We start from the raw sequence: 139290 nt of genomic DNA on the forward strand, positions 1-139290 counted from the left end.
GGCTTCTCATTGAGGTGGGAGGTGGCTTCACTTGTTGCAGAGAATGGGCTTCAGTAGCTGTGGCGCGTGGGCTTGGTAGTTGTGGCTCGCGGGCTCTAGAGCGCAGCAGGCTCAGTAGTTGTGGCGCACGGGCTTAGCTGCTCCGCGGCATGTGGGATCTTCCCGTTCCAGGACTCGAACCTGTGTCCCCTGCTTTGGCAGGCAGATTCTTAACCACTGTACCACAAGGGAAGTCCCAAAAGGTATTGTTTTTAAGCCAATAAATTTGGAGTGGTTTGAATGCAGCAAAAATATTTCTGACAAAGAAATATTTACCCTTATTCTGTGTGATATTTTCTATTCCACTTAATTTCAGTTTTTAAAAATGTTAATCAAGATTTACATTAAACTGATTTAATGATTAAACTGATTTCAGTACCCACTAATGGGCCTTTGCAGGCAGTCTGCAAAGCACAATGATGGAGAATGACTGGTAGGTGTATTACTTTAAGTAACAGCGTCAGGAAAGACCTCCTGACCTCCTCAGATGTTAGATGAGAAACTAACATTTGAGCTGTGACCTGGATGAGGAGACGGAGCCAGGCTGCTGAAGATCTGGGGAAAGAACAGCCAGGCAGAAGGAACAGCAGTGCAAAGATCTTGAGGCTGGGATGGGTTTGTTGTGTCTGAGCAATTGAATGGAAACCAGTGGTCGGAGGAGTAGAGAGAGAAGGGAAACCTAGAATGAAATCAGACCTTATACCATGCAGCTCCTGGGACTTCAGCCATAGGGAGCAAACACAGCTTGGAAGACTTGGGGTGACCTCCTAAGGGCCTGACTGCCCATCATTCTTTTTTTAAATTGAGGTGAGATTCACATAACATAAAATTAACGTTTTTGAAGGGAAAATTCAGTGGCATTTGGTACATTCACAGTATTGTGCAACCACTACCTCTGTCTATTTCCGGGTTTCCATCATCCCCAAAGAAAATCCCATACCCATGAAGCCTTTGCTCCACATTCTCCCACCCACCCCAGCCCCTGGCAATCACCAGCTTGCATTCTGTCCTATGGATTTGGCTTTTCTAGATATTTCATATAAATGGAATCATACAATATGTGGCCTTTTGTGTCTGGCTTCTTTCACTTAAAGTGTTTTCAAGGTTCATCCCTGTTGCAACATGTATTCGTACTTCATTTCTTTTTATGGCTGAATAATATTCTGCCGTATGTTTATACCACAAATTGTTCAGCCTTCCATCCATTTGCCTGTCATTTTGATTCTATATTCCATCTATAGCACTCTTATAGACCTTGATTTGACGTCATCATCCCAGAAGGGAGAAAAGGTCTTGACAACATGAAGAAGATTTGTGCCCTGCTGCTCCTGGCCTTTTCTTGTCCCATCCCATCAACATTTTCCTGCATGATTCTGAGCTTCCTGATGTCCCAAAGTGCAGCTCCACTGCTGGTTACCCTTAAATACTCCCCCTGAATTCTATAAATACACCAACACTCAGCTGGAAAAAAAAGAACTTGAAAGGCATCTGAAATGAAAATACACTTTTTTCCCATCATCAGCCAAGTGTTTTCTCTCCATCTTCTCCCTCTTTGATTCCAGGGTAAGCGCTTGGGTTTCAAACCACTAGCCCTACCTGGGAAAGAAAAGAGTTTCCTTGGCAAAGCCCTTGTAGACAGAGAAAGCCAGGTAGCATGTTAACCCTGGCCCTCCCACACAGAAAATCCCTCTGCCTCACACAGCAAATCACTTTGCCTCAGCAGCCTGATTTATGGTCCTTCCTCCAGACTCCACTGAGCCAGTTTTGAGCCAGTTTAGTGGGTTGGTATAAATGGCTTTGGGATCAGGGAGACCTGTGTTTGAATCTTGGCTCAGCTAGCTGCTGGCTATGTGACCTTGGGCCCTCTATTAACTCTCCAGGACTCAGTTTCCTTAATTACAAAATGGAAAAAGCAATACTGTCCTTGCAGACCTATTGTGAAGATTAAATGAGATGACGTGGGTGTGGGCAGTGTGCAGAAATAGAATTAGACCTAACTCCACGCGATGCCTAGACCTTCAGCTGGAGAACCAGGGAAGCTTAGAGATGCAGCGGTGGTTTGGGTGGCCTCACAGGGCCTTCCTGCCCATCATTTTCACTGTATAATTCAATTTATAATTCAGTCCATCTGCCCCTCCAGATCCCCACTCTGCCATTTTCTCCCTTGGGAGGCCAGTCTGCATGGATGATCTTCAAGGGGTTGCCTGCTCCTTTGGTTCCCTGTTGGGTTTAGCCAAGGGGAGGCCAGGCAGGAGATCAGAGAGTGGAAGGAGAGTGAGTTCAAGACTGGCTGTATCTAAAGGCTCCTGTTGGGTAACCTTTTCCATACAGCTGTTCTGTTGGGCTTCTGGTGCCTGTTCCCTTCTCTGGCTGCTTCAGGTTTAGGGAATGCAATAGCTGCCTTTGTTGCTGGACCCTTGTTGGTTTCCCTAAACCCTGCCCACACCTTTATACATAGTCCTTTATGAAGCTCTCATCAGTTGTCCAGAATGTGCCATCTTTATCCTGCCAGGAAGCTGACGGATGCAGAGGTCACCCATTTTAGTTCACAACTCAGATTTGCTAGAGGAAGTATATTATTTTATAATCAACTGAAATCCAACTCTGAGCCCCCATCCTGTCATTACTGAGAATCTCTCCCTCACACAATTCCTGGGGGTTGCAAGTCTCTGGGTTCTTTTGCAGTAACAAGGCATCAGAGAATCACTTGCAGTCTTCTGCTGATGGCCCATCGTGGTGATTGCTTGGTCACCCACCCATCATCCCAGGCTGCCTGGTCCTTTTAGGTCCAATGGCATTGATGCTTCCATGTCAGACCTGGGACAAGGAAAGCTTGGGCCACACTGGAAGCCACCGGACTGATGGTGTGGCCTCCTCGGGGTATTTCCGCCTTCTCAAGAGCTGCCCCAAACTTACCACCTGTGATCCTTTCCCAATCTTCTTAGCATCTCTCTACTCTCTTCTTACTCTAATAGGAACTTTCCTCTGCACTCCCCCCTTGAGGACAACCAGTATAAGCTCCTCTAAAGACTTCAGACCTTTACAAAAGACATAAGTACTGTTTCTAATTTCAGCCTGTAAAACTCAAGGCAATGCAAATTGCTTCAAGAGGAGGGGAAACAGAAGGAGTACACACATAAATTAACATTTTAATAAATTCTGACACATACGTGAAGTATTTAACAAAGTTCCTGACATACAGTAAGCATTCAATAAGTGATGCTATAATTATTATTTGAGGCCAGTAAGAATGTTAGGTGCATTCTATATTTCAACCCATAATTATAACCAAAGAACTAATATGAATTGCATATTATTTTTGCTCCTCTACATTACCCATTAATCTCACAAAATCCATTTTAAAAAACCATTTGACGAAAATATAGTACCAGGCACGCATTTAATAAGACCTCTGGAATCCCATCCATTCAGTTTAACTTTTCACATATTATTTACCTTTTAACCTTTTAGGAAAGCATATTCTGCTGCTAAACATACCCACAAGATTAAATTGCCAGAGCAGAGACAATTTAGGATATCTGCAAAGCTCAATTCAGGTTTCTGTTTAAATTTAATTTCTTTCATCTCCAAATAACCTAGATGGCAAAGGCATTAAATGACAATTAATGGATAACGGAATAACCTACTTCTGAATTTGTTCCTATGTCTGGGTCATTTTTCCCAGTTTTAAAAGAATGAGATAAAGTGGGCAGTGTGCAGAGTAGCCCCAGATGGGATAGCATCTTGAACACTGGCATTCGCTGAATACTCATGCAGAATCCAGAAATATCTCATGGTCAGGATGAAAGGTCTAAATTTAATACCAAAAACAGAAAATTGGCTTGGTTTCCCTGTACTCTGCACAGGAAAGTTCTTGTTTGAAAGTTCTGAAATGAGAAGGGGCTGGAGACATTAAGTTCATGGCATCCTCAGATTTTTACAGGGACTTGGAAGGTCTGCTGTTATCCCAAGACCTCATTTGGCCCACGATGGAAGTCTGCATTGAAGAAAGATAATTTGTTGGAAGGAAATCAGGGAGAAGGTTCACACTAACACACAAACTATCCACAATAGGCAGACTCATTTCTGGTTTTTTTTTTTTTTTTTTCTTTTTTGCAGTACATGGGCCTCTCACTGTTGTGGCCTCTCCCTTTGCAGAGCACAGGCTCCGGACGCGCAGGGTCAGCGGCCATGGCTCATGGGCCCAGCCGCTCCGTGGCATGTGGGATCTTCCCGGACCGGGGCACGAACCTGTGTCCCCTGCATCGGCAGGCGGACTCTCAACCACTGCGCCACCAGGGAAGCCCTCATTTCTGGTTCTGCTTATCCAACTTCTGAGATTTAACCACCTTCCCTGACCACCTGAATGGGACATCTGTTGTTCTTGTTTGCACAGTGTCTCTACCTCTGGTAAGAAAATCCAGCCCTTTCTTTTGGGAAACCACCCTTACCCAATCAATTACTGTGTCCAGCAGAGTCATAACAATTGATTCAAGAATGATCTGACACATTTCAGACCAATGAGAATTTGCACTGGGAAATTGCTGGAACTATTGAAACAAAGATTCTACTTTTATTGAGGATGCTATGCTTGAAGAATGTAAGCCTCTTGCTCCTAACAGCCCATTCAGAGAAAAGTGGGGATGAGAGACAGAAAGATGGAGGGAGAAAGAAAGTTAAGATGACATCACTGAGCTCCTGGATCAAGCCATACCTGAAGGTAGTGATTTCCTTGGACTTTACAATTACATGAAATAATGACCATTCTCCTTATTTTTTAATGTAGTACTAAACTCAGTCTTGAAAAAACACTTGGCCAGGAGTGATTTTTTTCCCCTCTGAATAACCAGAGCAGAGGTTCACAACTGTGGATGGTCTTTGCAGTATCTACAAGGTTAAATAAGGGAGCTAGAAGGGGCAGCTTCCAGTTTGCCTCTCATCTCCTCCACACTCCTCCCCACCTTTTCCTCCACTGGAGGCTGGTGAACATTTAAAGGATAATACCAAATAACAGCATTTTCTTATCAGAGGATTTTGGCTGAGAAGCAGATTGGGAATTTTAGTGCTTTGGTAGCAAGGGCAGAGTAGGTTTCAACAACAGTCTGATTTTACAACCAAAAACTGCAAAAGAATCCATATCTTAGGTCCCATAGTCTGCAACCATGAGCACCCAAGAAGCCAAAATTAACAAGAATTGAAAGGAAAAGACAAATCCAAGAAAGGCCACCCCTCCATTTACCCATGTCCCTGATGTGCATACCCTGCTTACCTGACTTAGCTAATGGAAGTGCTTTATCCATGAGACAGTGGAGGTATGTATATGAATGTTCATAGCAGCACTGTTTATTATAGCCCAAAAGTGGAAACAATCCAAATGTCTATTAATAGATAAATGGATGAACAAAAATTCACACAATGAAATATTATTCTACCATAAAGTGGAATGAAGTACTGATATGTGCTACAACTTGGATGAACCTTGAAAATGTTACAACTTAAGTGAAAGAAGCCAGACACAAAGAGCCGCATATTTTATGATTCCATTTATATGAACTGTCCAGAGAAGGCAAGTCCATAAAGAAGGAAAGCAGATTAATGGTTGCCAGCGGCTGAGAAGTGGTGGTGGGTTTGCTTAATCACCTTAAGCAAACTGGGAGATGATGGCTAAAGGGAATGGGGTTTCTTTTTGGGGTAATGAAGATGTTCTTGGATTAGATTAGTGGTAATGGTTGCACAACTCTGTAAAGATGCTAAAAGCAACTGAATTGTATATTTTAAATGGGTGGATTGTATGTATGTGGATTATATCTTAATAAGCTATTAAAAAAAAGAGTCAGGGTAGGAGTGGGAATCTTTCAGAGAGGCTGTCTCACATGACTGAGACTTCCCTTCACCTGTTAAAAGTGTCAACTATAGTTCAGCCAAGAGGCAGCTTTGGGGGTTTACAAGGAAGACTCAGTAAAGCATCTAAGGAAAAAAAAGCCTTCGTGTGTGTGGCTAAACTTGGGATGTACTCAGCAATGCCTCCACTGTTGTGAAATTGTTGCTTGGTAAGTTCTTCTTGGATACCTCAATGAATCTTTTTATCTTAAATGAATCAAGGGGTGGTTACAAGTCTTCCTTTGGTCTGTGCGTGGGCCTGATAGATAGGCAGGGACCCAACATGTGCAAGGCTGCTCAATGCCTCTCTTCTTTGCTTCAAGTTGGAATATAAGCTTCTCAGTATATGGATCCCAGGAAGCATGCAGACTGGCTTCAAATTCTTTCCTGTGTTCCAGAGCAATCACATTAAGCATAAAATCAATTCAAGTTTGAGTGCAAAGGGTAGATTCCATTGCTTACTTGAATTTACACGTTCTTATAACTGTAATAGCAGCAACAGGCTGAGGAGGAACTAAAAACTACTAGAAAAGCCACTCTTATCTTTGTATAGCTGACATCTGTAGACGACAGAAGGAGCAAATCTAACCATCTCATTTTTTTTAAAAAAGGGGGACAAAAAAGGTAAAATGTCCTTAGCTCTTCCAGTATCGGGCGCTGTTCTAATCGCTAAACCCATATCAACTCATGTAATCCTCGTATTATTATAGCCGCATTTTATAGATGAGGAAAAGAAATCTCACGTGAGGCCATACAATGGCAATCCAAGATCCAAATCCAGGGAGCCAGGAGAATCTCCTAACACACCCAGTAAGATCAAGTAATTATATAATCCCTTGTTTGCATCTTTTATTGTTTCTCCCAGAGTTATTTAATTTTTCAAAGTTTTAAGTGTTGCCTCCTCCAACTAGTCTTGAGCATCTGTGAGCTGGGACCTGTCTTAGCTTCTCTCCAAGCGCCCTGCAGCCAGCAATGTACCCATCTTGGAATGTTCTGTTCCCTCTGCCCAAAAAACTCTCCCCTTTCTTGTTTGGCTAATTTTTACTGACCCCTAAACATCACATTGTCCGATGGAACCTCTCCTAACAGTACAATCCCTTCAGCTCCAAATAAACTTGCGACCCTTCATCTGGACTCTCCCATCATTGGGTCCTTCTTTATAGTATTTGTCATAGTTATATTGGTGTTGCCTGTTCAATTGTCTCTCTTCTTGCATAGACTGTCAGCTCCGTGAGGACAGGGGCCAGGTAATTCCCTGTCTTCCACTGTATCCCCAGCAGCCAGCAAAGAGCAGGGCCTACAGGAGATGCCTAATATGGAATTTTTTTTGTTTTGTCCTGCTTTATTTTGTAAGTCTGATGCTAAATCTGTAGTTGGTTTCTTCCAAGACGTTTCAGCAGGCAACTAAGTTTTCAGGGTGTGAGGAATTTCATTTCTTTTCCTTCTCCTTTCTCCATTGCCAGCTGACATCACGGAGTACAGTGGTTTCCACCCTAATAGGGGCAGTTCAAAATACCATTCATCAATTAAACTCTCCCCTGTAGCCAGTTAGTGCAGTCCCGGGATTCTCTCGGCTCCAGGCTTCCTGGCCTCCTCTGTGATCTAGACATGAAGATCTCCGCCCCCCACGCCTACCTCATAGAACGTGAACCGCGTGAAAATGTAAGGCGGACTATATTCATTTCTGCAGGTGCCTAAAAATAGACTCTCAGAAGCCAAAGAGAGCCTTAGGCCATTTGCTTTTTTTTTTTTTTTTTTTTTTAGGCTCTCAGAATATTAAAGAAATTCTGGATGAAAAGAATTAATTCCCAGTACGGGCTATGTGGCCCGATAATGTGACAAAGAAGCTGACATCTCTATGATGAACGTGCCTTCTGTTAATCTACAATTCACAGAAGAAACTACAATTGTTCCTACGTGTAACCTAATTTGGAGATACTTATGTCAAAAATCTAAATTTGAGGGGCTTCCATGGTGGCGCAGTGGTTGAGAGTCCGCCTGCCGATGCAGGGGACGCGGGTTCGTGCCCCGATCCCGGAGGATCCCACGTGCCGCGGAGCGGCTGGGCCCGCGAGCCATGGCCGCGGAGCCTGTGTGTCCGGAGCCTGTGCTCCGCAACGGGAGAGGCCACAGCAGTGAGAGGCCCGCGTACAGCAAAAAAAAAAAAAAAAAAAAAAAAAAAAAAATCTAAATTTGAAGCCCAGGCCAAATGCTTCCTCAACCCAAATCCCACTGGCCCTGCCTCAAAGATGTCATCACCGATGTTTGGTGAAGGAAGGAGGGAAGGAAAGCAGGAAGGAGGGAAGGAGGAAAGAAAGAGCACACGAATTTAACATGGGTGAATAACGAAGAGAGTGTTTCGTAAACTGCAAACTGCAGGACGTTTGGGAAAGTTTATTGCCACGGTAACAACCCCCAACTCTCTAAGCTGTCCGCAGTGGCTCAGAACCTGTGAAGCTAGTTTGCAGGTAAGCCCCCCTCCCTCCGCCTTTCGCCTCCATGGCCTTGGCCACAGAGCGCGCGCCCAGGGCCTCGCGGAAACGCGCCGACCCTCCCGCCCCCGGAAGTGATGTGTCCACGGCCTAGCAACCGTTGCCAAGGAGCTCGTCTCTAGGAACTCACTAGAGCCCGGATGCTTCCCGGGGGGGGAAGTGGTTTCGTGAGGAGAATTTGAGGTAACTTTGCCAAGCCGCGGTCGGAAGCTCCCCCAAACCCCTAAGTAGGAGAGAACTCCTTCCCCTTCCCCTTCCCCGTGCAGCACCTCGAGAACTGAGGGGTAGCAGCAGTTCAACCCCAACATCGAGGGTCGGCCCCTGTGGTGCCTCGCAGTCATCCGGGCGGCTCCCCCGCGGGATGAACCGCAGGGGAGCCCAGAGCAGCCCTCGCGAGGTGCCTGGGTCTGACGTGGGGTCCTCTGTCCGCTCTCGCGAGCCCCGGGGGCGGGAGGGGGTGGGGGAGATACTATTTTGAGGAACCTTGGGAGGCTGCTGGTCCAGCGCGCGTGCCAGCCTGGGACCAGGGCAGCGTCGTTTCTGTGCCGAGTTGTGCCAGATAAACGCATGTCCTGGTTTCAGTTCTTCTCCCCCACCCTCTCGGGTTCTTATGTGGGTGAGTGCTTGTGAATTAGTGTGGCGACTTTCCTCTGGAAGAGGGAGAGTGATTGCTTTTGCTAATTTTAGAGCGCAGAGCCCACTGGGCACAGACAACCTACCTGTTCAGTACATCTTTGTCTCCTGGGAACGTTTTACTTGTTTATCCAAGTATTCTGGTTTTGGGAAGGGAAAAAAAGAATATATATCTGTGTGTATGTGTTACGTTTTATGTATGTGTAATTTCTACATGTATATGATTTCTAAAGAGTTAAAAATTAATATATCCGTGTGTGAAGATTGTGACGTGGACTTATACTTAAAATACTTTCAACAGTGGAACATTTGCGTCTCCAGTGTGGATTTTTATTTAATTTATGTAAAGGTTTTCCTTTTATAGTTTAAAGGAAACCTCAAAATTTTAAACCACATTGGTTATCTTTTCTACCTTCTTTTGGCTTATTTTTCAAAAATAATAATCATTTACTCATAATTTTATCATACTTATGAGGAAATGATAATATTTTTACATTTCAATGTTAGGTATCTAGCTCCACCCACCCACTTTAAAAAACCTATTTCAGAGCAAGGTGCCTGCAGCTCCAATGAATGTCTTAAATAAAATAGCATCTCTTCATTTCATGATTAGGAACTATTAGGGAGCACTGAAGTATTTTTTTCTTTATTTCTTTTTTTAGTAGTTCATTTTAAAATTCATTTTTAAAAATAGCTACTCTAAAAAATTGCCTGTCTGCAAATTTCTACCACTTTTTCCCATACTAAACCAGTGATACCTGTGTGCAAGAAACACTAATAGCCTTGGTTAAGCTGTTTCAGCAGTTAAATAATCAGGTAATCAATTTTTTAAAAAGTTATGATCTTCCTCACTGCCACTCTATTTAGGCTTATGCTTATTTTCTGGCCTTGGGCCTGTGAACAAATTCAGTCTAGTGGAAGAAGTCACTGTTTTAGATGCAGTGGATATTCAGAGATAGAATTAGGCACAGATATGTCCTCATGGAATTTACAGTTTAGTAGAGAAGAGAAACTGTCCGTAAGTAACTAGTACAAAACAGAAAAGTAACTCCAGGAGAGCAGTGCAGATAAAGTGGTCAGCTTGGAGGGCAAATGCTGCCTTTCTGATGCAGAACTGGGGGATAGCTTGAGAAAGATTTCCTAGAGGAACTTGGATTTGGAGGGCAGAGCTTGAGACATGGTTAGGATTTGCACCTTTAGAGATGGGGGAAAGGGAGAACAGTCCTAGGCAGAAAAAACAGCATTAACTGAAGGCAGAGATGGAAAAGCTATTTAGGGAGCAGTGCTTATTTCAGTCAGCTGAAGTTTGAAAGGGTGTAAGGTAACAATTGGAAATAATACTGAGAAACTGTAAATTGAGCTAGATCTTAAAGGGTCTCAAAATCCAAGAAGTTTGGACTTTATTTTGTTGGCAATGAGACGCCTACAAAGTGATTTGGAATGGGAGAGGCAGAGACTGTGGAACTATTGAAGGCAAAGGAGATGAAAGCCTTAATGACTCAAGGGTGGCAGAGTTGATGCATCAGTGTGTGAAGAGTACCTGGTGGAGGAAACCAAAACAAAACCAAAGAGCGCACCCCGAAGGCTGAAGCTTGCAGCCTCTACCCAGCTTCAGGTGGTTGTGGCCATGTACCCAGTGGTTCCAGGGTTGCCAGATCTGATTCTCCAGAGAAATTGGTAATTTGGATTAATGTGGGCTGCTAATTAAAAAAAAAAAAAATAGAAGCATGTTTATAGGCTAACAAGTTTTTACCTCTAGGTAGAAAATGTGAAACTGAGTGGGAGAAATGTTAATGTCGGTGGATTTTGTATTCATTTGTCCACATTAATTCAATGTTAATTCAGATGATTGCTATCAGATGCATATACAAAAACAGGTCATTAAATATTAACAGTATGTACTGTAGCATTCCTAATAAAGTCTGCATACTCTTTTTCTTTCAACAAGATAACCCTCTTCCCAGCATTTTATATGCCATGTAGAATACTTCCCATGCCTACTTCCTGAGTTTCGGTTGACTGTATTTTGTTAATACAGAACTTTTATTACCAATATTGAGGAATTTTTTTCTGTATTTTTACTCTTTAGTTTAAATTATAAGACCTAATTATGAGTGATCAAATCAAATTCATCGTGGACAATCTCAATAAGGAGCCTTTTAGGAAGAACTATAACTTGATCACATTTGATTCCCTGGAGCCAATGCAACTATTACAAGTTCTCAGTGATGTTCTGGCTGAGATTGACCCAAAGGTAAGAGTTTTCTTCTTCTCTGTGATGAAAAGGGTGGCAAGAAAGCCAGCTTCTGCCACTAAATATCTGTGCATCTAGGGCAAATTATTTAACCTCTCTGGGCCTAATTTTCCATGCCTGTAAAGCTATAGATAGTAGAGATCTTTAAGGTTTCTTAATAGCTCAAAAACTAAATTATCTACTTGTACCTTATTTGGAAATTATTTGTCTACTTCCAAACATAAATAGATTTGGTCCTGGAATGAAGATGCTTTTACGAAAGGTTTTATTGTGTTGCAAGTTGGCTCATGTCTCTCATACACTGGTCTTTTCCACTGAGACTTTTTAAAGCTTGACTTTCTTAATATGAATCCTGATCATACTTGTATGTACCCTCACTTGGAATCTGGGGGCCTCCATACTTAATCCGTTTTTGAAGAGACTGTTGTGACTGTTACGCTCTAGCAGAACAATTTTGTCAGTGAGTTTAAATATTGTACTTTGTTATATATACAATAATAACATTTTTTCAATTTCTTTGTTAGCAGGTTGTTGATATCAGAGAGGAGATGCCAGAGCAGACAGCCAAAAGGATGTTGAGCCTTCTTGGTATCCTTAAATACAAACCTCCAGGAAATGCCACGGACATGTAAGAATCTGATCAAGTATTGCTTTCTTAGAGCTGTGCTTTAATATCCAAACCTTCACAGTCAGTCTTCCTGGCAATGCCTGTTTTCCCTAAGTCAGTGGCCTCAGAAAATCACTGAATTTCAAAATAATCTTGAATTCTTAATGTTCTTTTGTCATGCAGGAGTCTTAAGTGAGTCAGTTCTTTCTCTTAATCAGAAAAGTCAGGCAATTCCATGATTCCATTTTATCATTTATCTGCCATCCTAGACAAAAACAATGACTTAAACCTGTCCAGTCAATGAAGTGAAGTATTTAGGCTGACTTTACTGGTTACTGGTTCCAAAACAACCTCCCTGTATATTCCAGTGATACATTAAAGGCCTAATTTTATGATTATTGTTAATGTGCAGACTGACTTTAGATTAACCTTGGTTTTATCTTTTTTAAATAGTCATGGAAAGCAATCAGGAAATTGTAAATTGGATTTTGAGCAAATGTTACCTCTTTTCAAGGTTTACTTATAAGCCTCTGTGTGTGTGTTTATTTTCTTTTTATAGGAGTAACTTTCGTCAGGGTCTGGTGATTGGAAGTAAACCTGTAATTTACCCAGTGCTCCACTGGCTTCTTCAGAGGACTAATGAACTGAAGAAAAGAGCATATTTAGCTCGTTTTTTAATAAAACTTGAGGTACCAAGTGAGTTTCTTCAGGATGAAACCGTGGCTGATACCAATAAACAGGTATACAATATATAAATGGTATTTTTAAGCTATCCGTAGTGGATTTCAAGGTGCACACTTTCAAATATATATTGATCTCACTTTAGTTTATTTGCTGTCTCCGTATTTCCAGTGGCATCAAAAGGTAATATAGTTATCAACTAATGTTCAGCTGTAATCACTTATGAAAATATTGACTTTTGCACACAAATACCTTTTTGGTGATAGAGTATGTGGATAGAAAAAAAACCCCTGAAATTTGGATCTTAGAATAATTATTACTTAAGAATTGTGGTGCTCGCTTTGGCAGCACATATACTAAAAATTGGAATGACACAGAGAAGATTATCATGGCCCCTGCGCAGGGATGACACGCAAATTCATGAAGTGTTCCATATTTTTTACTCAGCTATAAAAAGAAAGGAAATTGAGTTATTTGTAGTGAGGTGGATGGACCTAGAGTCTGTCATACAGAGTGAAGTAAGTCAGAAAGAGAAAAACAAATACCATATGCTAACACATACATATGGAATCTAAAAAAAAAAAAAGGGGGTTATGAAGAACCTAGGGGTAGGACAGGAATAAAGATGCAGACGTAGAGAATGGACTTGAGGACACGGGGAGGGGGAAGGGTAAGCTGGGACAAAGTGAGAGAGTGGCATGGACATATATACACTACCAAATGTAAAATAGACAGCTAGTGGGAAGCAGCTGCATGGCATAGGGAGATCAGCTCGGTACTTTGTAACCACCTAGAGGGGTGAGATAGGAAGGGTGGGAGGGAGACACAAGAGGGAGGAGATATGGGGATATATGTATATGTATAGCTGATTCACTTTGTTATAAAGCAGAAACTAACACACCATTGTAAAGCAATTATACTCCAATAAAGATGTTTAAAAAATAAATAAATAAATGTGGGTTGAATAAAAAAGAATTGTGGGTAGATAGGATCCTGGGCTTGGGACTGCAGAACACTTTGTTGATCAGTTCTGTGACTGTATAATTTGTCATCAAAATCAGAGAGGAAAGGGGTTATAATAATTACACTGGAGCAAAAGGTATAAATTGACAGTATGCCAGGTGAATTGGTACATGTGAGCACCTTCAAAGATTGTGTGTAGACAAAGAAGCCAAGCTTATGATATCAAAGGATGTTCCAATCAGGCAGAAGGTAGAGAAAGGACCAGGAATTTGCAATTTCAGTGTACTTTCCTCTCCAGAGTTTTGGGGTGATACTGGGTTCTGGCCTTAAGGTCTTAAAGCTCTTGACTACTCAGGATTCTGGCTGGTCTGGCTCCTGGTCCTGTGATTTCAAAGCACATTGCTGATCAAAGACTATGGAAAGAAAGAATTTAGGCTTAAGATTTCAAAGAACTTTGATTTAAAAGAAAAAAATTTGCCTCTGTTTAGCATTTGTGCTTTTGTTCTATTGTAGGTATGTAGACCGTTTTGTGCCAGTTTGTTGTGAGTAGTCTGTCAATCTGTCTCTCCCAATAGATTATGAGATCTATGAAAACAGGTATCATGTCTTATCCATCTTTGTTTTCCTCCAGAGTTTGGTAGGGTTGCTTCTATATGGTATGTGCTCAAAATTTGTATTAATTGAAACAATCAACTAAATGTTTTTTCATCCATGTATTTTGTTATTTTTGGGTAGCCATAGCAGTCACTCAAAATAGAGTCAGTATTGATCCCTTAAGACATTTCTAGGGTTGAAAGATTTATGCAAATAATTATGTCAAATGTTACAGTAGATGCCTTGAGAAAAGTACAGCAGAATGATACCACTGCAGCCCCTACCTTTGAATGCTTTACATAATGTAAGAAATAGAGAGGTGTAAATATGAAATATTTTATCCTCCCTACCCTCCCACATCAATAAATTTGATAGAAACCAATTCCTCTGGAGGAAGGTTATTTTATTTTATTTTTAAAATAAATTTATTTATTTATTTGCCTGTGTTGGGTCTTCGTTGCTGTGCGCAGACTTTCTCTAGTTGGGGCGAGTGGGGGCAACTCTTCGTTGCGGGGCTCAGGCTTCTCGTTGCGGTGGTTTCTCTTGTTGCAGAGCGCGGGCTCTAGGCACGCAGGCTTCAGTAGTTGTGGCATGCGGGCTCTAGAGCACCGGCTCGGTAGTTGTGGCGCACGGGCTTAGTTGCTCTGCGGCACGTGGGATCTTCCCGGACCAGGGCTCAAACCCGTGTCCCCTGCACTGGCAGGTGGATTCTTAACCACTGCACCACCAGGGACATCCCTGGAGGAAGGTTATTAATAGGCTTTTACTAAACACGCCCAGCTAATTATTAATGGAAGGATTAATAATAATAAAGACATGTTTGTCCTCGAAGCATGTTTGAAGTATATGTATAAAATGACTTACACATTTAGCCATTTAATAGAGAGCCTAATAAAAAATGAACATTGTCTTTCTGAATGAAGAGTTTTAAATGATTGATTTACAGACTTGCAGAATATGATCAGTCAAGAAAAAATATTATTAATTTTCTGTCATTATCCACAAAAAAAACCTATTTTTAAAAAATTTTGGATAAGGGTTGTGATTTTTTTCATTCCTTTAACTACTTTTTATTGAACACCTGTATTGGTTATTCACTATGCTAGGCCCTAGGAATGTAGAAGTCTCCACAAGTAATATGATTCTTATCCTCCTGACTCTCACTGTCTAAATGAGGGAGACAGACAAGTAACTAGCAATTATAATTTTATATGATATTTACTCTGATATCATGATACTCTGATATGGAATAGGTACAGGGCTAGAGAAGGCTTCTTTGAGGATAGTGGTGTCTGTGCTGAGACCTGAAGGATTAATAGGAGCTATACTGGCAAAGGGTGAGGGAGTCATAGAGTATTCTCAGAGGGAATAGGGTGTGTAAAGTGAAGGTGGAATATTCCAGGGATTGAAAGAAGATCAACAAAGCTAGTGAATGGAGTGTTGGTTAGGGAAGTAACCAGAGAAGTCTTTAGAGGCCAGATTATATACACCAACTTTTTTTGTGTCCTATATAAATGTTAAAGGATATATTTAAATACTGTTCTATACCGATTAAGTAATCACTTTAAGTTAATAGATAACCTGATTAAGAAAAGCCTACTGGATCTAGTCACTAGTTTATAATTTTTTAACTTGTTCTTTTAGTATGAAGATTTGATGGAAGCCTTTAAAACTTTGCATAAAGAATGTGAGCAGCTCAAGACATCTGGATTTTCTACAGCAGAAATAAGAAGGGTAAAGGAAAAAAACATAATAACCATTTTTTTTTGGACTTGATTTAAATTCAGTATGAGTCTTAAGATTATATGGAAACTAGTGATAGCAAATGGCAAATTTTCTTTTGTAGGACCTTTGCTGATTCTTTACTGAAGAAATTAATGAGGCCAGGGTAAATTCATAATTAGTTCTTATGTACTATATAAACCATTACCATGGATTAAAAGCAATTAAAATTTGGGTCTTTATCTAATATATATATATGATATAGAAAAAAATATATATATGTGTGTGTATTTGGGATCATGCTATACATAATTATTTGTTTTTTTAATCATTACATGTGAATATATTCCCATTGTTATCTTTCTGCAGTATGATTTTTCATGACTAAATTAATATTAATTAATTATTAATATTAATTTAATATTCTGTGGTATGGATAGTCTAACAATTTTTGATGTTTTGTTTTCGTTTTTTGCTGTCATAGATAATGCTGCTATTATCTTCTACATAAATTTATTTGGGGGTACCTGTGATTGTTTCCTTAGAGTAAATTCCTAGAAGTAGAATTGCTTATTAAAGCATATGAGAATTTTTAGGACTTTTGATGTATGTTACTTAGTGTTCTCCAAAAAATGTCTTTATATTCTTGCTAGGTGTGTAAGTTCTTTCTCTAAACAATTGCTAATTCTCACTTTCATGGATTTTGTATTTTTAGAAATCACATCTTTATCTTCTCATTCAAACAGGAAACATTAGAAGTTGCTTCCTCAGGGAGGCCTTCCCTGATTCCCTAGATAGATTAGTTCCCCCCAGTTCTTTCTGTTTCATAACACTCATTACACTTATGATTATTTTAATGTCTGTCTTACCAACTGTATTTAAACCCAGTGAGGGCAGGGACCATGTCTACATATCTTGTTCACCACAGTATCCCCAGTGCCTATCACAGTGCCCGGCATGTGATAGGTTCTCAATAAGAGTTTGAGAATGTATGTATGAATGTATAAGAAATGAAAGATGAACTCACATCTAATGGAAAAGAAAGACCCATAAGTAGATAGTTATCACAAAGTATGGAATAAGAGTGATGTCCATCTACGGTTCCTCCATTATGTCATGTGAGTAGACTAAAATGATAAAATAACCTAGAGTCTGTGACTTTAATTTTATTAATTATTACCAAAGTATTTTTCAACATATTCTTTGTAAAGAAGTATGATTAAGCAAAAAATAGAAAATAATTCACTCAAAATGCCATGCTCTAGTGATAACTGCTACTGATATTTTAGTGAATATATTTAAACCTTTTTCTTGGTATTGTATTATATATAAATGTTATAATCTGCTTCTTTCAAGTAATGTCATATCATGACTTTTTCTCATGTCATTCAACATTCTTCATAATTTTTAGTGATTTTCATTGTGTTGTGCCATAATTTACTTAATAATCCTCAGACATTTGGGTCATTTCCAAATTTTAGATATAATTGACATCTATGAGAACCTTTATAGATTTCCAGAGGTGAAATTACTGAGCCAGAATGCATACACATTTATTTTAAGACTTTTGATATTGTTCTTCAATATAATGCCACCAGTAGTAACAGTGCCTATTTCCCCAAATCCTGTCAGTACTGACTACCGTATATATTTTTCCTTTTATTATTACTGTGAGAGTTAGCCTATTAGTTTTTTGGGTTAGGAAGGATTTTTTGTTCGTTTGTTTTCACTAGAAACTATTGTGGAGCTGGTTAAAAGACATTTTTGAAATCTTTATTTTTAGAAAGGGAATTGGTTAATTGACAAAACCAGATACAAATTTATGTCTTGAAAACACCATAGCCTTAAACATAATTTTGATGGAAAATTGACAGAATATATAGTTTGGTATTTAACAGAGCAGACGGGATGTCAACAGCTGTTGTTCATGTTTTTAGACCTGTACACTTTCCATTATAGAAGATTTTTGAAAAATCATGTGCCCATATTTGGAATCAGAGCACAAATGGTCTGGTTGGCAACTTTACCTTGCTGCTTTGTAACCTGTTTCAGTTGCTTTTCTAGATGAACACCAAGCTACCAAATAAATTACCCTGCATAAAGAACCCTGGGGTGAGGGGTGGGAATAGAAATGCCCTTCATCCAAAAGAGGATCTTTGTTTCTTAACGCTCTGGTTATAAATGATGGAAATGGTAGATGCATAATCATGTAAAGACCTTACCTGAATTCTACAGACAAAGAATACTTTTTCTTATAACGTCTTCTTGACTACTTTTTAGGATATCAGTGCAATGGAGGAAGAAAAGGATCAGCTCATTAAGAGAGTTGAACGGTTGAAGAAAAGGGTAAGGCAAGAATTAGCACTGTAAGACTTTGGCCCCAAGTCCCAAGGACTTGCAAAGATTTAGGAATGCAAATAAAGATTAAGCAAGGCATGAGTGTACATCGGAGGCTGGAGTCAAATACATTGATGGAAAGGGAATCTCCCTAGGCAGTAGCCCAAAACTTGTTAAGGACCTGGAGTCTGAAACTTTAGTGTCATCTGTAGGGAATACTGTTTACCAAAAGGAAATGATAAATGGATGTTTGAGTCACATGACATGCTAATGTCTTTCTTAAACCTGATGGTAACATATACTATTTATTCCCTCACTGTAGGTGGAGACAGTTCAGAATCATCAACGGATGCTTAAAATAGCAAGGCAACTTCGAGTTGAGAAAGAGAGAGAAGAATTTCTTGCACAACAGAAACAGGAACAAAAGAATCAGGTACCCACATAAAAGTTTATATTCTCATTGGGAAAGAAATAGTCCCTGCTGATCATTCAAATGTAAAGAAGATTTTTTAGAATTGTAGAAGTTTCCCTTTGTTAACATGATGAAATACTCTTTTTAAGAGTATTGTGTGGCGGGCTTCCCTGGTGGCGCAGTGGTTGAGAATCTGCCTGCCAATGCAGGGGACATGGGTTTGAGCCCTGGTCTGGGAAGATCCCACATGCCGCGGAGCAACTAAGCCCGTGAGCCACAACTACTGAGCCTGCGCATCTAGAGCCTGTGCTCCGCAACGGGAGAGGCCGCGACAGTGAGAGGCCCGCGCACCGCGATGAAGAGTGGCCTCCACTCGCTGCAACTGGAAAAAGCCGTTGCACAGAAACGAAGACCCAACACAGCCAAAAATAAAATATAAAATAAATAAATAAATTTATTTTAAAAAACAACAAACAACAACAACAACAAAAAGTATTGTGTGGCACCAACAGCAAAAACAATACCATCTTTTGGGTTCTATTCCCTGTAGGTATCTATACACTATCTTTTGGCCCATGCTTAACTCATGTTGTTCCAGCATTACAGAATATCCATTGTAATGTTAAGCAGTAAGATTAACTGCTAATAAAACTTCTAGAATCTCTAAAGGGTGTCCTGAGATTCTGGGGCTATGAAAAAACATCCATTTTATTCCACTGATCATCACTTTACACTTTACTCCATGGGCAAATAAGCAGATCTTGAAAGGCTCAAAATTACCCACACTCCACGTTTTTAGACTTTGCCTTAAAGAAAAAATAATTTGGCCAGAAAGTTTTTTTTTTTTTTAATTTTATTTATTTATTTATTTATTTATTTATTTTTAATTTTTTTTGCGGTATGTGGGCCTCTCACTGTTGTGGCCTCTCCCGTTGCAGAGCACAGGCTCCAGACGCGCAGGCTCGGCGGCCATGGCTCACAGGCCCAGCCGCTCCGCGGCATGTGGGATCTTCCCGGACCAGGGCACGAACCCGTGTCCCCTGCATCGGCAGGCGGACTCTCAACCACTGCGCCACCAGGGAAGCCCTATTTATTTATTTTTGGCTGCATTTGGTCTTCTTTGCTGTGCGCAGGTTTTCTTTAGTTGCGGCGAGCTGGGGCTACTCTTCGCTGCGGTGCGCGGGCTTCTCATTGCAGAGGCTTCTGTTGTTGCGGAGCACGGGCTCTAGGCACGTGGGCTTCAGTAGTTGCGGTGCATGGGCTCAGTGGTTGTTGCCCATGGGCTCTAGAGCACAGGCTCTGTAGTTGTGGCGCATGGGCTTAGTTGCTCCACGGCATGTGGGATCTTCCCAGACCAGGGCTCGAACCTGTGTCCCCTGCACTGGCAGGCAGATTCTTAACCACTGCACCACCAGGGAATTCCCGGCCAGAAAGTATTTCTTGTATTTTATTAAAAATCTATCTTAGGGCTTCCCTGGTGGCGCAGTGGTTGAGAGTCCGCCTGCCAATGCAGGGGACACGGGTTCGTGCCCCGGTCCGGGAAGATCCTACATGCCGCAGAGCGGCTGGGCCTGTGAGCCATGGCTGCTGAGCCTGCGCGTCCGGAGCCTGTGCTCCGCAACGGGAGAGGCCACAACAGCGAGAGGCCCACATACCGCAAAAAAAAAAAAAAAAGAAAAAAATTATCTTAAAACTGAGTAGACTTGTACATTAAAAATATATTTCAAATCAGCTTCATTTCCTACTAAGTGAGCAGTTTAGATGTTTGGCTCTTTTGGAACTTGGCTTGGCATCATAATAGTTACCCTGCAGCAGTAAGCTGCATTGCCCACGCCCTGAATGGTTACTTAGCATCAGTTTCTGATTCCTGAGCCATCATTTCTGAGAATGCTAGCATTCCTTAGAATAAAGAAAACCATGTTTTAACAAGAAAAGCCTGGTGCATATACTTTTCTAACCAGCATTTTTCCTTGATCACCTAATTCAACAAATAGCTAAAGAAAAAATGTCTGAAAGCTTTTCTTTTAAGTTTTACATGAGAAGGTATTGAGCGAACCAATTACATTTTGGGTTTAGCTTAGTAATTTCTTAGTTTTTATCATTTGTTCCCTTTGCAGCATAATAATTATGTGGAACTTGTATTTTTCATTGCATGTCTATATGAATGGTAGGTTTCATTAGACTAAGGAAGTAATAGATCTAATTGTATTTTAAAGCTATTTCATGCAGTGCAGAGACTGCAAAGAATACAAAACCAGTTGAAAAGTATGCGCCGTGCAGCAGCAGATGCGAAACCTGAAAGTAAGTGGAAATTATATTATATGATATAGATGATCACATAATATGATATGTCATCATATTAGTGAGAATATTAGTTTAAATCAGTAGTCTTCCTTACTTATGGGAACTACTTATCGTCAAGTGATAGCTCAGCATTTTAGGGCATCATTTCCTAGCTAGTAAGTGACAGCCCTGATGAAGACATCCTTAAGGGTTCACCTGTGGTTTTTAAATTCCCTTTAAAGACCTGTGGTTTTTAAATTCCCTTTCAGTGTTTTGTCAGAAGGTGAACTAATGAAAACCACCTTGGAGAGAGGCTCTCTGGTGTGTGAATGTATAAAATACTTAGAATGGATTTTATGAGAATGATGGATGGAAAAAATGTGAATATTGTTTTAGTGCCAGGGTTATAAAGAAAAAGAGTAAAATGCTGGACCCTTAAAACTGAGTGTTGTTTCATATTTTGGCTTGTGCTAATGACATGGGTATCCCTGGCTCTGCTGGCACATTAGCTTTACATAGAGGATACATTGTTCTGATATCCCAGATTATACCACCAAACCTATCCTAGGCATTTTTTTTTTTTTTTTTTTTTTTTTGCTGTACGCGGGCCTCTCACTGTTGTGGCCTCCCCCATTGCGGAGCACAGGCTCCGGATGCGCAGGCCCAGCGGCCATGGCTCACGGGCCCAGCCTCTCCGCGGCATGTGGGATCTTCCCAGACCGGGGCACGAACCCGTATCCCCTGCATCGGCAGGCGGACTCTCAACCACTGCGCCACCAGGGAAGCCCCCCTAGGCATTTTTTAAGTGTGCTCATCAGAAGGGAGACCATGTAAATTGGAAGAGCAGTAAAAAGTTCTCATTGGTATTGGAGAAATATTTCAATGTAAATATCCAGCTATGGGAAGGTTAATTTATCTTTTTCTAGTATTCTGTGAAATTTTATACTCTAAGATATAATATACAAAACGACTGTAATAAAAAAGACAGTCAATACCAGGTGTTGACAAGGATGTAGAGAAATTGGAACCTGCATACTTTGCTAGTGGGAATGTAAAATGATGCATCCACTTTGGAAAACAGTTTGGCAGTTCCTCAAAGTGTTAAACCTAGAATTACCATATGATCCAGCAATTTTATTCTACCCAAGAGAGTTTAAAACATATGCCCACCCAAAAACTTGTACATAAATGTTCATAGCAGCATTGTTCATAATAGCCAAAAAGTGAAAACAACCCCAGTATCCCTAAACTGATGAATGAATAAACAAACTGTAGCATATCCATACAGTGGAATGTTATTCAAGAATAAAAGGAATGAAGTGTTGATACATGCTACAATATGGATGAACCCCAAAAACATCTTAAGTGAAAGAAACTAGTCACAAAAAACATATTATAGGATCCCATTTGTATGAAATTTCCAGAATAAGCAAATCCATAGAGGTGGAAGTCGAACTAGTGATTGCCTAGGGTTTGGGAACTGTAGGGGAGGACAGCTGTGCTGGTAGGTGGATGATGGGGGGAGGAGGTGACTGCTAGTGGGTATAGAGGCTTCTTTTGAAGCTGATTAAAATGGTCTAAAATTGATTGTGGTAATCGTTACAGAATTCTGTGAATTTACTAAAAGCCATTGAATTGTACACTTTAAACAGATGAATTTTATGGCTGTGTGATAAATTATATCTCAATAAAGCTGTTGAAAGAGATAATACAGTATTTCCTTGATTCTAGACACATGTTCTTTACCATTTTAATTGTTTTTGCAATTGGGATACATCTTATACTTTATGTATGCATTTCATATGGTGTTTGTAATTTAGTTGATGGTGTCTTATAATTGATGGCATCTTAAAATCAAGGAAATATGGCATATTTAATTGATATTTAAGAAACCAGTATAGCACTCCCTATAAAATGTATGGTTCATACGTATTAATTAGTGGCTTTCCACAGAATCTCTGACTCCTCTCAGTCATAAATTCAGATTCAAGCAGTACCTGGAAGTTGCCATGCATTTAGTTGTTGGTGTCATTTGATTCTTTATTCACTAGGTTTTCACTTTTTAGGAGAATGTTTAGGACAAAAGAAAGTAATTTTTTAGTGCTTTTTTCCTCCTTAGTATTATATATAGTATATCTTTTTAGTATATGTTCTTTGGGTTTGATGTAGGTTCCTTCACATCTTTACTGTAAAAAATTAAGATAAATCTTCAAAAGAAATTCCTTAAATTATAGCCATTTAAAATTAATATCAATAAGCAATTTGTTTTCATATGTCTATCCTTGCTAAGAAATTTCTAGAACTTAACATTAATAGTGAATTTTTGAAAATGAAGGTAATGTGTACAAGAATTGAAAAATTTGGTATGCAGAAAAATTGGTTGATCAGTACAGTTTAATACAACTTAAAATGTTAGCCTGAACATGTGTTTCTGCATTGTCTGTTATCCTCAATTTTATTAGGTTAAATATTTCTTGCTATTATGTTTTAATTCTGGTAACTAAACAGAATATCCAAAGATATTTATAGTATTAGTAATATTTCATTTTTTGTTTGAATTGATAGACTTTGTTTTGCTTTGGCTTTCTAGCCTAAATAGAATTGTTTGGGCCTGGAAATACATAATTATTTAGTAATAAAATGGACAAATAAAGTTGTTCTGTTTTGGCCATCTCTCGAGATATTGGTTTAAAATATTAATGTAAGCAATATGTTAGTAGATGATGCTAAACAATAAAGTCAATTGTGTTGTTATGCAGTAATAGAAGTAATTGGATCAAAACCAATAGTCCATTAATTCAGTGTTTACTGGACATCTGCTACTTGTCAGATACTGTGCTAAGTGCTAGGAATAGAAAGAAAAGCTATTTCTATTAAAGTGCTCACAGTCTAATGGAGAAATGACAAGCAGTGGACAATTATAATGCAGTGTGACAAATACACCGATGGAGCTCAGCACAGGCTCGGATGAGAACAAAGAGGCAAAGAGCACTAAACGCTAACACAGAGTCAAATGGTTTCCTGGAGGTGTGGCAATTGAGTTAAATTAAAGCTGGAGAGGTAGAGGAGTGGAAGACATTCCATGCCAAGGCACAGTGACCTAAAAGAACATAAATGTAGTAGGCTAAGCAAATGATGGAGGAAGAAGTAGAGATAAAAGGGCAGGCTTCTTCTGACGGCTTGTCTTTGAAAAGAAGGCAAGGGAGAGAGTGTGCAAATGATTGAGAAATACAGTACTCTGCATAGATTGAGGCAGCTTAGTGGTCTAGTGGTGTTCACATTGCTGAAGAGTCAGTCAGACAAAGGAAGATTAGAAGATTCAGGAGGAAAAGGTGAGAATTGGTAACAACCTTTCCTGTGTGCTCCCTTTGTGTCCCTGTATTGCACTGAATGTTCTACAGCAATTACCATAATATGTTAATTGTTGGCATATCTGACTCTGGCACAGCTAAACAGGCTAGTCACCAAGTCATAATTGTTCTTTCTATTTTCAGGCCTTAGCACACAGATTACACACAGCCAGCATTCAGTAAACAATCTGTTAAAGAGTTGGGAGGTGGGAGTAGAGACCTTAACCCTGCATAGGAAGAAAATTTTCTTTTCCACGGGTAGGAGAGAAATCAAGGAAGAAAAAAATGGCTGAAAATATAAAAATAAGGTATTATGTGTGCAGTATGTGTTTTTTGTGGATGGACAGGGAGTGGGGAGCAGGAAGTTAAGGAGTTCCTGCTTTGTTGACATCTTTCTGGGAAGCAGAGTCTTAAGGATTATATTCAGCAGCCTAGGAAAAGAGTAAATTAAACAGATGTTCAGTTGCTTCAGGCATTTAGTTTAATAAGGTCCATCGAAATTTTTTAGTAACAACAAATGGCTTACAAAAAATTTCTATTTGCTTAAATAACATAAAAGTATTTTTAGTATAACAGTGTAATTTGTATTTTTTCAGAGTAACAGCTGTGTTGTAAAATATTCACTTAAGTTAATTCATCTTTACACTCTACATAGTCCTGAGATTTATTATGTAAAAGAAGCTACTCAGTTGTAATAGGATCAGTGAGACGTTTTCAGAGGGTTTTTAATCAAAATGTTTGCGGAGATCTTAAGTGACCTTATATTTAATTTCACCAGGATTTTCAAAGATAATTTTTAAAAAACTGCATAGAAACGTGTCCACTTTTCATAAGTTAAAATTTTTAAGAGAAGAATTTAAAATGTGGTGGAAACTCTGTTTTTGTTTTTTAATAGCTTTACTGAGGTAAAATGAACATACAGTAAACAGCACGTTTAGAGTATACACTTGATAAGTTTTGACATACATATACACTAGTGAAACTGTCAACCTTAATCAAAATAACAAATATATCCATCACCCCTAAACATTTCCTAGTGCCCCTTTGTAATATCTCACTCCTGTCCCTCTCTGCCTCTCTAACCCACCCCAGGCAACCATTGATCTGCTTTCTGTTACTATAGATTGGTTTGTATTTTCTAGAATTAGAAACTTTTTTTAAACAAGGAAAGTAACATTTAAGAATTTTAAATCTTTAAAAACATTTCAGATTTTGATTTCTTGCATCTCTGATTACATGCACTATGTTTAAGAACTTGAAGGTGGAAAAACTAGTCATCTAATAGCCAAAGAAGCCAGGTTGTAGAGTTAATCGGAGACCATATAGGAATGTCTGCCTAATTATAGTGTGATTCAGTAAACACTTTCTTTTCTCTTCCTTTCCCCAGTCCCTAAAAAAAGAGGTGGAAAATTGTAGGGATGAATGGAAAACTCGTGAATTTGCCATTAATAAATTTTTACACATTAATATATGGTTAGCACAGCAGAACTAAAAATAATTTTAAGGCTTTGGCTGAGATTTATTATGCAATCTACGTACGCAGATTACTTAAACCGGAAATCCAGTGTTTTAAAAAGTCAAGCCAGAATTTGTAAATGTGTAATGGAAAGATCTGAAATAAACTTTTTAAAGCTCTCAAGGCTGGGAATTTATAACAAAACCATTATTCACTGAAAATCTGTATATGTGTATGTTTGTTCACTCTGCCAGAATAAGAAAACTTAAATCTTAAAAATGTAATTTAAGTTGCCACTTAACTGTAAACTAATAATTTACAAAATCAAAACTACCAAACATGGAAAACTGAAAGTGTTTATGAATGTAGATAATTTCTCTTTTTCAGATTTTAACTTGTACCTTTAGTAATATCTTCATTGGTTTAAAGCTAAAAATGATAATGTATTACCATTTATGAAGTATTAGAATAGAAATATAAATTGCATCATAAGTACTGCAAAAGAAGAATAAATGACCAGTTATAGAAGAAATAACCTGGATTAGATTTCATTTGTGTTGTCATTTGGTTCATAGATTCCTTAAATACTTAGATGACAAAATATGACCCAACAAAATATTTGGCACTGTAAAGGTTATTTTTGCATATTGTGGACTGTAAAAGAATTAGGTGGTAATTCGGAAATATCATAATATTACTTTTTCTATAATTTAAATATTCTTCTATGTAAATTGTCCTTCATTATCACTCTAATTAACAGCAAAAAATTTCAGTGACCAATCTTTTATTGTTCTATACTAGGTATTATACAGAATGCTTTCAATGGATATGCCATACTATCCAGGTCTTATGTTTTAAAATGTACAAAGCATCACTTTACCTACTGTCTTGGGCTGAATATTCATGTATTTTATTTTTGTAGGTTTAATGAAGAGTCTAGAGGAGGAGATAAAGTTTAACTCATATATGGTAACTGAAAAATTTCCTGAAGAATTAGAGAACAAGAAAAAAGAATTGCATTTTTTACAGAAAGTGGTTTCAGAGCCTGCTATGGGTCATTCTGATCTTCTTGAACTTGAAGCTAAAGTAAGTAACAATCATCTTCTTTTTATAAGCTTCCAATTTTATCTCATCCCCACTCCTGTGAAAATTATGTGAACTGCTTTCTATAGTGTCCTACTCTTGACTCTTAAGTTAACCTGTGCTAAGAGCTGACAGCTGTTATGAGGAGTTGTTCTTTATGAGAAATTATAACACATAATGCTGTCACTTAATCCACATGGTGTTATAAAAACCTAGTCAACTGATTAGGAAAGTGGGTAACTTGGATATATAAATTAATGTATATGATTGACTCATAAGTTTATATATTCATAATATAATAATTTAGTTGACAATTTTTTAAATATCATAAATGTGATTACTTTTTATTTCCAAGAATAATATTGTAGCAATTTTGTATTTAAAGCTAATGTTTTTTATTAGCTTTTTATGCCTGCTTTGGAATTACTAAACTTTCTTGTAATGCTCATTGAAGCCTGGTATCATAACATTTTTCTTCCCTAAAAACACTAATCAGATGTATATTTTTTAAAATAATAATTAAATATCATGAAAATTGATTGAAAAATTTTGACTTTAATATGCTTAATAGCCACTACAATTAAATACATAATTCTAATGATTTTATTCTTTTAATTTATGTATAGAAATTAGTTGTCCAAGTCAGATTTGGCTCAGTTTAATGTTATAGGATTAACACGAAAATTCTAGTTTTTTCAAAGGATAGTTATACTGAAAACCATGTAATTTAAAAAAATTTATTATAGGACTATATGCTTCTATTGGCTTTATTCAGTTTTACTACATTTGAGAAAAGTTTAGATTAATGAGTAGGATAAATGACAGCTATTATAGAATCACAGATCATTCATTAGAACAGGAAGGGTTTTTAGATGTCATTCATGTCAACTCTCAGCTGGGTTGGTGAATTCCTTGTACTAAATCCCTGGGGAATGTTAGTCCAGATTTGCTTTATCACTTACAGTTACTTGAAAGTCACAGCCTAGGTGAAGGGATAACTTCAGATTCTTAGAAATCATCTTTTTGATAGTAATATATAAATATTTCATGTAGAATACTTTAGGATAACTTAGATATGGATGGTTAAATCCATGTAAGTAATCAAATTGTGTAAATATATATCATGAGCTGTGAAATGCAAGTTGTCTCTAAAAGTAATCGTAACAGCCCACTCATAATGTTAATGGAGCTGATCCTCCCATCAAATTCCTGATTATAACAACTGTAAATTCAAAGCTTTGTTTGGTCAGATGTCCCTTAGTTTGGGTAATCATAGGCAGAGTTTTAACCTTTTTATTTTCATACTGTTTTAGATAAATGAAATAAACACACAGATCAGTCAGCTGATTGAAAAGAAAATGATGAGAAATGAGCCAATTGAAGGCAAACTGTCACTATATAGGCAACAGGTAAGACCACTCCTTTTGACTCACATATTTAGGTCTGTAATCTTGTTGGTGAACATTTTCATTAATACCATCATCTGTGTTATCGATAGTCTTAAAGTGAGAAGGAAGCAAAGAATAAATGTTCTCCTGTCATTGCTAATCTCCGGATTATAACAAAGAATTTGTGGAAAAGCCACAAAAGACACATGTTCAGGTTTGAAATTCAATATATCTGATAATGCTTAGTTTCCTTAGTGTCTGCCAACTGTGGTGATAGAGCTCTTTGTGGTTATATCTGTGAGTGTGAAATTTGATTTTTTATATGAATGCTTACTTTAAGTGATATAAATAAGACTATTTATAATCTTTAATGAACTAAAGGCAATATACATTTTCAGGTTTAAAGTTAGTTTGAAAAAATACAGAATAAATTGAATTTTAGTGCTAAGGCATTTATCATTTTATCCAGACGTCATGAGGGTATATATGTTATGTATTTCTAGACAGAAGGCTCAAATGACAGCCATGGATTACCTGACAAGAACCTTGGCAAGAAGAGTTTAGTGTGAAGAGCATTCTGTAACCTCAGAAAATACTGAGCTACATAACAAAGCATTATTCAAGGATGCTAGAATTTTTAAAATACCTTTTTATAATGGAAAAATTTAACCATATACAAAGGTAGAGAAAATAGTTCAGTAAACCCTCGTGTGTCCCTCAGCTATAACAATCATGGCCATTCTTATTTCATCTATACCCCCCGCCCCAACTGGATTATTTGAAGCAAATCTTAAACTTCATATAATTTCATCTACAAATATCTCAGAACGTATCTTTAAAAAATAAAAACTTCTAAAAAACTTAACATACCACATTTGAAAATTTTATTACTTCCTTAATATTGGCAAATATCCAATCAATGTTCAGATTTCCTTGATTGTCTCTTTTTCTTTCCTTTTTTCCTTTCCTGTTTTTTTTTCCCCCAGTGGCTTTGTTTTAATTAGGATCCATACAGGATTTATACACTGCATTTGGTTGATATATTTGTCTCTTTTAATCTATAGGCTCTCTTCCCTACTTATTTATCCATTCATTTAATAATTTTCTTGCAATTTTTTTAATTGAAACTTGTTTATTTATCCTATAGCATTTCCCATAGTTGGTGTTTTACTGATTGCAGCCTGATGGTGTCCTTTTAAAATGTTCCTCTGTTTCCTGTATTTCCTACATATTAGATCTAGAAGCTTGAACAGGTTCTGTTTTGATTTTTTTTTTTTAGGTCAAGAATATTCTCTAAGTGGTATTTTATACTTTCATTTGGAGGGAATAATGTCTGATTGTCTCTTTTTTTGTGATTTTTTTGTGCCATTGATTATCAGTGCCTGCCCATTTATTTCATTAGGGATAATAAAATGTTGATACTATGATTCCTTCTTCCTTTATTAGCAGGACTACTTTTTTTATTGAAATACAGTTGATTTACAATGTTGTGTTAATTTCTGTTGTACAGCAAAGTGAATCAGTTATACATATATACATTCTTTTTTTATATTCTTTTCCATTATGGCTTATCACAGAATATTGAATATAGTTCCCTGTGCTGTATAGTAAGACCTTGTTTTTGTCTCTCTCTTTCTGACTTACTTTATTTAGTAAAGTAAAGGTCCATCCATGTAGCTGCAAATGGCATTATTTCATTCTTTTTTATGGCTGAGTAGTATTCCATTGTATATATGTACCACATCTTATCCACTCATCTGTCAATGGACATTTAGGTTGTTTCCATGTCTTGGCTATTGTGAATAGTGCTGCTATGAACATAGGGGTGCATGTGTCTTTTTGAATTATGTTTTTGTCCATATATATGCCCAGGAGTGGTGTTGCTGGATCATATGGCAACTCTATTTTCAGTTTTTTGAGGAACCTCCATACTGTTTTCCACAGTGACTGCACCAATTTAGATTCTGACCAACCATGTAGGAGGGTTCCCTTTTCTCCACACCCTCTCCAGCATTTGTTATTTTAGACGTCTTAATGATGGCCATTCTGACTGGTGTGAGGTGGTACCTTATTGTAGTTTTGACTTGCATTTCTCTAATAATTAGTGGTGTTGGAGCTGGACTACTTCTGAAAAGATAAACCTCCTCTCATCAGCTATTTGGTTATCCTGGAGTATAGTTCATATAGGAAAGTCAGGGTACATGCTTGATTCTTATTTTTATTTTTCAGTTTTCAAAATGAATTGGTTGCGTCTAACATTAAAAATGATTAACTAGGGTTAGTTTTTAATTTTTTTGGTTTCTTATCTTTTTAATGTTATTATGAACCATAGATGTAATGAAATTTAGGTTGCAAACATTTCCCATAACAGTGCTCAAATTGTCCCATTTTTGGCTGGTAGGAGGCTTTTCAAGTTAACTTCTGAGTCCTTTTAAAATACTATTTGTCTTTGATAACATCCTTGCTTTCTGGTATGATTAAGATAGTTTCTAGGCTCATCTTTTACATTTCCTACCCCAGTCTTGGAATTAGACTTTCTTCTATGAGCCTGATATGTTTTAGTAGGAAATGATATTTACAGACCACAATCTGGGTATTAGTACTTCTCATTGCTGCTGGGGTGGCCATTGTTTTTAGGTCTTTTTAGTGGACAGAGCTAGGAAGTATTTTTTCTCTTTCTCTCTCATAAAGTACACCATGAGTTCATAACTGATCCTTTCAGTTCAGATTCAAGACTACTGGGTTTGTTTGTTTGTTTGTTTGTTTTTAGTTTATGTAAAAATTTATTTGACCAAAATGTAGAACAAGTGATAATATTACATATGATACAGTTGCAAGAATCTAAATGAAAAGTGTGGGTTTTACTCAGTTGCACAACTTGCTAGTGTATCTCCTGGATAGTGTAATGCTTAGTGAGGGGCAGAAAATTCGGATAAGCTAGAAGCACAGGGTGATTTTTAGTCAGAATTGTAAGCCTGAGTTGGCCCCTACACTGCTGGGGAATGTGGAATGTTTCAGCTCTGAGATGTTAACTGAGAAAGCAGAAATATAACAAAGCCAAAATCTGCAGCCCTGTCTACAAAATACTCCATATCCAGTTGAATCAGGAGTTTCTTGGTCTTTTATTAACTTGGTCCTGAAGAATGAATTAAAATTCTAGATAAGTAAATCTCCAACTTGCCATTCCCTGGAATATAGAGGAGATTAAGTTATGCGAATTACTTTTTTATCTCTACTTTACTGTCAAAGAGGGCCATTCTGCCCAGTATTTGTTTATAGAAAAACAATTCTTGCTCAGTTATTGATGGCTAGCAGTCCTTTTGATATGGCTTCTCTGAATAGGAGGAAATTCTACAGTATTCATTTCTACTCAGTAGATGGCCTCATATCAGAGCAGAGAAGCATGGGTCATTATTGGAATAAGACATCAGCTCTTCAGAGAACAACTTTAGAATGAAAGAAACATATAGAAGGCATATCAAAGATCTATTCAGAAAATACTGAGTAATTATTATGACTCTTTTCCAAGCACTGTCATGCTGACTGCTCAGAGGATGTTTGCTTGGCACGGTGGAGTGTGGAAAAGAGCCAGGATGATTAGGTTAATCTCTCTGTGGTTTATGACTTCCCACAGTAAGCCCCATCTCCCCCTTTTTTGCTCTGGATGGAAAAGACCCACCCATTTTAATATGATGGTCCCTGGCCTCTTGTAGTGTGACCAGTGGTAGATATTCTTCAACCTTTTAAATTGACCCATGACTAGACATTGGAATCTGTGTTTTGAAAGTGTAGGGTTGTCTGTTCCACGAACCAAATGCCCTCAAGGACTACTGAGTTTTTACTTCACCTCATCAATCTCCCATTTTCCTCCTTATCCCAAATTGAAAATTCTGGTTCTCAGAAACACCAACATAATTGCATTCATTATTTGCTTCATTCCACTGGCACCAACATAGTTCATCATTTGCTTAAATCCATGCATTACATGCAACAGTTTCAAAATAAAAGTACCAATACTACCATCAAAAATACGATTACTGCTAAAAATTGTTTTTTAGTTTGTTTTGTCTTTAGGATATATCCCCCTAGGGTTATATAGTCAAATTACTGTTTTAAAGTTACTGGGAATAATTCTTCTGTATGGTTAGGCCACAAAGGAAACTGGATAAATATATATGGTCATTTTGATTTTTAGGGATTAATTTGTTTTATAATTATTTAAAATATTTACATGATTCCAAGTCAAACCTACAAAACAAGAAGTATTTGAAGAAGTTTCTAGCATCTACCTCTGTGCTATTCACCCTATTCTTTCCTCTCCCATAGGTATTTTTTAATTTTGTAGTTTGTTATTCCATTAAAAATAATATTACATATACATATATTCATATATTTCCATCCTCAGAGAAAGAAGAGCATATTATACACTTTTATTCTCCATGCTTTTTTTCTTAATATATGCATGTGAATAGTAAAATAATCTTTATTCCTTTATAACTTTATTGAGATACAGTTTACATACTGTACAATTCACCCATTTAAAATTTACAGTTCAATGGTTTTTAGCATCACAGAGTTGTGCGATCATTACACAATCGATTTTAGAACATTTTTATCACTTCAAAAAGAAACCCCAAAGCCATTAGCAGTCACTTCTCATTTCCCCCAAATCCTACCAAAGACCAAACTATCTCTATAAATTTGCCTATCATGGACATTTCATATAAATGGAATCATACAATATGTGGTCCTTCGTGACTGGCTTCTTTTACTTAGTGTAAAGTTTTTAAAGTTCATCCATGATGTAGCATGTACCTGTACATACTTTATTCCTTTTTGTTACTGAATAATATCACATTGTATGGATATATCACGTTTTGTTTTTCTATTCACCAGTTGATGAGCATTTGGGTTGTCTCTACTTTTTTTGGCTATTATGAATAATGCTGGTAGGAGCATTCTTGTACAAGTTTTTGTTTCAAAATAAGTTTTCATTTCTCTTGAGTATACTCCTAGGAGTGCAGTTGTTGGTTCCTATGATAATTCTGTGTTTTACATTTTAAGGAAATGCCAGACTGCTTTCCAAAACAGCTGTACCATTTTACATTCCCACCAACAGTGTATGAAGGTTCTGATTTCTCCACATTCTTAGCAACACGTGTTATTATCTGTCTTTTTTATTATAGCTGTCCTAGTGGATATGCTTATTCCTGTTCACAGACATACTGCATTGAGTGGGTATACCACAGTTTATTCAACCAATCCCCATTAATGGACATTTGGGTTGTTGCCACTTTTGTGCTATTACAAATCATACTTAAATAAATAGCTTTTTGTTTATGTCTTTGCAATTTTTTGCCAGCGTATCTTTGGGATATAGTCTCAGAAGTGAGATTGCTACATCAAAGGATAAATGTAGATGTAAGTTTGCTAAGTATTGCCTAATTCCTCTTCATGGGGGTTTTAGCATTTTACATTCCTATCTGCAGTGTATGAGAGCACCTGTTTCCTTACAGCCTCACTGATAGAGTATGTTGCCAAACTTTTTGCCATCCTTGTAGATGAGAAATGGTATCTTATGATAGTTTTTATTTTTTTTATCTTACCATAAATAAGGTTGAGCATCTTTTCACATGAGTAACAGTCATTTTAATTCTTTTTCTGTGAATTGTCCCTTCCTATCTATACCTATTTTTCTATAGGGTTGTAGGCCTTTTTTTTCTAGTTTTAGAAACTCTTTATATATCAGGAATATTTACTCTTTATCTAGCTTATAAGTGTAACATTTTCCCCAGTTTGGTATTTGCCTTTTTACTTTGTTTATGGTATTATTTTACCATGGGAAAGTTCTTCATTTTTAGGAAATCAAATTTATTAATTTTTTCACTTACCATTTCAGGTTTCAAGTCATATTTAGGAATGTTTTTCCCTCTTGAAAGTTATAGAGAAATTTACTCAAGTTTCCTTTTTGGAATTCTGTGATTTAATTTTTGTAATTAAATCTTTGATCTGTTTAGAATTTTTCTTTGGCGTATGGTATTTATTGTATATGGCTGTCCAATTATCCAGTTGTTCCAATACCAGTTGGTAAAAAGTCCGTTTTTCCCCTATGGATTTGAGAGTCCTCCTTTGTTTTATTTAAATTTTTAAAATGCTATTGGATCTATTACTAGATTTTCTGTTGTTCTGTTGACCTATGTACCCATATTAACTGTTTTAATTATAGAAACTTTATCATCAAGTTCTAATATCTAATAAAAGTAGCCATTTTCATCCCCAATTGCTTTACTTTTTTAGGGTTTTCCTTACAATTCTTTTTTTTATATAAATTTATTTATTTTTGGCTGCATTGGGTCTTCGTTGCTGTGCACAAGCTTTCTCTGGTTGCAGTGAGTGGGGGCTACTCTTCGTTGCGGTGTGCGGGCTTCTCATTGCGGTGGCTTCTCTTGTTGCAGAGCATGGGCTCTAGGCGCGTGGGCTTCAGTAGTTGTGGCGTGTGAGCTCAGTAGTCGTGGCTTGCGAGCTCAGTAGTTGTGGCTTGCAGGCTCTAGAGCACAGGGTCAGTAGTTGTGGTGCACAGACTTAGTTGCTCTGCAGAATGTGGGATCTTCCCGGACCAGGGCTCGCACCTGTGTCCCCTGCATTGGCGGGCGGATTCTTAACCACTGCGCCACCAGGGAAATCCCTTACAATTCTTATTTGTGTGTTCTTCCAAATAACCTTTATTATCAATTTGTCTATCTCTAGAAAAAAATCATACTTTTAAAATTATTAGGGTTGCTTTGTATTTATCAATTACCTCAGAACTTACATCTTTACAATATTGAGTCTTCCTATCTAAGAACATGGTATGTCTCTCCATTTGTTCAAGTTTATTTTTATTTTATTTTATTTTTTTGCAGTATGCAGGCCTCTCACTGTTATGGCCTCTCCCGTTGCGGAGCACAGGCTCCGGATGCGCAGGCTCAGCGGCCATGGCTCACGGGCCCAGCCGCTCCGTGGCATGTGGGATCTTACCGGACCAGGGCACAAACCCGTGTCCCCTGCATCAGCAGGCGGACTCTCAACCACTGCGCCACCAGGGAAGCCCTCAAGTTTATTTTTGTATCTTTCAGGAGTGTTTAATAGTTTTCCTCATAAAATTTTGGAACTTCTCTTGTTAAACTTATGCTTACATATTTAATTTTTGTTTTTACTTTTATAAATGAGGGCTTTTCTTTCCAAATATTTTCTGACTGATTTGTCTGTGAAAGCTATTGATTTATTTCCTGTAGATTCTTCTGATTTTTTAGGTACATAATCATATACTATGAAAATTCCAATTTTTCCTTTCAGATTCTTGTGCTTCTCATTGCTTTCTCTTGTCTAATGGTGTGTGCAAATACCTTCAGCACAGTATTAAATTGTAGTGGAGGTGCTGGGCATTTTTACCTTGTTTCAGACTTTGGCGGGATATACACTCATATTTCTCTATTAAATAAGATCCTGGTTTGGGCTGAGGTTTATATTTATTTATTTTATCATGTTGAGGAAGCAGACCATCAATTCCTATACAGTTCTGGTACTCTAATCATTACTTCTCTTTTTTTTTTGGCTGAAACAATTCTATAGAGGGAAACATTCCTTCATCATCTGTCTTTTTTCATTTTTTTAAACAGGGAGGACAATAGAGTTTTTAAAAGGGTTTGCACTAAAGATTTCCCCCTCTTGTCAAATTTGTTTGAAGAAAATATTTGTACTATTTCACTTGAGAAGACAGTTTAGCTAATGTTTTTCTTTTCTTTTTTCGTGGTACGCGGGCCTCTCACTGTTGTGGCCTCTCCCGTTGTGGAGCACAGGCTCCAGACGCGCAGGCTCAGCGGCCACGGCTCATGGGCCCAGCCGTTCCGCGGCATGTGGGATCTTCCCGGACCGGGGCACAAACCCGTGTCCCCTGCATCGGCAGGCGGACTCTCAACCACTGCGCCACCAGGGAAGCCCCTAATGTTTTTCTTAAATCAGTACAGCCATGGTTCATTTAAGGAAATCCCCCATGAGTTGCTAACTAATATAAAATGCTGCCATTATGGCTAAGAGCAGCCATCTGGATTGTGTAAACGTTTGCATAATTCTGGTGAGTCAGATGTTTGAATTTGAACCTGCATTTTATTTATTAGATTGCCCCAAATATAATAAATGTTTTAACATTTTATTTTAAAAGTATGGATATTGAATTTATTTAATTAATTAATTTATTTATTTATTGCGGTATGTGGGCCTCTCACTGTTGTGGCCTCTCCCGTTGTGGAGCACAGGCTCTGGACCCGCAGGCTCAGCGGCCATGGCTCACGGGCCCAGCTGCTCCGTGGCATGTGGGATCTTCCCGGACCGGGGCACAAACCTGTGTCCCCTGCATTGGCAGGCGGACTCTCAACCACTGCGCCACCAGGGAAGCCCTGGATATTGAATTTAGATAAGAAGACCTGTGTTGTAGTTTTGAGAATAAAGCATTCTTGTTTTCTTCCAATGAAAGGAAACTGACGATGCAGAAAAACAGTAGGCCTAGTGCTAGCTTCTGTACTTACCTAGAAGGTATTTTCATTAGCATTTGAGTGTTACTTAACAAGATTTTAATATTTTTATTACTATTGCATTTCTGTTTCTCTGTTGATATGTCCTATATTTTCAGGGCTTTTGTCTTCCATAATGTTTTTAGGTTGCTATTTAATATACGTTGCAGGGAATTCCCTGGTGGTCCAGTGGTAGGACTCGGTGCTTTCACCACGGTTGCCCAGGTTCAATCCCTGTTCGGGACACTAAGATCCTGCAAGCTGCACAGTGCAGCCAAAAATGTATATAAATGTATTTTATATATATATATATATATATATATATATATATATATATATACACACACACACACACACATATATATATATATATATATATATATATATACAATGCATACTCATACTAAGTATATAACTGGTGATAGTAGGTAGTAGGGCAAAGGGTATTGTCAGGAGAAGTCAACCTGATATTGAAAATTTAGCTCAGTAAAATCTAAAAAATACTTAATTTCACAAGATAATAGAAAGTTGATTGTATATCTTATTTTACATTCATATTTAATGCTCAATTAGGCATCCATCATTTCTCGTAAAAAAGAAGCCAAAGCTGAGGAACTTCAGGAGGCAAAGGAGAAATTAGCCAACCTAGAGAGAGAAGTGTCAGTGAAGACAAATCAGACCCGTGAATTTGATGGCACCGAAGTTTTGAAGGGAGATGAAGTAAGTTGAGGTGTCTAATGGGACAAGGATATGAGTATTGTTTTTGTTTGAAACCATTAATGTTTTTTTACTTTTTATTTTGACTGTCAATAATGGGAAGTTAATTTATTTTATGAAGCCTATTTATTTAAAACTGAAAACTCTTTGCAGTAATATTGAGATATTCTTGATATATAATGATGGAGATTTTAGTGATTTTTATGAGATACTGTTCCAAATTTTCACTTTTTAATTAGGTGGATTTATATTGGATTTATTTATTATAAGTATTAAGTTATAAAGGTGAAACCAAATGAGTAGAAACTGACAGATAAGACAAATATTCATATTTTTTGATAAATATAATTCCATAAAGGGCTGAGAAAGTATCACTGAGTTACTTTGTCAGTAATGTGTAGTTGGCCAGTGGGACTGGCACCATTAAAATGACTTCGTTGTAAATGCTTACAAATTTTAAAAATATAATTATTTCTTACATTGCTATCTACTTTACATTTTGAACAATGCTTTAACAGCTCTTATTTCACTTATCCTTCTGTCAGACTCATGAGATTAGTAGGACAAGTAATATTGTCATTTATAGACAGTTAAACTTAAGCACCAAAAATATAATCCCCATCTCCTTTTCATAAAGGAGCTCTTTCGCTCTTTCTTAGCTCAAGAAAGAGTGAAGGAGCTCTTGAGCTCTTTGTTAGCTCAAGAAAGAGTGAATGACTGAAGCAAAATATCTTGCCTTTAGCTCACTGCTTTTTTTTTTTTTTTTTTTAGCAAATCAAGTGATAGGTCATATTTTAATTCCTAAACATTGCCTCACTTTACCACCTCAAACAGCTTTTTTATTTTATACTAGGAACTAGCCCTCAGCAAAAGCTACTTTGAAAAGCTGCTCAGGCCCAAACTTCATTTTTGGCTTTGAAAAGTTATTGAATTCATACCGTTACAAATTGGCAATGAACCTTAACTATGCCAAACACAAATGAATTGTTTCCACAACACCACTTTTCTCTGTTGCTTCTGATTGTAGCCTCCCAGTATGCCTTCTAGCTTATTGGGAAGGTAGTAGAATTCAGAAGTCAACACTTGATTGAAAAATTCCTTTGGCTTTCATAGAAAGGAACGAAATTGGGTCATTTGTAGAGACCTGGATGGATCTAGAGACTGTCATACAGAGTGAAGTAAGTCAGAAGGAGAAAAACAAATATTGTATATTAACGCATATATGTGGAACCTAGAAAAATGGTACAGATGAACCGGTTTGCAGGGCAGAAATTGAGACACAGATGTAGAGAACAAATGTATGGACACCAAGGGGGGAAAGTGGCGGGGGAGGGCGTGGTGGGTGATGGTGGTGGGATGAATTGGGAGATTGGGATTGACATATATACACGAATATGTATAAAATAGATAACAAATAAGAACCTGCAGTATAAAAAAAAATTTCTTTGGCTTTTTTTTTTTTTTTTTTGTGGTACGTGGGCCTCTCACTGTTGTGGCCTCTCCCGTTGCGGAGCACAGGCTCCGGATGCGCAGGCTCAGCGGCCATGGCTCACGGGCCCAGCTGCTCCGCGACATGTGGGATCTTCCCAGACTGGGGCACGAACCTGTGTCCCCTGCATCGGCAGGCGGACTCTCAACCACTGCGCCACCAGGGAAGCCTTCCTTTGGCTTTTAACATCCACTTCCAGATTGCCTTAAGACATGGGAGTATTTTAAATGATACTTGGAAGCCAACAGAGTGTGCTTTGTGATATCCTTGCTATCCAGGAAAAAAATATTAATTATGCATCAGTTTCACTTTATAAGAGAACACACTATCTCCTAGCATTTTAATTTTTTCTTAGGAAAATGCTGCCCATTTGACCAGAAATACCAATTGCTATGGCCATATTTGGCATGAATAGTGCTTATAATTCAGTATTAGATATTCCCTCTCTGCAAATGTGGGAAAAGAACCTAGTGCCAAGCTATTAGCTTTTATCTTTGACAAATTATGGTGAATAGGAAAAGTATCTGATGACAGAAAAAGGCACATTTTTTAAAGGGGAAAAAGATAACTTTGGATATGATGAGGTCAACTTAATTTTTAAACAATGTTTGGTCAGAAACTAGAACAAGTCAAGTAAATCATTTGGCAGTCACCTAAAAGAACAGAAGGTATTGGGGAACATTAAGCACAATTTTATAAAGAGCAAATCTTGGTAGACCAGTTTTGTTTTCTACTCTGATAAAGTGGTAGACCATATGGACAAAAGGGAGAAAGTTTGTTATACTTAAAATTATATAATATAGCTGGACTTCACTGAGGTTTCATTTGGTATCACAGGGTAATTACCAAAAAATCATGTTCTTTACCACCAATCTGTTAATTCAGTTGGTGAGAAGGTATCAAGAAATAGTAGCATGGTGTTTGAAAAGAATATTATGCCCAGAGTCACAGATAGGAGAATGAGGAAAGGGAGGGGTAACCTTTATTGAGAAATTTTTATACAAGGCTCTGTGCTAGATGATTGGCAAACATATATTTCTCTTCTTCTTATAAGAGATATTATTGTTATTTCCATTTTACAATTAGTTGAAACTCAGCAAAAAAAAAAAGTATAGATTTACACAACTAATAAGTGGCCGAGCAGGATCCAGGTCTCTCTCACATGTTCCTGTTGACCTTAAGCAAATGACTTCTGCATCCGTAAAATGGGAGAAGTTGCTCTTCATTGTCGTTAGGAAGGACACATGAAATAATGGATGTCCAAGCTTCTGAGAAATTCAGAGGTTAAGTCAACATATAACATCTGGCATCCGAAAGTAATCATTCCTGTGGGCCCCATGTTACTGCATGTGGGAGAAGCAGGATAGTGGAATAGCTAAGAGCGTGGTCTCTAGAACTTGGTTTGAGTGCAGATCCTGGCTTTGTCAGCCTATTAGCTGGGTGACTTTGGCCAGGTTCCTTAACCTTTTTGTATTCACCTGTAAAATGTGACAGTTATTAGTATATACCGCCTAGAATTATTATTGTGCAGATTAAATGAGTTAATACCTGTAAAGTGCTTGGAATAGCACCAGGCACATACTAAGTGCTCAATAAGTATTAGCTCTTAATATTTTTATGTATTTATGTACCTGGATGAAGAATTTGAAAGTAAGTAATACAGTTTACAGCTTAAAAATTGATATTAGTATTTTGCAGATTGGGAGCAATTCAGTAGAAATAAGTATGAAATAGAGATAAAATAATTTGCACAGATTCAAGATGTGATGAGATAGCACTGAGTCATTTTAGCTGCCGTTCACCAAGCAGTACCTGTGTGCTCAATCTTGAGCACTTTAAAAACATATCCTTGGGGCTTCCCTGGTGGCGCAGTGGTTAAGAATCTTCCTGCCAATGCAGGGCACACGGGTTCGAGCCCTGGTCCAGGAAGATCCCACATGCTGTGGAGCACCTAAGCCCATGTGCCACAACTACTGAGCCTGCGCTCTAGAGCCCTTTAGCCACAACTACTGAGCCCACGTGCCACAACTACTGAAACCCACGCGCCTAGAGCCTGTGCCCCGCGACAAGAGAAGCCACCGCAATGAGAAGCCCGCACACCGCAACGAAGAGTAGCACCCGCTCACCACAACTAGAGAAAGCCCGCACACAGCAACGAAGACCCAACACAGCCAAAAATAAATAAATAAAATAAATAAATTTATTTTTTAAAAAACCCATATCCTTGGCCTTTCTCATCTTCTGAGATGACCCACACTCTGAAGTGTGTTTCTAAGTAAATCTTCTTACCCCAAAAATAAAAATAAAAACAGGGCTTCCCTGGTGGCGCAGTGGTTGAGAGTCCGCCTGCCAAAGCAGGGGACACGGGTTCGTGCTCCGGTCCGGGAAGATCCCACATGCCGCGGAGCGGCTAGGCCCATGAGCCATGGCCGCTGAGCCTGCGCATCCGGAGCCTGCACGTCCGGAGCCTGTGCTCCGCAACAGGAGAAGCCACAACAGTGCGAGTCCCACGTACCGCAAATAAATAAATAAATAAATAAAATAATTAATTAATAAAATAAAATAAAACCAAAAACATATCCTTGGTGCTGGTTGCACAAGTTGCTGGTGCTGTGAATGCATTTAATGCCACAGAACTGTACACTTAAAAATAGTTAAAATGGTAAGTTTTACATTAAGTATATTTAACTACAATAAAACACACAACATATGCTAATTCATACTCTCAAAAAGCCTATGAGGTAAATATTATCTCCATTTTATTATTGAGGAAATAGGCTTAGAGAAATTTAAGTAACTTGCCTAAAGTCACACAGTGAGTTGCAGAGCAAGGATTTGAATCCAAATCTGAATACCTCAGCAGCTGTGCTCCTAAGTGAATGCTGAGCTATTCTTCAAGACACTATTAGAATAAGTTAATTTTAAGATTCATATTTGACTCTAAATAGGACCACATTGTAGACAGTCATTAACTGGAAACAGAAGCTTCCTAGAAACTTGCTAGAAACTTCATTCCTTGATTATCCATATGTAGATGTTTGATTAATCTTTTCTTGGAAAAATTTAGGAATGTGACTGTGTAAGGATAAATGTAACAAATACTATACATATAGTAATTTATATTCCTTTGATACTTTCTCTTTAGAGGTGTGCATTTTGAAGTACATTTTGATGCTTCCTACTGCCATTAAAGTCAATATTCCAGATGTTACATTTTGTCTAAGAATTTTAGCTCTTCTGATGGCAGATGACAAGTGCTGCGGGCATTTGTTCTTACTAGACGTTTTCATTTGTGTTCCCTTGATTTTTCTTATTAAAAAAGATGAAGAGTCTAAAAATACTTCTTGCTTTCCTTATACTTTGGTTATCACTTTGACACTGTATTTTCATTGTATTGCCTTGTAGGCAATATACAGGAATAAGCACTGCAAAATCTTACTCTGCCAGACTTCTGACATAGGTAGGAATTTCTCAAACAGTTGAAATTATCTTCTTAATGATGGAGATTTTCTTGCCAGTCTAGTCTATCTTGATTTCTTTCTCTTCAAACAAGTGTTTGGTAGGTGATAAAAAGGTTAAGTTTAGAGACTACAGTTTCTGACATAAATGAAAATTTATAATAATATCTAACTCTCTATATCATGAAGTTTTCTATATTGGATTTAAATACATAATAAAGTATAAGTCTCATGGAATTGATATTCTCAAAGAATTTTGACTGCCTTCCTCTCTGAGAGAAATCACCCCCAAAATGCTATGGAACTTTGATCCTGACCTATTTATTATTCTTATCAATAACTTAGATTAATAATAATAAGTAATGTTTATTATGTAATTACAATGTGCCAGATACCATACTAGGTTTATTATATACATTATCTCATTTATTTCATTGAGGTATATGCGATAGATATGATTATTATTACTAGTTTTTACAAATAAGGAAACTACGGCACACAGAGGACTTATGCTAACTTATCCAAGGTCACATTGCTAGTAATTAGTGGTACCATGATGTGAATTGCAGTAGTCTGGCTCCAGAACCCTTAATAATTTTCACATGACATGACAGGAAGCTAGAAGGAATAGTCAATCTGAGATGATAGAATTGTGATTCAGAATCATCTTGGTAGTTAAAAACATTGTGCTTAAGCAAACAAAATGTCATTAATGGGATATAAATAATAATGTCATAGAATCTGAGTTTTATCTGCTGCTCAAAAATCATCCAATAACAACACAGCTTTAAAAAACAAAATGTTGGGGCTTCCCTGGTGGCGCAGTGGTTGGGAGTCCGCCTGCCAATGTGGGGGACACGGGTTCATGCCCCGGTCTGGGAAGATCCTACATGCTGCGGAGCGGCTGGGCCTGTGAAACATGGTCGCTGGGCCTGCGCGTCCGGAGCCTGTGCTCCGCAACGGGAGAGGCCACAACAGTGAGAGGCCCGCGTACCGCAAAAACAATAAAAAACAAAATGTTGGGAATTCCATGGCACTCCAGTGGTTAGGACTCGACGCTGTCACTGCTGGGGCCCAGGGTTCAATCCCTGGTCGGGGAACTAAAATCCAATAAGCTGCGTGGCTTGGCCAAAAAAATTTTTTTTTAATTATACTCTATTAATAAAAATATAATATCCCATTTACATGAAATTATGCCTGGAATATTATTTTACAGTTTTGACTTCATGTTTTAAGAAAGACATAGTCAAGCCAGAGTCTAGATGAAGGTGACTAAAACAAATGAAAAGTCTGGAAACATTCACAGAAAGAATTAATTATGAATTAGCTGAGAACAAAAAACTAAAGAAAGACATAATAGAACTGCATTTTAATATCACAAGGATTATGGAAAGGATGGTGTGCAGAAAAGAGTTAACATAGCAAGCCTGAAACTGCTATTCTTAGAAAAACTTGCTTGCAGGATTGGCCCTTGGCTGGCATCCGGGAACTTGGATTTTAGAATTCCCACCATTCCTTGATAAGAATGGCTCACGTGCCTAAACTGTATGTACAGAGTGTGGTTTATGTCGAACACCTGCTTTCCTTCTTGGAGTCTGGAATTTTGGTATGGGCTAGGCAGAGTATGCCTACGTGACCAGCCCCTAGTAAAAACCCTGGGCGCTGAGTCTCTAATGAGCTTCCCTGGTTGGCAGCCTTTCACACGTATTGTTAAAACTCGTTGTTGGAGGAATTAAGGGAGAAGACTCTTGGAAGCTTGCCCCTCGTTTCCTCCTGACTTCACCCCATGTGCCTTTTCCTTTTGCTGGTTTTGCTTTGTACCTTTTCACTGTAATAAAGCATAGCCAAGAATATGACTTTATGCTGAGTCCTGTGAGTTCTCCTAGCAAATCATTGAACCTGGGGATGGTCTTGGGGACCCCTGATACAGATGGATTAGTATTAGTCTTGTTTTTGGATGGAATGTTCTTTCTGGATCTATTAAATTCATCTGGTCTAATGTGTCATTAAGGCCAGTGTTTCCTTATTGATTTTCTGTCTACATGATCTGTCTATTGATGTAGGTGGGTATTAAAGTCTCCTACAGTTACCGTGTTACTGTCAGTTTCTCCCTTTATGTTTGTTAATATTAGCTTTGTGTATTTAGGTGCTCCTATCTTGAATGCATCTATGATTATTATATCTCCTTGTTGGATTGATCCCTTTACTATTATGTAATGTCCTTCTTCATCTCTTGCTGTAGTCTTTGTTTTAAAATCTATTGTGTCTGATACTAATATTACTATCTCAGCTTTCTTCTTGTTTCCATTTGCATGGAATACCTTTTTCCATCCCCAAATCAAACTGAATTCAACAGTACATTAAAAGAATCACACACCATGATCAAGTAGGATTTATTCCAGGGTATAAAAAAAAATAATAATAATAAAATAGAATAATATTTTAAAAATCAGATTATACAAGTAATATCTGAATACATTTTCATGGTCTGAAAAGCAAACAATACACATAAAACAAAAGTCCCTATTGATTACCTCCTATCCCCATTCCCAGTCCCTTAGACCCTTTTCCAAAGAGAAACCGCTGCCACCAGTTTTGTAAACCCTTTCAGTCCTTTCTCTGGAGATAGATACAGATATAGATAATACCGTTTTGTGAGTTTTAAAAAATATGAAAGATATTATACTGTGTGTATTGTGCAACTTGTTTTTAATAGCACATCTTAGAGATTTTTCCATGTCAGTAAATGAAGAGGCTGTTCTCTAGAGGTTAAGAGGATCAGCTCTGAAGCCAGAACACCTATGTGCAGATCTCATCTCTGCCACCTATTAGCTGTTCAACCTAACAGTTAATTACAGCAGTTACCTAACTGCTCTGTGCCTCAGTTTCCTTGTCTATAAAGTGGAGATAGTAACAGTACTCACCTCATATGGTGGTTGTGAGGGCTAAATGAGTTAATACAACTAAGCAGTATACAACAGTGGCTGGCTTATAGGAAGCACTTCATAAATACTACCTACAGTTATAATAATAATTATTATCATGTACTTTTAAAATTTTAATTGCTACATTGTGTTCTGTAGAATGTATGTACAATTTCTTTATTCCATCCAAGGGCGTTCAAGAGGATCTGTTTCCTCTGTTATTTAAAACAGCACTTGATCCTCAGTCCTTTAATTTTTTGTCATTCTGACAGTATTTCATTTTAATTTTCATTTTTCTTGATTAAGATTGAACATCTGTCCACATACATGTTTGGTCACATATTTCTTCTGTCATTTGCCCTTTTATTGTCTTTCTTCATTTTTTTCTAATGGATTGAATGTATTTTCTATAAAAAAAATTTTTTTTGTGATACAAGTCACATAATATAAAACATACTATTTTAACCATATTTAACTGTACAGTTCAGTGGCACAAAGTATGCTCACATTTTTGTGCTAATTGAATGTTTTTCCTTATCTGTTTCTCATATTTTTACCTATATTCTGGATTAATCTGGGTAATTGTTTTCTTCTAGTCTGTCATTTGTCTCTTAGCTTTGTATATGCTGTGTTTTGTCACACAGAGGGTTTTCTTCTCTGTTTTTTCCAAACAGCCTTATTGAGATATAATTAACATACAATAAACTGCATATATTTAAAGTACAAGTTGTTTCTGTTGTTCCATGCTATGATAACTGGGGGCTACTGTATTAAATGGCAAATTTATGTTTCCGGTTAGGTATTTAAAAATAACTTTATACAATAAAATAAACAATTATGGTTAGGAGGAAGACTTACATATAAATAATTTTTCTTATCAATTGAAGTACCAAGACATTTTAAATATTATCCATTTTCTAATGAAAAATTATGTATCTAGATTAGATTATACAGTTCTATTCAGGTTTTCTACACATTTACCAAGTGTCTTTTACATGCCAACTATTAAGTAAATGGTGGTGAGAAAGAGATATGGCCCTTCCATCACAGAGCTTAATGGTTTCTTAGGGGAGTCAGAAATTTAACAAGTGATCTTAAGTGAGCTGTATGTTAGAACACACATTAAGGGAGTGGTATGGGAATACATTTCAGGGTTATGGGGTGTGAGCTGGGAAAATACTAACATGGTATGATTCCTGGGAGACATGCTACTTCACCTCTTTCTGTTATCTTAAAATCATACTGATCACAGCAACCTTTTATTGACAACTCAGTCATAATTATGAACATTCACTATTATACTATGCAATAACACTGTTTTTCTATCTCCTCTCACACTGAATCCTGCATAAAGCAAGATATTTCTATGTAAACATTTTTATAACACTTCAAATTATGGAAAACTAAGGTCACTTAATATTAAAATTCTGTCCCAAAATATGAAGCTATCATAGCATGGAACAACAGCAACAATTTGTATTTTAAATATATGCAGTTTATTGTATGTTAATTATATCTCAATAAATCTGGGGGGAAAAGGGAAGAAAACCCTCTGTGTGACAAAACACAGCACATGGTAAATATGATTTTTACCCATTTGTAGGCAACAATCTGAGCCTGATGACTTTGTCTCACTTATGGAAGAACAAAGAATAGAGGCTCTACTTCTTGTAGTAGTGCTGCATAGCTACCGGTCTTTACCGTCTTCATCACCTTGGTACCTCTCAATCTCTGCATTAATTATTTGAGAAGCAAAACAAAAAATTAGCCCCAATGATGTAGTGCTAGTACCCTTCTCAGAGCTGTGATTGAAATGAATGCATGCCTTCTGAGTCTGAAATTTTTTATAGCAACAATTGAACCTTTGGTTAAGGTTCCATTGTCATTTCATGCATTGAAAGGTCACTCCTGGTTTATGGTGTACGGGTTTAGAGTTCGTTATGTTTTCTTCCCAAACCTTACAAGAAGCTCAGCTGTTTTGCAGTTAATGGCTACTTTTAAAATGTGCTTGATCAAATAATATGAATAAGCAGCTTAAGAAAGAGCCAACCAATTCATTCTACAGCTACTGACAGAAATCCTAGAGCTAAATTGCAAAGATTATGAAATCTTCTTTAAATACTTCAAAGAGAAGCACAATGAAGATAAGGGGATCCTGGCAAGATTAGCTGCAGCTGTCAGATTCTGAAAAATTAGGAATCAAATTTTGACACTTGTAATTGAATCATCCACCCTTCTAAGTGAGCCCAGGCAAACCTGTGATATTTTTAGAGCCTTTCAAATCACATTACACTCTTTAGAGTTCATAGCAGGACCTAAGGCCCCTAAAATTTCCCAGGAGATGGAACAAAACAGAATCAAATAAATTTGGCTCAATTCACTGTAATAGAAGTAGGGTATTATATATGCAGTTTAGGTAATCCCACAATGTTAACCCAAAACGTGAAAACTTTTCATAGAAATTTTTTTTGAGAGTTAACTGCTTGGACAGCATTTGAAAACCCCATTAGAGATATAGTAACAGCTGTGTGGTGGTGATTTGATTTATAACAGAAGCAGGGAGACCTTGGATGGTATGATTACCTGTGTTTCCCAGATGGATGTTCCTGTACCACAAGTTTCTATTAAGACAGATTTCTACTAGCATATATCATATTGCTTATTATACACTCTCTCAAGAGAATCAGCAGTTAACTATCCACTACCATATGTGGGTAATTGCATTGTTTATGCTTGGCTTGGTGAGATTTTCTAATTAAAGTTGGAAACATAATACTAACAGGTTGGAAAAAGGTTTGAGTAGTATTTGTATGTCTATATATATTGCACTTGTTATAATGGGTGATTTGAAAAGACTAACATTTTAGCAGGAAACAAAAGTTGCTTTGTGTTTCTTTTTTTTTTTTTTTTTTTTTTTTTTTTTGCGGTACGCAGGCCTCTCACTGTTGTAGCCTCTCCTGTTGCGGAGCACAGGCTCCGGACGCGCAGGCCCAGCGGCCATGGCTCACGGGCCGAGCCGCTCCGCGGCATGTGGGATCTTCCCAGACTGGGTCACGAACCCGTGTCCCCTGCATCGGCAGGCAGACTCTCAACCACTGTGCCACCAGGAAAGCCCCAAAAGTTGCTTTAAAACATTTTTTCTTGCCTTTAAACAAATAGCGACTCTGAGACGAGACTTCAGGGAGTCCAAATGATTTATGACATGAAGCATGACTTAAAAGATGGCCTTTTCAGGTTTTCTGCAAGTCTGAATTCAGACAAAATAGAAACACTGACAAATGGGCAAAAAAAAAATATGGCCATTTGGGCATATTCGTTCTACTCTTGAACAGTTGGTGTTATCCATTTCATACCTAACTCTCTTGGGCCTATTTCTGTAGTTTTCTGTGCTTAAAAATCATTTGATGAAATACCTGACAAAGATGTGATTCAGTTAATAAGTGGAAAATAGCATGAATAGTGGACTAACAGGATTTGAGGACAGAAGTATTCATTCTATTCCAGTTTTTCTAACTTTCTGAACTTTGATAAGTTGTATTAATTACTCTATAGGTTTCTTCCCTGTAAAGGGGAATAGTACTTAAAAAATGGTTCTTTGTGGTTCTGGACAATATAAAGTACTTATTATATAAAATCTTCACAGCTAATTACTGTGAAAATAGTTTCACACCAGATATTGAGTTGGAAATTTGCAACAGGAGCAGAGATTCTTGTTTCCACATACATATCCAGAATGATGTTTGGAATCCAGTAATACTTTTTTTTTTTTTTTTTTTTGCTGTACGCGGGCCTCTCACTGCTGTGGCCTCTCCCGTTGCGGAGCACAGGCTCCGGACACACAGGCTCCGCGGCCATGGCTCGCGGGCCCAGCCGCTCCGCGGCATGTGGGATCCTCCGGGATCGGGGCACGAACCCGTGTCCCCTGCATCGGCAGGCGGACTCTCAACCACTGCGCCACCAGGGAGGCCCTCCAGTAATACTTTTGAGTTCCAGATTAAGCTTGAAAAGCATTTGTAAATGGTTACATACTTAGGGAAATAAGCTGCCTTGTCCTTTTAAAAAGCTTGCCTAGATCATTACTATTAAAGTTTCTAAAACATATTAAATGGGTAAAGGAGAAAGAAGATCTGTCAAATACCATTTTGATCACAAAGGAGCTGAGTCTGTAAAATTGGTTCTGAAGTCAGAAGCTAGCACTATTAAAACATTAATCTTACTGATCTCAGCATCTAAAATGATGGCTGCTCTTTCATAAATGACAAATTTAGATTACAAATGTGTATTGGACCAAATGACTAGTAATAACTGCTATAATGGGCCTTCCTGCACAATGGCAATCTTTATAGTTCACTTTCATGACAAATTTGCTTGACTGGCCTGCTATAGTGCACTATTGAAAGCTTTTTCCTTAATATTCCAAGGATTTATTGCTTATCTCCTATGCCAGAGTTCCTTTAAAATATTTTTTAACTTAAATATTTAAGAAATAAATCTCAAAGTATTCACTCATAACCCTACCTGTGCAACACAACAGCTATTTTTATTTCTTCATTCTCTCCCAATCTTGGTTCATAGACACATATACAAACATTTTACATAGTTGTACTCAGAGTATGTAGATTTGTAGTTTCTTGCAGTAGTGATTGTTCTGTTTTAGTTCTAAAGAGCATTGTGTCACACCTAGACCTTTACTCTTCTGTTTGTTCTAATTACTTGACATTTCCTTGTTTCTTAGTATTTAGAAGGGACAGTAAATTGTCTCATTTTCTAGGTACTTTTTAACTGTGTTCAAACAAAATGACAGACATTATTAATCATTATCCATTATTCAATTTTTATAGAACTTTAGTACATTTTATAGATCTTATTTAAAAACCTCCCCAAGGTCACTTTAAGTAGTGGGGTCAGGATTTGAAATCATGTTTCTCTGACTCCAAAACCAGTTGGTCTCAACAACTCTCTGAACTGCTTCTGTGACCCCATTGTACTGCTCCTAGGACCTTTAATGATTAATTTATAAATTTGTGAATTTTTGCTCAGATAAGTTATTATTACACAGAATTATGAGTAAATTTAATTTTTAATACCCTAAGTCTATTCAAAATAAAATCTATCAGCTGTTAGGTTTTTGTTGGTGATGGGCTTTTTTGGGGTGGATTGTTCTTTTAATCATAATTGTTTAGATTAATACAAATATGTAGTTTAAAAAGTAAAATGGGGGGCTTCCCTGATGGCGCAGTGGTTAAGAATCCGCCTGCCAATGCAGGGGACACGGGCTCGAGCCCTGGTCCTGGAAGATCCCACATGCCGTGGAGCAACTAAGCCCACGCACCACAACCACTGAAGCCCGCGCGCCTAGAGCCCGTGCTCCGCAACAAGAGAAGCCACTGCAGTGAGAAGCCTGCGCACCGCAACAAAGAGTAGCCCCCGCTTGCTGCAACTAGAGAAACCCCGTGCATAGCAACGAAGACCCAACGCAGCCAAAAATAAATAAATAAAATAAATAAATTTATGAAAAAAAATAGTAAAACGGGGGCCTCCCTGGTGGCGCAGTGGTTAAGAGTCCGCCTGCCGATGCAGGGGATACGGGTTCGTGCCCCGGTCTGGGAGGATCCCATATGCCGCGGAGCGGCTGGGCCCGTGAGCCATGGCCGCTGGGCCTGCGCATCCGGAGCCTGTGCTCCGCAACGGGAGAGGCCACAATAGTGAGAGGCCTGCATACCGCAAAAAAGAAAAAAAAAAAATAGTAAAACGGTATCAATATTCTTATGTATGTCTCCCAGTGACTATGAGCAAGGGTTTTTCCAGGGTAGTGTTCCGTTTCTTACCTTTTTTCACAATATGACACTTAAAGAAAATGGTTATTGTTTAGCATACTGAGGTAAAAGGATAAGGCTGCTTATAGCTGAGGATGACTGGCTTTGGAGTTCTTTATAATATCTTGCACATCTTGGCACACCCATAATATTTGTGCCACATGAGTATACTGGAGCATACCCCATTCAGGATGATCTGCTCTGGAACAGTGCTTCTCAGAGTGTGGTCTGAAGACCAGTTCTAGTCTACCGGCTGTTAAGTTACTAATCCACAACCATATAAATTAAGAGGAAGCATTTAGAAACATTTATAGTAATTTGATATTGTATAAACATTTTTGTTATTTTATAAAAGTATCCAGTCCACAAATGGTTAGAAATTTTAAAAAACTGGTCCATCACCATAGCTAAGTGTGAGAAACCCTGCTGTTTGTGGGAGTGGAGTTGATGGGGCATGGGATGAACACAGGTCAACTTTAGTAGGTATGCCGAGTTGTCTTCCAATCTATTGTTCTAAATTATGTATCCCTCACTCTTAGTGGTGTATAGGTGTTCTACTTCCTCCACATCTTCAATGACACTTAGTATTGAAGGACTTTTTATTTTTGCTAATTGGGTGGGTATTACAATGGTATCCTTTTTTTTTTTTTTTTTTTTGTGGTACGCGGGCCTCTCACTGTTGTGGCCTCTCCCATTGTGGAGCACAGGCTCTGGACGCGCAGGCTCAACGGCCATGGCTCACAGGCCTAGCTGCTCCGCGGCATGTGGGATCTTCCCAGACTGGGGCACGAACCCGTGTCCCCTGCATTGGCAGGCGGACTCTCAACCACTGTGCCACCAGGGAAGCCCTACAATGGTATCTTATTGTGGTTTTAATTTGCATTACTAATTTGATTACAGATGAGGTCAAACGTCTTTTAGTATGCTTATTGGCCATTTTGGATTTTCTTTTCTATGAAGTGACTATTCAAGTATTTTATCCATTTTTCTATTGGATTATTTGCCTTTCTCTCATTGATTTGTAGGTTTAATTCATGTATTTTTGGATACAAATTCTTTATTGGATTAATGTGTTGTAAATATATTCTCCCAACTTGTGACTTAATATTCTTAATATTCTTAATTCTTAATATCTTAATATATATTTTGATGAACAAAAGTTCTCAATTTTAGCAAAGTCAAGTTTATCGACATCTATTTTCAGTTTGTGCTTTTTTTTTTAATAAGTTTATTTATTTATTTTTGGGTGTGTTCGGTCTTCGTTTCTGTGCGAGGGCTTTCTCCAGTTGCAGCGAGTGGGGGCCACTCTTCATCGCGGTGCGCGGGCCTCTCACTGGCGCGGCCTCTCTTGCTGCAGAGCACAGGCTCCAGACGCGCAGGCTCAGTAGTTGTGGCTCACTGGCCTAGTTGCTCCATGGCATGTGGGATCTTCCCAGACCAGGGCTCGAACTCATGTCCCCTGCATAGGCAGGCAGATTCTCAACCGCTGTGCCACCAGGGAAGCCCAGTTTGTGCTTTTTTGTGTGTTTTATTTAATAAATCCTTTACTATCTCAATAATCATAGTAATATTTTCCTATATTCTAGATTTTTAGTTCTGTCTTTCACATATAAGTCTGTAATACAGTTGGAATTGATTTTTATGTGTTATGAAGTAAGGGGTCCAATAATTGAATATTCTATTCTTTTTTTTAATTGAAGTATAGTTGTTAGTCTCAGTGTTAGTTTCAGTTGTACAGCAAAGTGATTCAGTTATATATATATTCTTCAGATTCTTTTCCATTATAGGTTATTACAAGATATTAAATACATTTCCCTGTGCTATACAGTAAATCCATGTTATCTATTTTATATATAGTGGTGTGTACCTGTTAATTTCATAGTCCTAATTTACCGTGCCCCCTCCCCCTTCAGTAGCCATAGGTTTGTTTCCTGTGTCTACGAGTCTGTTTCTATTTTGTAAATGAGTTCGTTTGTATCATATTTTAGATTCCACATGTAAGTGATATCATATGATATTTGTCTTTCTCTGTCTGACTTACTTCACTTAGTATGATAATCTCTAGGTCCATCCATGTTGCTGCAAATGGTAGTATTTCATTCTTTGGTATTCATAGTATTTCATTCTATGGCTGAGTAATATTCCATCATGTATATATACCACATCTTCTTTATCCATTAATCTGTTGGTGGATGCTTAGGTTGCATCCATGTCTTGGCTATTGTAAATACTGGTGCTATGAACATTGGGGTGCATGTGTCTTTTTAAAAATTTTTATTTATTTATTTTTGGCTGCATTGGGTCTTCGTTGCTGTGTGTGGGCCCCCTCTAGCTGCAGCGAGCGGGGGAGCTACTCTTCGTTGCGGTGCACGGGCCTCTTACTGCGGTGGCCTCTCCTGTTGTGGAGCACGGGCTCTAGGCACGTGGGCTCAGCAGTTGTGGCTTGCGGGCTCTAGCGCACAGGCTCAGTAGTTGTGGCACACGGGCCTAGCTGCCCCGTGGCATGCGGGATCCTCCCGGACCAGGGCTTGAACCTGTGTCCCCTGCACTGGCAGGCGGACCCTCAACCACTGCGCCACCAGGGAAGCCCCATGTGTCTTTTTTAATCAGAGTTCCCTCTGGATATATACCCAGGAGTGGGATTGCTGGATCATATGGTAACTCTATTTTTAGTTTTTTATGGAACCTCCATACTGTTCTCCATAGTGGCTGTATCAATTTACATTCCCACCAACAGTGTAGGAGGGTTCCCTTTTCTCCACACCCTCTCCAGCATTTATTATTTGTAGAGTTTTTGATGATGGCCATTCTAACTGGTGTGAGGTGATACCTCATTGTAGTTTTGATTTGCACTTCTCTAATAATTAGTGATATTGAGCATCTTTTCATGTGCCTGTTGGCCATCTGTATGTCTTCCTTAGAGAAATGTCTATTTAGGTCTTCTGCCCATTTTGTGATTGGATTTTTGGTTTTTTTTAATATTGAGCTGAATGAGCTATTTGTATATTTTAGAAATTAAGCCCTTGTCAGCCACATCATTTGCAGATATTTTCTCCCATTCCATAGGTTGTCTTTTCATTTTGTTTATGGTTTCTTTTGCTGTGCAAAAGCTTGTAAGTTTGATTAGGTCTGATTTGTTTCTTTTACTTCTTTTGCCTTGGGAGACTGAACTAAGAAAACATTGCTACAGTTTACGTCAGCGAATGTTTTGCTTATGTTCTCTTGTAGAAGTTTTACGGTGTCATGTCTTATATTTAAGTCTTTAAGCCATTCTGAGTTTATTTTTGTGTATTGTGTGAGGGCTGGTGTAATACAGCTCTCCAGCTTTCCCAGCACCACTTCCTGAAGAGATTGTCCCTTCTCCGTTGTATATTCTTGCTTCCTTTGTTAAAGATTAATTGACCATAGGTGTGTGAATTTATTTCTGGACTCTCTGTTCTGTTCTGCTGATCCATATGTCTTTTTTTGTGCCAATACCATGCTGTTTTGATTACTGTAGCTTTGTAGTATTGTCTGTAGTCTGGGAAGGTTATGCCTCCAGTTTAGTTCTTTTTCCTTAGGATTGCTTTGGCAATTCTGGATCCTTTGTAGTTCCAAATAAATTTTAGGATTATTTGTTCTAGTTCTGTGAAAAATGTCATGGGTAATTTAATAGGAATCTCATTGAATCTATAGATTGCTTTGGGTAGTATGGCCATTTTAACAATATTGATTCTTCCGATCCAAGAGCATGGGATATCTTTCCATATTTTGGAATCATCTTCAGTTTCCTTTTTCAGTGTTTTATAGTTCTCAGCATATAGGTCTTTCACCTCCTTGGTTAGGTTTATTCCTAGGTTTTTGTTTGTTTGTTTGTTTGTTTGTTTTTGGATGTGATTTAATTTTATTTTCTTATTTATTTTATTTTATTTTATTTTTTTGGCCATACCACATGGCTTGTAGGATCTTAGTTCCCTGACCTGGGATTGAACCTGGACCCTTGGCAGTGAAAGCGTGGAGTCCTAACCACTGGACTGCCAGGGAATTCCCTTGACGTGATTTTAAACAGAATTTTTTTTTAACTTTCTCTTTCTAATATTTCATTGTTAGTGTAAAGAAATACAACAGATTTCTGTATATTAATCTTGTATTCTGCTACCTTGCTGAATTCATTGATGAGTTCTAATAATTTTTGTGTGAAGTCTTTAGGGTTTTCTATGTAGAGTATCATGTCACCTACATCTAATGACAATTTTACCTCCTCCCTTCCAGTTTGGATACCTTTTATTTCTTTTTCTTGTCTGACTGCTGTGGCTAAGACTTCCAATACTATGTTGAATAAAAGTGGTGAGAGTGAGCATACTTGTTCCAGAATTTAGTGGGAAGGCTTTCAGCTTCTGGGTGTGGGTTTGTCATAAATGGGTTTATTATGTTGAGATATGTCCCCTTCTATACCCACTTTGGTGAGAATTTTTTATCATGAATGGATATTGAATTTTATCAGATGCTTTTTCTACATCTATTTAGATGATCATGTGGTTTTTGTCTTTTCTTTTGTTGATGTGGTGTTATCACATTGATTGATTTGCATATGTTGAACCATCCTTTCATCCCTGGAATGAATCCAACTTGATCATGGTGTATGATCCTTTTTACGTTTTGTTGGATTTGGTTTGCTAATGAGTATTCTCTTCTTTTTCCTCAGATTTATCATGCCAGCAATGTACATAAACAAAATCCCTTTGAGATTGTCAGTAAAAGGTTCCTGAGACCCAAAAGTTTGAAAATCACTGTTACAGATCCACAAGAAAGGCTCCAATTTAAAAATGAGCCAAAGGGCTTCCCTGGTGGCGCAGTGGTTGAGCGTCTGCTTGCCGATGCAGAGGACACAGGTTCGCGCCCCGGTCCGGGAAGATCCCACATGCCACGGAGCGGCGGGGCCACTGAGCCTGAGTCATGGCCGCGGAGCCTGTGCTCCGCAACGGGAGAGGCCACAGCAGTGAGAGGCCCGCATACCGCAAAAAATAAATAAATAAAATAAATAAAAATAAATAAATAAAAAATAAAAATGAGCCAAAGACAGGCATATCATTTTAAAAAATCCACACAAATACACAATTAACATGGCAAAAAGTGAAGTTCCCTAATAAAGAAATGCAAATAAAATATACTATTCTGCTTATTAAATTGACAATTATAAACAGTACTATAAATAGCCTTTGAAGGGCAGTTTGGCAGAAGGTATCAAAACCCAAAAAAAATAAAACTAAGTTAAAGGTTAAAAAAAAAATTTCCTTCTGACCATTTTTGGGAGTATGGCCTATAGAAATTATTAAGAATGTGTCTGAAGATTTAGCTTCAATATTTGTGTGTGTGTGTGTGTGTGGTACGTGGGCCTCTCAGTGTTGTGGTCTCTCCCGTTGCGGAGCACAGGCTCCGGACGTGCAGGCTCAGCGGCCATGGCTCACGGGCCTAGCCACTCTGCGGCGTGTGGGATCTTCCTGGACCGGGGCACGAACCTGTGTCCCCTGCATCGGCAGGTGGACTCTCAACCACTGCGCCACTAGGGGAGCCCCAATATTTTTATCATGGTTTTTTTTTTCAATAATCTGAAAGGTCAAAAATAACCTAAAATCCAAATGATAGAAAAAACTTCCAATGGAAGAAAATCATGGATAATGCATTTTTTCCCTCTAATTCCTCTAATTCAGTCTAAGGTAATAGAACCCTTAGAGTGCTTTGATGGCCACCTATTGCTTAATTTTATGGAACTGTCATTAATCTGACCCTGACTCCCTTTCCCCTAGGTGGTTTGTCCAGTGAATGCCAAATAATAACCAATTAGCATAGAGCACATTGAGTAATCGGTAGGTTTGTTCTTTCACCAAAAACATTTATAGCTTTTAGCTTTTAAAAATAGTTGCAGAGCACAGCAAGATAGAGAAGGGGAAGATTGGCCTAGATAATACAGAGGATAGCAGATGAACAGGATTGATTTCATTTTGGGCACTTTGCCCAGGACACTTTTAATAGAACATATAGTTAGTCTGGGGATTCTGAATCTGTAGTTATGTCAGGCTTACACATTTATTCTTTAAAAGGAAAAATTGCAAGTAATTAGATTCTAGGTACATTGGTATGACTTAAATTTTTTAAACTGTTTCTGTAATACAGCCATTGATAATTTGCTTTTTGTGGGCTGGATTCCTTAATATTAAAACTAACTCAGTCATGAATAGAAAAATATTTTGAACTTCCTTCATCTAAAACACAATGTATTCCTCATTTCTTTCAAAATTTAAGTCAAGTTTAAAAAAGATGTCTAAACTAGGAGTTAGAGGGTTATTTTTATGTGAAGAATGCTTAATCTTACTATTTTTAAGGACTTTGTATATTCAGGAATCAATCAAGTCTTTAAGAAAAAAAAAAAACCTAAATTTTAGAAATGTTCTCCTTCCTATTTTGCTACCTTACAATTTATAATTGCTGACCTTAGATTTAGCCTTTAAAATTAGGAGGTAAAATGCCATATGATAATAGAGCTTGCATTGGGATCGTGGCTTTGAGTGAATTTTTTCCTTTTTTCTGTTTTCTAATATTTCAGTAATACATTCATTACTTTTATTATTTATAAAATTATTTATAATCTCCCCAATTATCCTTGTAAAGAATTGGGCATTTAAAAGGCTAAGATTTTCAAAGAATTTTCTCATATTAGGTAATATGGAGGCTTACTTTTGTTTTGAAGTGATGCGTTTAAGTATAATAAGCCAGATTCTTACTATGAACATTTTTAAAATAATGTAGTTAATAAAAGGTTGGAGCAGAAAAAATTATTTTATGTAGTAAAAATTCTTAGTACTAATGGTACATAAGAGAAAGTGATTTTTTTATGTGTTATGTTCTGTTTCAGAAATACCAGAAAATTTTCACATTTGCTTCTCATATTAAGCAATACTTTTAATGAGCCAGTGCCTTGGGACCTTTACACCTGCTGTTTCCTCTACTTGGAATGCTCTTCCTTGCTTCTTCCTCCTTCCTCTAATGTATTCCTGCTACTTCAGTCTTGGCTTAAATTATTTTTGAGAAACTTGTCAAAACCCACCTCCCTAAAATCCGACCCCACATTTCCTACCTTCATCACAACCCAGTTTAAACTCCTGTTAGTTATTCTCAGGGCCCTTTCACTGCTTCATAATGTTCACCGTGGTTGTGAACATCAGTTCAATGTTTATTTCCCCCACTATTCCTTAAGCCTGATGAGGGCAGGACATGTGAGCATCTTGTTTAGCATTGTATTCTCTGCGTCTGGCACAGTGCCTAGTACATAATAGTTAATAAATAGTACTTGTCAAATGAATTCCTTTAAATATTCACTTCACTTGCTTTTCCAAACTCTTCTTGGTATTATTTAATAATGGGGTCTTTCCATTAGAGTAGTTATAACTTTAATATCATTAGTAGGTAAATAGCTGAATTAAGCAACTATGAGTTCCCACTAATTTGGAATATTTTTAGCTTTTTAACATTTGGGATGAGCTTCAGATGCTTCTTAGGGTATATGGTCACAGTACCTTTCTTAAATGATAAATAGTAGCTACAAGTGTTGACTATTCTGGTTGGCTATTTTAACCCCAGTAGATCCAGTGCCACCAATATAGTGCAGTACATGAGAGATATCATGATAAGACCACAACCAGAAATGGTCTTCTACTTTCTTCTTCTTCATTTTTAATATTTCTTTAGTTATTTACTTTGGCTGCGCCAGATCTTAGTTGCGGCATGCAGACTTCTTAGTTGCAGCATGCATGCGGGATCTAGTTCCCTGACCAGAGATTGAACCCCGGCCCCCTGCATTGGGAGCATGGAGTGTTACCCACCGAACCACCAGGGAAGTCCCTTCTTTTTAACCTTTTTACTTTTATAGTGTTGAAGTTTCTGTTTTCCTAATCCTTATTTGTAAAGCCCAAAATAAATAGCTTTTGTGTAATGATTTATAGTGTTTAATGGGTCCAAAAAATAAAAACATACACAAAGTATTTTAACTGAACAGTTAGTCTTTCCAACTTTTCTAAGAAAACTAAGTTATTATTATGTACTTGTGACCCACATGTAGGATGGTAGAAAAGAAAATTTTTCTAATGCACTGAGGTTATATATATTTAGCAACTACTTTTCTACTTATTAAACTACATGTTATGTTCTTTTACAGTTGAAACGATATGTCAGTAAACTTCGAAGCAAGAGTACAGTTTTCAAAAAGAAGCATCAGATAATAGCTGAATTTAAAGCTGAATTTGGTCTCTTGCAGAGGACAGAAGAACTTCTTAAGCAACGTCATGAAAATATTCAACATCAACTGGTAATACAGTGTTATCTTGGGGTTCTAAAAGTACAAATGCCAGGAGGTTTATAAGTTATAGCTTTTTACTGAGGTCATTGTTTTTATTAGAAAAACCATAAAATTATTCATTTTCTCTGATTAATTACAGAGATGACATAAAAGCTGATTTTTTGTATTTTACTGTAGCAGTAGGCACTAACTTTTTTATGTGTTCTGACTTTGGGGTAATTAATAGAAGTTGAATTCTATTAAGTAGGTTTTTCTTTTGATTAGCTAGTTAATATGACCAAAATGATCATACCAAGAGATTGACTATAAAATAATTTATTTATCGTGGCCTGCTGGGCAGAAATCTAAGCAGCCACTTCCAAGGAGCTTTGGAAAGAAGTATCCAGGGAGGATTCTATATGGAAGTTTGCCTGCAGGCTTGTTCCTTATATATTTGTGCCTTGGTTGTCAGAAAAAAAGTTAAACCCAGAGAAATCCCTCTAGCAGCAAAGCTGTTCTCATCGTGGGTACCAGTTCCTCTGAGTTTTCTTGATTTGGCTTTTTTTTTTCTTTTACCCGTGGGGAAATGATTTCATCAGGATGTTGGCTTACCAGCTAGCAATAATCTGGTAGAGGTGAATGAAGTTTCAACCAGTTGTAATTAGCTGGCAATATGAACTTTTCTGTCTCATGCTGTTGAATATTGTTTGCTTCTAGGGAATTTAAGATTGAAAATTTACAGTGCATCAAACATAGATTCTAACAGCACTAAACATAGATTGTAACAAACTTTTAAAATTGATATGTAGTAACTGCATTATTGCTCACTTTAAAATATTTTCTCATTTTCATTGTGATTTCTTTGACCTATGGTTATTGCTTAAAACCAAACATTTGGGGATTTTCTAGTTACCTTTCTGTTATTGATTTCTAGCTTATTTCTGCTGTAACCAAGAAACTTACTCTGTGATTTCAGTCCTTTGAAATTTTTGAATGTTGCAATATGGCCCAGCATGTGGTCTGTTTTGATCATTGTTCCTTGTGCAGTTGAGAAGAATATATATTCTGCAGTTGTGGGGGATGGTGTTCCATAAAAGTCAATTCAGTCCAGTACTTTAACCATGATACTCAAATCTTCCATGTTTCTTTTTTTTTTTTTAACATCGTTATTGGAGTATAATTGCTTTACAATGGTATGTTAGTTTCTGCTTTATAACAGAGTGAATCAGCTATACATATACATATATCCTCATATCTCCTCCCTCTTGCGTCTCCCTCCCACCCTCCCTATCCCACCCCTCTAGGTGCTCAGAAAGCACGGAGCTAATCTCCCTGTGCTATGCGGCTGCTTCCCACTAGCTATCGATTTTACATTTGGTAGTGTATATATGTCCATGCCACTCTCTCACTTCGTCCCAGCTTACCCTTCCCTCTCCCCGTGTCCTCAAGTCCATTCTCTACATCTGCATCTTTATTCCTGTCCTGCTGCTAGGTTCTTCAGGACCTTTTTCTTTTTTTAATGATTCCATATATATGTGTTAGCATACGATATTTGTTTGTCTCTTTCTGACTTACTTCACTCTGTATGACAGACTCTAGGTCCATCCACCTCACTACAAATAACTCAATTTCGTTTCTCTTTATGGCTGAGTAATATTCCATTATATATATGTGCCACATCTTCTTTATCCATTAATCTGTCAATGGATACTTAGGTTGCTTCCATGTCCTGGCTATTGTAAATAAAGCTGCAGTGGACATTCTGGTACATGACTCTTTTTGAATTATAGTTTTCTCAGGGTATATGCCCAGTAGTGGGATTGCTGAGTCATATGGTAATTCTATTTTTAGTTTTTTAAGGAACCTCCATACTGTTCTCCATAGTGGCTGTATCAATTTACATTCCCACCAACAGTGCAAGAGGGCTCCCTTTTCTCCACACCCTCTCCAGCGTTTATTGTTTGTAGATTTTTTGATGATGGCCATTCTGACTGGTGTGAGGTGATACCTCATTGTAGTTTTGATTTGCATTTCTCTAATGATTAGTGATGTTGAGCATTCTTTCACGTGTTTGTTGGCTATCTGTATATCTTCTTTGGAGAAATGTCTATTTAGGTCTTCTGCCCATTTTTGGATTGGGTTGTTTGTCTTTTTGATATTGAGCTGCATGAGCTGCTTGTAAATTTTGGAGATTAATCCTTTGTCAGTTGCTTCATTTGCAAATATTTCCTCCCTTTCTGAGGGTTGTCTTTTCGTCTTGTTTATGGTTTCCTTTGCTGTGCAAAAGCTTTGAAGTTTCATTAGGTCCCATTTGTTTATTTTGATTTTCATTTCTCTAGGAAGTGGGTCAAAAAGGATCTTGCTGTGATTTATGTCATAGAATGTTCTGCCTATGTTTTCCTCTAAGAGTTTTATAGTGTCTGGCCTTATATTTTGGTCTTTAATCCATTTTGAGTTTATTTTTGTGTATGGTGTTAGGGAGTGTTCTAATTTCATTCTTTTACATGTAGCTGTCCAGTTCTCCCAGCACCACTTATTGAAGAGGCTGTCTTTTCTCCATTGTATATTCTTGCCTCCTTTATCAAAAATAAGGTGACCATATGTGTGTGGGTTTATCTCTGGGCTTTCTATCCTGTTCTATTGATCTATATTTCTGTTTTTGTGCCAGCACCATACTGTCTTGATTACTGTAGCTTTGTAGTGTAGTCTGAAGTCAGGGAGCCTGATTCCTCCAGCTCCGTTTTTCTTTCTCAAGTTTGCTTTCACTATTCGGGGTCTTTTTGTTTCCATACAAATTGTGAAATTTTTTGGTTCTAGTTCTGTGAAAAACGCCATTGGTAGTTTGATAGGGATTGCATTGAATCTGTAGATTGCTTTGGGTAGTATAGTCATTTTCACAATGTTGATTCTTCCAATCCAAGAACATGGTATATCTCTCCATCTGTTTGTATCATCTTTAATTTCTTTCATCAGTGTCTTATAGTTTTCTGCATACAGGTCTTTTGTCTCCCTAGGTAGGTTTATTCCTAGATATTTTATTATTTTTGCTGCAGTGGTAAATGGGAGTGTTTCCTTAATTTCTCTTTCAGATTTTTCATCATTAGTGTATAGGAATGCAAGAGATTCCTGTGCATTAATTTTGTATCCTACTACTTTACCAAATTCATTGATTAGCTCTAGTAGTTTTCTGGTAGCGTCTTTAGGATTCTCTCTGTATAGTATCATGTCATCTGCCAACAGTGACAGCTTTACTTCTTCTTTTCCGAGTTGGATTCCTTTTATTTCTTTTTCTTCTCTGATTGCTGTGGCTAAAACTTGCAAAACTATGTTGAATAATAGTGGTGAGAGTGGGCAACCTTGTCTTGTTCCTGATCTTAGTGGAAATGGTTTCAGTTTTTCACCATTGAGAACGATGTTGGCTGTGGGTTTGTCATATATGGCCTTTATTATGTTGAGTTTATTTCCTTCTATGCCTACTTTCTGGAGGGTTTTTATCATAAATGGGTGTTGAATTTTTTGAAAGCTTTTTCTGCATCTCTTGAGATTATCATATGGTTTTTATCCTTCAATTTGTTAATATGGTGTATCACATTGATTGATTTGAGTATATTAAAGAGTCCTTGCATTCCTGGGATAAACCCCACTTGATCATGGTGTATGATCCTTTTAATGTGCTGTTGGATTCTGTTTGCTAGTATTTTGCTGAGGATTTTTGCATCTATGTTCATCAGTGATACTGGCCTGTAGTTTTCTTTCTTTGTCTAGTTTTGGTATCAGGGCGATGGTGGCCTCATAGAATGAGTTTGGGAGTGTTCCTCTCTCTGCTATATTTTGGAAGAGTTTGAGAAGGATAGGTGTTAGCTCTTCTCTAAATGTCTGATAGAATTCTCCTGTGAAGCCATCTGGTCCTGGGCTTTTGTTTGTTGGAAGATTTTTAATCACAGTCTAAGTTTTAGTGCTTGTGATTGGTCTGTTTATTTTTTCTATTTCTTCCTGGTTCAATCTTGGAAGGTTGTGCTTTTCTAAGAATTTGTCCATTTCCTCCAGGTTGTCCATTTTATTGGCATATAATTGCTTGTAGTAATCTCTCATGATCCTTTGTATTTCTGCAGTGTCGATTGTTACTTCTCCTTTTTCATTTCTAATTCTATTGATTTGAGTCTTCTCCCTTTTTTTCTTGATGAGTCTGGTTAATGGTTTATCAATTTTGTTTATCTTCTCAAAGGACCAGCTTTTAGTTTTATTGATCTTTGCTATTGTTTCCTTCATTTCTTTTCCATTTATTTCTGATCTGATCTTTATGATTTCTTTCCTTCTGCTAACTTTGGGGGGTTTTTTGTTCTTCTTTCTCTGTTTGCTTTAGGTGTAAGGTTAGGTTGTTTATTTGAGATGTTTCTTGTTTCTTGAGGTAGGATTGTATTGCTATAAACTTCCCTCTTCAAACTGCTTTTGCTTCATCCCATAGGTTTTGGGTTGTCGTGTTTTTATTGTCATGTATTTCTAGGTATTTTTTGATTTCCTCTTTGATTTCTTCAGTGATCTCTTGGTTATTAAGCAGTGTATTGTTTAGCCTCCATGTATTCATGTTTCTATTTATATTTTCATCTGCTTATTCCATCAGTTATTGAAAAAGATGTTTTAAAGTATCTATGATCGGGCTTCCCTGGTGGCGCAGTGGTTGAGAGTCTGCCTGCTGATGCAGGGGACATGGGTTCGTGCCCCGGTCCGGGAAGATGCCACATGCCACGGAGCGGCTAGGCCCGTGAGCCATGGCCGCTGAGGCTGCTCGTCCGGAGCCTGTGCTCCACAACGGGAGAGGCCACAACAGTGAGAGACCCACGTACTGCAAAAAAAAAAAAAAAAAAAAAAAAAAGCTATAATCTTTATCCTTTTAGTTCCATCAGTTTTTGCTTTACATCTTTTCTTAAGCTGGGTTCCTTAGAAGCAGAGCCTGAGAGGGGACTACTTGGTGCAAGTGATTTACTGAGGGGGGGAGTACCTTCAGAAGAAAGGGAATGAGGGAAACTGATGGAGCAGCAGAAAAAAGCCAAGCAAGGATGTATCCCCAACTGAAAACAGCTTCATTTTGATCCCATGAGGAACTTTGGAGCACACATTGCACCATGGAGTTGATTCCACCTTGAGGCAAGGGGGCTGGCCTTTTATCCTCCCATATCAGTCAGTCATTGGCTATGGCACGGTATCACCTTCTAGATGAGGCAGCCCCCATTGGGTTATGGGCATGTTCTGGAGAAGGGGGCGTCTGTGAGCCATTAGCAGTCAACGCTCATTGCAGCGTGCAGGTGAGGTTTGAGCAGAGCACCAACAACATCCACTCTAAGCCACCCCGTGACCTACTGAGATCTACTTGTTTCTCACATTGAAGTCAGTCCACCCTGGTATAGTGTATACAGGATTACAGTTGGTCAAAAGTTCTAGGAAAATGGGAGGGTTAGGAGGACAAATGAAAACTCTCTTTGCTTCATTTGGGCCCAAGGACATAATTGATACTCAATATCTCCTTCCTCTGCCATCCATCCTAGATTCCCCACACCTTTGGCTAGCACCTCCAGTGGTCTATCAGGGGTCCCCAACTCCTGGGCCATGGACTGGTACTGGTCTGCAGCCTGTTAGGAACTGGGCCGCACAGCAGGAGGTCAGCGGTGGGCGAGCCAGCGAAGCTTCATCTGCTGCTCCCCATCGCTGGCATTACCACCTGAACCATCCCCCCGACCCCCACCCTCCGCCGTCTGTGGAAAAATTGTCTTCCACAAACCTGGTCCCTAGTGCCAAAAAGGTTGGGACTGCTGGATGACTCAGTTGGTGGGATGACTCAGTCCCTCATCCTTAAGAGGTATGAGATTCTAGTACAATGCCCTTATCAGGCTGTGGTTGCTAAACTTACCCATTTACTGTTCAAACTGGGCATGAGAGTACCAAGATATGCCCTAATGGATCACCTGAATGCCAAACTTATTCCTATCTGTCCCTCATTAGATAGCAGCATCTGTATATCCTTAACATGTTCTGCCAATAAATCGCTCTTTTCTTTGCCTGCTGGTCTGTGGGCATGAGGAGTCCAAGTGACAAGATGGTAAGCAGAGCATTAAGTTTAAAGGGCTTCTCAATGTGCCTTCTGGTGGAAGCATGTGCCTTATGGAAACCAGAACATTTATACCCACAGAGCCTAAAGTTGTCAAGAAGGGAAGCATAATTCCCTGTGGATGAGTGGGAATTCTGGTGAGTGATAACACTCATACTTTCATCTCATGGTTCCAAGACCCATGTAATTTTGGGTCTTTGGATCTATTTGGAACACAACACCATGTAATGGGCATTGGTTTAAGATATACACTCCATCATGAAGAACAGAACTTATCTTCACAGGCCATGAATTCCAAGCTGGCACCTTAGCTGTATGTTCATAGGGCCCTTCCACTATTCAGTCAGCCCATTAGCTTTCTGGATGGTGTGTGGTACAGTGACTGAATCCTGTGGTCATGTTCCCATCGCCATACCTACTTTGCCATAAAGTAGGTCCCTTGGTCTCAGGTGATACTATGTGGGATTCCACATCAGTAGACCAGACATTCTGAGCCTTTGGATAGTGGTGCTGCCTAAAGCACTGTGGGCAAGAAAAACAAACCCTTACCCAGAATATGGGTCAGTCTCATTCAGGATGAAGTGTTGTTCTTTTCAAGGTAGAAAGAATCTGGTGTTATCAAATTGCCACTAAGTAGATGATCAGTTTCCTCAAGGGATGATTCCATACCCAGAACTCAGGATTGGTCTCTGTTGCTGCCAGCTCAGACACTTGGCAGTAGCATTAGCTAGATGAGCATTAGTGAGAGAGCCCATGTTATTTGGTCCATACTTAGCCTCCATCTCTGCCAACATAGCCATTCTGTTCATGAGCCCATTGTCCACACCCTGGGTGGCCAATGACAGAGGCTGGCTGACATCTACTGTCAGCCTTTTTGGCCTTTTTGGAAAGACCAAATCATCCTTTCCACTCGGCTGCTGAGTGCCTCTTCTGCTGTGGACATTGTCCAGTGGCCATATACATGTGATGAAGAGATCTTCACACTTAGTGTTAACTCTTATAGCTCGATCCAAATGCCTCTCCCCGAGACCTCCTTGTCCCCAGTCATTCAGTCTTGCTATCTTGCTTCCTCCAGGCCCCTGACCCAACAAGCTAAGCCATTTGCCACTGCCCAGAAGATAAAAGATAATCTGGGGTGCTAAGGTTCTCAAGTGAGCCTATCCAGTTATCCCCATTTCAGACTCAGCACTCTTTCCCTTCCCTCTCAGAGCCCTGACTTTGACATAGGATATGTTCAGCCTTCTCTGAAGTTTGGCCAGTCTCACAATTTAAGTCCTGTCCGTGGTTTTCAGCTCTCTCTGCCCCATAGCCACAGGAAATGAGGGTTTCTTTAAAGCTCCTAAGGAGGTTCTCTGACTTATCACTTTGCTTTAAATTACTGATTAATGGATTTGAGCCTGTCATTTGAGCTTAGCAACAGCCACCCCAATTTCATAGTCCTTATAGTTACTATTTCTTCATGCTTCTCGAACACCAGCAACACTGTACCAGCTAGTATGTTCCTGTGATAGTTGAGGTCCTCCAAGAAGCATATGCCCAGATTGGATTAGATGTACAAGAGATTTATCGGGGGAAGCCTTTGTGAAGGGTAAAGGGAATTGAGCAGCAGGCGGCAGGGAAAGCCTTTAGGCTCTAAATGCCTTTAGGCTCTTCTGTGAAGGAAGAAGAAGGAAGGAGGATTGGAGAGGAAGAGTCTTAGGCTGTAAGCACAGTTTTAAGGAAGTTTTGGTTGGGATGATGGGGAGTTCCTGAGCCAGTCACCAATTAGAGGATTTCCCAGTCAGGCAGGAATGGGTCAGCCTCTGGCTGGGAACAGCCTGGGGGAAGCATGGCCTTGGTGTGAACGTGATGGTGGATCCAGAGGGGCAGCAGTTATGGCTGTCAGTCAGCTTTGTTCCTCTCAGCAAACTCTCTTGAAGGAGAGTCAAGCCTTCCATTGTCATGCCCACCATAATCCCTTCCACCTATATTCTGCCCTAGTTCACCAGCCTTAGCAATTGTACTGCTATAACATGCCTAGGACTAACGATACTCTGCTTGCCCCCAATGATAGGGCTCTCAGTTCCATTCACCCTGTGAGTGATCCTACCTTAGAAGCCCATCCTTGTAGTTTGGTCAGGTTCTCTAGAAGCAGAACTGGAAACAAGAATTCTTATTCCTCCTCATATGATAAATTCAGTGAGTGCTCTTAGGAAAAAAGATGAAGCAAGAGGAAAAAGTGGATTCAGCTGGAGTCCAATTTCATTCTGATTGCATAAGGAGCTCTGGAGCATAAATTGCATCACAAAGTTGGTCTCATCTTTAGGCAGGAGGGCTACCCCTTTGGACCCCTGTGTCAGTCAGTAATTTGCTATGGACTCTCTTACTACCACCCAAGAAGTGGTGTGATACAGTTCCTGGTAAACCAGGGGTACACTTTGAAGAAGGGACAGCTGTAAACCATCAAAATACCGATTCTCACAATAGCTGGGGGATGGTACACTGACACAGTAAGCAGAGCAGGGCAGAGCGCCCACAGCATCCACTGCAAATATCCTGAGATTAGTCCAGACAGATTCATTTTAGTTATCTTCCTATTGGCAGTGTTAGACATAGTTCATAACTCCCTCTTCCTGTAAAATGTTTCTTTACTTGTCTTCTAGCACACTGCACTCTCCTTGTTTTTCCCTTACTAACACTCCTGTTCCTACTCCATGGCGGATTTCTTCTCATTTCTCCAAAGCCTAGATGTTTGAGTTCCCCAGGCTTAGGCCTTGGATCTCTTCTCTACCCTCACTCCCTTGGTGATCTTATTCTCTTATGGCTTTAAAGATATTGTCTATGCAGACAACTCACAAATTTGTATCTCCAGCCTAGATTGCTTCTCAAATTCCAGTCTTGTATGTGCAACATCTTGAACTCTCTTGGATTTCTACTAGAGATTTCAGATGTTTAACATGTCCAAAACTAAACTTCTGATCTTTACAACTCCCTCACCTGTTCCTCCCAAGTCCTCCTCATCTCAACAAATGGGCACTCCATCCTCTCAGTTCTTCAGGCTGAAAACCTTGGAGTCATTCTTTACCCACTTTCCCTCATACCCTACATCTAACCTGTCATAATATCTTGTTGGATCTATCTTCAAAATATATACAGAACCACTTCTCATCACCTCTGCTGCCCCCACCTGATTCATGCTACCATCATCTCTAACTTGAATTATTGGAATCGTCTTCTAACCGGCTTCTCTGCCCCTACCCTTGCCCCTCTATAGTTTGATCTCAGCACAGATGTTAAAGTCTTTGTTTAAAAATTCCTTTACTCTGAGGACTTCCCTGTGGTCCAGTAGTTAAGACTCCACGCTTCCAATGCAGAGAGCACAGGTTCAATCCCTGGTTGGGGAACTAAGATCCCACATGCCGTACAGTGCGGCCAAAAAAAAAAAAAATTCCTTTACTCTGAATCTTCCAACAAGCCTCCCATTTCATTTAAAATAAGTCCAAGCTCTTTCACTAGCCTAAAACATAAGATAACGATATAATTTATCATCGAAACTAGGACACTTTTGAGAATGAAAAAGACAATAGATGTAAGCTGAGACTATTGCAGCCAACCAGCTGAGTCCTGTATGATCCCTCCCCAACCTCCACCTCATTCTCCCTCCATTTTGAGCTCCTACCATCTAGCTATTTCTTGAAAAAGTCAGGTATGCTCCTACCTCATGTCTTTTGCACTTGCTGATCTCCTGCATATCTCTTTGGCTTGCTCCCTCTCTTCCTTTAGGACTTTACTAGGTGTCATCTTCTCAGGAAGACCTTCTCTAACCACCCTGTTTTTTTAAGATTCCAACCCCACTCTTACCTCACACTATATGTATTTTACTTGTTTACCTATTGCCCGTTTACTCTCACTAGAAATTAGCTCTGTTTTGTTCACTGCAGCATATCTGGTGTCTAGTTCAGCATATCTAGAACTGTACTTGGCACATTAAGGTATATAATAAATATTGGATGAGTGAGCAAATATGTACAGTTGATCACTTGAGAATTCATTCATTCACCAAATATTTAGTGAGTGCATCCTATGTTTTAGATTCTGTGCCAACTGCATAGCATTATTCTAAAGTCTAAAATTATAATGACTTCCTATGCACCTGAAGATACCATAGTAAAACTTAGTATAAGTTTATAACATATAAAGGAACGTAATTATTGTTGAAGTCAATAAAGATTGTTCTTTAGGATTTAAACTATTTTATTGGGCCTCCCTGGTGGCGCAAGTGGTTGGGAGTCCACCTGCCGATGCAGGGGATGCGGGTTCGTGCCCCGGTCTGGGAGGATCCCATGTGCCGCGGAGCGGCTGGGCCCGTGAGCCATGGCCGCTGAGCCTGCGCGTCCGGAGCCTGTGCTCCGCAACGGGGGAGGCCACAGCAGTGAGGGGCCCGCATACCGCAAAAAAAAAAAAAGAAAGAAAAAAAAAAATAAAAAAATAAACTATTTTATTTACGACTTTATTGTTACCTATTAAATCTATATACTTCTTATGTTTCTATATACTTCTTATGGAATCATCAAGGTTTTGACACCCATTTTGTGGACCCCATTTTTTACACCTATTTTATTCTTTACTTTTAGCAAACTATTGAGGAGAAAAAGGGTATATCTGGATATAGTTACACCCAAGAAGAGCTAGAAAGAGTATCCGCCCTGAAGAGTGAAGTTGATGAAGTGAAAGGACGAACACTGGATGACATGTCTGAAATGGTGATTACACAGGCTTTGTTTGTTTATTTGTTTTATTGTCTACCTCTGAGGCAGATATTTTTGTGTTCTGTTTTCAGTGAAACATTCAAATTTTCATTTCTGTGCATTGTTTTCTTTACATTCTTTCATCTGTCTTTATCACTCTCTTTTGAATTTTCCATTCTAATGAGGTTGTAAAGAGGTTGTCCAATTTTGTGGTTTTTGAAATGTGTAAAAGTTACATAGCATTGGGAATTACCTGGCAGTCTAGTGATTAGGACTCTGTGCTTCCATTGCAGGAGGCACGGGGTCGGTCCCTGGTCAGGGAACTAAGATCCCGCATGCTGCACAGCTCAGCCAAAAAAAAAAAAGTTACATGGTATTAAAGAAATATTTAAGATAAAAAAACAAGTTTTCCCAAATCATGCTACTTAAATTAATACAATTATTTCATTTTTGTGTATGTCCTTAGTATCTTTCTGTATTCAGGACTGCTGTTCAGCCAGAATGCACGGATACAGCTTCATCAGGCATTAAAATGTTGAAATCTTTCACTACTTATTGGTAAATAGCTGCTGCTCCAAACTCTCAGAGTACCCACCTCCACCTGTCTTGTCCACATTCGTCCCAGAACCCTCTGGATTTCACCACATTCTAACTCCTATAAAGATGAACATTTAGTACAGCAGAGGCCTCCAAGACCCTGTTCATCTCTGTGGCTGATGTCCATTCTGATTGGTCATTACTTATGCCTTTTGGGTTATTAAGTATTTTGAATATCACTTCGTCTATGTTTATGTGTATTTTATATAACCTACATAATTATATACTTTTTACATAATACAAAGCTGTATAAAGGCAACTTTGTAATTTATTTTAGTTATTCAGTGCTAGATTGTAAATATTTTCCCATAATGGTTTGCAGTGTTAATAATTGACATTTTGAACAGTTAAGTGATATTCCTTCTTATTGAGGAATCAATACTTACTAAATGACTTTCCCACTGTTTGACATTGAAGTAATTTATAGTTTTTTTTCACTCATATATAACACTTCAATAAATATCTTTATGGTATTTTTGTTCTTTTGAATTCTTTTCTTAGATGTCATATATTTTGTTTAAATGACAGGTAAAAAGACTAAATTCTCTGGTATCTGAAAAGAAATCAGCTCTAGCTCCAGTTATAAAAGAACTACGACAATTGCGTCAGAAATGTCAAGTAAGTGAATTTAATTTTGTGATACTTTTTTTTAACATCTTTATTGGAGTATAATTGCTTTACAATGGTGTGTTCATTTCTACTTTATAACAAAGTGAATCAGCTATACATATACATATATCCCCATATCTCTTCCCTCTTGCATCTCCGTCCCACCCTCCCGTCCCACCCCACTAGGTGGTAATTTTGTGACACTTTTTTTTTTTTTTTTGGCGGTACGCAGGCCTCTCACTGTTGTGGCCTCTCCCATTGTGGAGCACAGGCTCCGGACGTGCAGGCTCAGCGGCCATGGTTCACGGGCCCAGCTGCTCCACAGCATGTGGGATCCTCCCAGACCAGGGCACGAACCTGTGTCCCCTGCATCAGCAGGCAGACTCTCAACCACTGTGCCACCAAGGAAGCCCTTGTGATACTTTTAATACTCTCTCTTGTTCAGATGTATTAGTTAGAATCCCAAATATTTTACTTGGGTAATTTCTGGAAATAAATTATTATTTTTTATATGATTCTGCAAAAGAGAATAATAATGTGACCTACAACAGTTTTTGTTTATTTTATGCTGTTTGTTTTGTCATAAATTTTTGGCGGGGGCAGAGGAGAGAAGGAGAGGAAGGAGTTTAAGCTAAAATCACAAGTACAGCCAAATGAGATTTTTGCTTTAAATCATACTCATGTCATAGTTATGAAGTCACATTCTTCTGTGGCCAGGTAAAAGTTCAGAGTCTGCCAACGAGTGGTGACAAGTTAATGTTAGATTAATGAACTTGCTTTGCTGGGGAGCAGGGTGGGGGGCAAACCATGATGGCTTATGATTAAGTGATGAAATAGTTACTTGGAAGCTAATTCCAGGCACTGCTTTAAAGATAAACTGTGAGAAGGTAAATGCCCCCCACAAATCCAGATCAGGTGGCCTTCGCCGTTTGTCATTAACAATTGTTATTTTATCATTCTCCACATAGTAATTTTAGGTTTGAATGTGAGCTGTACTGCATGTGCCTAAGGATGGAACTATAAAACTCGTCATGAATGCCATCCATCAGAGTCAGGGAAGCAGAGTGAGAAATCACTCTGGACTTTGAAATCAGATGGATATTGTTTCCTTTTTTATAGAAAATGCCGTGGAGTCTGAGACAGGTTGAGTGACTTATCCAAAGAGAGAAGTAGGAAGTGAGAGAGTTGGGGCTTGACTCTAGCATCTCTAGCATCTTATTTTAAATCTCCTGCTTATTTCATTATACACTCCTGCTGCCACAAAAGAAATGGAAGAGACAAGTCCCTGTTCTCTGGGGTTCATACTGTCATAGGTGAGATGGAACAAACACATGAGGAAATTAGGAAAAACAAAAGATAACCCAACCTGGGGCTTCCCTGGTGGCGCAGTGGTTGAGAGTCCGCCTGCCTATGCAGGGGACACGGGCTTGTGCCCCGGTCCAGGAAGATCCCACATGCCGCGGAGCGGCTAGGCCCGTGAGACATGGCCGCTGAGCCTGCGCGTCCGGAGCCTGTGCTCTGCAATGGGAGAGGCCACAACAGTGAGAGGCCCGCGTACCGCAAAAAAAAAAAAAAAAAAAAAAAGATAACCCAACTTAAGAACAATATAGAAAAAATATAATCAGAATCATATACTTAACTGATAAGGAAAAGGGAAGGAAATGAAGGAAGTAAGGAAATGAAATGATTGTCAGGAAAGGAAGATTTCAGAAAGGAGATTTTTGAGCAAGGTTTTCAGATTGAGGACATCAAGGACTGTTTTCATGGGTACTTTCTAAAGAATTGATTTTCTTAATGCTTTTCTTGAGTCAGCAACTTGCAGACAAAAGGGAACACTTATATGTATTTCTGGTGATGGTAAAATTTCTCCCTAATAGTAAAAATAAAATATATAATAAAATAAAATATAGTAAAATAAATCTGTTTGTAAATACAGACGTACTTCACTTTATTACATTTTTTACAAATTAAAGGTTTGTAGCAACCCTGTGTCAAGTAAGTCTATCAGTGCTAATTTTCCAACAACATTTGCTTACTGCATGTCTCTGTGTCACATTTTGGTAACTCTTGCAATATTTCAAACTTTTTCATTATTATATATTTGTTATGGTAATCTGTGCTCAGTGATCTTTGATGTTACTATTGCAAAAAGATTGACTTGCTGAAGACTCAGATGGTGGTTAGCATTTTTTAGCAATAAAGTATTTTAAAATATATACATTTTTAGACATAATGCTGTTACACACTTAATAGATTACAGTGTAGTGTAAACATAAGTTTTATATGTACTGGGAAACCAAAAAATTCATGTGATTTGCTTTATTGCAATATTCACTTTTTTGCAGTGGTCTGGGGCAGAACCCACAATATCTCTAAGGTATGCCTGTAGTTCTTTTATTAAGTCCATTTACATTTTAAATGAGGAGTTTTATTGAAAGGATATTTAGAACATTAAAGGAAATATGCTGTTTTGGAAATCCAAGGATCAGAACTATAGTCTCTCTGGAGCAGGCAGAGGTACTATACTTCTCTACCCGAGCATTTTGGCTCAGGGAAGCTTCAGGAACCTTAGTGGGAGCTTATGGATAATGATGATGAATGTGATAGTAATAGCATTTATCAAGTGCTTTCTGTGTGCCAGGCACTGTTACATTACTCATTCAGGCCTCGTAAGCACCCAGTTAGATAAACCACCCTTTACAAGAATGAGCAAATAAAGGCACAGAGGGGTAAAGGACTTGCCCAAGGTTACACAGCTGGTAAATGGCAGAGCCAAGTTCTTCATACTCATACTACACCAATAACATGACTCAGTGAATCACTCTGTATTGGCTTCTCACTGTGCCTGCCACCAGCTGTGTGTCTGCCTATGTTTCTTTTCTCCATCTTTTAGTTTCTCCCCATTCTTTGGATTGGCATGCTTGTAACCTTAGCTCGCTTAGGGCTCCTCATTGTTCATATGTCACACTGTAGCCTTTCTCTCTACATACATGTTGAAGTTTTCACTATAACTGCCCTGTTTTCTCTGCCTTTTCTAATTTAAACTCCTGGTGCAGCTCCTCTCTTTTGGGGGCAGTTTTCCACACCAGACTACCTCAGAGATTACTGGCTATCCTCAGGTCAGACTGAGGATCCATCCTTAGTGTAACTGGCTATGCTTGTGGGTAAGGATCAGAAGAAAGGAGGGTGATATGGTACTAAATATGGCTGCCTAGAGAATTTTCCTTCTGGAGAGGCTATGGGTACTTTGGGTACTTTACTTCAGGGGTCCCCAACCCCCGGGCTGCAGACTGCTACTGGTCTGTGGCCTGCCCAGAGAAGGAGGTGAGCAGCAGGCAAGCGAATGAAGCTTCATCTGCCACTCCCCATCGCTGGCATTACCACCTGAACCATCCCCCACCCTGCCCTGGTCCATGGAAAAATTGTCTTCCTCGAAACTGGTCCCTGATGCCAAAAAGGTTGGGGACTGCTGCTTAACATCTTTACTACACCACCCATTATCCTTTTATTAACAGCTGAACAGTGTTCATCTTTGTATCTTATCCTTGTCCTCTTTATACTTTTTCTACATTGTTGGAATGGCAGTATACATTGCATTTAGTTACTTTATGGTTCTATTCAGTTAATATATTTCCCTTGTTTGCCATAGTCTTTATAATTATTCTTTTCAACAAATAAAAGTGACATCAAGGGCTTCCCTGGTGGCGCAGTGGTTGAGAGTCCGCCTGCCGATGCAGGCGACACGGGTTCGTGCCCCGGTCCGGGAAGATCCCACATGCCGCGGAGCGGCTGGGCCCGTGAGCCATGGCCACTGAGCCTGTGCGTCCGGAGCCTGTGGTCTGCAACGGGAGAGGCCACAACAGTGAGAGGCCCGCGTACCGCAAAAAAAAAAAAAAAAAAGTGACATCAAGTGCCTTTTGATAGCCTAAGTTAAAAGGAATGAAGTCCCAAACTAGTGTTGGTGGAAGGAATGGACAAGAAGGAATAGATCTGAATGGTATATGGAAGAACACTAATTACGGACAAGGGAGCAAGAGATAGCAAAATAAGTTTGAGGTTTGAAACCACTAACAGTACAGATTAGGGATGAGGAAGAGCTAGTTTTGGTGGTAGCAGTGGGCGAAGAAGAGGAGAAATGATGAATTTCTTATAGACACTTCAAAGTTAGTATCCAGCAAGAGTTCAGGAGAAGATATCGGGGCTCAAGTTGAAGTGTGTAATCATCTGCCTAGATGTGATGTTTGATCACAGCTCAGGAGAAGATGCAGTTACCAAAAAGAACATGGAGTAAGACTAGATGAAGTCTGAGAAGACTTCAGGAAAGACCCTCTTGGGTTTTGGTTTAATACTATATGATGCAAATGAAATTACTTCCTGTACTTAGAGTTTATTTTTGTTTTTTGTGTTTGGGTTTTTTTTTTTTTTTGCCACAACACGCAGCTTGTGGAATCTTAGCTCCCCGACCCTGGGTGGACCCTCAGCAATGAAAGCACGGAGTCCTAACCACTGGACCACCAGGGAATTCTCTATTTTGGGAGTTAAAAAAATTTGCTATTGAGGTCCTTACAGTAATATCTACCAGAATTGTGAGTGTCTGGTTTATAGAACCACGTTTAGAACAACGTAGTTGTTCAATAAATATTTGTTGAATTCATTAACAGAACATTTTTTAAAGTATTTTAAAAATCAAGTATAAATATAAGTGGCAAGAATCTTCTAGAGCTAGAAGCAGACCTCTACAGAATTATATAAATAATTATTATTGAGCCCTCACAGTGTTCTCTTAATGCTTTCTCATTCATGCATTTAATATTCACAACTATAAAATATTTTCAGATTGTTCTTAGATAAGGAAATTGAGGCTGAGAAGTCACTTGTTTAAGATGACTTAAGTGTTGGCACAAGGACTCAAACTGCAGTCTTTGTGAGTTCAAAGCCCTCTTCCTCTCTACTGTGCCATTCTGCTCCACACTTGTTAATTCTTTTGAAATATATTGATAATTTATTAGTTCAATAAAAGAACCATTTAATGTATGAAACTAAACTGTGCCATCTGTCAATGTTGGGCCATTTAGGGCATATGTCACATAGATTTAGGATAAGCTTTATCCTAAATGTCAGCATGTGAAAAGCAAAGGGTACCAATTGTGCTAAATATAGGGAGACAATATAGATAGAATGATTTAAGAACATGGGCTAGAGAATCAGGCAGACCCTAGATAACCTTGGGTAGATGACTTCATCTCTATAAACTTCAGTTTCCTCACCTGTAAACTAGTCCCTTCTTAATAGGGTGGTTGTAAAATTAAATAACACATATAAGGTACTTTGCAACAGCAATGACTAATACATAAGGACTTTTTTAAAAGGTATTTATCATTATAACTATTAAAAATGGTTTTAAAGGAAGGAATACTATTGCTTTTCAACTAAATTGTTTTCTAAGTAAAATCATATACCAGATCTTTAATTCTGTAAAGTCATTTATTATAGGGACTTCCCTGGTAGCACAGTGGTTAGGAATCTGCCTGCCAATGCAGGGGACAGGGGTTCGAGCCCTGGTCCGGGGAGATTCCCACATGCCACAGAGCAACTAAGCCCGTGCACCACAACTACTGAGCCAGTGCTTTAGAGCCCATGAGCCACAACTACTGAGCCCATGTGCTACAACTACTGAAGCCCACACACCTAGAGCCCGTGCTCCATAACAAGAGAAGCCACAGCAATGAGAAGCCTGCACACCGCAACAGAGAACAGAGTAGTCCCTGCTCACTGCAGCTAGAGAAAGCCCGTGCGCAGCAACGAAGACCCAACACAGCCAAAAATAAATTAAAAATAAATAAATAAATTAGAAAAAAAGTCATTTCTTGTAATAATGTAACCAGAACCTGAAGTTCATTTTTATACGATTTAACTAGATTTCTCTGTATGTCAAGTACTTCTTGCCTCTTCCATTACAAAGAAATATAGCTGTCTCACTACTATTCTCAAATAATACAACTCTCCAGTTCTTAACACATTCATCAAGTCAAGGGGCACCTAGGTCCTCTAAGCATTTTCATCTCTTGTCTTCTGCCATGTTGAAAAGTAATGGGTACTGAGTTTCAGTTTTAGAAGATGAAGAGAGTTCTGGAGATGGATGGTGGTGATGGTTGCACAGCAGTGTGAAGGTACTTAATGCCACTGAACTGTACACTTAAAAATGGTTTAAGTGATAATTTTAATTTTATGTATATTTTACCATAATTTAAAAAATCTGAGAGTACAGAACTTGTCCACATTTTCATTAACTTTTTAGTTTTTTTAAATGTTTGAATTCAGTGCAGTTGGTGAGTCCTTGATGCTCATTTTGCTTAGCTCCATGTGTTAATCTCCCAGATCCATGTATAGTTCTTTTGTTTTGTTTTTTTTGGCTGCTTTGTGTCTTCGTTGCTGTGCACGGGCTTTCTCTAGTTGCGCCGAGCGGGGGCTACTCCTCATTGCGGTGCACAGGCTTCTCATTGCAGTGGCTTCTCTTGTTGGGGAGCACAGGCTGTAGGCGTGCGGGCTTCAGTAGCTGTGGAGCGCGGGCTCAGTAGTTGTGGCTTGCAGGCTCTAGAGCGCAGGCTCGGTAGTTGTGGTGCACGGGCTTAGTTGCTCCGCGGCACGTGGGATCTTCCCAGACCAGGGATCGAACCCATGTCCCTGCGTTGGCAGGCAGATTCCTAACCACTGCACCACCAGGGAAGTCCCTATAGTTCTATTTTTACCCAGAAACTTTTCTAATAAAAAGTATACTGAAAAAACAAGCTGCTTCATTGACTTTAAGCTGTTGCCGAATATTAACTGAAATTTATAATTGTTCTCTGCTTTGAATGGTGTTTATTTTTAACTTGTGTAAGTATATTTAACACTCAAAACTACACAGATGGGGCTTCCCTGGTGGCGCAGTGGTTGAGAGTCCGCCTGCTGATGCAGGGGACATGGGTTTGTGCCCCAGTCCGGGAAGATCCCACATGCTGCGGAGCGGCTGGGCCCGTGAGCCATGGCCGCTGAGCCTGCGCGTCCGGAGCCTGTGCTCTGCAACGGGAGAGGCCACAACAGTGGGAGGCCCGTGTACCGCAAAAAAAAAAAAAAAAAAAAAAAAAAAAAAAAAAACTACACAGATGTATTATCATGTTTAGGAAATTTTATAGTGAAGTGTTAGTACATTTCCATTCTTTTTATTTGCATTTTGTTATAAATTTGAATATTCATAACTTTGAAAATTGTTTAAAAATCTCAAGACTTTGAAAATCACAACTTATATTTATCTAAATCTTTTATAATTATCTAGAATTAGATAGCATCTTGAAAATCTTCATGTTTGTTTTTTTAGATGCCGTTCCATAAATTATATGTAATTAAATGACATAATACATATAATTGCTAATATATGGGAAAAAGCTAAAATACTTGTTTTGGAGTATATATACAATGTGGTAATTATTGATTTCACTGAAATATTTCTTGTTGATTGCTTTTTCTTATAGAAGTAAAACCATGCTCTTGGCCAGAATTCAAACTGTAAGGAATTGGTTAAGGGAAAGAATAGAAATTATTCCTCTCTCTACACCCCACCCCTAGCATACTCCCTGGAAATAATAACTGATAACAGTTCCTTATATATTTTCCAGACATTTTCTGAAAATTCATGAATGGATAATTATTTATTGGCTACCTGAAGTTTGATCTCCACACCTTTGTTCTACTCTCTAAAAAAAAACAAAGGCTTTTTTTTTGGTGGGGTGCCAGAAGTCAACTCTGACTGATATTAATGTTTGCTTCCTTTTGTTTGCATTTGCCTGCTATACTTTTGCCCATCTTTTGCTTTCAGCTTTTAAAAATTTACCTTGTTTTAGGTGTGTCTCTAAATAGATCTTGAACTGTGTTTTGTGTTGTGACATAATCTGAAAGGTTTATTTTAATAAATAAGTTTAGCCAATTCATATTTATTGGTATGCAGACATATTTGGTCTTTGTGCATTTTATGTTTTGCTTCTGACTTTAAAGCCTATAAAAATAAATTCCTCGGGCTTCCCTGGTGGCACAGTGGTTGAGAGTCTGCCTGCCAATGCAGGGGACATGGGTTCTTGCCCCGGTCCAGGAAGATCCCACATGCCGCAGAGCGGCTGGGCCCATGAGGCATGGCCGCTGAGCTTGTGCATCCGGAGCCTGTGCTCCACAACGGGAGAGGCCACAACAGTGAGAGGCCCGCATACAGCAAAAAAAAAAAAAAATTTTAATAAATAAATAAATTCCTCTGTTCATTCTCTGTGTCTGTGTCTCTCTCTCTCATATTTTCTGGCTCTGGTTTTGCTCTACTGGTTATATCTGTAATGCCACCATTAATCATCCATTTCTGTCGATAATATGTATTAATCCCCACTATGACTAGTGATGAAATTGGTATTTTTCCTCTAACTTCTCCTTCCCTCTGCTTTAGCACCTGATTTTGGTCATTTGTATTGTCTTTCTTACTGTTTGCCTTTATACTTGTAATATGCTTATACTATGACTTGATTCATCAGGTTTAAATGATAACTTTTGACATTCCCCCATCCATCCCCAGCAATTAAAAATTGAGGGAGCTGGTTTATTCATTCTACCTTCCACCTTCTTTTCCCATTCCCCTCCCTGCAGGTTTTATGGTATCGTGTCTACATTGTCAGGGCATATAACATTTATGTTCTGTTCTATTACCCTAGTTCCCACTTTTGTCTTTAGTATTATACCTGTACTTGTCAGATTCAGTGCTCATTAACACTGCTCTCACTGTCCATTTTCCTACTTTTTATTGTCTCTCATTTGTTTTCTAGTAGAGTCCTCAAAGCTTAGTAGAGCAATATTACCTGATGAGTTCTTGCAAATCTAGAGTTTGTTGCCTTAAATATTTCAACAACTGCTTGATAGAGCATAAAAACCCTTACATCATGCTTCCTTTCCTTGAGGATTTTTAAAGTGTAGCTCCACAGTCTTTGAGAGTTAAGTGTGGCCATGGAGAGAGCTGAGGCCAACATAATTTTTTTAGTGACTTGATCCGGAAAAGAATGTATTTTCCAGTTGTTGAGTGCTGGGTTCTCCATGTGTTTGTCAGATCAAGCTTCTTAAATGTGTTGCTCAAAACTTCCTGGTGAATGGGGACTTGTGGTGTAATGAGTATATATAGAGTTTCAGTTTTGCAAGGTGAAAAGAGTTCTGGAGATTGGTTGCACAATAATGTGAATGTGTTTAATACAGCTGAACTGTAGCCTTAAAAATGGTTAAAATGGGGGCCTCCCTGGTGGCGCAAGTGGTTGGGAGTCCGCCTGCCGATGCAGGGGATACGGGTTCGTGCCCCGGTCTGGGAGGATCCCATATGCCGCGGAGCGGCTGGGCCCGTGAGCCATGGCCGCTGAGCCTGCGCGTTCGGAGCCTGCGCGTCCGGAGCCTGTGCTCCGCAACGGGGGAGGCCACGACAGTGAGAGGCCCGCATACCGCAAAAAAAAAAAAAAAAAAAATGGTTAAAATGGTAAATTTTGTGTGTATTTTACCACAATTTAAAGATTCCTAGTTTTTTAAAAAAACACTTAAAAATATTCATTTTCTCATTATTTTATGACTCTTTATTCCTGGCAGTGCTTTTTGTCTAGGAGCCTTATTTTGTCTGCTATTAACGTAAGTGTGGCAGCTTTCTTACGATTAGTGTTGCTTGGTATGTCTTTTTATTTGTTCACTTTCAGCTTTCTATGTCCTTATTTTTGTCCTATGTAAGTCTCATAAATAGCATATAGTTGGATTTTGTGTGGATATAGTTTCTTACATCCAGTTTGAGAATCTTTTTTAAAGAAAATTTTTATTTGAGTATAGTTGCTTTACAGTGTGAGAATCTGTCTTTTAATTGGTGAGTTTAGTCCCATTTACATTTACTCTTATTGATACATTGGAATTTATTTCTATTTTGTACATCCTATGTACTGTGCTTTCTATGTTTCTTTTCCTCTTTCTGCCCTCCGTTGCACCAATCCTGTTTTCTTTATATTCTTTTTTCCCTTTATTTCCTTTTCTATCTTCGTCTATTCTGATATTGTTTACTCTTAAATTTTTAACATATTTTTCCTGCCTAAAGTTAATCAGCTGAACAATTATTAATCTCCTGAACAATACAGGAACCTCAGAATAATTTAACACCCTCTCCTGCCTTACACATGTGTTGTTATCCTGTGGTATTTTATTTCCATTTTATTTCTTCATTTCTAAAAGTGGTTGTCATGTTGGTCATTACTGTTATAATTACTACTTCATACAGTCATTTCCTGTTTAGATTTACCCACATATTTAGCAGTTCTCACCATTGCTTCATGTACTTTATTCCTTACTTCTGGATTCAGTTTCCTTCCTCCTGAAATGAAATTTCCTTGTTTTATTATTTTTTCTTTTAGTAGTTCTCTCAGTAAAGAATCATTGCCAAAAGTAAACCATCTTTGTTTTTCTTCTTAAATAGTGACTTGGTCAGAAAAAAAAATTATTTTCATTGCTTTCTGCTTTCTCTTGTTGTGTTGAGGGATCTGCTATCGGTTTAATTCTCATTTCTTTTTAGGTAATGTCTTCTCTATATTTAGTTTTAATTTTTTTTATAGTCACTAGTTTGTTTTATTATTTAGATTCCACAGAAAAGTAATATCATACAGTATTTGTCTTTCTCTTTCTGACTTATTTCACTCAGCATAGTACCCTCCAAGTTCATTCACGTTGTTGTAAATGGCAAAATTTCATTCTATTTAATGGCTGAGTAGTATTCCATTGTGTATATATATATATATATATATATATATATATATATATATATATATACACACCACATCTTCTTTTTCCATTCATCTCTTTTTTTTTTTTTTTGCGGTACGCGGTCCTCTCACCATTGTGGCCTCTCCCATTGCGGAGCACAGGCTCCGGACGCGCAGGCTCAGCGGCCATGGCTCACGGGCCCAGCCGCTCCGCAGCATGTGGGATCTTCCCGGACCGGGGCACGAACCTGTGTCCCCTGCATTGGCAGGCGGTCTCTCAACCACTGCGCCACCAGGGAAGCCCTCCATTCATCTCTTGATCGACACTTAGGTTGCTTCCATGTCTTGGCTATTGTAAATAATGCTGCTATGAACATTGGGATGCATATATCTTTTCAAATTAATGTTTTCATTTTCTTTGGATATATACTCAGGAGTGGAGTTCCTGGATTATATGGTAGTTCTATTTTTAGTTTTTTTGAGGAACCTCCATACTTTTTTCCACAGTGGCTGCACCAATTTACATTCTCATCAAAAATGTACAAAGGTTCCCTTTTCTCCACATCCTTACCAATATTTGTTATTTGTGGTCTTTTTTGATAATAGCCATTCTGACAGGTGTGAGGTGATATCTCATTGAGGGTTTGACTTGTATTTTGCTGATGATTAATGATATTGAGCATGTTTTCATGTTCCTGTTGGCCATCTGTATATTTTCTTTGGAAAAATGTCTTTTCAGGTCCTCTGCCCATTTTTTAACTGTTTTTTTTTTGAGTTATATGAGCTGTTTATATATTTTGGATATTAACCTCTTATTAATGATATCATTTGTAAATGTTTTCTGCCATTCAGTAGGTTATCTTCCGTTTTGTCCATGGTTTCCTCTGCTATGCAAAAGTTTTTAAGTTTAATTAGGTCCCATTGGTTTATATAGCTTTTGTTTCCTTTGTTTTAGGAGACAGACCCAAAAAATATGGCTGTGATTTAGGTCAAAGAGTGTTCTGCCTATGTTTTCTTCTGGGAGTTTTATGGTTTTTTACATTTAGGTTTTTAATCCATTTTGAGTTTATTTTTATTAGTTTTTTTTGTTTTAACATCTTTATTGGAGTAAAATTGCTTTACAACGGTGTGTTAGTTTCTGCCGTATAACAAATTAAATCAGCTATACATATATGTATATCCCCATTTCTCCTCCCTCCCACCCTCCCTATCCCACCCCTCTAGGTGGTCACAAAGCACCGAGCTGATCTCCCTGTGCTATGCGGCTGCTTCCCACTAACTATCTATTTTACATTTGGTCGTGTATATATGTCCATGCTACTCTCTCACTTCGTCCCAGCTTACCCTTCCCCCTCCCCATGTCCTCAAGTCCATTCCCTACATCTGCGTCTTTATTCCTGTCCTGCCCCTAGGTTCTTCACAACCTTTTTGGGTTTTTTTTTCAGATTCCGTATATATGTGTTAGCATACGGTATTTGTTTTTCTCTTTCTGACTTACTTCACTCTGTATGACAGACATCTAGGTCCATTACAAATAACTCAATTTCATTTCTTTTTATGGCTGAGTAATATTCCATTATATATATGTGCCACATCTTCTTTATCCATTCATCTGTCGATGGACAGTTAAGTTGCTTCCATGTCCTGGCTATTGTAAATAGTGCTGCAGTGAACATTGTGGTACATGACTGGTTTTGAATTATTGTTTTCTCAGGGTATATGCCCAGTAGTGGGATTGCTGGGTCATATGGTAGTTCTATTTTTAGTTTTTTAAGGAACCTCCATACTGTTCTCCATAGTGGCTGTATCAATTTACATACCCGCCAACAGTGCAAGAGGGTTCCCTTTTCCATTTTGAGTTTATTTTTGTACATGGTATGAGGAAATGTTCCAATTTCATTCCTTTACACTTAGCTGTCCAGTTTTCCCATCACCACTTATTGCAGAGACTGTCTTTTCTCAATTGTATATTCTTGTCTCCTTTGTCATAGATTAGTTGGCCATAAGTGTGTGGGTTTATTTCTGGGCTCTCTGTTCTGTTCCATTGATCTATGTGTCTGTTTTTGTTGCCAGTACCATACTGTTTTGATTACCATAGTTTTGTAGTATATTCTGAAGTCAGGGAGTATGATACCTCCAGCTCTATTCTACTTTCTGAAGATTGTTTTGGCTATTCAGGGTCTTTTGTGTTTCCATACAAGGTTTTAAATTATTTGTTCTAGTTATGTGAAAAGTAACATTGGTATTTTGATAGGGATTGCCTTAAATCTGTAGATGGTTTTAATATTTTTATCTGTGTCTTTGGTGTTGTCCAGTTTCACTGCCATGATCTAAGTATAGATTTAGTTTTATCTGCTCTGCTGGAATCTGTGCTTTTTTGTCTCCCATTAATTCTGGAAAAATTCTACATGATACCTTCAAATATTCTCTCCCCTGGTCTTTCTAGTCTGTTCTTCAGCAACTCCTGTTAGATATATGTTAGATGTATTTATCTGTTCCCTGTTGTTTAACCTCATTTTCATATTTTCATCTCTTTGTCTCTCTCTGTGATGAATTTTGGGTAATTTCTTCAGCTCTGTTTTCTAGTTCATTCATCTCCTGAGCCAATCTTATGTTTATGTCACCTACTTAGTTTTTAATTTCAGTGACTTTTTTTTTCATTTTTGTCTATTTTTTCTCACTGTGCCTTTTTTAGTCTTTTATTTTCAGTTCCTCCTTTATAACTTTAATTATTTTAATCGTATTTATTTAATAGACTTTCTTCTCGTATTCGAAGTTCCTGGAGGTATAGTCCTGCTGTGTGTTTTATATCTTCTGATTCTCACTCATAATGGATTGATTGTTGCTTATATATTTATACTTTTGGATTATGAGTTTATCTTTAGTAGGGTTTTGTCTCTTGAGTCCTGGCAGCTAAGATGGAGGGTGTGTCCCTCCAGAGTGGTTTCGCTGTTGTTCTGCCAGGTGTTTTAGGAATATCACAAGCTTGGAGCTAATTTTGAGTTAATGTCTCAGCTTGGGAGTTCTTAGACCACGTAGGTAGGGTAAATCCAAATCCCAAACCTGCCTGAGGACAGACTCCTTTTTTCCATCCTCCTCTGAAGTAGCATAGCTGCATTTACTGATCAGTTTGGCCATCAAACTCACAAACAAAAAAAGGCTTTCATATACTATAGTATCTTCATCTCATTGACAGACCCGGCAGGTACCCAAGTACACAGCCTCTGTTGCCCCTTCTCCCACTTGGGATGTACGTGACTGTCAACCATGAGAGCCTTAGATGTCTGTAGGTCACTTTGATTCACAAAAGGCATGGCTCCTTTTTCCCACCCATCTTTTATACTGTGCTAGTCACCCCAAACCAGATGCAATCCCACACAGCAGAAGCACCACACAGTATTACCCATTTATGTTAACTCTCCAGTTCCCAAGGAAACTGTGCTGTGTGAAACCAAGGTCATTCCCAGGCTGGCCTGAATCAGTCCAGGCCTGGTGTTAACCCTTTATTCACAGGTTTCCAGGCCTTTTGCCCTGCCTGGACATTATAACCATTCTGTTATCTGACTCCCAGCTCCTTCACCAAGTGTAGCTGTAGGCTGTCATCCTTTGTTTCTAGTCCTGGTAATTCCTTTCACTTCCTTGAGAGCTCAGTTAGCTCTGGATCTGAAAGGATGTTTGCCCTGCCTTATCAAGCATTTGTTGATACTTTTAGCATTTCCAGGTGTCAGTAGAAGAAGATTTTCAGATTATCAGTTTCAAACTATTATGTTAGAATAAAGTGTGAAACTACTCAAACAGCCTGAATTCAAATTCTAACACGTCTTTCCAGCAACACAATCTTTTGCAAGATACTTGTCCTTGCACGATGTGGGGATATTAATACCTACCTCAAGAGGTTGTTTTGAGACTTAGTTATTGTTAAAGGTAAAGCTCAAACACCCTTAACATGGTTTACAAAGTTCTGATCAGGCCTCTGCCAAAGTCTTCAGCCTCTTCTCACACTTCCCAGACATGCTCCAGTATAATAAATTACTTATATGTCCTAAATTGTCCTTCTTCTCTCTAGTTCCAAGTCCAAGACTTCATACATAGTGTTCCTTTATTTATGAACATTCTCCTCCTCTTGTCCCTTCTAACTATTCTTACTAATCCTTCGTACCTCAGCGTAGGTATCAATTTCTCCAGGAGGCTGTCCACACTGATCCCCAAGCCTGGGTTAGGTCCAGTGAGCGTCCCATGTGCTCCTTTAACACCTTGCATTCATCCATCATAGCACTCAGCCTGTTTACTTGTCTGAGCATTACTTGAGGGGAAGGATTTTTGGCTGTTTTGCTCACTGTTTTATCCCCAGCTTCTAACAGAGAGCCTGGCACACAGCTCAATACATGGCAGCTATTGTTTTTATCAGCACCTTCATCTGTCATAATTCTCAAATGTCTGATTGTTGTATAAATAACTCCTAAGTATGCCAAGAAGCTTAGAGTTAAGTTACAAGACTGACAAGGGCATGTATTGTTTCAGAGCCACATTTTAGGCCTTTGTTTTTTACTTATTCAATTAATTACCCTTTTCATACTAGGAATTAACCCAAGAGTGTGATGAAAAGAAATCCCAGTATGATAGCTGTGCAGCAGGCCTTGAAAGCAATCGGTCCAAATTAGAACAGGTAAGAAGACAGTTTTTATTTTAACAACTTAGCAGAAACTGCCTGTATATGCATATTTTCACTACCAATGTCAAAAGATTCCCAAATCTTTACCCTCATCCCCTGAGTCTGTCTCCTAAGCTGCAGAGATTTTTATTTCTTCAAACTTGATGTGTACATACTAAATTCTCCATCTGCACCCCTACTGCCAGAGTCCAGGCCCCCTAGACTCGCACTGTAGCCTCCCACCTACTCTCCCCTTCCACGCTTGCCTTCCTAAGGTTTATTCTCCATAGAGCAGCTAAAGATAGGTCTCACCCTAAATGTCACATCCTCCTAGAGGTCTTCTCTGATCACCTAACATTGCCCACTCAGTCACCCTATCACATTCTACTGCAGAATTTTCTTCATAGCACTTTTTCCCATCTGAAACTACCTTCATTACATGTTTCCTTGTTTATGTCTGTTTCCTCTACTTGAATGAGAGCAGGGACCTGTCTTGTTCACTCCTCTGTCCCCAGCACCTAGCACAGAGCTGAGCACACAGTAGGTACTTAATAAATAACTAAACTTATAGGTTGTAGAGTGATGTGAGTGGTCTCTAGAAAAGATTACAACCTAGTCTATTATAATAAAGTTTCGGTTACAGAAGAGGAAATACTCTGATGGTATTTCTTTTGTTGTAAAGTTAGTCATCCTTTCTGTATCTGATTATTCTTTTGATAATGTTGCCCATTTAAAATTATATGCATTAGGAAGTCAGAGGACTCCGTGAAGAATGTCTTCAAGACGAAAGTAGATACCATTATACAAATTGTATGATTAAGGTAAGACAAAGAAAGTGGATCAAAAACTTTTCTGAGATTTTTCTGTATCGAGGACTTAACCTAAAGCTTAGTCTTTCCACTTAGAACCTAGAAGTACAACTTTGTCGTGCTACTGATGAAATGAAGGCATATGTCTCTTCTGATCAACAAGAAAAAAGAAAGGCAATTAGGCAAGTAATTTTGTTGTTTTTATATTGAGTTACTTAATGTTTTAATCTATAGAAGTTTTATAAATAAGGTGGAATTATACAAAGTCACAGTACTTAAATAAGCATATAGTAAGATATTATTTAGTATTAAATCTTGTTAAACATCTTCTGGATAGTCCAGCCCTGCTGACTAAGTAAGAATACGTATAATTTTTCTTGCTTGCTTGCTTACTTTTTTATTGTGGCAAAAGATAAATAACATAAAATTTGCCATTTTTAAGTGTATAATTAAAAGTGTTGCATTGATTACATTAAAAATACTATGCAACCATAACCACTATATATTACCAAAACTTTTTCATCACCTTTTTCATCACAACCATTAAGCAGTTAATCCCCATTACCCCCTCCTCAGGAATACGTATAATTTCATAATTGCTTTTTTAAAAGCACTAAGGTTGGTCTATTTTTTCAAGTCCTACACTGCCTGGACTCTGGTTGTTGGCCTGCTCACTGTGCAGTGTGAGTGACTGCATTTCAGCTAGAAACTGTGTGATTGCAGTGTGTCAACCTTTAAAACAAAGAAGGGTGTATAAATACTACTAGTCCTTATATGGTGATTTTTTCTTTTTGTAATCCTAGCTTGCAGTATATTGTAATAAATCAAATGCTGTCTTAAAAAATACGTTTATAGTTGAATTGCTAGCTTTGATAAAATGCAGTAATGAACAAGATAAGCTTTCTTTGCCCCTTATCATAATTCAAATGTTTTGCTTTTACCATTCGGTAAGAACTCAAATGAAGTGTAGGATTCACATTTATTCTAGACTGCAGTTGAGATTTTTAGTGGCATATACATTAATATTACAAAAAGGAATCTAAGAAATAGAATGTTTTGCAAAGTCTAAATTTTTTTATATAATGCAGGACAGACCAAAAATACCCTATATATAGGATATTATTTTTTAATAGTCTAACATATTAAACATACAGGGACTTCCCTGGTGGTCCAGTGGTTAAGAATCCCCCTGCAATGCAGGGGGACACAGGTTTGATCCCTGGCCAGGGAACTAAGATCCCACATGCTGCGGAGCAACTAAGCCCACATGCTGCAACTACTGAGCCTGCTCACTCCGGAGCCCACGTGCCACAACTAGAGAGCCCGCGTGCTGCATGTACTGAAGTCGATGCGCTCTGGAGCCCGCGCGCCACAACTAGAGAGTCCGTGCACCGCAACGAAAGATCCCAAATGCCACAACTAAGACCCGACACAGCTAAATAAATAAATAAATATTTTTAAAAAATAGTAAGTCTACATTAAAAAAAACATACTGAATGTACTTATTCAAATTCTTTCACTGAATGTAAACTTTGCACATTAAATCTATATAGTCAATGCTAATATTTCACAAATGTGAGAAGTTAATTTTGTTCTTGAAAAATAAAAGTTTTAGAAATTGTTTCTTTTCTTCCAAAGTGATCAATATAAATAGTAAAAAAGGAAATATAGCCCCTGAACTATTGGTTTTCTTATCAGTTTTCTCGCTAGATATTCCTCTTCATCATTTTAAAAACCATTGTAAACCTTTACCATTCCTCAGTTTTCCAAAAGAAAAATACTGCACCCTAACTAGAGTAGTACATAAGAATGTTAAGAATAAAATGGAGTTAATTATACTCTAAACTCACTGATACATGTTTAAAATATTATTACTATTGTAGACACAGTATTTTTAATGTTATTTCATTTTCTACTTTTATGGTACTTCCTGGTAAGGCCAAAGGTATAAGAAGTTAGCTTGGTTTTGAAAGATCATCTGCAAATTTTAATATTATTTAAAGAGGCAGCATATTATATATCAAAGTACTAGAGAGAGACCATAAAATTGTTTCTAACCTGATTTTTCCAGTTCCTAGTTTTGTGACCTTGGACAAATCATTCCTCATCTATAAAATAAGGAGAATAATATATACCACAGAGGCTCAAGTTAAATATAATGTAAGCAGCAGTATTTTAGAAATGATATAGTATGAATTCCTAGAAGGCAAGGACCCTGTCTGTCCTGTTTTCTTTTTGAAATCCCAGGGCATGCTTGGTACATAACAGGTGCTCTGTCATTATTTCTTGAATAAGTTCATTGAATAAATTAAAATTACATATTAGTGTTATGGGGAAAGAGCATGTGCCTGTTGATTTCTTGATAAAATATAAATGGAAATTCTAAAACAGTTTGGACATTCCTCAGGCCTAGGGTAATAAATGAATTATTTAAAGCTCTCTTAATTATAACTATATATTCTTCTTGAGGGATATGTCATTTAATTCCTCCCAGCTTTTTTTCATTGGAGAGCTAGAAAGGTAAACAATTTTGACTTAGTGTCTCATAAATTTTAAGGGCAAAATGAAGGTTCATCAAGATTGTGTCTATTGGGCTTCCCTGGTGGCGCAATGGTTGGGAGTCCACCTGCCGATGTGGGGGACACGGGTTCATGCCCCGGTCTGGGAGGATCCCACATGCCGTGGAGCAGCTGGGCCCGTGAGCCATGGCCGCTGAGCCTGCGTGTCCGGAGCCTGTGCTCCACAACGGGAGAGGCCACAACAGTGAGAGGCCCGCGTACCGCAAAAAAAAAAAAAAAAAAGATTGTGTCTATTCCCTTCCACTCTTATTACTGTGCACAAATTCTACCTTCACTTCAGCTCTGTAAGGACTTCAGGTACTTTTGATTGCCATTCTCTCTGTTCTAATCATGTCTACCTCCCTTTTTACATAAATGCAAACCTTTCTTCACTTAAGCTGCTAGAGTTTGTGGTTTGTGATTTCTTAGATTCCCAATTTTGTGTTGTTTAATTTCTTCTTAAGTACTACTGTGTAGCTTTACACAGAAATATAGTCTTTTTCCATACAAATTTGAGGTCTGAAGTCTCTTATCTTCTTATCATTGGTTCCTTTGTCCTTGGATCCCGTGTCCTCATCCTTCAGTCTTTGTCCTTAACACTTTAAATCTCACTTTTTGTCTTATATAATATTAAAATATAATTATACCTTTGTTTAAAAATACAATATGATGTTGTGTTTCTATTTTTTTTTTTTTTTTTTCTTTTTGCGGTATGCGGGCCTCTCACTGTTGTGGCCTCTCCCGTTGCGGAGCACAGGCTCCGGATGCACAGGCCCAGCGGCCATGGCTCACGGGCCCAGCCGCTCCGCGGCATATGGGATCCTCCCAGACCGGGGCACGAACCCGTATCCCCTGCATCGGCAGGCGGACTCTCAACCACTGCGCCACCAGGGAGGCCCTGTTGTGTTTCTATTTTTACATTAAAAATTTGTAACTTTTTTAGCTTACAAAAAAAAATACTTATAAAAACAAAAAGTAACCATTATCAAGTATAGCACACAAAAATTGAATGTTGTCCACGCTGCCATACCTCATAAATGTCTACTGTTAATATTTTGTTGTATATTATCCCATATTCTTTTCCCATGCTTTTGCTAATATGTCTGTATATGTGTGTATACATAAATAAAATTAAACTACATATACAGTTTTTTTCTTAATAATTTATCTAGAATTTTTTCCACTTTAGTATTTATAGATCTACCTCATTCTTTTTTTACAACTCTGTATTATTCCTTTGAACGGATGTACCATAATTTATTTAAACATTTCCCCATCTATCAACATTTAGTTGGTTGCAGATTTTCACTACTATAAGCAATGGTGAAGTAATAGTCTTTGCTTTCATCTTTATTAACTTATGAGAGTTTTTCTGTAGGATGACTTCCTAGAAGTTGGATTGCTGGGTTAGATGCCATTTAATGTTTTTTAAAAATATGTATCCTTTCTCTCTTCTGCAAACCTCTTTAAAAAAAAGTGTAATTTAAGCAAATGGATTGCCATTGATTTAAGTGTAGATTAACTGGAAATAGTACTTAACTTCTTACATGATATTTTGCCTTGGTTTTTTCCTTATATTACTGTTTATTAGATGAACTGACTAAAGATTGGAAAAGGTAGTGTTTGATAATGGGTTTCATTCTGACTCTAGTACTCTATAAACTGTATTGTCTAATATATTTAGATAGATATGTTAATTTATAATTTAGTTGTATGATCAAATCGATTGAAGTAAATGTAAACTAAATCATTATGTTTACTCCCTAGGGAACAGTATACCAAAAATATTGCTGAACAGGAAAACCTTGGAAAGGTAAGAATGCATTTTTTTTTTTTGGCTGCGTTGGGTCTTCATTGCTGCATGCAGGCTTTCTCTAGTTGTAGCGAGCAGGGGCACGGGCTTCTCATTGCTGTGGCTTCTCTTGTTGCAGAGCATGGGCTCTAGGCACACAGGTTTCAGTAGTTGCAGCACGTGGGCTCAGTAGTTGTGGCACATGGGCTCAGTAGTTGTGGCGCACGGGCTTAGTTGCTCTGTGGCATGTGGGATCTTCCCGGACCAGGGATCGAACCTGTGTCCCCTGCATTGGCAGGGGGGTTCTTAACCACTGCACCACCAGGGAAGTCCCAAGAATGTTTTTTTTTTTTAATGTGTCTGTTCAGGCTTTCAGTACATGGTTATGCCATTGTCATTTTTTTTAAGGTTATAGAGGAAATTGGAACTTTCTTACTCCCTTTCAAAGATGAAGACTCTTCCTTAGGAATTTAGTTTTATAAAAGTGAAGGCACGGGCTTCCCTGGTGGCGCAGTGGTTGAGAGTCTGCCTGCCAATGCAGGGGACACGGGTTCGTGCCCCGGTCCAGGAAGATCCCACATACCGTGGAGCGGCTAGGCCCGTGAGCCATGGCTGCTGAGCCTGTGTGTCCGGAGCCTGTGCTCTGCAACGGGAGAGGCCACAACAGTGAGAGTCCCATGTACCACACACAAAAAAAAAAGTGTTCATCTGTTCTTTTTGTATGAATTGTGAATAAATGTCCATCATATTAATCTAAGTAAAAAATAAAAAGAAACATTAAAGCTGATTCTTCCATTTCATCAGAGAAATTGAGTTCTGTACACCTTATTCCATTTATGAAATGACATGCCATACTCAAAAGGAAAAAATAATTTTCATATTCAAACATATGTATTTAAATCAAGTTATACATTCATTTGTACAGTATTTTAACTAGAGATTTTGAGGGCTTTAGGATTTAGTATGATTGTCAGTAATTAACTTTCATCCAGGTATTTCATAAGTTAAGTAATATACATTTTTTATATGAAAATATTCCTCTATTTCATTTGTTTTGAAAAGTATCTGGATGGATGCTTTGTGTAGAGAAGTATTTGTCAAACCTTGAATCCTTTCAAAGACCCATACTTAATTGCTAAATATGATTAAAGATTATTCTTTCCCCTTCCAGTGTCGTGTTTTACTGCAGGATTTTGGGGGAAAGCAGTAGCAGCAGTCTGACATCAAGCATGTTCCAGCAAAATGAGCCACTGATTATTAGTTCATGCCCAGATTGTCAGGCTGTATCATTTAAGAAGCAAAGCTTCTTGATCCTCTCATTCCTAGAGTGAATCTAAATTTTCAAGGCAAACACAGAACATACCTAGGCTTTGAAACTGACAATAGTGTATGCCTTCCAAACCAGCAAAGACTGGACATCCACAGACCTCCTCATGACAACTGAGCTTCTGAAATTAGACCAGGCTATAGTGCTACAATTCACACTATCATATACTAGAATTTGCCTTACCAAAATGGAATATTGTACTGAAAGTTGTAACTTTCCCCCTCCTGTACCACCTCTTCCTTTTAAGAACAATGAAATGTGTGACAAGTATTTTTTGTACATTGCAACTATCCACAAAGTAAATCTGTAATAAGTGACAGTAACATAATATTTCTGATACAGACAGTCTCCACATCCTATCTTTGGCTCTTTAAATAACTTTTATAGGTTGTTAGGATTTTGACAAGGAAATTATTCCAATAATGTAAGAAAAGTTACAGTTAAGTAGTACCTTAATCTTAAAGTACTCTTAGTACTCTTAAAACTCTTGATCTGACTTACTACTTTTGTTTTCGTTTATGAGGATAAAAATATTTGTTGTAAGATACTTTATTTGTAACATAGACTTAAATAGATGTATTTACATGCCAGGCATTGTGTCAAAAATTTGCTGGTTATGTTTAAATTATATTTTCTTAATTCTGTTTTGTTTCCTGTTGCTATGTGCTGTTAACTTTGCTTTTCATTAACCATAGGTGGAGAGGGCAGTCTTTAGTAAGCGTTTTGAACCTGGCCTCAGTTTAGTTTAGCCTCTTACTTGGGCAAGTACCAATGACCAGCCTTTTCACTTGTGTGCTTAGGTCACCTGTTAGATCAACCGTGTATACTAAAAGAGGAAAAGATGGAGATGATCCTGTGTAATCTGTTTCTGTGTCTTTGCTTGTTTTTCTGCCCTTCTTTGTGATTTCTCACACTCTGTGTCAGTGTATGTATTTCGCACTGTTTCCTTATGTGTGTACTATCATCTCTGTTTTTCTCTTCTTTCCTTCCTTCTTTTCTTTCCTCTCATTGTCTCTGACTTTGTGCCTCCCTTTCTTTGTCACTCTCCTCAATTTGCCATAATACAGAACCAAAGGATAGTTTTGCAATGTATTGAAAAATTTTCTTATTCCTATTTATAATTTTAGAGACAGTAAGTAGAACAATTTTGGCAGGTGGAACTGTATAGTCTGGTAGTAAACAATTCTGATAAGGATTTGGGCCTTTTTAGAATATCACTAGACCTTCTCCCTGAGGAATATTTACATACAATTTGATTTATTTGGGTATAGAGCATACCCTTAGAGCATACTGATTCAGGAAAGAATACAGTATTTAATAATAATAACATGTATAACACATGGTAGTTTATAATTTTTTCCATATCTATTGTCATATGGAAAAAATAATCTTATAAAGCAGATACTTTTATAATTACCCCTATTATTAGCCTTAATTAACAATTGAGAAAACTGCAGTCCAGAGAAATTGTCTTCCTTGCAGCTAGTGACAGAGCCAGAGTTGGAACTCAAGTCTTCTGACTTCCAAAATCTGCATATTTTTATATACTATGTTACTGCTCCACTTTCCAGATTCCCTTTATTTTTTCCCCTTCCTTTCTTTTACATTTTTCTGTTCTTTTTAATTTCAGGTTGTCCTAGGTCTATCATAAATTTAGTTAACTTTTATCATCTTCATTTTCATCTATCATAGGAGAACCTGGCTTAGCTATTATTCATCAGATGTACAAAGCATACCATATTCTTCTGATTAGAACAATAGAAGTAAATCCCTATATGAGATTTAATTATTCTTGATTTTTTTTTAACAATAGAAACTCCGGGAAAAACAAAAAGCTGTACGAGAAAGTCATGGTCCAAATATGAAACAAGTGAAAATGTGGCGTGATTTTGAACAGTTGATGGAATGTAAGAAACAGTGCTTTCTGAAACAACAAAGCCAAACTTCCATTGGTCAGGTAATTCAGGAGGGAGGAGAGGACCGGCTGATACTCTGAGTTCATGTGTCATTGTTTGGGGTTTTAGCTGATACTGCTAGCTATAAGCATAATCCCATGGTGTATTCCCTTTCTTGAAAATGATTTGTATAACATTTTGCTTTCAGATTAGCCATTCCCTATTAAGTTTTCTTGGAAAATAATGTTAAGGTAGATTTAGGTTTTAAAAGTTTTTTAATACGACAAAGAGGCTTTTATTTTTTTGCTTAGTTTAGACATAGTGGTGTCTTCTGTGTTTTATGAGACAGGAGACTGAGTTTACTATCTGTAAATGTAAACATATGTCCATTAAGAAACATGTAGGTTTTTTTTAACATAATAACCCAGTGGCTTAATGTTTTTCTTAATCTTTTTTTAACTTTAGAGGAATCTTTTAGGAATTAATATCTCTTGTTTTGAAGAAACATTTATCTGAAGTTCAGCAATTCCTACAGTTTCACTTCAGTTTCTTTTTCTTCTGTAAAATTCAAGAAGGTTTATTATTTTGAATAACATATTTGTTCTATTTGTATTGTTTAAAGGCAAATAAAACTTGGTGCACATATCATGGCTATTTATTTAAAACTTATATAGTGTAAATTTTTATTCTTTTTTAAGTAAGTATTCATGTTATAGCACTGTGTTAAATTTAAGGATTATTACTTATTTTCACCAAAATTCTAATATAGTATTGAGGTTTGGGGGACTATTATTTTAAATATAAAAAATTGTCGAAGTGCCTCAAGTCTCTGCTTCATCTGGACAAGGTATTTGAAGATTTTTTTGGTTTTCCCTTAAAGAAAGATACTAAATTCATATGCCACCCTTTACTTCATTTCAGTTTCAATTTACTTTTCAAAATTTCTTTTAGATTTGAAAACTCAAATTTCAAATTGTTAGCATGTCCATCTTGGGTTCTTTCTTTTTAGCTATCCTGGAGGAAACAAAACAAAAACATTTTAATGAAGAAAGTTGTTTCTACCCTGTGCAAAGTATACAAACTGGATTAATGGCTTTGGGTGTCTTTGTTCCCACATGTGTTCTACTCTTGATTTTTGTTAGAAAGTGTCTTTCTTGGTAATCAGAGAATCTTATTAGCATGGAAATTATTCATAATTCTATGATCTATTACTGGAAGAGATGGGATCCATTGGAGTATGGAAGAATTTACCAGGAAAGTATAGAAACAAAGTTCTTTTAACATATCTTAAGAAAAAAAGAAGCATTTCAATGTTATTAAGTGGTTTGAATCTGGTCCTCAGCTTACTTTAGCTACTTATTTGGTCAAATATCCGTTACCAGCATTCTCATTTGTGCCCGTAGATCAACTATTAGATCAACGATGTACTAAAAGAGGAAAGGCTATGTTCACTGTGTGGAAGCAAACCCTTATTAACTCAATAATCAGTTTTTGAACACTGAGGTAAATATATTTGTTCAGTGTTGGCTACTGCCTTGTTAATTTTTAAGCCAGTAGTAAGTGATATTCCTTTAGCCAGAGTATGAATTCCTTTGCAAATATTTGAAAAAGACTAGATGTCCTTCCCAGAAACAGCATTTTAGTCCCCAAAGTTATGTCAATTTGTAAGATTATTAAGCCTAATGATTAGTTTTTTCAGCCTTCACTGTCTTTGATGCTCTTCTCTTAATTTTTAAAATTGTTAGCGACAGATACTCCAAGGAATGCTTATAATTCTGATTTGATTATTGCTTGCCTTCTTTATTCCACACAGAAAGAGTATGTGGATTAAACTCTAAGGCAGCTCCAAAATTACCTTATTAACTGAAGCCGAACATCATTATTATTTTAAGAAAAGCAAATTGAAAAAAAAAAAAGCCCTAAAAGTACAAAGTTATTTATAGTTTTTATGTAACATTGGACATTTAGTAACACAGCTTAATGGGTTTTATACAGTGACTTTCCACTCATTTTATGGTTTGATTGGAACATTAAAAAGCTTTGACTAACTGACAGTTTTTGACAGCTGGCACTTACAGAAGAAGAATTTATTACATTTTTCCTTCAGGATTGATACTCTAGCTGGCTAATTGATGAGAGTACTTAATCATTTTGGAAAATAATCTGTCTTCCACATGATGGCCCAAATAAAGGAAAAAAATGTAGCCTGTGAAATCTGCTTCTGCATTCACAGATCTTCTCCTCCTAGGACCCAGTATTGTCAGCTGTTGCATGGGGCTGACTATTTAAACTGTAAATTTCAAAAGGCCACTCCTTATCTTGCTTCCTGTATTAATTAAAGAAGTAATCCAACTTTAAAGGTTGTCCTTTAAGAAGAATCTTATAATAGGATAATGTCTTTTCTGTTATAAATCTATTAATAACTGAATCCAAGATCATGTATTTTCCCGGTCCAGAAGGTGTAGCAGAATTGTCTTAGAACATTGTTCAAAGGCATATGGAAATTAAACCAGACCTCAGGAAACTGTAGAACATTTAACTTTCTTCTTTAGATTAATATTTTCTATCATTTTGCTTTAATGCAGCAGACAGCAGTAATAAAAGAAACCATTTCATTAAACTATCAAATAATTAGTTTATATAACATATATAATTTTTTGGGAAAATTTTAAGCTCTGTGAATTTTCCAAGTGTGTCTCTTAAGTTTTTAGGCTAACGTAATACAAAGAACTTTTTGGTAATTTGAGTAAAGGAAGAGACTGAATATGTTGCTCAAACTAAAAATATATAAATTTGCAGAATTCTTCTGAATTGAATTTGAAAATATGCACAAATGGGTAACTCGCTAAAGCTGCCTTTACAAAGGCAAAAATCAAATTTGTATTGAAAAATGACTTCTTATGGAGACGTGTGTCTTAGTCTTATAGAAACCTCCTTGTCTTACACAGGCATTCACCCAACATTAGTGACTAATAAGTGTGAGTCAAAGACTTGTTTCTACAAAGGGTGCTAGGCACTTATATCATTCCTCTTGGCAAGAAGGAGTGTTTAGCCCTAGGGAGTGAGTAAGTTAGCACCACCCTGATGATTAACTTTCCTTAAACTTGGTTATATCAATAACTTCTCCATTGTTGTAGTAAAGGTGAGATCTAGCTTATATATACAATGAATCCTTCTTTTTTAAACAATCCATGGCAGCCAGGAGAGAAATAAAGTTGTACTTTTATTAAATATGTAATTGTTTCCCTACTCAGGAGAAGCTGCTAGCCTGAGCTCCTCCTCCCTTTCCTTTTAACGAGAGCAGTTTAATTAGAGCTATTTGATGTGTGGCAGCCAGGCATGAGGTGACTTTTGTCTGGGGAGGATGGAGAGGGATCGTTTAAAGTTATGTGTATATTTTCAATCTTTGACCCTTCTGTCTGAAGACAATCTTAAAAAGAGAATATTGTCTGTAACTGTCATTTAGTCTCATCCCATCCTTGCAAAAGAAGTCAAAAACTAAAGCACAGAATCCAAACAAGTATTTTTTTAGAGACTTGGACAAACATGCTTTCTGCTCCCATGCTCCCTCTTTTGGCAAACTGTAAGTACTTTCTCAGCAAACACCGATAATTTCACAATTTCCTTTCTAGAATTGCTAAGAGACTTGAGTCACCAAATTTGGTTTCAGAACACAAAATTCACTGTTCAGAACACAGAAGGAAATTAAAGATTTCTGCTTTTCAGTGAAAGTATTTGTTTCCGCCTCAGTTCAGAGTGTTAATGGCAGGTTCCTGGCAAGACTGCTGCTTAACACTGCCTGTGAGAAGCTGGTAAATAGGCGTAGAGTTTTGGAGCTTGAAAGGAACCTCAGAATGAGTCATGTAGTCATTTATTAGATTGGGACCTTTGAGGGACCTCTTTCAGCCTCTCTACAGTGCAGAAATCAGGACGTTAACGCTTGCAGCAAATCACTTTCCAGCCTGGGTAGAGTAACCGCAATGCAGCTCACTCCTCACAAGGGAGCCTGCTCCATTGTTAAAGAGCACAGCCTGATTGGTTTATTGGTTCTAGAAACGAAGCAGACATACAGAGGAAGAGAAATTATTTTCAACAGCAAAGCGAGATTGAACAAATTTTATTCCCTGTAATCTGAAGCTCTGTAATCATAATAATCATAATCATGATGATGACGATGCTAACAGCTAACCCATTATTAAGCACTTGGTGTGTACCAGACACTGTCCTAAGTGCTTTATGTGTATGAATCAATGTAAATCTCAAAATAATCCTGAGATACCATTATTCTCATTTTATAGATGACGAAACTAAGGCACAGAAAGGCTTTCACAGTATTACACAGCTAATAACTGGCAGAGCCAGAGTCCAAGACCTGTGCTGTTAACTACAGTGTTGTCCTGCAGTGTGACCCATGAATATACTGGCTGTATATACCCATAAAGGTTAATGTCCATTTATAAACTATAATATGTGTGAAATTATTTTTATTGCTTTTTTTAATATTTATTTACTATTATTATTTTTTTTTTGGCTGCATCAGGTCTTAGTTGTGGCATGCAGGATCGTTTGTTGTGGCGCACGGGCTTCTTTCTAGTTGTGGCACAAGGGCTTAGTTGCCGCCCTGCATGTGGGATCTTAGTCCCCGACCAGGGATCGAACCTGCTTTCCCTGCATTGGAAGGTGGATTCTTAACCACTGAATCACCAGGGAAGTCCCTATTTTTATTGCTTCTTTTTTTTTTTTTTTTTGCGGTACGCGGGCCTCTCACTGTTGTGGCCTCTCCCGTTGTGGAGCACAGGCTCCGGACACGCAGGCTCAGCGGCCATGGCTCACGGGCCCAGCCTCTCCGCGGCATGTGGGATCTTCCCGGATTGGGGCAAGAACCCGTGTCCCCTGCATTGGCAGGCAGACTCTCAACCACTGCGCCACCAGGGAAGCCCTTTATTGCTTCTTATAATGCTTTTTTTAAAATGTATTTGCTTACTGTACCTGAAGAACAAACTTTACTAATTTACTAAATGATTAAAAATAAGTTCTACCAACCAGATGAGGGAATTACAGTAAAAATGATTGTCAAGTAAATACATAAAAGAAGCAGTAGTTTTAGATACAGAGCAAATAGAAGCTTTATAGGTTATAATTTAAAACTTTCTCTGTGAAAGTCTTAAAATCATGTGTCTCCTGTTGCTGGACATTTAGATTGATTCCAGTTTTTTGCTTTATGAACAATGCTGCAATGAAACTTAAAGATCGAAATACAATAAAATATTAAGCAAAACCACAAAATTTATTTAATTTGGTCAAATCCAGAATCCACTGAATAGTTTTATGGACATTTCTTGCCTTCATCTTTGAAAATGCCAAGGCTAAACCAAAGAAATTAGCAAGATATTACTTGATTAATTGGAGAATGAATTTGTAAGTTCATTCATTTACTTCTATGCAAATATTTATTGAGTATCTTCTGTGTGCCTGACACTGTGCTAAGTGCTAAAATAGAAAGTGAACACGACCTGGTTTTTGCTCTCAAAGAGCTTACAGCCTAGAAAACTCTAATATTAGGCAGCAAAAAGAAAAGTTTTTTTATCTATAGAACAAGGAGCTCAGAGGAAGAAGCAATTAATTCTAACAGGGGGGTTTGAGGAAGGATTAATGGAAGAGGTGGGACTTGAGCTAGATTTGTAAGAATGAGTTAAGATTTTGATACGTATAAGAAAAGTGGAAGACATAAAGGCATTTAAGGACATGGCATTTTCAGGAAATGACAAGTCTAGAATGGCTCAGTAAGTTACCCAGTTGCATGCGGCCATGGTAAGGAGTTCCTATTATGTGCTAAGCTCTTGTGCTCTGTAATTTGATATGCTGGGCATTCAGCTGGACTCTATGAAAAGGTATAGTAAAGTATAAGACATGGCCCCTGTCATTAACAGGAGTAACAACAATACATTAAACAACAGCAAATATATCTAATCCTAATAACCAAGTGCTAAATTTTGTGTGCTATCAAAGTTCAATCAAAACAGAGATCTGGGCCTCCCTGGTGGCGCAAGTGGTTGAGAGTCCGCCTGCCGATGCAGGGGATACGGGTTCGTGCCCCGGTCTGGGAGGATCCCATATGCCGCGGAGCGGCTGGGCCCGTGAGCCATGGCCGCTGAGCCTGCGCGTCCGGAGCCTGCGCGTCCGGAGCCTGTGCTCCGCAACGGGGGAGGCCGCAACAGTGAGAGGCCCGCATACCGCCAAAAAAAAAAAAAAACAAAAAACAAAAACAGAGATCTAGGGAAGACTAAAAGATCAAAGGGGAGTCCAGGAGGCTTCATCAAAGAGGGAGGAACGACCTGGGCTTGGAAAGATGAGTAAAATTTGGATAGGAACCAGTAATCAAAGGAGTTTACAGCACTGGATTATCCAGTAGGCAAACAGATGTACCCTGATATTTGATATATCAGAAACCAGAGAAGTTTTCAGGGCTTCCCTGGTGGCGCAGTGGTTAAGAATCCGCCCGCCAATGCAGGGGGCACGGGTTCGAGCCCTGGTCCGGGAAGATCCCACATGCCGCAGAGCAACTAAGCCCGTGAGCCACAACTACTGAGCCTGCGCTCTAGAGCCCGCGAGCCACAACTACTGAGCCCACGTGCCACAACTACTGAAGCCCACTACTAGAGCCTGTGCTCCACAACAAGAGAAGCCACCACAATGAGAAGCCTGTGCACCGCAACGAAGAGTAGCCCCCGCTCGCCACAACTAGAGAAAAGCCCACATACAGCAACGAAGACCCAACACAGCCAAAAATAAAAAAATAAATAAATTTTTTAAAAAAAGAAGTTTTCATTAGAAAAATCAGAACTCAGACTTCCTTACACTCTTTTTAGAGTTTAGGGTCTCTAAAAGTTTCAATTTAACTTTTTGGAATGGGATCAAGAGTTAATAGTCCTATGGGAATTCAAAGGAAAAAAAAAAACACCGTGGGCTGGAACAGTCTAGGCACACTAGAGAAGGAGATAGTACAAGTTTCAACCATTCTGGAAGCATGGGTAGAATTTGGCTTAGGAAGGGAACAAGAGTTCCATGGGGAAGAGGAAGCCCCAAGAAAGGGATGCCCTGAGGTACAAGCCAGACAAGGCTGGAGAGAGTAAGAGAGTTGAAGCTGGAAAAGGAGTTGGAAACCAAATTGCTGAAGGTTTTGAGTTGGTACAGTTGTTGGCATTGTTCTTAATATCCCTGCTTCCTTTTGGACCTTTGATGAAATGAGAGATTCATACATTGTAGAGAATCACAAATTAATCATCTCCAAGAGAGACTGCTATCATGGACTACGTTTGATTTGTTTTTTATGACAAAGGAGAGCAGTATAGGCAATAAGCCAGTTATTTGTTTCATTGTCTTTGGAGGAATATTTTTTACACTAACTCAGAGATTCAACATTTTATTCTTTGATTCAGTGTACAACTCTCTATCATCTCATCTATACAATCACGTTTTTGTTTCATGTCACATTTTCAGATATATGGAAAAGATTTGCTAATTCAAAGGAGTTTAGGTGAGAAAAAAATATTTTAAAGTTATATTTTTGTTGGGAGACATTTTATAAGTTTATATGATTTCCTATATATCCAAAAATGTGAGGAAAAAATTCAGAGCTGGTGTTTAACAGTGCTTGATTTCTTTTTCTTGAGAGTAGGAGAAAGAACTCTTTTATGTTGTAATAATTGCCAAGTCGCTGAGGAAAGCCTCAGCCCTTGAAGAGACCCACTTGCTAGTGACTTGGCAGTGTCAAACAAATGTTCAACTTTTATTCTGACACTTCTTGAAGAATTTGATTGAAACTATATATGTCCAGATAACACTCAGCAAAGTGCCCTTCTTGCATTTGTTTCAAGATATATTTGGAAACAAGAGAGATGACCTTGGACTCAGCTGCTTTTCCAATTTAGGACTTCTCTCTGGGTCTACTGAATAATATTCTCCAACATTGAAAATTCAACAAATGGAAAAACATTTTAGTTACTATATGCCATAAGTCGTATGATAGAGGATTTTTTCCCCCAGCAATATGTTCTGCCTCTAAAAGAATGATATATTTAGACCACAAGCTCTATATTAGCTTTCTAACCATCTACTTCAAAATACAGGAACACATTTGCTTTTCATCAGAGTGCCTTTTTATAATCTAAATTGAGCTGTCCTTGCTTTTTAAAATATTTCAGCATATAAGAAATAAAAAATAACGAGCAGTTAACCCTTCACCTTTGCTTTTTGGCATTCAGAATTTGTTCGGAAGCCAGGGTTCATTGTAGCTTGATGTAAGATCTAAAAGAAGACTTTGGAGGCTCTGACATCCCCGTCTAAGGTTATTGCCACCTGTCCAGATGACAATAGAAGCCCTACTAGTCTAACCTCAAGCCTGAAAGCCAAGGTTAGCTTCCAAATGTATCTACATTTAGCCCATGGAGATGGATGGTTTTAACTGTCATTAAAGCGATATTCTTTCAGTTACCGTTTTGCATATTTTGGAGGTTTAAGCAGTTCCATTTTTAATTTGTTGTCACAGTCACAGGACAAGACTTAGGTAACCTTTCTGATAAAGCAATTTTACTTTTAAGCAAATAATAACAACTGATCATTGTCCTACATGGCATATTACCGGGGATAGTAACGTTTTCTATTTTCATATGGTTTCCTAAGATGTTACAGTCAATCAGAGCATTTATGGAGATGATTATGTTGTTAGCAATAGTCTCCAGCATGCGCAATTCATTAATTCCCAATAAAATGTTGTGTTAACACACGTGCACACGCTTACATGCACATGTAGAAATAGGGAAACACAACATATTATAATACTTCAAAGGATAGCTTGTTCTCGAGGACTCCTTGTTGCTTGATTTTGAATCAAGTATTATGTCAACTGTTAGCCACATGGTGAGTGATTTTTGCAACTATTACCACTTAAGCTACTTTTAAAGGTGATCCATCCCATCAGATAACAGATTGATCTTAAATTTTTAATTGTTATAAATTATTGCACCAGCGGGAATTCCCTGATGGTCCAGTGGTTAGGATTCCGTGCTTTCACTGCTGAGGGCACGGGTTGGGGAACTAAGATCCTGCAAGCCACTGCACAGCATGGCCTTAAAAAAAAAAAAAAAATTTTTTTTTTGCACCAGCATTACTTTGCAGTTTCCTAATTCAAAACTGGTGACTTTTATTTTTAATCTGATATTTACTTCTTTATAAAAACAGGTTTTGCATGAGTGTGGCTATCCTGTGTACATTTCCATTATTTTATTGACGTTGAACCAGATCAATTGCTGTAGTCACCACAGGGCCCTAATTAAGTATATAAGAGCTTGTAGTACCCAAGCTAATTGATTTTATAGGATGATTGGTGAAGTTTGCTTTTCCTGGTGCCAGAGATTCCTCTAACTGCACAACTTTTGAACTGTGCTTTTTAAAGTTACAAAAAAAGGAAATAAGGTGATACTTTACAAAGTGTTCCTAAGATCTGTAGTGCTCAAGCAAGATTTTAATGAGGGAAAAGTCTCAGAGAGAAGGTAATTTTAAGTAATACAGAGATTAAATGTGAGTTTTGCTGAATGTTTTCATAAAATATTATCTTTCAAATGTATGTTTTCTCATCCTTCTTCTAAAAACATATACAAAACTTTGAGCCAAAGAGAATATTCCTACATGGTTTGTGCTTATTAAGTTTGTCAGTATGTTTCAGGAGCCTTTTTCTTTCTACCCAGCTCTCCTTATTCTCACGTATTTTTTTTTTTAACATCTTCATTGGAGTATAATTGCTATACAATGGCGTGTTAGTTTCTGCTTTATAACAAAGTGAATCCGTTATACATATACATATGTTCCCATATCTCTTCCGTCTTGCATCTCCCTCCCTCCCACCCTCCCTATCCCACCCCTCTAGGTGGTCACAAACCACCTAGCTGATCTCCCTGTGCTATGTGGCTGCTTCCCACTAGCTATCTGTTTTTCGTTTGGTAGTGTATATATGTCCATGCCACTCTCTCACTTTGTCACAGCTTACCCTTCCCCCTCCCCATATCCTCAAGTCCATGCTCTAGTAGGTCTGTGTCTTTATTCCCACAAGAGACCTCCCAGCTCCATGTAATATCGAATGGCGAAAATCTCCCAGAGATCTCCATCTCAACACCAAGACCCAGCTTCACTCAACGACCAGCAAGCTACAGTGCTGGACACTCTATGCCAAACAACTAGCAAGACAGGAACACAGCCCCATCCATTAGCAGAGAGGCTGCCTGAAATCATAATAAGGCTACAGACATCTCAGGTATCCTTAAGCACATCAGAGCATTGTTGATGTTCAGTAAGTATTTGTAGCTTAAGAAGTAGTATCGCTCTGTCAACTTCCTAAGACGAGAGATTTCTAGCAACTACAAAGTAAATATATTTTTCTAAACTAAATTCATATCCAGCTATCTGCAGATTTATATAGAATCTGGTCCAAATATTTGCAGTACAATCAAATCAAGGGTTTCTTTGTTTTCTTTTTCTTATCATGCTTAAATATCTTACCTTGATCTTGTTGGTACAGAATCCAGATGTGTTGATTTAATGAAGGCAGATCTAATATGTTCCTAGTTAAAACTCAATTTAACATCTTTATTTTTTTTTTGTCTCTGACCCTCTCCATCATTTTTTTCTCCTTGTTTATGTGTATCATTCCCTTACTCTTCAAAATTTTCTTTTATTGTATCTCAGACACACATTCTCTTGCCACTAGTAAGTTTACTTTTAGAGCATTTTTCAAAATATTTTTCATTAAAAAAATACCGTGGTGATGATTGTACAGCTCTGTGAATATACTAAAAAATAGTGAATGTGTGCATACATTTAAATCACTTTAAATTGGTGAATTGTATGCTATGTGAATTATGTCCCAATAAAGCTGTTAAAAATAAAAATACAAGATCAGTGTAACAAAATTCAGATAATATCAAAGAATAGTAGTTTAAAAAAATAAACCCTCACCTGTCTCAGTCTTCTCACTTCTCAGAGGTATGTCCACAGTTAGGTTTTAGAATATTCTTCCAGACATTTTAATTGCATACACAGGCACATATATGTATTTACAGCCTTTTAAAATTGTATACAGATAAGGTTATATTCACTATTCTGAAACTTGCTTTTTGCACTAAACAGTAAATTATAATCATATGTACATATAGAGCTATCCTACTCTTAATAGTTGCAGAATAGTCCACTACATAGGTGTAGTACAGTTTAATTAACAAATTCCTGGGGCTTCCCTGGTGGCACAGTGGTTGAGAGTCTGCCTGCCGATGCAGGGGACATGGGTTCCTGCCCCGGTCCGGGAAGATCCCACATGCCGCGGAGCGGCTGGGCCCGTGAGCCATGGCCGCTGAGCCTGTGTGTCTGGAGCCTGTGCTCCGCAATGGGAGAGGCCACAACAGTGAGAGGCCCGCGTACTGCAAAAAAAAAAAAAAAAAAAAAAAAAAAAATTCCGTATTGAACATCCTTCTGCTTACATCTTTGCACCCTTATGCGAGTATATCTACAAGGAAAAAAAAATCTTAGAAGTAGAATTGTTGGATTCAGAAGTATGTGCATTTAAAATTTTAGATAGATATTTTAGATCAATAGATATTGCCAAATGACCCTGCAAAAAACTGGTGACAATTTGTAATCCCATCAGTCATGAATGACAGTGCCTAGTTTACTGTCCCCTTACCTACACTAGGTATATTAGCTTCATAACATCTCTGTCAATATGATAGATTTAAAGAATTATTTTAATTCGTATTTTTAAAATTATGTAAGGTTGAGTTTTTATGGCCTCTTTTTAAATTTTTAAGTAACTTTTTTTCTAAATGAGAAGTCCATAATGTTAATTGTAGAAATTTTGAATACAGAAGATAATTAAAATAACCTGTAATCCCACCACCCAGGGATTATCACCATTTACAATTTTACTTCTAGTCTTCTTTCTGTGAAATTTATCTCATGGTTATTTTTTTTTTTTTTTTTTTTTTGGCCGCGCCTAGCAGCATGTGGGATCTTAGTTCCCCGACCTGGGATTGAACCCGCGCCCCCTGCAGTGGAAGGCGCGGAGTCCTAACCACTGGACCGCCAGGGAAGTCCCTCATGGTTATTTTTAATAAATAATAAAGCTTATTGATAAAGGGACTTATTTTCGTATTTAAAATATGCAGTTTACAAAATGAGGTTATAATACAGCTACTTAGACTACTGCTTTGAGCTCTTTTAATCAAGGTGCTATATAAACATTCAGTGGACTGAGCTCCCCTCTGCCAAGCTTTTGGGATCAGCTAGTGGAAAAATCATTAGCATTCTTTCCTTGACACTGTCCTGTCACTACCAGCGCTCAAACTGGATGAGATTTCCTAGGAGCCAATAGGTCTCTTAGTGGAGGAGAAGGAGCTCTATAATCCCTTAATGGCATAGAAGATAGAGGAATCCTGTACCTTAAAGAACAAACACATTTTCTTTAAATATGTCTATAAAGGAATATATTATATATATAAATATTGTATTATATATGTTTATGTGTGTATATATAATCATTGTTCTCTCTCACACACCCGTAAAACAGGAGATGAGATTGGTGAGCCAGGGTAAGAACCTTCAGAAAGTGTAGTAGACACCTGGGGAACAGTAAAATGCTTAACATTTAAAGACACAAGTCCTGTATGGTAATCATACATATCCTTATCTGATTCTCCTTTTGGACTGTAAGAGCATGGAATGCGGAATTGGTTTCTGTTCACAGTTGTATTTCCTGTGCCTAATTGCACATAAGCAACTTTGATCAGTTAATACTAGTTAAATGAATAATGAATGAATGAAAGTAATAGAGTGTGACCTTGAGTAAATCACTGAATTGCTTTGGACCTCAGTTTCTTTCTCTGACAACTTCAAAGAATTGTTGAAAGGATCAAATAAGGTTATGTATGAAGGTGGTAGGTAAGACTGGGAGCCCTCTCCAAGCGGATTGTCTTCTCATTATTTTTACCGAGCTACTTACAGTCACCATTCAGGTAGGGCTTACTGTCGCAACTGCCCAGGTATCATCTTGATTAACCAGATAGAGAATAAAGTAAATATAATATAGCTCTGTAATTAGAAATAATCGCCAGTATGTCCTGGAGACTTTGACATCTTAACCACTTCTTCATTCTCACTATTCAAAAGTATGTTATATAAATCTAATACTAGAACACTCATCAGGCTTAGGATAAAGTTTATAGAAAATGAATGTTGGGACTTCCCTGGTGGCACAGTGGTTGGGAGTCCGCCTGACAATGCAGGGGACCCGGGTTCGATCCCTGGTCCGGGAGGATCCCACGTGCCACGGAGGGGCTAGGCCCGTGTGCCACAACTGTTGAGGCCCGCACGCCTAGAGCCCGTGCTCTGCAACGGGAGAAGCCACTGCAATGAGAAGCACATGCACTGCAGCGTTGAGTAGCCCCCGCTCACCAGAACTAGAGAAAGCCCAAGCACAGCCACGAAGACCCAAGGCAGTCAAAATAAATAAAATAAATTTATTTTTTAAAAAAAGAAAATGAATGTTGTCATGCCTTTAACGCACTTAGAAATGCATATGTATGAAAAAATGCATATGTATGATTATTGTCTAAAAGCAGAGACGGTATCTCAGGAATGCACATAGTATAAGTATGGAATAGTTAGTAGCTGTTCTCAGAGTGACCCATTGTACATGATTGTAATGAACATCTGTCCTTTTTGGCTTATCTTGTATCAAATTGTCACAGTTCCAAGCAGTGGTTACATTTTAGAGTTAATGTGATAAAATAAAACTATGATTTTTTTTTTTTTTTTTTTGAGGTGTGTGGGCCTCTCACTGCTGTGGCCTCTCCCACTGCGGAGCACAGGCTCCGGACACGCAGGCCCAGCGGCCATGGCTCACGGGCCCAGCCGCTCCGCGGCACGTGGGATCCTCCCAGACCGGGGCACGAACCCATGTCCCCTGCACCGGCAGGCGCACTCTCAACCACTGCGCCACCAGGGAAGCCCTATGAAATATTTTGTGTATTACTCAAGATAGATTCTGTGACCTTTTAAGTTTGGTGAAAAAGGAAGCTAGTGTATTGTAAAACCAGTTAAAATAAGAATACACTTGGAAATGTAAAGTAGCATCAGCTCATAGACCTTAGGGAAGATGCCTTACTTAGTGGCCAAGGCCCCAGAATTTCAATTTATTTAGAAAGAAATCTGTATAAAAACTTATATAAGTAGAAATATTTCTCAGTCCAGTCCTCTTTAATGTAATGCCATAATAGAGGCAAAAATAATAGACTAGCACATAAACTTTCCTTTTTTTCTATTTGTAACCAAAAGCATTGCATAATCAGGCAGGAACCAGGAAGTAAAAATAATCACAAAATTAAACCAAGTGATCTGTTTTCATTATACTCCAGCAGGAGTAAAAAGTAAAGATAAGCACAAGCCAGCAAGTTTCTTTATCAAATTTGAAAATTCTTTCCATGTCAGTCATACCTTAATACAATAAAAATGAAATTTTTATTAAGGCTTGTAACTCAACACTGTCCTTTTTAAACTTTTTAAATTATGGTGAAAAATACATAACCTAAAATTTACCATCGTAACCATCTTTAAGTGTATGGTTCAGAATATTTACATTGTTGCACAATAGATCTCCAGAACAAACTGAAACTCTATACCCATTAAACACTAACTCCCCATCCCCCTTCCCCAGCCCCTGGCAACCACCATTCTACTTTCTGTCTCTAAATTTGACTGCTCTAGGGTCCTCATATAAGTGGAATCATATAGTATTTATCTTTTTATGACTGGCTTGCTTCACTTAGCATAATATCCTCAAGGTTCTTCCATGCTGTACCATGTGACAGGGTTTCCTTCCTGTTTAAGGCAGACTGCTGTCCTTTTTAATGTCATTTTTATGGTACAGTCTATTCTACTCTTAAACATCTTTGCAGGTACTGTCTGTGTTAACGTCCCAGAGCATGATCAAGTACAGAATGATGAGAAGCAAGTTGAAATGCACATTTGAACTTCCAACTTATCTTGTCAAGAAATCAAAAGCAGTTATAAAGTGATTAAACAATGCAGGACTTAGTTTGAGAAAAACCTTAAAGACCTTTTGCAAGCCCCTTGTATTGAAGGTTTTTAGTTGCTTTGTTTTTCTAGAAATGTATTTGACCTATTACAACTTTTTTTGAAGTATCTTCTAAAAATATCTGCTGCTGGGTTATTTTTTTTCTTTCAAGCCTGCAGACATTTTTTCTCACTTCTTCAATTGAGTTAGCTGTATTCCTGTTCGTGAATAGCACTCCTCCCCTGTTCTGTCATAGCACAGCCTTATGTTCCTACAGTTCATTAAGGGAAAGCAGTCGTCAACTAGATATTGTTAGATCACAGAACCTAACAATAATTTTTAAAAAGAAGCAGTTCAGGGCTTCCCTGGTGGCGCAGTGGTTGAGAGTCCGTCTGCCGACGCAGGGGGCACGGATTCGTGCCCTGGCCCGGGAGGATCCCACGTGCCACGGAGTGGCTGGGCCCGTGAGCCATGGCCACGGGCCTGCGTGTCCGGACCCGGGAGAGGCCACGGCAGTGAGAGGCCCGCGTACCGCAAAAAAAAAAAAAAAAAAGCAGTTCATTCATTTTCAGTCTTCTTACCTTAATTTTTTAACAGCTTTATTGAGATATAATTTACATACCATACAATTCACCCATTCAAAAATTCAGTGATTTTCAGTACATTACCAGAGTTGTGCAGCCATTACTACATTCACTTTAGGAACATCTCACCACCCTGAAAAGAAACCATGTACCTATTAGCAGTCACTGCCCATTTCCCCCAGACCCCCCAGCCTGAGAAAACCACTAATCTACTTTTAGCTTGCCTATTCTGGAACTTCATATAAATGGAACCATACAATATGTGGTCTTTTGTGTCTGGCTTCTTTCCCTTAGCATAACGTTTTCAAGGCCATCCATGTCATAGTATGTATCATTAGACTTCATTACTTTTTTTTGTTGTTGTGGGAAAATACATATAACATAAAATTTACCATCTTAACCTTTTCGGGGGGCGGGGGGCGGGTGTGCCGCACCACACAGCTTTCGGGCTCTTAGTTCCCCGACCAGGAATTGAACCTGGACCCATGGCAGCAAAAGCACCAAGTCCTAACCACTGGACCACCAGGGAATTCCCTTAACCATCTTTAAATGTACATTTCAATATTTTAAATACATCTATATTGGTTCTACAACCAATCTCCAGAATTCTCTTCATCTTATAAAACTGAACTCTATTCCCATAAAACAGGAATTCCCCATTTTCCTTCTCCCAGCCTCTGCAACCACCATTGTATTTTGTCTCTATGAATTTGACTCCTCAGGAACCTCGTATAAGTTGAATCATACAGTGTCCTTTCTTGACTGGTTTGTTCCACTTAGCATAGTATCCTCAATAACCTTGTCATTCATGTCATAGCATTTGTCAGAATTTCCTTTCTACTTCATTAACTTTTTATGACTGAGTAATACTCCATCATGTGGCTATACCACATTTTGTTTATCCAGTCATAAGTTGATGAACATTTAGGTTATTTCCACTTTTTGGTTATTACAAATAACAGTATTATGAACATTCATATACAAGTTTTTGTATAGACATGTTTTCAGCTCTCTTGGGCATTTACCTTGGAGTAGAATTGCTGAGTTATACGGTAAGTCTATGTTTTTTTTTTTTTTTTTTTTTTTTTTTTTTTTTTTGCGGTACGCGGGCCTCTCACTGTTGTGGCCTCCCCCGTTGCGGAGCACAGGCTCCGGACGCGCAGGCTCCGGACGCGCAGGCTCAGCGGCCATGGCTCACGGGCCCAGCCGCTCCGCGGCATATGGGATCCTCCCAGACCGGGGCACGAACCCGTATCCCCTGCATCGGCAGGCGGACTCTCAACCACTTGCGCCACCAGGGAGGCCCCGGTAAGTCTATGTTTAACTTTTTGTGGAACTGCAAAAGTTTTTCAAAAACTTTTTCACTGCACCATTTTACATTCCTACCAGCAAAGTATGAAGATTCCACTAATTTCTACACATCCTCACCAAGGATGCTGGAAAAAAGAATATTGTTATCATCCATCTTCTTTATTATAGCCAACTTAGTAAGTATGAAACAGTATTTCATTGTGGTTTTGTAAGCATTACCCTGATGGCTAATTTTCATATATTTATTAGCCATTTGTATCTTTTTTGACAAAATGTCTATTCAGATCCTTCATCCATTTTTTAATTGGGTTATTTGTCTTTTTATTGTTGAGTTGTAGGAGTTCTTTATTCTAAATACAAGTCCCTTCCCAGACATATGACTTACAAATATTTTCTCCTATTCAACTTCATTATTTTGCATGTGGATATCCATTTGTCCCAGCACCATTTGTTGAAAGACTATTATTTCCCCATTGAATTGTCTTAGCACCCTTATTGCAAATTAGTTGATCATAATTGTGACAGTTTACTTTTGGACTTCTCAGGGTTAACCTTATAAAGAGGTTCTGGTTCCCATCTGATCCTTAGCCCTGGGTCCCAGTCATCCTGTCCCACTTCTCCTCACCTATCATCCCTGTGTGTGCATATTTCTAGCATAAGGCAAGGAGATTTGGGGGCATCGATTATTTTTAGTTTAGGACTAATACAAGGTTGAGGGTTAGTCAATCAAACTCAAAACTGTGTCTGTTAATTTTTTTTTTTTTTTTTTTTCTTTTTGCGGTATGCGGGTCTCTCACTGTTGTGGCCTCTCCCGTTGCGGAGCACAGGCTCCGGATGCGCAGGCCCAGCGGCCATGGCTCACGGGCCCAGCCGCTCCGCGGCATATGGGATCCTCCCAGACCGGGGCACGAACCCGTATCCCCTGCATCGGCAGGCGGACTCTTAACCACTGCGCCACCAGGGAGGCCCGTGTGTCTGTTAATTTAAGCTCAGATTTTTTTTTTTAATTTATCTTATTTTTTTTTGGCTGTGTTGGGTCTTTGTTGTTGTGCACGGGCTTTCTCTAGTTGCAGCGAGCTGGGGCTACTCTTCTTTGTGGTGCACAGGCTTCTCATTGTGGTGGCTTCTCTTGTTGCAGAGCACAGGCTCTAGAGCGCAGGCTCAGTAGTTGTGGCTCGCGGGCTTAGTTGCTCTGAGGCATGTGGGATCTTCCCAGACCAGGGCTTGAACCCGTGTCCCCTGCCTTGGCAGGCGGATTCTTTTTTATTTTATTTTACTTTATTTATTTTTGGCTGCATTGGGTCTTCGTTGCTGCACATGGGCTTCCTCTAGTTCTGGCAAGTGGGGGCTACTCTTCATTGCAGTGCACGGGCTTCTCATTGCGGTGGCTTCTGTTGCGGAGCACGGGCTCTAGACGTGGGGCTTCAGTAGTTGCACCACGCTGGCTCAGTAGTTGTGGCTCGCAGGCTCTAGAGTGCAGACTCAGTAGTTGTGGCACACGGGCTTAGTTGCTCTGCAGCATGTGGGATCTTCCTGGACCAGGGCTCGAACCCGTGTCGCCTGCATTGGCAGGCGGATTCTTTTTTTTTTTTTTTTTTTTTTTTTTGGTACGCGGGCCTCTCACTGTTGTGGCCTCTCCCGTTGTGGAGCACAGGCTCCGGACGCACAGGCTCAGCGGCCATGGCTCACGGGCCCAGCCACTCTGCGGCATGTGGGATCTTCCCGGACCGGGGCACGAACCCGTGTTCCCTGCATCGGCAGGCGGACTCTCAACCACTGCACCACCAGGGAAGCCTGGCAGGCGGATTCTTAACCACTGTGCCACTAGGGAAACCCTAAGCTCAGATTTTAAAAATCACTAACCAGGGAATTCCCTGGTGGTCCAGTCGTAGAACTACACACTTTCACTGTCGAGGGCTCAGGTTTGATCCCTGGTTGGGGATCTAGGATCCCACAAGCGACGTGGTGTGGCCAAAAAAATGAAATGAAATAAAATAAGTAAATAAAAAGCACTACCAGTCTTACCAAGTGCCATGTCCCACCAGTCCTTCCTTTCACCTTGTCTTGACATCTTTGGCCCCCCATGGTGTTTTGTCACCTTCCTCCACTCAGACACTGAGGGTCATTGACTTTGCCTATGTCAGCTGCCATTTTCTGCCCTCTGCCTCACATGACACAGGATCCATGTTGTGGGCCCACTCTGGGCCCTTAGGGAAGGCAGCTGGCAACATCAGCTTAATTTTTACGTCCACTTTTACATGAGAACCCCATTAGGAGTCTGCTGCACTTTGAAAATAGTGTAGTGTTAAACCAAGTCATTCCATTCTCCTTTCTTTATACCTTAAAGAAAAGAGAGGGGCACCCTTTCATAGTCTTTGAGAGTCACAAAATGTAGGTGGCAGGAAATGAAGGTGGCTCTGCAAAGCCCCCTGTGCGTGAAAGGGCAGTATAAGTGGTGGAGCATGTGCAGAACTTGTCAGCATTTCATGCCGAGCTGTGGGCATTGGTAGTTCTGGCTCTGAAGCCAAAGCTGCTATTCAGTACAAGCCAGCACGATCCCCTTGCAGTGAGTTTGGGGAATCTATTAGTTTTGCTCCTAAAGTCAGATTTCAGGCTCTCAGAAGAATGGTAGAGGGAGAGAGAGGAGGAGGGACAAATGAGAGAGAAGCTAGGAAAAGATTTGTTTTGATGGTAGAAAAAGAAAAATGAAAGCTCTTCATGGGTTTACTGAGGTAAGGTAGGGACTTCCCTGGCAGTCCAGTGGTAAAGAATCCGCCTTACAATGCAGGGAAACTGGGTTCCATCCCTGGTTAGGGAACTAGGATCCCACATGACGTGGGGCAACTAAGCCCGCGTGCCACAACTATTGAGTTCGCACGCCTCAACTAGAGAGCCTGCCTACCGCAAACTACAGAGCCCACGTGCTCTAGAACCCACGCACCACAACTACAGAGCCCACGTGCCCTGGAGCCCACACGCCACAAATAGAGAAGAGAAAACCCGCACGCCACAACTAGAGAGAAGCCTGCGTGCCGCAATGAAAGATCCCACATGCCTCAACAAAGATTCCGCAACTAAGACCTAACGCCACCAAAAATAAATAATAAATAAATCTTTAAAAAAATATGTCTTAAAAAAAAAGGTAAGGTAGAGTACAGATACCTTGACCTGGCAGTTGTTTCACACCCCTGACTACCTTCCAAATTCTCACACACGCGCACACACACACACCAGACATACAGAGCAGTTCAGAGCTCTATTCTGGTCTGGAAAAATCTTTCCCCTGGGGCATCAGTAGCTTGCCTTGTGATGACAGGCTTAATGGTTTGATATCTCTGCATTCCACTGAGACCACCTACCCAGAGGCTATGCCCTACTGACCTGGTTCACCAGGGCCTGAGACTAAGCATGAGAACACGAGGGCAGTGCCAGTTCTAGGAGTCGGGGGAGCTGTGTTCTGGTTTGGGCAAATCGTTTTAACTTGCTGGGTGACTGTGTCCATGTTGCTGCTCTCTCTGTAATACTCAGGGTCCCAAATTATAAAATGGGGACCGGACCTATGGTTCTTGTCTCCTAGAAATGTCATGAAACAGTAAATTACGGTCTTCCAGTGCTTATGCTTCTAGGAGGCAAGGAACTAGGGGAATCCTGTGCTTTTCTCTTTTTTTATTGAGATAGGGTTTCCTAGGCTCTCTATGCAAGCCCTTAGAAGACATTTAATCAGAGAATAGTCTGGAAAAAAGCAAACCTGCTCACAAAAGAAGAGAGAGGCTTGAAATCTCTTAAGTGTTCCCTTCCAAACAGGGGTCCAAGAGATTCTCTTATAGTTTCTGGCCGGCTACCTGGAGTAGGGAGATAGAAGTGGTTTATTTTTCTTTCTTCCAGTTTCCCTTTCTGGTCTGATCCCTCTGAGTGACACTGGTTGGGGTGGGGCCACAAGTTATGGGAGAAAACCATGTCCCAGCCACTCAAGTCTGCCTATTGGATAATAGATTGATCGATCTGCCCTGTCGGTGGGTAAAAATAAAAGAGCAGCCTTTTTATTCATTTGTGTTTATTTGATTGTTTAAGGGAAGCCATGAGATGTAATAGTGAATCAGCCCCCCTGATTCAGTGCCCTCTGATGGTCTGGTCATTTGTGGTAAAGTACATCAGGAAGGAAACACCATGGTTTCCCAATCATCTGCCTGCAGTACTAGAGTATGGAGGACCCAAGAACTAACAGAAGGCTTCTTGTCCTTGTAAAAGATCCTTGGGTTCTCAGTTGCTGTATTAGTCTCCTATTGTTGCTGTAACAAATTACTACAAACTTAAAACAACGCAAATGTATTTTCTTACCTTTCTGGAGGTCAGAAGTCTCATGAGGCTAAAATCAAGGTGTCAGCAAGGGTACGTTCCTCCTGGAGGCTCTTGGGGAGAATGCAGCTACTTGTCTTTTCCGGCTTCTGGAGGCCACCTGCGTTCCTTGGCTTGTGGTCCTTCGACTGTCTTCCAGGTGCATCACTCCAACCTTTCCTTCCATCGTCACATTCCTCTCTAACTCTGACCCTCTGCCTTCCTGGCACAGGACCCTTGTGATTAAGCTGGGCCCCAGCCCTCTTCTTTCTTAGGCTTCTAAGGACTTCTCAGGAATAGGAGTTGCAGTCATTGTCAGGGCTGGGAGCTAGTGGGGAAGTACATTGATAAGGATCTTTGTAACTTTTCTTAGGACAGGAGGCAGCCTGATATTATAGCCTTTTTGAGCCCCTTCCCCCATAAAGGTGTTGATGACCATGGAAAGAACTAAGAGTCCAGGAATAAAAATCCAATATATCTGGATTATAAGAAACTCAGTTAAGGGTGAAAGCAGGCAAATAGGCTGATGTGACGTAAAAGCAACCTAACTGACACCTTTCTCCTTCACCCCAATTTTGGAATTATTTCCCCAAGACACCACCATGCTTCCTATCCTTTAAAGCCTGTATTTTTAGTTTGGGGTATTTTCTATTGTTTGAAGGTTGCCTTGCGACCAGTTTGCCTGGAGGGTTTAAACAATATAGTTTCTTTGCTGAACAGCAACAGTAGCCAAGAGAGACCGAATATAAACCTTTAAGTCTGTTTTCTCAGAGTTCGTTCATCAGCGATGGCTTTAAACAGAATAGCTTATGCCCCCTGGCTTGCTTCTCCCTGGGGGAGGGGAGAAGGGTGGCTGGTGGAGAACATTTTGTGTTCTCTTATCTTTCATACTAGTGGAAGGGGATAAGCACCAGAATAGGAAAACAAAATATCTGTCTATTAATATACCCTAAGTCCTCTAGCACATGGATTGGATTTGTTTATTTGTGAAAGAGAAGGATGCTTCTCTCTGACTGTGGGCTCCCCTGCCAGATGGAAGGGAACTGGCAGGCATAGTGCCCTCCATAAAGTGAAGGGAATAGGCAACCAGGGCCTAACTTCTTACTTAAGAGAAAACTCTCAGCCTTTTCTCAAGAAAAATTGGTTCTCTGGCTCAACCTGCCTTAAGCCCCAGCAGCATCTTTCAGGGAAACTAAGAAAGAAAGGGGAAAAAGCAGGAGGATTTACCATGAAAGAGCCAGAGACTACCCCTACCTCCCCACTGGACATGTGCATCCATCACCCTCATTGTGTCCAGGCTGGGGAGCCAGAGGACTGGAGAACCTTGCTGGAAGAAAGGACACACAGTTTCCTCAGAACAACCACTTAACTGGTAGTGAGCAAGGCAGAAACAGGAGTGTTTCCCTCCCCAAAGGACGAGCCCTGCAAAGAGAAGAGCAACCCTGCTGAGCTCAAATTCAGGGGCACTGTCCTTTAATATACTCCCTTGGATCCCTTAGTGGTTTGTAGAAGGAGTGCCCAGAGTAGACAGTTTTCTAAAAGAGTAGATGGCTAGTTAATGATAAGCCTTCTAGTTGAAAAAAAGCCAGAAGGGAAGAGATTTCTTTCGGGAGCAGGAACGTACACGTGCCTAGGAGCCCCGTGCCTGCTATGTCTGGACAGAGGTTCAGAGCGCCCTTTGGCTGCCAGAAGAGGTCTCTGCTTGCCACCCACCAGGGTCAGGCTTTCTCAGGTCCCGGAGAACATTTTGATTAGCAGGAGTCCCAGGCAGACACGGAGAGAAAGAAGAGAGCAGCATTGGCAGGGCCCGCCCTCTCCCAGAGCAAACGGGGACAAAGGTCGGTGTACTTACAGCTGCCGCTCCCAGCCTGCCCGCCTGCCAGCCAGGCCAGATGCCCCAGGTTGTCCCGGCGTTGCTACATGATGCAGGAATCTGTCATCTTTGTGCCTGCTGGGTCACCCATTACCCCAGATCCAATTCCCAGGCAGGGAAGGTTAGGACACGTGAGCAGAAGCAAAGGCTTTGGCATTCAGTAGCTTTAAAACAGAAATGCCGTCATGTCTTTACCTGTTCAGTTGGGAGCAAAACATGTTTGTTAGGGGTGTGATGTGCTATTGTGGAATAAGTACGAGAGGAAAGAATCCGTGAGCTGCCCATCTGAGAGGAGGGCTCTCTGTGCGAACCATGGTTCTTCAGGCACTCTTAGAATGTGAACAGACTTTCTTTGTGATGATTTCTTATCCTACATTTCACTGCCAGCCCAGCATGTTTGAATTTGTCTCGGCTTCAGCAGGTCTGAGTATCCATTGGGATTCTCTGTGAGAATTTAAAGAACTTGGAGGCCACTGAGGTTACCACGTATAACCAGGTCTGGCACAGATGGCGTGCGAGTAAGCAGGAGACAGAAGCTTTGTGTGTTATGAAATCATTGAGGCTGTAGCCCACAGCCCTTCGTGTTTGGGATTACAGTTAGAATTGCTGTTATTTGTTGGTTCGTTTTCTTTCTTTGTACCTAGGAATGGGCTTCAGCTAATGAAATAGTGGTGGTATAGAAGCTAACATTCATCAAGGCACTGAACTAAGCACTGTCCTTGAATTATCTCGTTTAATTTCCACCTCAGACCCATGAGGCAGACACGACATGATGCCCAGTTAAAGGTGAGGATCCAGGCTCAGAGAAACCGAGTAACATACGTAAGATGATCTGCCATACTCATCTGGGATTATGGCTTGCTAGCACCGTATTCTGAACACAGAGGAAGAAAGAATATGAGAACAAGTATTTCTGAGGGCTGCAATTGTGTACAGGTTTCTCGGAAGCTAGGGCCCTCTTGATTTATGCTCCATGGGGCCATCTGGGGAAGTTGTTTAGCTTCAGAGGTGATAGATGAGGGCTGGGCCACTTCTGTTTGCAGAGCCTGGGTTGAAGGGTAAGTCAGGACAACATTTCTTCTCTGGTCCCCATCAGGGACTCCACGGGCCAACCTCTGTGGCTGTGTTTATATCATCATTTTTAGGGCATCAGCACCAGCACAGCAGCTCTAAGCTCTCTCTTCCTTTAGCCATCCTCCATGTGGAAAGAAGCCAAATGGGAGAATTTCCCCAACCATTTCCCTTCAGTGCAGCTGGTACCAACTTGAAACCTAAGACGTTTAACACTGCAGCCCAACTGAAGCCTGGCTAAGCCGTATTTCTTTAGACACAGCAGGAAGCCATTCTGTGCTCTAGTATCAAGAACCACCTCAGGGCCCAGGGCGGGCTCTGCTTCCTTGGTTTGACCCCAAGAGGTCAGCTGGCTGATGAAGCCCATCAGAAATACTTATGTGGACTAGGACCGTCAGCTGCAGCTTACCAGAAGAGAGGGGAGAGGATGCCCAGGATTTTCATATTTAATTGAAAAGTAGTGTCTTTGGAAAAGGGGTGGTAGAGGAGCTCCTACAGCATTGAAAGAACTCCCTCCGCTTGTTGCTGTGGGAGGGGGGCATACATTCAGCTGCCTCGGAGCCATTCATTATCCTTCGTCCTGGCAAATGGAACTCTTCTATGGATAGGCACGGTTGGTAGTGAACCCCTGGCTCTCCCGGCTGCCCCCACAGGTCACAGGACCCTCCAAGTTGACGCTCCAGTGTGGTGACCACAGAGTCTGGTTCCATCCTCTGTCACCCAGACCGCACACATCAGCTTTGCCCCATTCTGTGCTTCTCAATTACACTCACTGGCAACCAGCACCAGCTCTCCCCTCCCAGTGCCCTGATATCCTCTGGTTAATAAGCAGCTCACATAAAGACACCAAGAACTATTGCAAGAGGGGGAGAAAAGCTGAGGCTCTGAATACAGGCCAGGAAGCCCTGGACTTGGCCCAGGAACTCGGTGGCTGTTTCTGTTCTCTGCCCTTTGGTAGCCTTCCTCACAGGTTATAGAAAGAAGAGAAGCAGGAATGCTTCATCTAAAGCTGTAGTGGACCATAAAGCAATGATGTATTTATCTGTCAATGAGAGACTCTCGCTGAAGCCTGAGGTCCCTTCCTGGAGACTCTTAGTCCTCTCCAGAAGAGACCAACTTTCTGCAGTTTATCCTTTCAAACCTATTTCTAGAAGAGTCTTAGGTCCCTGTTAATTAAAGCACTAAGCTCCCCACTTCCCTCTCTCTCCTGTCTTTCTGAGCTGCCCAGATGGCACTCTTCCCACCTTCACCTTCATCTCCCATACTATGTTTTATCTCCCAAGGTTTAGAGATGTCCTTGAGACGTCCCTGTGGAAGGAACCAGTGGGGACTATGTGCCAGACCCGCCCCCCATTGTCACTTTGGTCTGAATCACATTCTGCAAGGGGAGCTGGAACCCTCTCCCTGGGCCTGCCCATTGTCAAGGTCCTGGTCACCTTTAAAGCCTCCTGCAGGGATTCCCACTGCCAACGGATCCTTTTCTGAAGCCCAGCACTGTGACATTTTAGACTTGGAAATCCCTAGACAAATATGTCTCACTTAATCCTCACCACACTGGAGACTCTCACTTGGCCAAACTTAACAAGTACCACTAGTTCTTGCAGCAAACGTTCCCCGTGTTCCAGGCATTGTGTTCAGGGCTGGGAAAAGGATAAACAAGGTAAGGTCCCTGTCCTTGAGGAGCAACCAGCTATTAGAAGAGACACATGAAACAGGAGCTCCCCTCTCACTCGAAATGCCTCATACCCAATGTTCCTTTAACTTTCCCAGGTTCTCTAAGGCCCTGCTCTTTCACCATTTACCAGCTCTGTAACTTTAGCTCAGTTGCTTGCTCTAAGCATCAGGTTGCTCATCTGTAAAATGGGCTTGTTAATAGTATATATCTACCTTGTAGAGGTATTATGAGGATTACATGAAACCACTTATTTGCAAGGCACACAGGGCTAAATAAATGCTGGCTGTTACCATTTTCCTCCTGAGGATACTGTTTGCCAGGAAGAGTGGTAAAAGCAGGGAGAGCTGTGTTTGAACCCCAGTTTCCCCACCCCACTGATACTGTATGCTTACGGGCCAAAAACTATTCTCTCTGAGCATCAGTTTCATGGGTGATGATTTACTTAATTGGAGTAAATTAATTGATATATGTGAAGGTACCTCACACAGAGCAGGAGTTCAACACATTAGCCCCGTGGAACTTCTTAAGTATCTGAAGACCCTGAAGCTCCAGGATCCAGAAGAGACGCAGAAAGATGCTAGCGCCTCCTTTAGGAAATGTCCCCCGTTCCCCTGGTTAATCCTTAAAGCAGGACCCTCCCCTATTTGGTTCTCGTTCAGCCAGAGAGGCTGCTCCGTGATCAACTGTGTCCCTCCCTCTGTGCTCTGTGCTTCTGTACCAAGTACCTGGAGGCCCTTGTCCTGTCCACACTCAGGCATCACTTGGCCGAGATACCCATTGAGCTCCTCTAATCTTTCCCCACAACTCAGTCTCCCCCTCTCCTCACCCTCCACTTCATCCCTTGTTCCCCTAGCTTCTTAATCAAATTAAGGGAAAGAAGAGGATTTAGATAGGGTTACTAAATATGTTTCTGTTCAGGGGAGGGAGGAACAGGGGAGTCTGGAGGAGGAGGCAGAGTGTGAAATTCCTTAATGGAATGTGCCCTGAGAGCCTCCTTTCTCTAGAATAAGCCCCAGAATCGCCTATCTGGATAGAGTTTTCTCTTTGGCAAAGTGCTTTCACAAACATTATCTCATTACGATACAGGCCCAGGTGGCAGAGTGCCCACTCCCCGGAAAGGTCTGCCGAGGCCATCATGCCTCACAAGCTGGTCTGACCCTGGTCTACATATTTCACAGGACACCCTGGCCTCATAGGGGTGGCTCGGCTTTCTGTGGAGCACGACACCCGCGGAGGGGCCGCTCACAGCTGGAGGTCACAGTTTTCCCTTCTTTGTTCTCCCCACATCAGATTTGGAATCTCTGGAAAATTTTTACTTTTTAAAAATGATAACGTGCTTATTGTAGAGATTTTTGAAAACACAGTAACTTGTAAAGGAGAAAACAAAAATCACCCATAATCCGCAACTTAACTGCTGGTAATATTGTGAGGTAGCTCCTTTACGTGTTTTTGAAATGCACGCGTATATTTGTGTATATGTGTGTGCGTTTGAAAAATGGGATTATATGCACACACGTTATTTGTATTCTGCTTTTATATTTAATATGTTATTTTTGTGTTCCATTTCATCAGCTCTTCTAAAATATTATTTTAAAATAGTGTGAATTAGGATTTTTCCTTATTAAAAAATTATGCATGTCCATTATGAAAAAATCATTGCCCACATTGATTGAGTCTCGTAATCAGCCGGAAACCCTGATCACATGATCACATTTAATTCTCACAGCAGCTCTCCTGGGTAGATACTGATAAACTCGTTTTACAGATAAATAGAATGAGGCCTTGGAGAGGTAAAGAACTTGCCCCACTAGCAAAGACTTAAAATGCCCATGGGATTTCACACACATTTTTGGACCAAATTGCCTATACCAATGACCATATTTAATAACTGCATCATATTCTCCAATGTGGATTTATCATGATTAACTATTCTCTTTTGTTGGACATTTCAGTTATTTTTTTTGTTGTTATAATGAAGCAGTGATCATCTCTGCATAAAACCATCTTTGTTCACATCTCTTGTTATTTCTTTAGTCATTTCCTAGAAGAATTACTCAGTCATCATTTTCAAGTCTTGTTACTTATTACCAAGTGACTTTCCAGAAAGCCAGTATGCACTCCCACCAGCATGCGTAAGAGAAGGCCCTCTTTAAAAACAATTCAGTTTGGTAGGTGGAAATTGTATCTCTTTGATTTGATTTACGTTTCCTTGATTACTAGTGAGGTTGAACTCTTCTCCCACGCACTCATTAGTCAGTTGTAGATCCGTGAGTAAGCGTCACAGAGAGCAGCTTGTCCTTCCTGCTGGCACTTACTTCTCTCTTGCTTTCACTCACTGTCTCTGTTGATTTTGAGTTTCAATCTGGACCCAGATAATTTAGGAGTGCATCAGCAAGGAGAAATTTTTTCATATTCAACATACCCAGGAGGACTTGGGTCTTAATGAAGATTTGGGTCCCCATTTTGCCCCCTGCCCCCTCTTCTCACCCTCAGCCACACTGTGTAGCTCCCTCAGAATTACCCCACCTCAGCACAAAGGTCAGATTTCAAGATTTCTCAGACCATTCTAGAGACAATATAGTTTTATTCAGGAAGTAACTGAGCTAGAGCGCTGCTTTCTCTTCCCAAGAAACTTCAGTTCCTTTTGTTCTCAGGGGAGGTGAGACAGGGATGAGACCAGGAATAAGAAACTGGTGTTCACAGCCCCTTGGCTGAGGCTGCCTGAGTTCCCCCTACTGAGCTTTGTGACAGGGACCCCTCCCTCCTCCAGTCTTTGAGGAGCCCTTTGATCCCTTGAGTTAGGGAGGAATGCACTGTCATTTCCTATGGGTTGTGTAACCCTCTCTTCTGCCTGGAGCATGAGAAGCACAGAAGGTGCAGCAGCACTGAGAGAGGCAGGTGCCAGCGGGTTAGTCATGTGCACCCTCAGAGTCCTGGAGGAGTTTGCACAAGAGTTCCTCGATTCAGGCTCCAGCCTGAAATGCTGTCCGACAGGTGTGTTCACTTTGGGTTCAATCCCGAACCGCACTCACCCCGTCCTACCTGCTGTTCCTGGACCACCAAACGCTTCCTGCCAGGCTCCACGTTGGGTTGTCCTCTTGCTGCCATCAGAGAACTTAGGAATCTCTCTTCTATGGACTCTCTCTCCTCTGCCAAGCTCCAGCTTTTAGCCCCCGCGTCCCCCATCCTCACTCCACTTAGATATTCCACTCAGGTCTTCCACTCAGGTTGTTGGACATTCAGCTCTGTCAGGTGTTCCCTGCATGGAGCCAGAGGGGACTTTGAATCACTCCAGGCAGGGGAAGTGGAAAAACGCAGAAATTTGGCCTGAGGACTGGACAGTAAGACCAATAAGACCTTTCCTCAGCCTCTTGATGTAACTCCTTTGTGTTTTTACATCAAAATCCTGTCTTTGACTCCATTCCCTACTTGGAGTCAAGTTACAGAAGGCTCCCTTCTGTTATTCTAGCCTATCTGAGCCCCAGTACATGGGTGGGGATGTTCCACACCGTGAAAATGTTGGCACTTACGAAGGGACAGTAATTATGAAAGGCATCAGAAAGCCAAAAATGACACTCTGTGCTGGTAGGGTTTCAGAAGCGTCATCTTTGAGTAGAGTAGCAGTTAGGATTTGGGAAACCAAGGTGTAGAGGTCATGCTTCTGACCCTTATGGGGTCATAACAATATAAAGTTGGACTGCAGGCCAAACAAGTGGTCACCCACAATGCTGTATGAATTCAGAGGAGGGAGTACCGCCAGATCCCACGCAGCCAGGAAGGCTTCGAAGAGGCAGCTCTTCAAGCTGGACCTTAAAGGCAAGATGTAAGACTTGAAAAGTGGCCTCGTGGAAGAGGACATTCCAGCAGGGGATAAGGAACAAGCTAAGACACAGAGGTAGAAACGCAGTTGGCACATTTGGGAATTGCGAGATCATCCTAGCTGCTCCAGAACACATGTGCAGAGTACTGTATCCATCAGGGTTCCACCAGAGGAACAACCAGTAGGTGATATATAGTAAGGGATTTACTGTGAGCAGTTGGCTTCTGTGATGGTGGGGGCTGTCCAGGAAAATCTGAAATCCATAGGGCAGGCTATCAGGAAGGGCAGATTGGAAGGAAACTGTCACACAGGAAGTGGAGCTGCTCTCCATGGGCAGAATTTCTTCTTCAAGGAAGCCTCAGCTTTGCTCTTAAGGTCTTTCAACTGATTAGATCAAGCCTACCCAGATTATCTAGAATAAATTCATTTACTTAAAGTCAGCTGATTTTTTTCAGCTTTATTGAGGTATAATTGACAAATTGTTAGATATTTAAAGTGCACATCATGATGATTTGATTACTATATGCATTGTGAAAGGATTCCTTCCCATGTAGTTAATTAATACATCCATCTTGCGCACACACACACACACTATATATATATATGGTGTGTGAGAGAATACTTGTTTTACTCCCTTTCCAAATTTCAGTTATATAATAGTTATCATCTATAGTTACCATGTTATACATTAGATCCTCACACTTTACTCATATTATAACTGAAAGTTTATACTCTTTTACCAACCTCTCCCTATATCTCACACCCCCGCATCCCCAGACCCTGGCAACCACTTTTCTACTCCCTGTTTCTTTGAGTTTGACTTTCTTTTTTTTTAGATTCCACATATAAGTGATATCACCCAGTATTTGTCTTTCCCTATCTGGTTTATTTCATTTAGCATAATGCCCTGAAGTTCCATCCATATTGTTGAAAATTGCAGGATTTCCTTCTTTCTTGTGGCTTGATACCATTCCAGTGTGTGTGTGTGTGTGTGCGTGTGTGTGTGTGCGTGCGCACGTGCGCACACCACATCTTCTTTATTCATTTATCCATTGACAGACATTTAGGTTGTTTCTTTATCTTGGCTGTTGTGAATAATGCTGCAGTGAACATGGGAGTGCAAGAGTCTATATCCTGTTTTCATTTCCCTTGGATATATACCCAGAAATGGAGTTGCTGGATCATACAGTAATTCTATTTTTAATTTTTTGAGGAGCCTCCATACTGTTTTCCATAGTGGCTGCACCAATTTACACTCCCACCAACACTGCACCAGGGTCCCCTTTTCTCCATATCCTCACCAACATTTGTTATCTCTTGTCATTTTGATGACAGCCATTCTAACAGTTGTGAGGTTAAATCTCATTGTGGTTTTGATTTACATTTCCCTGATGTGAGTGATTTTGAGCGCCTTTTCATATATCGTGTTGGCCATTTGTATCCCTTCTTTGGAAAATGTTTATTCACTTCCTCTGTTCATTTTTAAATTGGGTTGTTTGGTTTTTTGCTATTGAGTTGTGTAAGTTCTTTATTTATTTTGAACATTACACCGCATCAGATATATGATTTACAGATATTTTCTCCCATTCTGTAGCTTGCCTTTTCATTTTGTTGATGGTTTGCTTTTCTGTGCAGAAGCTTTTTAGTTTGATGTAGTCCCACTTGTCTATTTTTGCTTTTATTGCTTTTGCTTTTGCTTTTGCTTTTGGTGTCAAGTCCAAAAAATCATTGCCAAGACCAAAATGTCAAGGAGATAACCCCTATGGTTTCTTCTAGGAGTTTTACAGTTTCAGTTCTTAAATTTAATTCTTTAATCCATTTTGAGTTGATTTTTGTGTATGGTGTAAGATAGGGGTCCAGTTTCATTCTTTTGCATATGGCTGTTCAGTTTCCCCAATACCATTTATTGAACAAACTACCCTTTCCCTATCATATATTCTTTACTACTTTATTGTAAATTAATTGACCATTTATGCATGGGTTTATGTCTGGGCTCTCTGTTCTGTTCCACTGATCTATGTGTCAGTTTTTATGCCAATACTATACTGTTTTGATTGTTATAGCTTTGTAATATAATTTGAAATTAGGACATGTGATGTCTCCAGTAAAGTCAACTGATTATGAATGTTAATCACATCTACAAAATACTTTCACAGCAACAATTGATGTTTGATTGAATAACTTGAGACTGTAATCTAGCCAAGGTGACACATAAAACTGACCATCACAGCTACCAATCATAATGAAAATGGAAAGAGAGAATTGGGTCAACATGATTTTTCAAGGCATGAGACTGACATACATGAGTAAATTTATTACTACCTCCCCATGGAATCAGATTCCCATTATCTTTACCTATTCCCATATTCTCTAACTGGTGTCTCTTTAGTGGAAACTTAAGATTCAGAGAGGGAAATTAGGTTTATCATGAACCCCCTTTAGAGATGAAACCTCATTTTTCTAAGGCTAAATCGAGATAGGGTAGTTAATTGGTACAGGTTCCAGCTTACCCATGTTTCCAGCAGACAGCATCAATAAGTACTCAGCCCAAGAATTCCAGGCTAAGGGAGAAGACTGTTTTGAACCTTTTCACTCTCCTCTCTTTCCAACTCTATCCATCACTGGAACTGGAGGATATGGTTCCAGAGGGTAAGAATAATGTTTGAAGGTCTTCATTTCTCCTCCCATACCTGCCACCCTTCCTCACAAGTCTAAGGTGGACCTCTGAACCCCAGCAGGTCAAATCTACAGCTGAAGCCAAATGAATCAAGCATAGGTGGGAAGTTACTTGTGCTAGACCTACCCTGGTTAGAAGATGATTCAGGATTCCCAAGCTCAGGATTAGCAGTGAGCCAGCTTGCCCATTGATGGGGTGGTTGTACAAAAAAAAGAAACTCTAACTTTTTGGTCCGATATGGAGCTTAAGGGAAATATCTGAGCAAGGACTCCATCCTTCTGTGACTTGGGAATTGAATTGTGCATGACTCTGGGCTTTCCCTTTAAGAGCTCAGTGCTATCAAACCCCTAGAGCTACAGGTGACCCTGAGAAGCAAGAGAACAGAAAGGAAGTTTCTACTAAAAGTTTAGATTCTGTGCACCTGGGCTTCTGAGAGCCAGTTTCACCCACTTCAGTGGCCTTAAGAGCAGAAAAATGACAGAATCAGGCCAGCAAACTCCTTCTGACAGTTACCTCTCCCTTCCCAGAAGAAAGAGGAGGAAAATAAGAAACAAGTGGCAATGCTTCCCAGATCTAGAATGTAAAAAGTAACCAATAGGGAATGTGAGATCGTTTGGTGACCAGGAACTTGGGGCCTCTGCCTGAGCCCTGCTCCATCTGGAATCACTCTCGGAGGCTTAACCAAGGGGGCTGAATAGGGTGGAGCAGCCAGAACCCCGAGCACGTAGTGTAGCAAGTTGAATTAGCAGGATAGAGAGAACAGGTGGAAGGTGGGCTCACTAAACTGGTGGGGCAAAGCAGGGCAATATGGCAAGGATCAAAAGGAGGTGGACCTCTACTGTTGATAGGAATGTAAAATGGGGCAGCCCCTATGGAAAACAGTATAGAGTCTCCTAAAAAAATTAAAAATAGAACTACCATATGATCCAGCAATCCTACTTCTGGGGATGTGTCCAAAAGAATTGAAAATGGGATCTCGAAGAGATTGGCACACCCATGTTCATTGCAACATTATTTACAATAGCCATGAGGGGGAGGAAACCTAAATGTCGGTCAACAGATGAACAGGTGAAGAAAATGTGGTCTATCTATACAGTGGAATGTTTTTCAGCCTTTAAAAAGCATAAGGAAATTTTGGGGACTTCCCTGGTGGTCCGGGGGTTAAGAATCTTCCTGCCAATGCAGGGGACATGGGTTCGAGCCCCGGTCCAGGTAGATCCCACATGCCGCGGAGCAACTAAGCCTGTGCACCACAACTACTGAGCCCACGCACCTAGAGCCCGTGCTCCACAGCAAGAGAAGCCACTGCAATGAGAAGCCCGCACGCAACAACGAAGACCCAACGCAGCCAAAAATAAATAAATAAATAAAGTATTTTTAAAAACATAAGGAAATTCTCATACCTGCTACAGTGTATGTGAACCTTGAGGACATTATGCTAAGTGAGATATGCGAGTCATAAAAAGACAAGTACTGCATGATTCCACTTATATGAGGTACATAAAGTAGTCAAACTCTTAGAAACAGAAAGCAGAATGGTAGTGGCCAGGGGCTGTGGGGGAAGGGAAAGAGGGGCAGTGTTCAATGGGTGTAGAATTTCAGTCTTGCAGGATGAAAATGGTTTAGAGATCTGTTGTACGACAGTGTGCACCTAGTTAATACTACTGGACTGTGCACTTTAAAATAGTTACGATGGGGCTTCCCTGGTGGTGCAGTAGTTGAGAGTCCGCCTGCCGATGCAGGGGACACGGGTTCGTGCCCCAGTCCGGGAAGATCCCACATGCCGTGGAGCGGCTGGGCCCGTGAGCCATGGCCGCTGAGCCTGCGTGTCCAGAGCCTGTGCTCCGCAATGGGAGAGGCCACAACAGCGAGAGGCCCGCGTACCGCAAAAAAAAAAAAAAAAAAAAAAGAAGAGGGAGGGCACTGTACAATCCAGTTATACACGTTCCAAAGGTTAGCTCAGTAACGAAAATTGAGGTGAAAGCCTGTCTGCTGTGTAGCAGACCCCACACATTTGGCATGGCAGGCTCCCCTGTCACATCTCATCAGGCCACCTGGTCCACCCTAGAACACAGTATCTGGAAGACCCAAAACATCTTCATGCGCACTGGCCATTTTCCATGATACCACAAATTGAGTTTTTTCTTCTAATATTTTTGCAAATTTTGTTATATACTTCAATAACAATAGTAATAACTAGCATTTATTGAAAACTTACACAAAGGAATTACATTGTGTATGATGAGCAAGGTGAAAATTAACTATAGTCAAAACCACCTCGGAAAGTCTCTTCAATTGCCAACAAAGTGCAATATATATGACAATGTAAACAACTCTCCCAAACAGTATTTCTCAAGCAAACTAAAGCATAAGAATTATTGGGGTAGCTCAGAGGAAAGACCAAAAGGAAAGTGTATAAGCAGATGTCTGGGCATTCACACCATTCTGCCTTTAAGATAACTGAAATATTCCCAGTGGGGGATGGGGGTGGGAGTGAGTGAAAAATTCCTGCTGACCTGCAGGTTTTACTTGATTCTCTCTTAATACTAAGGCTCTATCAAAAGCCTGACAATCGAGAAATGTCATCAGCCAAGTCCCCTGCAGTGCCAGACCCCATGGCAATGCTGGCTTAGCTTTCTTCCAGGTAGGAGCAGCCTTCTCAGTCTGAAATTGGGGGTGGGACCTGACTTACACGAAGATGAATTCTCTACAGTGCAAGCCAGACAGTCTGTTTACAGGCACCTGCAGTGTGAAATTTGGCAGCTTTAAATGAAGTCTCATCAATTTTGGAAGCAGAGGAAAAAACAAACAGAGCTAAGTGTTTTGGGAAGAGAGAGAAAGTGAAACCCCCATCTTTGATTTTACCTTGGAAGCCTAACATTGTAAACTACTTATAAGATGGACTGTAGGGGAAAGGGAACAATGAGGATTTCAGCTTTTTCTGTGTGGTTTTACTTGTTTATTTGAAAAATATAAGTAACTACATAGCAAGAAAAATGAAGTAACCAGAGCTACATATATCTTTGTGGATAAACAAACAAGCAGAAAAACTCATTAGTGGTAAGTAAAAAAAGCAAGATGCAGGACATGCACAGAATTGGTGAGGTTTATGTAAAAATCTGAAAAATGCAAAACAGTACAGTTTGCAAAATTGTTTTTGGATCTATATATCTGTAGTCAAAATATAAAAATATGCATGAGAATGACAAACTTCAAGTTCAGGGTGGAGGTTATCACTGGGAAAGCAAGGTGGAGAGTGAGTTCAAGGAGCTCACAAAGAACTCCCATGGTACATATCATGTATTTCTTACACTGGATGGTGGGTATATATTATATTATTATTGTACTTTTTTCTATATGTCGAGCATGTTTCTTTAAAAGGGAGAGGGGGATATGGAGCCCCTGTATCCTCAGTTATGTTAATGATGTGTTTGTTGTTATGAGATTAAACCAAATGTTTTGTTTTAAAAGGGCTGGATCTTAAGGTGAGCCTAAGACAAAGGTGTGTCTCTCTACCAGCTGTACCAGGCGTTGTGCTCTATACTTAGGAAATCTACATGAGGTAGATTCTGTTATCTACATTTGACCGGGGAGGAACTGGGGACATTGGTTAAGTAGTTTGTCTAAGAGCATGCTTTCCTTACCAGGTGGCTGCAGTTGTCTGAATTTGTTTCCCCACAATTTGTGAAAGGTGGTATTTTGAAGACCTGTGATAACATGGAATCATGTAGCTAGAACAGGGCGAATTACAAGTTGAAACATCCCTGGGGACTTCCCTGGCAGTCCAGTGGTTGGGACTCTGAGCTACCACTGCAGACGGCACGGGTTCAATCCCTGGTCAGGGAACTAAGATCCTGCATGCCACACGGCTCGGCCAAAAAAAAAAAAAAAATCCCTAATGTCTGACGTCTACAAAGTTACCTCTGAGAGTATCATTAGCCTAAATCTGGGTCTAATGCACTAAGCCCCTTCCCTTCCTTCCCCACCCCAGTGCTCTTTTGTAATTGACATTCATTTGCCTGCTGTCAGGTATCTTTCACTCCCAGTGCCTACAGGCCCCTGATCTTGGGGGACTGGGAGAGCCAGACCTAACTTTTCTTAGATTTCCACTGACTTCTCAAGTTTTTTTGTTTGTTTGTTTTTAATTTTTTGGCCGCACCACGCGACATGTGGAATCTTAGTTCCCCCACCAGGGATGGAACCCGTGCCCCCTGCAGTGGAAGCTCGGAGTCTCAACCACTGGACTGCCAGGGAAGTCCCAACAAGTTTTTATTCTTGGTTACAATGGGCTCCACGTGCACGTCTTGCTTTATATCCCTTTTTCTGTGCACGTGGCGTTGGTTGGGCAATCATAATGCCTTTCTACCATTATGGTTGGTACGGAAGTGAGTAATCAAACTCTCAATTCTAAACTTCGGTAAGATAAGGTCAGTAGCATGTGTGGTATCGGGATGGCACCCGCAAGGGAAAATGACTCTCGGTGGCTCACATTGTTTTGGGGCTTGTTTGTGTTGCTGTGCAGTTGTAATGGAAAACGAATAAAAATAAAAATCCCGGGGCCCATTCTGGCCAACGCTTGGGAATCTAATCCCACTGTCTTGGCAGAATTCCAGCTCAGGTCACTGCATTCTGCTGGCGGCAGCCTCCTTGTGCAGTTTTCAGTGGATGTAGCTTTCTGCTTTGCCTCTTTCTTGGCTGCCTGTGCAGTGAATTAATCAGCTGTCCCTTCCCCACCCTGAGGAGGGTGTAGTTCTGCGAGCCTCAGAATGATCCACTAGTGGGATCCTACCATAGTGGGAGTAGGGACTGATCTGGGACCAGCCACAGAGATACTTGCTCCAATCAAGATCTATGTGCATGTGTCTTTCTCTGAGTGCACTTATGCAGTCATTGAATCAGACTCCTAACATGAAGTTTTTTCAGCAGTCATCTAGTTTCTTTCCAAAACTGTGTGCATATATTCCCTCCATTTGTTTTGTGGCCCTTTGTTATGCAAATTTAAAATGTTCCTTTATCTGAAGTACTTAGAAATTTATCTCCCTTCCACACATGTATGCTTTTGTTGCTTCTTTTAATTGTTTTACAATTTTTTTTCTACTGTTTAACTCTCTTTCCCATAAGAAATTGATTGCATTTCATGGTGTGAGGAATAGCTCCAATCTAATTCTTCTCCAAACAAATAATCTTCTATTCCCAACACTGCTTATTGAATAGTGATTTCTATCTTCTATTCCCAACACTGCTTATTGAATAGTGATTTCTATCTTCTATTCCCAACACTGCTTATTGAATAGTGATTTCTAATTGTATGACTTCAGCAGATGACTTAACCTCTCTGAGAATTAGCTGTGTGTCTGGAAAAATAGAGATGATAATGGTAACCTATCAGATGGGATTGTCCTAAGGATGGAGTGAGACAACACATGCTTGGCAAATGTGTGTCAAATGAATGATGTCTTTCTTTTTGTCTCCTTTCCTTACTTTTTATCTGCATCAGCTTTTTTTTTTTTTTTTTCATGTGGGATCTTAGTTCCCTGACCTGGGATAGAACCAGCGCCCCCTGCATTGGGAGCACCAGGGAAATCCAGCCTATTTTCTTCTAACCGACCCAAAGGTTGTCTAGGCCAGGTTTTATATTAGGAAGGTACTAAGTAGAACGGTTGGGGGAAGTGAGGAGAGGGTGAAGGCACTTTTCTTGAAAAGACCCATCCTAGCAACACACGCACTTTCTTTGCTTTTGAGTCACCAGGCTGTTTCTTCAGCTACCTCTCTCCCCAGTCAGAGAATACTCTTAGAGGCTGTTCTTCTGAGGCCTCAAAATGCCCCCCTCTCCAAGCTGCCATGTCAGATCTTCGGGGGAAATCTGATTTTTGAGGACAAAGCTCTATGTGTGGGTTGTTTTATTTTGCGGGTAAAATGGGGGTAGGAGTTGGCTATGGGTTGGCATTCCGGGAAGAAGGAGGACTCTGCTGTCCTCTGATGAGTCATGGAAGAGAAACGCCTAATGTTTGCAAACAATTCTGGCCAAGCTTCTGCTTTCTTGTACTCCACCCATCCCCCATCTATGCAGATTGGACCCACCTGAGAAGTTTCTAACGTTAAGCTTGAAGAGTAAAGCAGAGGCCCTATGTTGTACCACCCTTTGAGGTGGAAAGCAGCTAAGAGAAGGAGAGGCAGTTGTCTTGTACTTCTGGACTCCAGCAAGTGAGACACAAGACAGGACCTTACAATGAGTTTATCGGTCTCCAGGACACGATCTGGGTGGTGCAGGAGGACTAAGTGAGCCAGCAGGGCTGTCGCCAAGGGGCCTGCGTGAGCACACGTCCCCAAGGGGCCTGCGTGAGCGCACGTCCCCAAGGGGCCTGCGTGAGAGCGCTCCCAATCAGTCCCACCTCGCAGAGGGGTGGGAGATGGAGAGAAGCCACGGGTGGGAGAAGGGAGCAAAAGGCATTGTGGAAAAGAAGGCAAAGGCTAGGAAGAGGGGAAAGATGCAGGCTGAGCGGGCTGGAGAGGGACAGGAACGGTCGGGGTGTGCCGGGAGAGGACCAGTGCCTCAGCCTCGGCAGCCTGCTGGAGCCAGATGGGGCTCATGATGCATCCTCCCAGATGGCACGGATCAGCCTTGTCAGACATGCTTTCCTCAGGATACACAGTGTCCCCCACCCTCCCCCTCTCCAAAATCAGGAGAGAATCACAAGGTGACTTGGGAGGGCAGCCAACCTCCTGGGATCTTTTGTGAACTATCAGGTTAACTACAGCGGGATCACAGTAGGAGACCTAAACATGCCTCTGCCACCTCCACCCCACCCCCCCCCTTTTTTTTTTCTATTGTGGGACATCAAGGGAGTGAGCTGGTCAGCTTGGGAACAAAGATCCTATTCTAGGAATTTGTCCACTGCAACTCTATCCACTGCATTCACAGTCCTTGGATTACCTGCTCACTGTGCTACCGCTACTGCTAGAGCAACACCCTGGCACCTGGCAGGGAAGGGGGAACTCATCATTTAAAATTAAAAATCACATTTAATCACTGTTCATTTTTTCTACCAGGTTCAGGAGGCCCTGTCATCTCTGCATTTTAAGCATTTTGCTGTTTAAGGTCTGAGTACCTTGGTGGCGGGGTGGGGTGAGGAAGGAGGGCAGTGGAGGAGAACTTTTGAAATCTTTCCACAAAAATCAAAGAACAAACCGACTGGAGGGAAAAAATAGCTGCTAAATTTAAACTACATTATCCCATCAGGGAGCTATGGTTTTGAAAACCATTCCACAGTACTTTGTTTGGCACTGTGCTGTATGGGTTTCTCTTCTTTAATTTTTTTTTTAAATGGCAACTTTTTTTCCCCCCAGAACAGTAATAGCAAAGGAAGTGAAGGGCCTCATTAATTGATGCGGTAGACAGACATGTACTGAGCACCTGCCACATGGGCCACACTGTGCTAGGCACTGGGGACACAAATAAGGGACACTCAAATTCCTTAAAGCAAATAATTATCACACGTTCATTCATCACTGTGCATATATCCTAAATGCATATGATCCCTGCTCTCCTGGAGTTTATAATCAGATGAGTAAGTGCTAGTGATGAGTGCGGTAAAAGAGTACTCTTTGGGTCTGTCTCCTTTGCTCTTCCTTCTGACCCGAATGCTGTTGTCTCTGCTCTGAATACGCAAACGGATGTATATTATTCATGGCTCACTTCTCCGAGGGTGGGTCGCCCCAGCGCCCCCCCTCCCCGTCATTCTCACAGGAGTCCAAGCCCCAGTCAAATGGCAAAGTCAGGTAGAGAGCTGGGTGTAGGAGTCGGGACATACAAATGGGTGTGTCATCAATATGTGGTTTAAACCAGTGGGCCTAAGGCAAAATCCTGATAGAGAAGAAGGCTAAGTCCTCAGTGGTAGGACACTGCACATTTCAGGTTGAGTAGGAGAGGGGGAAGTGTGTGAAAAGAAGGCTGAAAAGGATCAGCCAGAGAGGTAAGAAGTAAACCTGAGTTACCGTAGTAGAGCTGAGTGATATACAAAGTGCTGCGTGGGACACAGAAGAAGGAGCAAGTAATTTTCTGGGTGGTGAGGAAGGAAGTGATGGAGCGGGGCCTTATCAGGGAAGGCTTCCCAAATGGGGTAGGATTTGAGCCTTCATTTTGAAGGCTGATTAAGTGTTCACCAGGCATATGCAAGCAGGAACCTCTGAGCAGAGGTGCAGAGGAAGAGGTAATGATCCACTGTGGCAGGAGCTTAGAATCGGAGGGGAGGTTGTGGTGGATATAGGGCAGATGAAACTGAAAGCTGCAAGGGAAGAATCTAGGGCATCTCCAAACAAGGTTTCCAGTGCTCCATGCTAGTTACCTCCACTTCCTCCAAGTCTGTTAGATCTTTGACTTTTCTCAGTGAAGTACGCATCTTTGGTTTTGCTAGCCCAACATCTGTTCCCCCCCTTCTGGTAACAGCACCAGGACCTTCCTCTGGGGTATTGTTTTTCAGGGTGTGGGTCCTGAAGTTGCAGCATCGACATCACGTGGCAACTTGTTAGAAGTGCAAATTCTTGGTCTCCATCCCAGACCTACTGAATGAGAATTCTGGAGGTAGGGATCCCGCAGTCTGTTTTCACATGCCACCCAGGTGATGTTGATGCATGCCAAAGTTTGAAAACCACTGCTTTGGGGACCCACTTCTCCCCCTACTCTCTGTCCATGAAGTTCAGGTGGAGCTGACCACAATCCCTGCTTCCAGGGGTGGACACATGACCCAGAGAAAATATTAGCCCTTTCCTTTCATTGAGATTGCTGAACTTGGTGGACTGTAAACTGGAGATGCTGGGGGTCATATCTGCTACCATCTGGAGAAAATTCACAAGACCATAAAAAGCAAAGCAAAACAGAGTTTTGCTTTGAGATTCTCAGTTACTTTATTTGAGCACCTGGATCAAGCTGTTCTGAATTTGGAGTCTATTCCCCAATAAATCCTTTTTTTTATAAGCATAAGCTAATAAGTTGGTTTTTTGACACTTAGCCATCAGAAGAATGCTTATTAATGGAAGAGGGCCAAATTCTGGAAAAGACATTCTGTTAAGTTTGGCAAATTCTCAGATGTTAAAGTTATAGTTTGTGGGCATGTAGAAAAAGTGGTGGTCACTAGGCACTGAAATGTGATCAGTAACACAAGCCATGCCAAACGGGACCCATGTCTGTGAAAAGATCACTAGAATATGGACTGCTGTAGACAATTTACTTAGATCTTAGCAACACATTCGACAGAGTCCTCTCGTTAAGTTCTTATGGACCAGTAGAGAAAAGTAGGCTAGATAATAATACAGTGGACCAACATCTCAAAATTACCTTAAGACACTTTAATTTATGTATGGTCAGGCCACTCAAGATGGCTGTTCTCTTGCTCTCTGTACATCTCCTGCCCGACCAGTGCCAGCTTCACCTATACCCTACACACATGACTGACTTTCCTATGTACTTGCCCCAGCTAGTGATACCTTATCAAAGGGGTGGTGAGGGGCATGCCCCTCTGCTGGTTTCCCTGGTAACTAATGAGCCAACCTGACGTCAATCTCCCATTCCCCTCAGGAGTGAAGACTGCCACCATGTCCTGCCCGCAGTGGGGTTCTCGCTCCAGGACCTCGCTTCAGACGTGTAAGCTCCCCTATCCATTAAACCGTTGATGTCTCTGTTGCAAACTCGGCTCTTTCTTTGGTCTTAAAACTGGACAAGTGCAGGCCTTGTAGGCCTGTAAGGGGGCAGCCCAACAATTTACAGAACAAAGAATGTAAATAGTGCAGGTGATTTTGCCCGGCATTCTACTCAATAAGCATGTGTTCCAGAGTCAGTAAAAGACAGCAGATGTGACTAAGTTGGATGGCCTTAATTCCCACTTACCTTTCAGTGTAAACACCTTACTGTGCCAGTTCTGAGTCTAGTTCGTAAATATGTATTTTTCATATATCATGATCCTTAAGTCATGCCGACTACATCAGGTGCTCAACCAAAAGAATGACCTGTATAATAATGTGTTACGGGAGGTAAGGAGGCAAGAGAGTGCATTACAAGATTTTTACTTTCATGACTTTGGGACCTGTAGTCAGGTTGATTCATAGCAGTTGACAGAAGTCATGCTTATCAAATTTGTGTGTAACCCAAGTTCGGGCATATGGCTAAAACATCACTTGAAGACTCCAGAAGACCACAGCGGACTGCAAAGATGGGCCAAAGTGAACAGGAGAACATTCCATTACAGTCAGAGTTCAGTGCCTGGGTTAAAAAGAATCAACAGGGGGCTTCCCTGGTGGTGCAGTGGTTGAGAGTCCGCCTGCCGATTCAGGGGACACGGGTTCGTGCCCTGGTCCGGAAGGATCCCACATGCCGCAGAGCGGCTGGGCCCGTGAGCCATGGCCGCTGAGCCTGCGCGTCCGGAACCTGTGCTCCGCAGCGGGAGAGGCCACAGCAGTGAGAGGCCCATGTACTGCAAAAAAAGAAAAAAAAAGAATCAACAGTGCAAGTAGATGATGGGAAGATTAAATGACTGCAGTGTATATATACAGGACTCATTTTTGAATTGAAAACACAAATCAACAATGTGCAGGGGAAAGCACTGAAACAAAGGTGGACAGTGATAACTCCACCGCAAGATCCTTCTCAGATTTCTGTCTTCAGTGTTGGGTGTCTCCGTGGCTGGACGACAAGGATGCTGAGGGGTTGCAGACTCCCGCTATACAAGGCACAGCTCAGAGACAGAGCTGTTCTTTTTAGCTGAGAAAAGAGACTCTTAAAAAGCACAATAAATATCTTGAAGTACTGGAAGAGAGCGCACACAGAGGAGGGATTAAACTTATTCAGAGTTATTCCAAAGGGCTAAACAAGAACCAATGTATAGGAGAAGTTGTTAGTGGGAGGTGGATTCAGCCCAGAATGAGATGGCTTTAATGATTAGAGCTGTCCAAATATGGAACAGACTGCCTTTTACCATCTCCATTGCCTTACAGGAGGGTTGTAGAGCGTTGGGAAGTTAGCATGTCATTCTTTTCTACTGGGCCTTTTCTGTCTACCTAGCTTTTTAAACCAGCCTGCCTACTACCAGATAATATCCTCCTTTATTAATTCCTCTGAGGTTCTTTGATCAAATCATCCATCTTTCTGAATCACAGTTTCTCTTTTTTCCTCTCCCTGTCCCCAACCGACTGAAAATAGCTACAATCCTTGGTGAAAAATAGAGTACAGTTGACCCTTGAACAACAGGGGGCTTAGAAGCGCCCACGCTCCATGAGGTTGAAAGTCCGAGTTGGCCCACATACACAGTTCCTCCACATCTGTAGTTCCAAATCTGAGGATTCAACCAACCACAGGCAGATCATACAGTACTTCAGTATTCATTATAGAAAAAAATATGCATGTGAGTGGACCCACACAGTTCAAACCTGTGTTGTTCAAGGGTCAGCTGTATTTCTAAAACCCATTATTACTTTGTTTAACCTTATTAACAAGAAGCATGTGTATAAAATACATTGAGCATAAGTCTATTTCTACATAAGAGTA

At 39.5% G+C, this 139290-nt stretch overlaps 1 protein-coding gene and 2 non-coding genes across 7 annotated transcripts; 2 read left to right on the forward strand and 1 right to left on the reverse strand.

Annotated features, from left to right (window-relative positions):
* Positions 1 to 8515: 8515 nt before the first annotated feature.
* Positions 8516 to 95762, forward strand: IFT81 (intraflagellar transport 81). Of its 5 annotated transcripts, none has more exons than XM_060118624.1 (19): positions 8516 to 8594; positions 11134 to 11298; positions 11823 to 11926; positions 12465 to 12645; positions 15788 to 15877; positions 18146 to 18211; positions 18525 to 18635; positions 20831 to 20915; positions 26626 to 26789; positions 28100 to 28195; positions 37297 to 37443; positions 59319 to 59468; positions 70155 to 70283; positions 71394 to 71483; positions 86838 to 86924; positions 87659 to 87730; positions 87815 to 87900; positions 92044 to 92089; positions 95209 to 95762. In XM_060118624.1, the coding sequence occupies exons 2-19, from the start codon at positions 11155 to 11157 to the stop codon at positions 95389 to 95391; spliced, it is 2031 nt and encodes a 676-aa protein (XP_059974607.1). In that variant the 5' UTR covers positions 8516 to 8594; positions 11134 to 11154; the 3' UTR covers positions 95392 to 95762. The 5 variants fall into 5 exon arrangements, with proteins under 5 accessions (XP_059974607.1, XP_059974610.1, XP_059974611.1 ...); XM_060118627.1 differs by having other exon boundaries at positions 11826 to 11926; XM_060118625.1 differs by lacking the exon at positions 8516 to 8594 and adding an exon at positions 8900 to 9027.
* LOC132503343 (U6 spliceosomal RNA) lies at positions 12919 to 13026 on the forward strand. The gene has a single exon (XR_009534591.1). It is a non-coding gene; the product is annotated as a U6 spliceosomal RNA (small nuclear RNA).
* A 15686-nt stretch (positions 95763 to 111448) lies between the features above and the next one.
* Positions 111449 to 111521, reverse strand: TRNAK-UUU (transfer RNA lysine (anticodon UUU)). The gene has a single exon. It is a non-coding gene; the product is annotated as a tRNA-Lys (tRNA).
* Positions 111522 to 139290: the final 27769 nt, after the last annotated feature.

The sequence above is a fragment of the Mesoplodon densirostris genome, chromosome 15 (genome assembly GCF_025265405.1).
Source record: "Mesoplodon densirostris isolate mMesDen1 chromosome 15, mMesDen1 primary haplotype, whole genome shotgun sequence".
NCBI lineage: Eukaryota > Metazoa > Chordata > Mammalia > Artiodactyla > Ziphiidae > Mesoplodon > Mesoplodon densirostris.

Excerpts from the sequence above, each read along its gene's own strand:
- IFT81 (XM_060118624.1), top strand. The coding sequence starts at position 11,155 with ATGAGTGATCAAATCAAATTCATCGTGGACAATCTCAATAAGGAGCCT. Across the intron at positions 28,196-37,296 it reads TGTCACTATATAGGCAACAG|GCATCCATCATTTCTCGTAA; the intron begins GTAAGACCACTC and ends ATGCTCAATTAG. Across the intron at positions 86,925-87,658 it reads ATCGGTCCAAATTAGAACAG|GAAGTCAGAGGACTCCGTGA; the intron begins GTAAGAAGACAG and ends TATATGCATTAG.